The sequence below is a fragment of the Exophiala aquamarina genome (genome assembly GCF_000709125.1).
Source record: "Exophiala aquamarina CBS 119918 chromosome Unknown aczIA-supercont1.6, whole genome shotgun sequence".
Taxonomy (NCBI): Eukaryota; Fungi; Ascomycota; class Eurotiomycetes; order Chaetothyriales; family Herpotrichiellaceae; genus Exophiala; species Exophiala aquamarina.
Genome location: NW_013550582.1, coordinates 484,844 through 616,856, shown reverse-complemented (window position 1 = coordinate 616,856; position 132,013 = coordinate 484,844). Strand labels below are relative to the sequence as shown.

General features: G+C 50.7%; 51 protein-coding genes across 51 annotated transcripts in view; 26 read left to right on the top strand and 25 right to left on the bottom strand.

The window, feature by feature from the left end:
- A1O9_07620 (uncharacterized protein) overlaps positions 1 to 589 on the top strand; it is a gene marked incomplete at both ends in the record, with an annotated part of 858 nt that extends 269 nt beyond the window's left edge. Inside the window, 2 exons of the mRNA XM_013403175.1 lie at positions 1 to 362; positions 418 to 589. The exon at positions 1 to 362 is cut by the window's left edge and continues 50 nt beyond it. Of these exons, the coding sequence (XP_013258629.1) occupies positions 1 to 362; positions 418 to 589 (534 nt within the window). The remainder of the gene's footprint in view (positions 363 to 417) is intronic.
- Positions 590 to 3,536: 2,947 nt separating this feature from the next.
- Positions 3,537 to 6,876, bottom strand: A1O9_07619 (ubiquitin conjugation factor E4 B; the record flags this gene model as incomplete). The annotated part of the gene is made up of 2 exons (XM_013403174.1): positions 3,537 to 3,691; positions 3,762 to 6,876. The coding sequence occupies 2 exons, from the start codon at positions 6,874 to 6,876 to the stop codon at positions 3,537 to 3,539; spliced, it is 3,270 nt and encodes a 1,089-aa protein (XP_013258628.1).
- Positions 6,877 to 7,375: 499 nt separating this feature from the next.
- On the bottom strand, positions 7,376 to 8,532 carry A1O9_07618 (DnaJ like subfamily B member 12; the record flags this gene model as incomplete). Its single annotated transcript, XM_013403173.1, has 3 exons — positions 7,376 to 7,920; positions 7,986 to 8,213; positions 8,262 to 8,532. 3 exons carry the CDS (start codon positions 8,530 to 8,532, stop codon positions 7,376 to 7,378), a joined length of 1,044 nt encoding a protein of 347 aa, XP_013258627.1.
- Positions 8,533 to 9,191: 659 nt separating this feature from the next.
- On the top strand, positions 9,192 to 9,679 carry A1O9_07617 (uncharacterized protein; the record flags this gene model as incomplete). Its single annotated transcript, XM_013403172.1, has 2 exons — positions 9,192 to 9,258; positions 9,336 to 9,679. The coding sequence occupies 2 exons, from the start codon at positions 9,192 to 9,194 to the stop codon at positions 9,677 to 9,679; spliced, it is 411 nt and encodes a 136-aa protein (XP_013258626.1).
- Positions 9,680 to 10,529: 850 nt separating this feature from the next.
- On the top strand, positions 10,530 to 11,231 carry A1O9_07616 (uncharacterized protein; the record flags this gene model as incomplete). Its single annotated transcript, XM_013403171.1, has 1 exon — positions 10,530 to 11,231. The coding sequence occupies one exon, from the start codon at positions 10,530 to 10,532 to the stop codon at positions 11,229 to 11,231; it is 702 nt and encodes a 233-aa protein (XP_013258625.1).
- Positions 11,232 to 11,764: 533 nt separating this feature from the next.
- Positions 11,765 to 15,175, bottom strand: A1O9_07615 (uncharacterized protein; the record flags this gene model as incomplete). The annotated part of the gene is made up of 1 exon (XM_013403170.1): positions 11,765 to 15,175. The coding sequence occupies one exon, from the start codon at positions 15,173 to 15,175 to the stop codon at positions 11,765 to 11,767; it is 3,411 nt and encodes a 1,136-aa protein (XP_013258624.1).
- A 7,018-nt stretch (positions 15,176 to 22,193) lies between these two features.
- Positions 22,194 to 23,333, bottom strand: A1O9_07614 (uncharacterized protein; the record flags this gene model as incomplete). The annotated part of the gene is made up of 1 exon (XM_013403169.1): positions 22,194 to 23,333. The coding sequence occupies one exon, from the start codon at positions 23,331 to 23,333 to the stop codon at positions 22,194 to 22,196; it is 1,140 nt and encodes a 379-aa protein (XP_013258623.1).
- A 3,388-nt stretch (positions 23,334 to 26,721) lies between these two features.
- Positions 26,722 to 28,137, bottom strand: A1O9_07613 (uncharacterized protein; the record flags this gene model as incomplete). Its single annotated transcript, XM_013403168.1, has 1 exon — positions 26,722 to 28,137. The coding sequence occupies one exon, from the start codon at positions 28,135 to 28,137 to the stop codon at positions 26,722 to 26,724; it is 1,416 nt and encodes a 471-aa protein (XP_013258622.1).
- A 699-nt stretch (positions 28,138 to 28,836) lies between these two features.
- On the top strand, positions 28,837 to 32,168 carry A1O9_07612 (uncharacterized protein; the record flags this gene model as incomplete). The annotated part of the gene is made up of 1 exon (XM_013403167.1): positions 28,837 to 32,168. The coding sequence occupies one exon, from the start codon at positions 28,837 to 28,839 to the stop codon at positions 31,513 to 31,515; it is 2,679 nt and encodes an 892-aa protein (XP_013258621.1). The 3' UTR covers positions 31,516 to 32,168.
- Positions 32,169 to 35,918: 3,750 nt separating this feature from the next.
- Positions 35,919 to 36,837, bottom strand: A1O9_07611 (uncharacterized protein; the record flags this gene model as incomplete). Its single annotated transcript, XM_013403166.1, has 4 exons — positions 35,919 to 36,011; positions 36,063 to 36,551; positions 36,605 to 36,662; positions 36,716 to 36,837. The coding sequence occupies 4 exons, from the start codon at positions 36,835 to 36,837 to the stop codon at positions 35,919 to 35,921; spliced, it is 762 nt and encodes a 253-aa protein (XP_013258620.1).
- A 2,684-nt stretch (positions 36,838 to 39,521) lies between these two features.
- A1O9_07610 (beta-lactamase) lies at positions 39,522 to 40,754 on the top strand (the record flags this gene model as incomplete). The annotated part of the gene is made up of 1 exon (XM_013403165.1): positions 39,522 to 40,754. The coding sequence occupies one exon, from the start codon at positions 39,522 to 39,524 to the stop codon at positions 40,752 to 40,754; it is 1,233 nt and encodes a 410-aa protein (XP_013258619.1).
- Positions 40,755 to 41,415: 661 nt separating this feature from the next.
- Positions 41,416 to 42,096, top strand: A1O9_07609 (uncharacterized protein; the record flags this gene model as incomplete). The annotated part of the gene is made up of 1 exon (XM_013403164.1): positions 41,416 to 42,096. One exon carries the CDS (start codon positions 41,416 to 41,418, stop codon positions 42,094 to 42,096), a length of 681 nt encoding a protein of 226 aa, XP_013258618.1.
- Positions 42,097 to 42,208: 112 nt separating this feature from the next.
- On the bottom strand, positions 42,209 to 42,937 carry A1O9_07608 (uncharacterized protein; the record flags this gene model as incomplete). Its single annotated transcript, XM_013403163.1, has 2 exons — positions 42,209 to 42,815; positions 42,894 to 42,937. The coding sequence occupies 2 exons, from the start codon at positions 42,935 to 42,937 to the stop codon at positions 42,209 to 42,211; spliced, it is 651 nt and encodes a 216-aa protein (XP_013258617.1).
- Positions 42,938 to 43,565: 628 nt separating this feature from the next.
- Positions 43,566 to 44,666, top strand: A1O9_07607 (uncharacterized protein; the record flags this gene model as incomplete). Its single annotated transcript, XM_013403162.1, has 2 exons — positions 43,566 to 44,356; positions 44,411 to 44,666. The coding sequence occupies 2 exons, from the start codon at positions 43,566 to 43,568 to the stop codon at positions 44,664 to 44,666; spliced, it is 1,047 nt and encodes a 348-aa protein (XP_013258616.1).
- Positions 44,667 to 47,183: 2,517 nt separating this feature from the next.
- A1O9_07605 (aspartate aminotransferase) lies at positions 47,184 to 48,562 on the bottom strand (the record flags this gene model as incomplete). Its single annotated transcript, XM_013403161.1, has 3 exons — positions 47,184 to 47,254; positions 47,306 to 47,411; positions 47,468 to 48,562. 3 exons carry the CDS (start codon positions 48,560 to 48,562, stop codon positions 47,184 to 47,186), a joined length of 1,272 nt encoding a protein of 423 aa, XP_013258615.1.
- Positions 48,563 to 49,676: 1,114 nt separating this feature from the next.
- A1O9_07604 (uncharacterized protein) lies at positions 49,677 to 51,005 on the top strand (the record flags this gene model as incomplete). Its single annotated transcript, XM_013403160.1, has 1 exon — positions 49,677 to 51,005. One exon carries the CDS (start codon positions 49,677 to 49,679, stop codon positions 51,003 to 51,005), a length of 1,329 nt encoding a protein of 442 aa, XP_013258614.1.
- Positions 51,006 to 51,609: 604 nt separating this feature from the next.
- A1O9_07603 (uncharacterized protein) lies at positions 51,610 to 53,483 on the top strand (the record flags this gene model as incomplete). The annotated part of the gene is made up of 2 exons (XM_013403159.1): positions 51,610 to 51,842; positions 51,971 to 53,483. 2 exons carry the CDS (start codon positions 51,610 to 51,612, stop codon positions 53,481 to 53,483), a joined length of 1,746 nt encoding a protein of 581 aa, XP_013258613.1.
- Positions 53,484 to 53,686: 203 nt separating this feature from the next.
- A1O9_07602 (uncharacterized protein) lies at positions 53,687 to 55,671 on the bottom strand (the record flags this gene model as incomplete). Its single annotated transcript, XM_013403158.1, has 2 exons — positions 53,687 to 54,747; positions 54,828 to 55,671. The coding sequence occupies 2 exons, from the start codon at positions 55,669 to 55,671 to the stop codon at positions 53,687 to 53,689; spliced, it is 1,905 nt and encodes a 634-aa protein (XP_013258612.1).
- A 1,889-nt stretch (positions 55,672 to 57,560) lies between these two features.
- A1O9_07601 (uncharacterized protein) lies at positions 57,561 to 58,308 on the bottom strand (the record flags this gene model as incomplete). The annotated part of the gene is made up of 3 exons (XM_013403157.1): positions 57,561 to 57,772; positions 57,828 to 58,035; positions 58,111 to 58,308. The coding sequence occupies 3 exons, from the start codon at positions 58,306 to 58,308 to the stop codon at positions 57,561 to 57,563; spliced, it is 618 nt and encodes a 205-aa protein (XP_013258611.1).
- An 828-nt stretch (positions 58,309 to 59,136) lies between these two features.
- Positions 59,137 to 60,010, top strand: A1O9_07600 (uncharacterized protein). Its single transcript, XM_013403156.1, has 3 exons — positions 59,137 to 59,247; positions 59,318 to 59,756; positions 59,910 to 60,010. The coding sequence occupies exons 1-2, from the start codon at positions 59,165 to 59,167 to the stop codon at positions 59,454 to 59,456; spliced, it is 222 nt and encodes a 73-aa protein (XP_013258610.1). The 5' UTR covers positions 59,137 to 59,164; the 3' UTR covers positions 59,457 to 59,756; positions 59,910 to 60,010.
- A 606-nt stretch (positions 60,011 to 60,616) lies between these two features.
- On the top strand, positions 60,617 to 61,930 carry A1O9_07599 (uncharacterized protein; the record flags this gene model as incomplete). The annotated part of the gene is made up of 3 exons (XM_013403155.1): positions 60,617 to 61,023; positions 61,142 to 61,849; positions 61,897 to 61,930. The coding sequence occupies 3 exons, from the start codon at positions 60,617 to 60,619 to the stop codon at positions 61,928 to 61,930; spliced, it is 1,149 nt and encodes a 382-aa protein (XP_013258609.1).
- Positions 61,931 to 62,364: 434 nt separating this feature from the next.
- Positions 62,365 to 63,144, bottom strand: A1O9_07598 (uncharacterized protein; the record flags this gene model as incomplete). The annotated part of the gene is made up of 1 exon (XM_013403154.1): positions 62,365 to 63,144. One exon carries the CDS (start codon positions 63,142 to 63,144, stop codon positions 62,365 to 62,367), a length of 780 nt encoding a protein of 259 aa, XP_013258608.1.
- Positions 63,145 to 64,826: 1,682 nt separating this feature from the next.
- Positions 64,827 to 65,823, top strand: A1O9_07597 (uncharacterized protein; the record flags this gene model as incomplete). Its single annotated transcript, XM_013403153.1, has 2 exons — positions 64,827 to 65,094; positions 65,159 to 65,823. 2 exons carry the CDS (start codon positions 64,827 to 64,829, stop codon positions 65,821 to 65,823), a joined length of 933 nt encoding a protein of 310 aa, XP_013258607.1.
- Positions 65,824 to 65,922: 99 nt separating this feature from the next.
- A1O9_07596 (uncharacterized protein) lies at positions 65,923 to 66,763 on the bottom strand (the record flags this gene model as incomplete). The annotated part of the gene is made up of 3 exons (XM_013403152.1): positions 65,923 to 66,221; positions 66,284 to 66,603; positions 66,675 to 66,763. 3 exons carry the CDS (start codon positions 66,761 to 66,763, stop codon positions 65,923 to 65,925), a joined length of 708 nt encoding a protein of 235 aa, XP_013258606.1.
- A 1,695-nt stretch (positions 66,764 to 68,458) lies between these two features.
- On the top strand, positions 68,459 to 70,300 carry A1O9_07595 (uncharacterized protein; the record flags this gene model as incomplete). Its single annotated transcript, XM_013403151.1, has 2 exons — positions 68,459 to 69,371; positions 69,678 to 70,300. The coding sequence occupies 2 exons, from the start codon at positions 68,459 to 68,461 to the stop codon at positions 70,298 to 70,300; spliced, it is 1,536 nt and encodes a 511-aa protein (XP_013258605.1).
- Positions 70,301 to 71,413: 1,113 nt separating this feature from the next.
- Positions 71,414 to 71,659, top strand: A1O9_07594 (uncharacterized protein; the record flags this gene model as incomplete). The annotated part of the gene is made up of 1 exon (XM_013403150.1): positions 71,414 to 71,659. One exon carries the CDS (start codon positions 71,414 to 71,416, stop codon positions 71,657 to 71,659), a length of 246 nt encoding a protein of 81 aa, XP_013258604.1.
- Positions 71,660 to 72,339: 680 nt separating this feature from the next.
- Positions 72,340 to 72,807, bottom strand: A1O9_07593 (large subunit ribosomal protein L24e; the record flags this gene model as incomplete). Its single annotated transcript, XM_013403149.1, has 1 exon — positions 72,340 to 72,807. The coding sequence occupies one exon, from the start codon at positions 72,805 to 72,807 to the stop codon at positions 72,340 to 72,342; it is 468 nt and encodes a 155-aa protein (XP_013258603.1).
- Positions 72,808 to 73,500: 693 nt separating this feature from the next.
- Positions 73,501 to 73,956, top strand: A1O9_07592 (DnaJ like subfamily C member 19; the record flags this gene model as incomplete). The annotated part of the gene is made up of 2 exons (XM_013403148.1): positions 73,501 to 73,551; positions 73,684 to 73,956. 2 exons carry the CDS (start codon positions 73,501 to 73,503, stop codon positions 73,954 to 73,956), a joined length of 324 nt encoding a protein of 107 aa, XP_013258602.1.
- Positions 73,957 to 74,710: 754 nt separating this feature from the next.
- Positions 74,711 to 76,056, bottom strand: A1O9_07591 (uncharacterized protein; the record flags this gene model as incomplete). The annotated part of the gene is made up of 2 exons (XM_013403147.1): positions 74,711 to 75,565; positions 75,892 to 76,056. 2 exons carry the CDS (start codon positions 76,054 to 76,056, stop codon positions 74,711 to 74,713), a joined length of 1,020 nt encoding a protein of 339 aa, XP_013258601.1.
- Positions 76,057 to 77,514: 1,458 nt separating this feature from the next.
- A1O9_07590 (uncharacterized protein) lies at positions 77,515 to 78,549 on the bottom strand (the record flags this gene model as incomplete). Its single annotated transcript, XM_013403146.1, has 2 exons — positions 77,515 to 78,229; positions 78,287 to 78,549. The coding sequence occupies 2 exons, from the start codon at positions 78,547 to 78,549 to the stop codon at positions 77,515 to 77,517; spliced, it is 978 nt and encodes a 325-aa protein (XP_013258600.1).
- Positions 78,550 to 84,221: 5,672 nt separating this feature from the next.
- A1O9_07589 (uncharacterized protein) lies at positions 84,222 to 84,938 on the top strand (the record flags this gene model as incomplete). Its single annotated transcript, XM_013403145.1, has 1 exon — positions 84,222 to 84,938. One exon carries the CDS (start codon positions 84,222 to 84,224, stop codon positions 84,936 to 84,938), a length of 717 nt encoding a protein of 238 aa, XP_013258599.1.
- Positions 84,939 to 86,953: 2,015 nt separating this feature from the next.
- On the bottom strand, positions 86,954 to 88,939 carry A1O9_07588 (uncharacterized protein; the record flags this gene model as incomplete). Its single annotated transcript, XM_013403144.1, has 3 exons — positions 86,954 to 87,334; positions 87,398 to 88,385; positions 88,578 to 88,939. 3 exons carry the CDS (start codon positions 88,937 to 88,939, stop codon positions 86,954 to 86,956), a joined length of 1,731 nt encoding a protein of 576 aa, XP_013258598.1.
- Positions 88,940 to 90,315: 1,376 nt separating this feature from the next.
- On the top strand, positions 90,316 to 91,746 carry A1O9_07587 (agmatinase; the record flags this gene model as incomplete). Its single annotated transcript, XM_013403143.1, has 3 exons — positions 90,316 to 90,644; positions 90,759 to 91,075; positions 91,205 to 91,746. The coding sequence occupies 3 exons, from the start codon at positions 90,316 to 90,318 to the stop codon at positions 91,744 to 91,746; spliced, it is 1,188 nt and encodes a 395-aa protein (XP_013258597.1).
- Positions 91,747 to 92,655: 909 nt separating this feature from the next.
- A1O9_07586 (uncharacterized protein) lies at positions 92,656 to 93,256 on the top strand (the record flags this gene model as incomplete). The annotated part of the gene is made up of 3 exons (XM_013403142.1): positions 92,656 to 92,779; positions 92,866 to 92,961; positions 93,072 to 93,256. The coding sequence occupies 3 exons, from the start codon at positions 92,656 to 92,658 to the stop codon at positions 93,254 to 93,256; spliced, it is 405 nt and encodes a 134-aa protein (XP_013258596.1).
- Positions 93,257 to 93,724: 468 nt separating this feature from the next.
- Positions 93,725 to 96,046, bottom strand: A1O9_07585 (uncharacterized protein; the record flags this gene model as incomplete). The annotated part of the gene is made up of 1 exon (XM_013403141.1): positions 93,725 to 96,046. One exon carries the CDS (start codon positions 96,044 to 96,046, stop codon positions 93,725 to 93,727), a length of 2,322 nt encoding a protein of 773 aa, XP_013258595.1.
- Positions 96,047 to 96,566: 520 nt separating this feature from the next.
- Positions 96,567 to 98,045, bottom strand: A1O9_07584 (uncharacterized protein; the record flags this gene model as incomplete). The annotated part of the gene is made up of 4 exons (XM_013403140.1): positions 96,567 to 96,908; positions 96,960 to 97,173; positions 97,226 to 97,392; positions 97,443 to 98,045. The coding sequence occupies 4 exons, from the start codon at positions 98,043 to 98,045 to the stop codon at positions 96,567 to 96,569; spliced, it is 1,326 nt and encodes a 441-aa protein (XP_013258594.1).
- A 1,170-nt stretch (positions 98,046 to 99,215) lies between these two features.
- Positions 99,216 to 99,885, bottom strand: A1O9_07583 (uncharacterized protein; the record flags this gene model as incomplete). Its single annotated transcript, XM_013403139.1, has 2 exons — positions 99,216 to 99,442; positions 99,501 to 99,885. The coding sequence occupies 2 exons, from the start codon at positions 99,883 to 99,885 to the stop codon at positions 99,216 to 99,218; spliced, it is 612 nt and encodes a 203-aa protein (XP_013258593.1).
- A 2,382-nt stretch (positions 99,886 to 102,267) lies between these two features.
- A1O9_07582 (uncharacterized protein) lies at positions 102,268 to 102,753 on the top strand (the record flags this gene model as incomplete). The annotated part of the gene is made up of 1 exon (XM_013403138.1): positions 102,268 to 102,753. One exon carries the CDS (start codon positions 102,268 to 102,270, stop codon positions 102,751 to 102,753), a length of 486 nt encoding a protein of 161 aa, XP_013258592.1.
- A 273-nt stretch (positions 102,754 to 103,026) lies between these two features.
- On the top strand, positions 103,027 to 103,719 carry A1O9_07581 (uncharacterized protein; the record flags this gene model as incomplete). The annotated part of the gene is made up of 3 exons (XM_013403137.1): positions 103,027 to 103,048; positions 103,105 to 103,340; positions 103,393 to 103,719. The coding sequence occupies 3 exons, from the start codon at positions 103,027 to 103,029 to the stop codon at positions 103,717 to 103,719; spliced, it is 585 nt and encodes a 194-aa protein (XP_013258591.1).
- A 67-nt stretch (positions 103,720 to 103,786) lies between these two features.
- On the top strand, positions 103,787 to 104,885 carry A1O9_07580 (uncharacterized protein; the record flags this gene model as incomplete). The annotated part of the gene is made up of 3 exons (XM_013403136.1): positions 103,787 to 104,258; positions 104,374 to 104,506; positions 104,588 to 104,885. The coding sequence occupies 3 exons, from the start codon at positions 103,787 to 103,789 to the stop codon at positions 104,883 to 104,885; spliced, it is 903 nt and encodes a 300-aa protein (XP_013258590.1).
- Positions 104,886 to 105,175: 290 nt separating this feature from the next.
- On the bottom strand, positions 105,176 to 107,046 carry A1O9_07579 (uncharacterized protein; the record flags this gene model as incomplete). The annotated part of the gene is made up of 5 exons (XM_013403135.1): positions 105,176 to 105,672; positions 105,728 to 106,557; positions 106,610 to 106,639; positions 106,695 to 106,780; positions 106,837 to 107,046. 5 exons carry the CDS (start codon positions 107,044 to 107,046, stop codon positions 105,176 to 105,178), a joined length of 1,653 nt encoding a protein of 550 aa, XP_013258589.1.
- A 6,533-nt stretch (positions 107,047 to 113,579) lies between these two features.
- On the bottom strand, positions 113,580 to 115,287 carry A1O9_07578 (uncharacterized protein; the record flags this gene model as incomplete). The annotated part of the gene is made up of 4 exons (XM_013403134.1): positions 113,580 to 113,606; positions 113,665 to 113,873; positions 113,926 to 114,958; positions 115,012 to 115,287. The coding sequence occupies 4 exons, from the start codon at positions 115,285 to 115,287 to the stop codon at positions 113,580 to 113,582; spliced, it is 1,545 nt and encodes a 514-aa protein (XP_013258588.1).
- A 798-nt stretch (positions 115,288 to 116,085) lies between these two features.
- A1O9_07577 (uncharacterized protein) lies at positions 116,086 to 117,290 on the top strand (the record flags this gene model as incomplete). The annotated part of the gene is made up of 3 exons (XM_013403133.1): positions 116,086 to 116,438; positions 116,511 to 116,651; positions 116,708 to 117,290. The coding sequence occupies 3 exons, from the start codon at positions 116,086 to 116,088 to the stop codon at positions 117,288 to 117,290; spliced, it is 1,077 nt and encodes a 358-aa protein (XP_013258587.1).
- A 589-nt stretch (positions 117,291 to 117,879) lies between these two features.
- Positions 117,880 to 118,798, top strand: A1O9_07576 (uncharacterized protein; the record flags this gene model as incomplete). The annotated part of the gene is made up of 2 exons (XM_013403132.1): positions 117,880 to 118,500; positions 118,559 to 118,798. The coding sequence occupies 2 exons, from the start codon at positions 117,880 to 117,882 to the stop codon at positions 118,796 to 118,798; spliced, it is 861 nt and encodes a 286-aa protein (XP_013258586.1).
- A 70-nt stretch (positions 118,799 to 118,868) lies between these two features.
- Positions 118,869 to 120,344, bottom strand: A1O9_07575 (uncharacterized protein; the record flags this gene model as incomplete). The annotated part of the gene is made up of 6 exons (XM_013403131.1): positions 118,869 to 119,125; positions 119,187 to 119,715; positions 119,799 to 119,864; positions 119,923 to 119,983; positions 120,025 to 120,188; positions 120,282 to 120,344. 6 exons carry the CDS (start codon positions 120,342 to 120,344, stop codon positions 118,869 to 118,871), a joined length of 1,140 nt encoding a protein of 379 aa, XP_013258585.1.
- A 456-nt stretch (positions 120,345 to 120,800) lies between these two features.
- A1O9_07574 (uncharacterized protein) lies at positions 120,801 to 121,954 on the bottom strand (the record flags this gene model as incomplete). Its single annotated transcript, XM_013403130.1, has 4 exons — positions 120,801 to 121,000; positions 121,029 to 121,263; positions 121,324 to 121,496; positions 121,579 to 121,954. 4 exons carry the CDS (start codon positions 121,952 to 121,954, stop codon positions 120,801 to 120,803), a joined length of 984 nt encoding a protein of 327 aa, XP_013258584.1.
- Positions 121,955 to 122,628: 674 nt separating this feature from the next.
- A1O9_07573 (uncharacterized protein) lies at positions 122,629 to 124,315 on the top strand (the record flags this gene model as incomplete). The annotated part of the gene is made up of 2 exons (XM_013403129.1): positions 122,629 to 122,801; positions 122,857 to 124,315. The coding sequence occupies 2 exons, from the start codon at positions 122,629 to 122,631 to the stop codon at positions 124,313 to 124,315; spliced, it is 1,632 nt and encodes a 543-aa protein (XP_013258583.1).
- Positions 124,316 to 124,514: 199 nt separating this feature from the next.
- On the bottom strand, positions 124,515 to 125,630 carry A1O9_07572 (uncharacterized protein; the record flags this gene model as incomplete). Its single annotated transcript, XM_013403128.1, has 2 exons — positions 124,515 to 124,680; positions 124,741 to 125,630. 2 exons carry the CDS (start codon positions 125,628 to 125,630, stop codon positions 124,515 to 124,517), a joined length of 1,056 nt encoding a protein of 351 aa, XP_013258582.1.
- Positions 125,631 to 126,275: 645 nt separating this feature from the next.
- A1O9_07571 (uncharacterized protein) lies at positions 126,276 to 128,200 on the top strand (the record flags this gene model as incomplete). The annotated part of the gene is made up of 4 exons (XM_013403127.1): positions 126,276 to 126,551; positions 126,610 to 126,978; positions 127,038 to 127,802; positions 127,862 to 128,200. The coding sequence occupies 4 exons, from the start codon at positions 126,276 to 126,278 to the stop codon at positions 128,198 to 128,200; spliced, it is 1,749 nt and encodes a 582-aa protein (XP_013258581.1).
- Positions 128,201 to 128,295: 95 nt separating this feature from the next.
- On the bottom strand, positions 128,296 to 130,462 carry A1O9_07570 (uncharacterized protein; the record flags this gene model as incomplete). Its single annotated transcript, XM_013403126.1, has 4 exons — positions 128,296 to 129,252; positions 129,308 to 130,175; positions 130,235 to 130,314; positions 130,373 to 130,462. 4 exons carry the CDS (start codon positions 130,460 to 130,462, stop codon positions 128,296 to 128,298), a joined length of 1,995 nt encoding a protein of 664 aa, XP_013258580.1.
- A 1,343-nt stretch (positions 130,463 to 131,805) lies between these two features.
- Positions 131,806 to 132,013, top strand: part of A1O9_07569 (uncharacterized protein) — a gene marked incomplete at both ends in the record, with an annotated part of 2,233 nt that continues 2,025 nt past the window's right edge. Inside the window, one exon of the mRNA XM_013403125.1 lies at positions 131,806 to 132,013. This exon is cut by the window's right edge and continues 197 nt beyond it. Within this exon, the coding sequence (XP_013258579.1) occupies positions 131,806 to 132,013 (208 nt within the window).

Genomic DNA, 132,013 nt, shown 5'->3' with positions numbered 1-132,013 from the left:
GCTGTTCACAATGACGACTTTGTTGGAATCGCATCATACAACATCTTCGTGGGCGTTGCTGTAGCCACTATCTTTGGTGCCGCGTTCTTCTTCGACCTTTTCTTCCCCGAGAGATTTGAGCCCAAGAACATCCGCTGGTCATGGAGGATAAGTGCGCTTGTCGTCACGGCCATGGCATTTGCCGATGCTATCGCGCTCACGGTGATTGTTGCTACTGGCAATGCATGGGTTTCTGCCGATAGCAAGGATGCCGCCGACATCGCCCGGGAGAAACTCAGTCCTCCTTTGCGATATCGAGACAATGGGCGTGCTATTGCTAGTGTGGTCTTCCTCTGGGTTGGTCTAGTGGGAACTATTGCTAGGTATGTTGGGAAACGCCCTCTTCAAAAATCTGTGAGTATTTATTGACGTCTCCAGCTGTATCATCTTATGGCTCTACTACAACCACCTTGACACCTACGGACCCAAATCCCACAGTGCTCGAATGCGAGATGACGTAGACAAAACCATCCTCACAACCGAGCGAGCAACTACTAATCAAAGTCACCGTCAGCAAGCAGCACAAAACATGAGAAACCCAAGGGTGTGATCAAAAGGGTACAACCCCCTTTCTTGCAAGACTACATCTAGGCCTCGCATTTTGATGAAGGTTGAATCGAAGAAACTCAGTAATGGCACTTTTTGTTGTATGAGCGAAAACATCACTATTTGAAAGCGGTTTTGGTAAAAATAGGCATTGATACAGTCCCGGATTCTCAGATATCAGATCTGGCAAGCGTGGCCCGGCATGTACTACGAGTTTTAGCGAATTGGCGTTTGGAAAGAAAGAACCACAAGTATATAATAATCTCTTGGAAACAGGTCAAATGGTGTCGAGAACCTTTTCCAGATCTAGCAATAATACTACGAAATGAACCAACGCCGACACACTTCCTGTGCAGTATAGTACGAATTCAGATCTGAGAGGGGCCTCTGCCTCTGGCTTGTTTCTGGATTCCGCTGATAAGTACTATGAGTAGGGACTTCCCACCTGAAAACAACATGTTAGTGAAGCTAACCATCACAAAATCACCGAGTAAGAGTGTCCTGGAGATTGATTACGCGTCCCAGCCAATGGCATGCCGGTGGTAATGATCAAACCACCTAATAACAAGTCGAATCATGAATCGTGCATCCATCCATAAGCGCTATTATACCACCTGTCGAGACACAGCGGAGAATCATCATGCACAATTAGATCCAAGGAATTTCCTCATTGATCAGCAGTTTGGGCCATGGTGGTGGACCTTTGATGTTACTTTAATTGTCGTTAATTATCATGAGTTCCTCTCGCCGCCTAACGCCATGCGCGACTGGACATCTACACGCATACGCGATTCTCGTCCGACATGAACTGGATTCTCGAGCTCATGGCTTTCCAGGATGCACTATCAACTTCGGATCAGCCCCATGCCTGTGATTTCCTTGGCCCAGCAATTTCCCCCTGACCGAATCTTCATGTCATCTCTGAACAAGGCTACTGGTCTGCTAGCCCTAATCTCTGCGAGGGATTTCTATGAAGTGCATGTTCGCGCAGTAGTACAGACACAGAGAAGATCAACCACGGCGAGCTTTGTGCACAATTCCCCCCGGTACTCCTTATCGTTGCTGTCTTGCCCATGCCAGATCAGAGCGCTGCTTGGATCACCGGCAGTGACGCGGAATCCCAATCTGAGTCCATGCACACATTCATTCCTCACATGGCGATTAAACCCGCGGTTGGGGTAAGATCTAGTGGTGTAAGTATGAAGTCGAGGATGGATCAAACAGTGTGGCACTTACCCTGGTGAAGCTCGTGGCCTTGGACGTGGTGGAACTGGTATCATGGTTCCGGTGCCTTCATTCTGGCCAGAGACAGAAGTGCTAGGTTGGCTCTCGATCCTGTCGACGTGAGTGTGCAGGGTGGCTGCAATGAGTAGCTCATCGACGCTCACCTTTGTCCTGGCATTCTTGCTGGCGAATTCTTGATAGATGTACAACAGGGTCCAGACTTCATGTCTCTGCCTGGGGTCGGTGAGCCGGATTGGGCCGTTCCGAAGGAGTGTATTGACCTGTTCAATGAAAGCCTGGCTCAGCACTCCACGAGACAGTAGACTTTGAGATACATATATATCTGTGAAAGAAGAAGAGAATTCTGACTGTACGAGCCGAAGAGGAAAGATACTAACTAGTCCCTCAGCTACTTAGTCCACTATCTCTGCAAGGCATGCGCCGGGTGAACATAAAGACATGACGCGGCTGCCGGAAGCAAGCTGCGTGATTTGTCGCTTGACGGTCAGGCAGGCAGTTACTCGAGCAAGCGTGCACAGGACGACTGTATTTGGAACCAAGTAGTGACAAAGGAGGTAAAGGACTCAGCAGGAAAGCCCTTAGGCAGTTCGTGAGCAACCAAAGCGACTGAGACAACGCAGGCAAACCAACAAATAAAAAGGTTTCAGGGTGGTAAAAAGTTCATAAACGCGGGCAATCAATAAAGCTTTATAGGAAAGAGTGAAAGGCAATCGTTCCAAGCATTCATAGCATAGACAAACAATGCAAAGGCGAAAGACGAAGCCACCGCTACAACACATGCACAACCGAGTGTTGGCATAGACAAGGCGGCGGATCTCTTGATGACATCGTCATCAACACAGTAGAGAGCATTCCTGAATCTCACTATGGTAGTACGGATACAAGTATCCTTCTGACAGTACGCGACCAATTGGCATTGGCATCAAGGACAATCCACTCACGAGACTAGGAAATTCACGCGCCCATTGGCCGAATGATGGAGGCAATACCTTCGACCTGCAGCGAGACCCAGATTGAAACATGCAGTGGGCCACTGAACCCACGTACGGTGAAGGGCAAGGACTTCCACAGTAGAAAGAGCAAGGAATGGGACGAAGAAGCTGTGGTTTAATTCTGAGCATGGAGATAGAAGGAGTATAGTCGGGGTTGCTTCATTGTAGCAAGGTGTATGTATGCTGGGCTCTATGTCTTTATCTAGCCGTCTATCCACGAATCGTGTTAGTTTGGAACCGATATCCAGCAGGGTGAGCAGACTGCCAAAGATGTGAGGGAAGTAGATGCAGCAGGAACTCATCTGTTGCTCTGTATGACTTGCACTGCTGGTGCTTTGGGTCGGTAGTATCCCCCACCCCGTGGGGAAAATAATCGTCATATTGCAGAGGAAACCTCGGAGGTATATATAACAGAAATGGTGTGCGTCCTTGCCAACAGCTGGGAGTAGCGGGCTTCTCCCACTCGATAGCTCCTGTCTGCTGGTTGCATCGTAACAGCGTTCTAATCTCTCAGTTTGTTTGCTTGCCTAATCTGGCGACAAGGAAATAAAATCCATGATCCGGTTCTAGCGACTCGAACAGAGTACTGGAAGCTAGTCACAGCCAGCCCCAGCAAACCTCCTGAGGCTCATTCATCAATCATTTAGTGTTGTGTGCAATGCATGCGAGACTCATAGCAAAGACGCTAGATCATACTGTGTGTTATGGGTACCCTCATTGACTGGTATCCATGGATTCCCCAGAAGACTCGACACCAGCAGGTACGCTGGAGGTCGCTCCCTCGGCCTTTACTGTCTCAACAAAGTCCTTGCGCCGGCCACCGATCTTCTCGTCCTTGAATTTGGCGATCTTCTCTTTTATATCCGTTGCTAGAAGGGAAGAACTGTTAGCAGGAGACATAGAAGATGGGCAGGAGACTAAAGAACAGGAAAGCTTTACCTGGGATGACATCTTCAATCTTCAGTGGTACACGATTGAAAGGGTCGTGCGGGTCACTTAGCAGATGACTGCGGATCGTACTCCGATCGATCACAATTCTACTGACCGGCAGCAAGACCGGATCCTCCATGAGTGTGTACATCAGAGGATCAAGATATTCGTCTGGAATATCGCCGAGATCGGCATCCACGGCTTCATCTTCTTCCTTGGCTTTGGCGAACTTCTCGATCAACTTACTCCACCGTGTCAACTCCTCAGGCCCCTTGAGCACGAATTTGCGTAGTATACTTCCAGCAGAGGAGAAATTGTCGGGTTTGTAAGACCTTCCATCTCGGGCAACCGCAAGGATGAAGTTCTCCTTCTCACTGAGATTGAGGTACACATCGACGATCTCGCTTAGGAGGACTTTGGGCTGGAAATTGTATTCCTGAAGATTGTCAACTTTGAGCGACGTACTTTTCGGTCCAACCATTGCATCGAGGTTGTAGTCCAACATATCAGCCAATCGCTGCACGATTTCGGGCATTGTGAACGCATCTGCCAGAGCTTCAGTGAACAATTTCAACATACCCACAGTTTCATTGGTCAACTGCATGTAGGATTTGGCTTTCCCCTTTGCTGCTTCCAGAGCCTCTTCTTTCTCCTGGCGCTGTTGTTGATCCAGTGTTGTACCCGCGAGAGACAATTCTTTTGAAAGATCATAGATCTGGTGAAAGGAAGTGAAGGACTCGTCAAGAACGAATGTGACATCATTGAGAAGGAGGTTGACAAATCGAACAAAAAACTCTATGTTGGCTTTTGCTTCCTTGAGAAGGTGTTCGCGGTACACAGTGTTCGACCAGATACATTTAATAATCTGGAAGATCTCGAATCGCACGTTGAATTTGTCGAAAAACTGGCCGTGGCCACCCATAAACTCGGCTTCAATAAAGAACTGCATGAGAGAGTGTAGCAGATTCTCCGTAGCGAAGGGCATGCTATTGTACTGGTCTGCTAGAATCCCCCTGCCTCCCTGCCGCCACGTCCAAGTACCTCGGAAGAGGATTGTAACCAAAGAGGCTTTTAAATATGGATTTTTGATATATTCGGAATTGCGTAGAAAGGTGATACAGAGCATGATTAGCTCATCAGATTGCGTGGGAGAGATGACTTGTGGCATGTTGTACATGATGAAACCGAAACTTCCGCTGATAATATCCAAAAAATATTCGGGCAGATTCATGAAGTCCGCTGGTTGTTCATTCGGAAGAGGTAGCGTCATTGGTTGACTTGGGAATTGCTTATGAGCGGACACCTGTCGAAGCAACCAGACAGTAACAAAACGCATGAATTGCATAGAACGTGTCTGGGAAACTTCATCCAGAAGCACCCCTTGTACAGAATACTTGTAAGCCAACCCCTTGTCATGTTGGTCTTTGTATTTCTTGAGCGCATTCTCAAACATTTGAAGTTGGACGGGATTGTTGATATACTTATGTCTCTCGGTCTCAAATTGCTCGATCTGTTTGGCCATATACTTCAGCTCTCGATCCATGTCCTTGAGCATGTTTCGAGCGGCTTCACTACCATAGTGGTGAGAAGCAACAGTCAAGAAGAACAACTCGGAGATGAAATTATTGGTGCCTTCCGCCCTGTGTTCATAGAATTCGTCGGATTGTTCTTGAGTGGAGTTGATCTTCGTCTCATCTTTGATGTCGATCCTAGGATCTCTTCGAAGATATCGAACATCAACACGATCAATCTTAGAAAACTGGGCATCCATGAAGGGTTCACACAGCTTATCTAGGACAACATTGATGTTGACCATGAAACCATCACTGGAGACAGTTGTCTTATCAACTCTCATTGCCCTACGTTTGTGATTTGAATTGACGGTGAGAGCAAACCAATCTAAGACACGCTCTCGAGCTTCGGGAGAAGATCGAACGAGTGTATTGACTATATCGAAGAGATCATCTTGATGAGTTCTCAGAGCCAACTGTAACGAGTTTTGGGAATTCCGAATTTTGCCAGGATCCATGGTCTTGGGCTCGAAGAAGTATGATTTTGTAACGTCAGCTTGTAGTGGGGAGATCTGAAAATAGGGCCCGAGTAGGGAGGCGACTTCCAATTGTGCAGCTGGAATAGACTTATCGACAAACATTGATGACTGAGAAATAGCTATCGCGATAGGCTTGTATCTGATTAGATGCCGCAACATTCCAGTATAGCGTCGATAGTCAGAAATCATAGTCTCTTTGGCCAGTCGTCGGCTGAGAGCCTCAACCGCACTGACGAATGCCTCCTTGATAGACTCGTCTTCCTCAAATCTAGAAACGGCTTCATTGATGAAGTCCTGACATACACCACCGTCATCATCAGGATCATTTAGTAGATGGTCGGCGAGGGCATCGATGCCGTCGTAAGCGACTCCAAAGATGTCTGGGGTGGTGATGGACAATATGCACCAATTCATACATAATCTCCTTGCCTCTGAGAGAATGGACCACTTCTTGTTCTCGGGTGAGCGATCCTTTACTGCCTTGGTCATTCGAGTTGTCCGTTTCCAACATCCAAGTAGCCAGTCATGCGGAGTGAGTCTATTGAGTGCAGAGCCCGCCTCCATGATAGCCTGCTCGAGTATTTCGGTGGTCAAAAGAACAGGCTTGTTCTCGGACTCCAGCTCTTCTTTGAGTTGTGACACCGGATGCAAAGCTTGTCCATGTTGGTCCTTCTTCTGATCAGGGTCCAGGGTAATCCGGAAGAGATTTCGCAGAGTCCGGTCTTCCCACTGTTCAATAGACTCATTTTGTCTGGGACTGGGTCTCTCGGAGCCATTCATCTCTCGTTTCTGAGGGGTGATAGCGGCAGAAGTGATATGTATTCGAGAAGGTGGGGGAGGCGATGGAGCCTTTGCTATATTCATGGCTGGTTTGGGAGACTCAGTGGGAGTGGGCGTCTGGGGAGTACTAGCGGGCTTAGTGGTTTCTTGAGAGCCCGGAACGAGCTCTGTGCCATCCTGACTCGAGTCTGTAGGGTCTTGCGAGGCCGGCTGGGCTGAAGGCTGAGACTGCTGAAGTTTTGCAAGTCTCTTGTTTCGAATCTGATGGCTGTTAGCAGATCCAGAGGCATCCATGACTTGCGCACCTTATCCGAGTCTGCAGAGGGATCCGACATGATTGCTAGAGTGGTATACCACGATGACAAATGTAGCGGTTTGTTGAGATCAAGATGGAAGTGTGTAGACAAGTTTGGAGAAGGCGTTCGGAGATGGAGACGCAGCCTAATCATTAATCTACTAGTAGTGATAAATAGCCGGCAACCCGCCTATCACGTCACGGTAAATCCACTTATAGTTACTAGCTCCATGCTATGGCCATTAGACTGGCGCTAGTGGCATCCCGTAGTAAAGCGGCAACACCGACAAATGACTTCTAGAACCGGGATTCATTCATTCACAAGATTGTACAGTCCTAAGCAGATGCCAGAGCCGTTCCTGACTCGAACCCTCGCTGGCTGACACAGCCAATTTCTCCAAAGTCGACGCTCCGCTCCGCTCCGCCAACGCCAAGCGGAAATGCAAAGCAATAAAATAGATGTCATGGTCAAGATAGCGAAAGCCCCAGGAGCCCTGGCTAGTATTGCAGACTGATTTTGAGTTCATCCAATCGTCTACATCCAGGCATGGGCATATTTCTCGCCCTCCGCACTCGGTCTTCGTCAGTGTAAAAAAAGCCAGTTGCGTCGTTGATTTCTTGCCGCTTTCGATGAACTTCGTTCTCGCACTGGTATTTCAGTGTCGTGATGTAATCGACTTCTGCTTGCTTATCCAAAGAACTAAATTGCCTCGCCTTCCACCCGTCCACTTCTGCCGGATTGATAAAATAGTCGATCTTGTATCTCGGCGTGACTCTGTGCATCGTATGCGGTGGAGCGGGTGAATCGAATCGAACTTGAGGCCCAGATGGCGTCGATCCTGAGAAAAACGAGGTGAGGAGAGGAAGGATAAAAAGCAAGAGTAACGGTAACAGTTGAGTCAATGCGGATATTCCGTTCGGAGCGGGCTCGGCGCTTGCATCGCGAGGTCGCCGTCGGGGACCTCCACCTCCCATCCGGTGAACGGTAAACCCGGGGCCACCTCCCATATTGAAGACAAATTGAGGTCCACCAAATCCGCCGCCTGGAATATTTAGGTTAGCGTCTGATCAACGAAGTAGATGGTACATGCCAACTCACCAAAAACACCCGGGCCCATACCTCCGCCTCCGAAAAAGCGATTGAACAACTCTTCAGGGGATATTTCATCTTCGTACATTGGCCCTCTTCCAGGAGATCTTGCGAAACCGCTGAAAGGACTTGCCCCCGCGGCGGCGGCACCGGAACTAGAAAAGCGATTGTCTGGGTCCCCACCGAACTGGTCATATCTTGACTTTTTATCTGGGTCAGAAAGAATCTGGAAGGCGCGGGAGACCACTGTTCATGTCAGCGTGCGAAAACAGAAAGCAGCTGGGCATTCCTCACTCTTGAAGGCCTCGTCGGCACCTTCATAGCCATTTTTATCAGGATGGGTCAAGAGACTAATTTTGCGATATGCCTTTTTGATCTCGCCGTCACTGGCAGTCTTCTCCACGGATAGGATCTCATAGAATGATGTCGGAGTGCATCTCCGTATTCGAATAACTTCTGCCTTCTGTTGAGGAGTGTATTTTCTATCCTGATTGCCCTGGTTGTGCTCTCTGGAAGTTGCTGAGCCATTTGGTCTGGCGTTCGAGCCAGAAGCGGTTGCGGACATGCCGCAATAGAAGAGAGAGCCTGAGATGATCCGGATTCGCGGAAGTATGGGAAAGGAAGATGTGGTTGTAGAGGAGTTCGTTCGAACGAGGGTCAGGTGCGGGCGTTGATTAGAAAAAGTGGCGTTGCGGTCATGGAGTACGAGCAAAGGTGTCCATACCAACAATGTAGTTTGAGACGGAAGATGCAATGCCTCTCCGCGCTAAGCCATTGTTTCTGGTTATTACCGAACAGCGTGAGTGAAGGCGGGCAGGTGGGCAGGTGGGGTGAATAGGCAGGGACTTTTAGGGATTCTGCCTCCTAAATTGATGGTTCGGCACCCTCAAACACCCGCTCCATCCCCAACCAAGTGCCTAACTTAGGCCACTCTCCTGCCTGGAGACAACCAGCTTGTTGGCAGAACGAGTAACTGTGACTAGGCCAGGAGGGTTTCTGGGCCTCGGACAACCCTCCCCCTGCGAGCAGTGCAGGCACGTCGCCTGTGCAGCTGAGGTATGTATCATTATTATGACGCAGTTGGCAACTGAACGATGAGTGAGGTAAGTACCTTCAAGTTTCGTCCAAAGCTTCACCACATCGTCAACACTCCTCCACCCTTGTTCATGACCATCGCAGGATAACTTCGTCTCAACCACGCCCCCTCCGTGGGTTGACTTCACAATGGCAGACCCTCAGCAACAAGAGAAGGCCAAAGAGTCCTTTATAGTCACAGCCAAAAAATGGGGAGGTTCGTTGACCCGAGCTCATGGCCTGCTATTTACACGCATTGACTGCTGCCAGTCTTTTTACTTACGCTCTTGACAGAAAACCCTGTACCGCCTGCTCTGCTCGCTACTGTGATCTTTGCCCAGCATGCACGCCCTTTCCAGGCTGTCCCCATGATCTTCCCACCGCTGCTGTTATTCTCCACCTACCTCAATCTGCAAGGCTATAAGATCGACAGTGCGGGCACAACTGCCGCATTGAGCGGGACGTACCTGGTGCTGGCTGGCAGAAGACGACTTGGATTTGTCAACAAGTTCGGCGCCCGCGGTATAATCAGAGGTGCTACTGTTGGGTTATGCTTGGTTAACCTGGTCGGTGGTGGACTCGCCTATGGCTTCGGGAGTCGCTCCAAGGAGGACCCGGACAAGAGCAAGACTCTGTAATATTCTTCGAGAAGCTCTAGCTGAAAACCAAAAATTGGCTCGATCTCGGTTGCGGACAGCTGCGTCTTCACGGAGCCAGATCGACAGTCTAGCACTTGCGACAGGACAATTCCATCTGCCCACGACTCGCATTGCATTCACCATCCAGGGCGAAGTTTCGTCCTACTGGAGGTGTGAAAGCATATGTATTCAATCGGGGTGCAACATCTCAAACGGAGTTTGACACATTTAGCGAGAGTGCCCGGATATAAGTCAATTGCAGAATACTCTAGCCTACCTTAGGCCTGGAGTCAACACGTCTACGGTGCTCAGGGTACAAACCGCGCGTCGAGAAAACAACGTCAAACATATGAAAATGACGACTATGTACTATTGTATTCCAAAACGTTCCACTGCATCTCTTAACGCCAGTGTATATTGCGTGAACTCTCAACCCAATTGAGGTGGCTAGCACAATGACATGATGCCTGTATGCTTCCAATGAATACGCGATACCAGCAAATCAATGACCGCATAGCAATCGTTAATAAGCTCATCGGTCGTTTCTGTATCCAAGCCGTTGATAGCTATCGAATGCAATGTCCATAACTGCTCCAGCGTGGCTCCGACCCAGCAGCGGGAAAGCAAACATGCCAAGCTCTTGTGCAAACATCATCTTTGCTCCAACTTTCGGATAACTTCATTTCCAGCTCAATGCAGCAGTCTCGAGCTCGCACTACCTGGTAACCAACCACGATCATCCAGCCAGGAGCTCGAACACCTCCAAATCGCCATGATGGCGCGCCCCACGGCTCTCTCGAGCATGTGTCGATCATGCCGCAGAACGTGCCTGATTCAAATGACACGCAACATGTCGTCGAACACACGAAACCCAGCAAGCAGAACGGCCGCCGAGCGATGGAGGGACTTCACGGACGGCGCCTCCAGGACAGCAGAAGCAGACGGGCGAACACCACAAGACAACATCCTCGACGCACTACGGTCGGCAGCTCCGCGGCAACGAGCCGCAGGCCTCGGCCTCAGCGGGTTCGGCAAGGGCCTCACACGCGAGCTGACGGAGCAGGCCCAGCGGAACGCCGTCGAAGCAGAGCAGTCCAAGGTCGACACCTCAGAACCCTACCACCTCAACGTCTACGCACACCGGCACAACATGCACCTGACATTCACCGAGCCCAGCCGCGACCCCATCCTATCGATGTCCGCGGGCGACATCGGGCTGCGGAAAGCCCAGCGCAGCACCTACGACGCCGCGTACCAGCTCGCCTCATATTTCTTCCGCAAGATGGCCGAGAAGCAGTGGCGCACGGGAGGCAAGAAGATGACGACTAATCCCACGAAGACAATCGCCAGCTTGGTTCGGCCGGGCCCCATGACCGGCGGCCCCGGCATCGAGGTTATTCTGAGGGGTTATGGGCCTGGACGAGAGGCGTTTCAAAAAGCGCTACTGGGCACCGAGGGGAGGCAGATCAAGCCGTTGATTTCGAGGGTTACTGATGCCACCAGGTTGAAATTCGGGGGCACCAGGAGTCACAAGGTCAGGAGGCTGGGTTGATTTGCGACGCGGACTGCAACCCCGTGTTTGAGGCTGGCAAGGAGGGAGAAGAAAAGACGGCGCAAGAGCCGTTATGTACGAATTCAGAGTCAACACCTTGTGCATTGCATGTCTATGGATATGGATACGTTTTGCGTCATGTACATTATGGGACTTTGTGCGGAGCAAGAGCCGCTATCCACGGCAGACCTACCACCCATGCTTCTGGTCGGCGGCAGAAACCACGAACCATCTTGCAAGGCTTTCCTGCTCCCGGCCAAAATCGGCACGCGGATGATTCAATGGCAGTGGGACGCGATGGTAAGATTCTCCATAACCAGCGCTAGCCTGATGGAGAAGGAAGTGTATGTATCTATCATCTGGTAGTCGTCAAGACGAAGAAGCATGACCGACCAGCAATTCAATAAAGACGTTCCAAGTATATGTATATTGTTTCTTTCCCCTCTATCTATCAACCACCATCACCATATTGTCTGCCTCCGCTATCCCCTGCCTCCTACCACCCAGCATGATCCAGAGACCAACCAAGCGACCTAATACCCACCCGGCGACGCCGAGAAATAGTCCATCGACGCACTGGCAGGACTCAGTCTGCCCTCACTCGCGCTGGCACTCGGACTGCGACTGCTAACAGCACTCCCACCACGCATCGGTCTAGTTCTCACTGGCGGAATAGTCAAAGTAGTGGCAACACCACCACCACCAGCACCAGCACCAGCACCACCCAGAGTGCCCGAAACTCTCCTCTCAGGGTCGAGATACTTAGGTTTGTTCTCGTCACCGTCTCTAAACCCGACGCCAACAACGACTCTACGCAGCGCCTCGCCGCGTGGATCGATGCCCATCAAGAAGCGCGCCAGTTCGGACAGAGCCTCCATGTCGTTCTTGCGCCGCGCGAGCTTCATCAGCCGGATCACGTAGCCTTCGAACTTGCGCGCATCGTATCTATGAGGGGCACTCTCCGCTCCTGCGGAGTCGGATAGGTCCTCCTTGTTCGCTGGAGCGCCTTCCTCAGCTGCTTCGTCTTCTTCCTCTTCAAGGCCCTGGAGGACGATTAAATAGCCGCTTGCGGTTTTGAGATCTTCGAGCGCGAGGGCTTCTTCGAAGAGCGTCAGCGCGGGGGGCAAGTGCGCAAAGAGTGTGCGCCACGAGCTGAGTTCGGTTTTGCGGATGCACTGCACGATGGTCGAGAGGTAGGTTGCGGGTGGGAGGACGAGTTGAAGAAATGACAGCACTGCGGGCAAGGGCCCTAGGTTCAAGGTCAGTTCAATTGATGATAGCAACGTTGGATTCTGTTCTTCCGTCGCCCCTGCCCCGCCTAGGCCACCTTCCGCTTTTGTCTTGTCCTTCTGCTTCTTCTTGAGGTCGCGGAGTCGGTCAACCTCGTCGTCGAGAACGTGGTGCAGTAGAATTTCCAGGGCGTGAGGGAAGTAGCTCAGGTGGTTGTACTGGTTCGCAAGACCAAACGCTGCGGCAGTGTCGTCAGCTTCGCAGAGCTGATGCCTGAGGACGTAAGGGAGGAATAACTGGGTTCGGATGCCTGAGCGGAATTGAGCGTAGTTGACGTCTCGCCTTTGCACGAGTTCGGATTCTATCCCTAGGACTATTCCCTTGGTCAAGAGAATTGACAGCGGATAGAAGTCGACAGGCATGCAGAGCACGGGGGTGGAGTTTAGATTGCCATCTGCAGCGTGTTGGAACAGGTCGCGTACATCAGGCCAGAGCCTGAGATCATCGCCACTGAATATCCAAAGAGAGTCTCGAAGTGAGTACTGATGCTGGCTCCTCATGGTGAATGAAGTTCCAGGTGAGGGCGTCGGTGGGGCTGATTCTTCTGGGCCGGTAAAGTTGAAGTATATTTGATCGCGCATGAGGATGTAGTACTCGACGTGTTGTGCAATGACGCGCATGTCATATTTAAGCTCATCTTTCTCATTGCGGGAAGATTGTAACAATACCAACTTATCATCCACCAAGAAGAGCACTGATGCAAATTCCACATCTCGAGATGGATCGCCATTGCGAAGTTGGACATCAGGAACCACCCAGCTAACCGACCGAACACGGCTCGGTGCGCGAACTATACCATGAAACGCGATCTGTCCAACTTGTACGAGTTGCGCTCCACGCGGTGTGATGTTGAGGATATAGTGATAAAGAATATTTTCATAGGTATAAACCAGGAGAGAGTCTTCACCTGAAGGGCCGACAAACACAATAGGCATTGAGAAAGCTTCCATATGCAGTGTGTGTCGATTTAAATCCAGCTCGCGAGAATACAAACGCAGATCGTAGCCCGCCGCATTCTCTGTTGCCACTGCAAGGATGTGATTGAACCAGCACATCCCTCCACGTACAGCAAAGGATGATTCCACGGTAATGTCAGAAAATGTTTTCCACCGCCCGCTTTGTAGGCTATAATGAGCAAGGCCTCGTCTCCCAGCTATCGCAATGTACCTTCCGTCCTGCGATACAACACATGTTTTGATGGGCCATTGGTTGTGCAGATACACGGCAGGATATTGAGCATGATGCCATAAGGAGGCCTCATTTGATATCGAGGTCAAGTCTGGCAGCTCATGACCACGATACACAGTCAGCTCCGAGGGAGTTTGAAGAAGTGCTCGAACAAGATTCGCACATGAGAAACAGGCCATTGATGCACTCCGAGACATTTCAACCTTCCATATTCGCTCGTCATCCTCCGACGTTATGAGGATTTCCGCACCACCACTGATCCATGTTGCCCGATGGGGCGAGAGAAGCCAGTTCTCATTATTTGATTGAGCATGGCTCAGATTGCCGTGGAAACTAGTGGCGCCTTCCTTGCCGAAGACCGACCAAGTCGTCCAGCCGCGTTCGTAGCCAGCGAAAAGACAATAGCCATCCGGAGACCACATGAGACATACGATTACACCTCGTGATGCAGGAGAGGTGGACTGTTTGAAGTGGTGAGACAGTGGAATATTTCCCACATAGTCTTTAGCAGAATAACAAATGATGTCTCCTCCCATCGTCGCAATGGCGACTAAGGAGAATCGAGCATTGATGCTGGCGAGCTTGGCTTCTCCGGACTCGGCTTTGTGGAAACAGTAACCATCAAACAGCTTAGGAGAAGAAGTGGGTGCGGATTTAGCCATGTGTATTGAATCATCTGATGACGCTGCTCGGGACACCTGCGGTTTGATCCTCTGCACTGCATACGCATGCCCGCATTGTGAGATCCAAACAGAGAGGCTCATGGCGCGATCGTGAACCATGATGGAGATGCCAGTTTTCTGACCAAACCAATCCATTTTGGTTATCAATTGAGTCACAGCATGTGAACCGTCCTTCTGTGGCTCCCATCTAATGCATTGAACAGCAGCAGGCTTCTTCGTCGCCACCACTAATTCCGAATCTTGTGCAATCACCGCATTGATTCCGGCATCAATCTTGAACGCTCTGCGAAATCTCAATAGGACTTCTGAAACACCTGCAGTCTCATCAACACCAAAATTCCTCATCACATTCTGTCGCTTCGCTTGACTGTATCCGTACTGTTGTTGGAGGACACGAGCACTCTGATCGCTTTCTACAGCGTAGGTGATGAGATAGCTCTCGCCTGTACGAATTACTATTGTACTTGCATCTGGTTTGAGTGCGAGCGCGAGGTTTGCGCCGTAAGTTTCCAACGATTTGAGAGATCTTGATAGCGAGGCAAGCAGAACCACCGGTCTCATGGACCAAATGTCTAGTCTCGATGAAGTGATTGTGGCGAAGATGTGATCATTCTTCGCTGCCTGAATGTCGATTATGGCATTCGACTTCGAGTCTAGATTTCCACTTGTACCAGGGGTCTCCTTTGAAGACTCAATCCCATTATGATCGACAGCTGTCTCATTGAAGTCTGCATTGAATCCACGATTTGCATAAATTTGAGGCACCATGCACGGCCAATACATAATTCGAAGTACCAATGGCCAAAACCATTGTCATCGCATTGTAGAAGAGCAGGTGGAGATATAAAGAGCCCACCAGGTGTTCGAGATAGCAGTACGGGATAATGTTGTCGTATGTTAGAGGTTGCATAGAATGTTGAAAAGAGCGAGAATGTCTGTCAACTTGATGCCAAGCCTGGAACGACGATGACCAAGTCATTCCCAAGTGCCTCTTTGGGACTAGAACCATGCCGCCTTACGCCCCTTGTCGGCCATGAGATAGATGAACCACCAAGAAACATGCTCATAACACCACTAGCTAATAGGTTTGCGCTCATGCATACGGCCTAATATATTCCAAAACGAGCTGCGTTGAGACAGATAATTAAGGAAGATCGGAAGAACCAAGTGATGTGCAGCTTAGAGGTAAGGCTTCTCTACTTGGATACATATCGGTCAAAGTCCTGCCCTCAAACCTTTAGTTTACTCCTACCTTCAGCAGCATGTACATGTATTTAAAAGCTATTAGACACGACAATACACGGCAATAAGAAGAAAACTAAAAACGTACGCATCGTGAAAGAAAGATTCGAATCGAAAGCACACGTACCGCACCCCCCTGGTCATTTTCATATGCATCGGGTTCCACTTATCCAGCACGCCAGTCGGAAGGAAAACCGCATGAAATGCTGAACCAGTCGCATAATTAACTTGTGGATTTGTGGCTTGAAGCGGGCTTTGCTTCCATTGTTCGAGGATTAGAGATGATCACCGCTTCAAAAGGCGTCCCAGGACATCGCTCATTTTGTTCTTTCTCTGCTGATGCTTCTTCCTCCTATCTTCCTCATCGGCACGACGTAGCATCTCTTCGAATCTGTCGATTCCTGTGAGCTGGGGTCTGCCCGTTGCCCGTCCTGCAACGTGATTTATGGTAGGTCCAGCCTTCAGCGCATGAATAAGGGATTGTAGTCCATCCTTCTCTTCGTCCTTGGGACGGCGATATCGCGTGATGTCAGGCGGTGGGGAGGCTGACCCTTCTTCGTCGTCGTCATATGCGTCTTCGTCGTCCTCAGATTCTAATTCAGAATCACCACTGGGTTTGCGGCTGGTTCGAAGTCTAGCTGCTTTTGCTCGTGTAGATTGGATGGATATCGGCGAACCGAGGCTTCTGTTAGTGGTATTGTGCCAAATGGGTTTAGAAGGGGCCCGGTCGCTCTCTAATGTTGCTGAAGCTTGATCACCTGTAAGTGTCGAGATATTGCTCGAGAAATTGTCCTGCATTGGCTGCCAGGCACCATCGAACTCTGTATTATTGACTTTCATAATCACTTCCGATTCCGGTCGAGTATCATTCTCGTTTGAGAGACGCATAAAAACCTCGGCCCCAAAAACACCAGAACCAGTCGTTCCTACCATGGGTAAATCCCATGTCGAGTCGGAAGGCGTCTCGTCCTGTGGCTTGGCCTCTGCAATACGCGACAGGGGTGGGTGTAGTGACCGTGCCGGTTTAAGTCTCTGAAGTGATCGCGACCCAGCCAATTTTGACGGCCTCGCCATCGAGTTTGTCCCTCCCCCGTGGCGATACTGCGGCATGCTCGTTCGTGGGCTTTTCACAGGGCTTCGAATGATCGATGGAACTCCGAAGTTCTGCATCGGCTGAGAAAACTTGGTCGATGATCGCGGTTGCGCATGAGTCAGGATATTGGGTTCTGACAATTCTTCCAACTCGCTGTTATTGCTTGGTGTGGTTGAGTGCTCATCAATATCTCGAACGGGTGATTGCCACGGGATGGGCGTCGGTGTTCTCGCTGCAGCTCGTCGATTGGGCCATGAATTCGCGGTCGTTATCCGAGGTCGAGCTTCATCTTTTGGGATGACATCGTCAACAGCTCGATAGTACCGTCTATGCACGTGAATATTCATCACAGACTCATCGTCGCCATCATGATCACGATCACCCTCTCTACTGTCGGCGAAAGCAGGCTCTAGCGGTAGTGCCTCGGCCGATTTCGTTGCAGGGAGTTCATGAAAGTCAGGCTGCTCATCTTCAATCTCGCGTAGTGATGGATATAGTAGCCCTAATGATCTTCGTTTCTCCTTTGTTCTGGTCCTTCGGAGAGGAGAATGCTTTTGTAGAGGCAGTTGGCCAAACAGGTCATCAACATCCTCGGGAGCCGGCCTACTGCGCGTGTGTTCTGCTTGAGGGTGACATGGCGCGGTTAGCTGGGCCTCACGAACGGATACGTCTCTTTCTGGTGTTGCTGGAAGTCTTTTGGTCAGGTCAAGTCGGACCTTTCCTGCAACAGCAGGCTCTTTCGTCAATTGTTCCGTGGGAACATCCTTTGCTGAGGAGACGACAGGCGCTGTTTTAGCACTCCGCACCGAGGTCCCGGGCGTGTTGTCAATATGATCATCTTCGTCAGATGAATCGATAAAACTTGTAGCGTTCCTTTGGCCCGCAGAGGTCGGCTTGATTGTGGCCGAAGAAAGATCTGGTGACGCAGACAATTGCTTTACAGACCGCTGCGGTTCAGGAGTTCGGACTTGACGTTTGTTCAGATCGATTGGCCTGTCGATCCGGGGCGAAGAATCCAGAAATTGTTGAATAGACAACAGTGTCTCCAGGCGACTGTTGGTCGTGGACTTGGATGGAGCTCGATTTACTGATATTGATGGAGGGCGGATGCCACCAGCAGATGGTGGGCCGGGGCGTGGTTGGACAGTCTGTGCTGCATAAGCGATGCTTCGCTTCAGCGGTTTGCTGGCGCCCTGGTCTTGGTATTTGTTGTTACCGACTTCAGGGGATTCTCCAGGGGAGATGAATTCTGGCTGCCCACCGTGAGAGGTATATGGCGAATTAAAACGAGCGCTAGTTGGTGTATCTTTCTTTGGTGCACGTCGAGGTGTGGTCTGATTGGATTCATTGTCGTTGACCGTTTTCGCACGGATTTGATTAACCTCGGTCGTTTTGTCATGGTGGAGTAGGCGAGAGTGACGACCCTGGTTTGATAGACTTACCTGAGAACTCGGGCTCGAGGTTACTTGACGCGAAGAGCTGGGAGCATTTTGACCTAAAGCGACGGTGGCCGATTGCCCCTTGGAAGAAGTGAGCGAGGCTGATGTATTCCTGTTCGCGTTTTGTGATTTGTCAGCCCCTGTTGAAGGTTGACTAGGTGTCGCGACCTCAGATTGTTGACTATTAGGAAAATTGATGATGCCACGATTGGAATAATTTGCTAGCACAACGGTATGTGAGTATTTGCTCGGCATTGGAAGATGGAAAAGGTCATGATAGAAGGAAACTTGCAACTCAAAGGCAGACAAGACTCGAAGAGAAAGGAGGAACAAGTCCGGAGGGTTAGTTTAGGAAGCACATGAGCTGAAAACAACGTCGGCAACAGCCGTCGACCGGTGGTTCTTGGGCTTGAGTTGAGGCTATCCTTTTATGTCAAACTTTTCTTAGTTGCTTGGATGGAGACTTTGGAGCTGAATCATCGCAGCGGGTGACGGGACGAGGAGCCGGAACAGCACTCCGTACATGGGATTCTTCACCTCGTAGACGAAGTAGAATCGAGAGATAGGAGATTCGTTCAAGATAGCCATGCATCAGTTAGCTCCAGGAAGCGATGTCAGGCAAATAATGTCAGGGGTTGAAGTCGCCGTCAGCGCATCAGTCTTCCCTGACAGGCATGACGCCCGTCGGCTAAGGGAGAAAAGCTTTGGTGCCTTGGTGCATGGAGGCATGATCATTGGCTCACCAGGGAGGGCTGGAAGAGGCGACGATGCATGACACGTTCAGATCGGAAATATGTTCGCTGCCCACTTGAAGCGAAAGTGGATGACGCTTGAAGATTTTACCTTTCTGGGTGATGGCGCCAGGAATTTCTGTGGGAGAAGCCAAAAATGATCTTGTGAGTCTGTGGGGGAGGCGATGAAGTTGCCTGTTGTGCTGTCGGCTGTTGCTAGTAGCTACAGGCTAGGCCTAGTTGTACAGGGGGGTCTCCTGTGCGGGCTGCGCCCCCCCCCCCCCTTGTTACACTAGTTGCACTGCCAAACCGCCTGTATAAACCTCGCTGTCGCTCTTAATGATATATACAATTCACCATTTAGTATGGCCACCTTGCGCGGCGATAACTGCCCTACAGCGCTCCGGCATTATCTCTATATACTTCATAAAGTCTTCCGGCTGTAGTTTATCCCACTCTTCTAGTAAATATTACCGTACTTCGGCATCTATTCTAGGAAATCGTTTCCCAATACGATATTTCAGTAATCGCTAAACATTCTCAATAGGATTGAGATCTAGTAAATGCGCTGGCCAAACCATTCGATTAATCCAATGCCTTCTATGATAGGCCCTTATTTACTTGCTAGTATAAATAGATACGCCATCTTCTATTAAAATACTTCGTATAAAGCCGATATAGCATTAAATATTACGAAGATGTTGATAAAATTAAGGTAATACTCTTTCTATATAGACCTACGAATTAACCTTTCCCTAGGCCTTATCTATAAGGATTAAAGGGCCTTTTTTAACACTAGATATTGCGCTATATACTATTGCTGCTGAAAATCTAGAAAATTTTAGAACTAAGTATTCCGATTAATATTTCTCTTTAGTCGTACGCGTAATATAGATCTTGCCGAATACTCCTATTGTAAAGGATGCGGCATTAGTCTAACTAACTCGCTTCTACATATTAAAATCCTAGGATTGATGGGCTTTCGCCTATTGTAGACGTTGTTATATATAATCAGGAGTTAAAAATAGCTTTTCTTACGCCGTACGACGATGATATTACTCTTTTTCGAATGCTGTTGTTAAAGAGCGTCGATAGGCTTAAATACCTTCTAATTAAGCAATTACCGTATATAATAGGCGACGATGATAGGCATTAAGCGTAGCCCTTTAAACTAAGCGCCTTCTTTTACGAGTAGTAAGTAATGGCGTACGACCAACTGGTTTCTGGGGTGTACAGATACTAGAGCGAATATATAGTCGAACTATAGATTCAGCAAGTCGAAGTTCTTTTACAATTTACCTTTAATTCCATTTAGCAATTGTATATAAGGTGATGATTTGAGTGCGTTCTCTTTCTGCTAAGCGCTGGCCGCGCGGTCGATCAGGATCGGCGTACGACTTGCGGTTTTTATGCTTCCCAGGCATTGTATAGGCGGCGGCAGGATAGGTAGACGGCGGTAGAGTAGGTAGGCGACGGCAGAGTAGGTATGCGGCGTAGTAGTAGGCAGGGCGACAGCGAGGTTGCATAGGAGGGCGAGTAAAGGAGGTGCCTAACAGGGGGGGGGGGCGCAGCCCGCACAGGAGACCCCCCTGTAGCCTGTAGCCTGTATCTGCACACGCAGCATGAGAGGACAACCTACCTGGCAGGACAGGTAATGAGTTACTAACCAGTAGCATTAGTGGGAGACACTACTTAGTAAGCGGGAAGATCTAAACGCGCTACTAGTGGTTATTACTGCTCCAGAGGGGAATTAGCAGCAAACCAGTGGGTGGTAACTTGGTAAGGTCATGACTCATGACTCGAGAGCTGTATCAAGCAGGTACCTACCCGTCGGGGGACAGGTGGCTAGGCATCACCGTTGTTAGATCTGAGCCCATGGAAAGAAGACCGTAACCCTGTATGGTATGTAACTCAGCTTGTGCGCCAGAATCGCCAGGTCGCGCTTACGAGTAGGTAGATGTCAAATAACATGTGCAGGTAGGCCGATCTGTACTGTATGTATTCGTCGGCCGACTTTAATATTTGCCGCCTTCCCTTTGGGGGGTATGGGGTGCGCATGCCGAGCGTTACCTCAAGCAGATGAAGTGATGGGTGATGGTTGAACCCAAACAAACGGCCGATGAGCTACCAAGTACTTCGTCCCTACTTAGGTAGGTAGGCCTTGGAGCCTGGTAATTACATACCCTTCCTTAGGGGTCCAGCTAACGTCAAGTCTCATTAACAACCGGGAATGAGACTTCCAGCTACCCAAGCATCCCTTAGAGATCCAGGGCACCCATGCCCCCCCGCGTTCAAGCTGCCCTTACTGTACTCCATACATGTAATATCTTCATGCTTGCACATATCTTAAATCTAAACATCTGCTAATTATGTACCTAGGTAGGTGCCTAGTAAGTCCCTGGAGCACTCCGTAATTACCTGTACCAAGCCGAGACCATTCGACTACTCTGTACCGAGTAGGCTGTGAGGTCTCTTTTTCTTAAGTGGGTGATCGACGTGTTGGCAGTCCCGAGTACGTAGGAGGTCCGGAGCACAAGGGATCCCCAGCAATTCAGCAAGCGGTGCGCACGGTTGGTCACTGCCAATCCCTTTCCGTTCTCTGTAGTACTCCGTACTACGTACCCAAGGTCCCAAGCACCCAGCCAAGTACCAAATATCCATGATCATCACGCTGATCTACAGTATGCTTACGGTTCGGAGAAGGTTTTAAACCATCCTAGGAGATTGTCGATCATATGGTGTTTATTCAGGACACCTTTTCTCAATTCTGGACCTACGAGTAGGTATTGATAATCTCTCTGCTCTCAGGTACTGGTACTGGTACTGGTACTCGTACTCCTGTGGGCCGTTATTCCCCTATTCCTCAAGTCGTCCATATCGACTCTCGCTACCCGTCGTCAACCTCATTACAAGCCACTGTGGGGCCGGCCATTGATGTGTATCGATGTCCACACACCCATTGCTCACCCGCTTCCTGCTGTTCTCCCTTCCAGAATAGGGTCATCATGCTCAAGCCTAAAAGAATATGCTTGTCACATATACATCCAAATGCCATCAAAACGCCACATGCTAAGTCGTATCTCGTAGCCACATCGCAAATTCCCCAGTTATTCCCAAAAATCCGGACTCATGATGCTGCCAGTTTTATCCCAGAGTAGACGCCATCCAAGCTGCTATGGCTTCAATTGCAACAGCCAAGGTTGCCCGAGCCATCCAGTCTTTTCAACTCATCGTGAAGAATTCCTGTTGGTTGCACAGGTCGAGTGAAATTTTGCCTCCACCAAGTCCGCCCGCCGTCAGTCATTAAAACTACCACCTTTCTTTTTGCTCCCGCCGCCAAAGATCTTTGCCATTTTCTTCCAACCTCCGCTCTCGCTCCTCTGGGATTTGGGAAGAGGAATAGATGTAAGACCGCTTAATTGTCCATTGCCATTTCCAAGCCCGCTCGTACTTGCACTTGCATGCAAATCACTAGTTGGAGGTGTTGTAGGCGGTGTCACCATGGACTCTTGTTCGCCTGCGGGCGGACTCTCAGGACCATTACTGCTGTCGGTAAGGGCATCTTCGGAAACGGCAGAGGAATGTGAGACATGGGTAGACAGCCGTACTCCGCTTTGCCGACTGAACGCTGAGGATAGAGACGACGATTGTGTTGGTCGATGGTGCGGCGGAGATCGGGTGGCTTCGAATGAGACTGCCGAGGTATTCGGCGGGGACCGCCTCCGTCGGGATGGTATCCGTTGGTGCATCGCTCGTTCATCAAATGTTAAGCGTGACGCTTCTAGATCGCCATGTTGCCAAGCCGACATAGTGGAATAGGTTTGTGCGTATGACACGGTCTTGAGACTGTTGCAAAAAGGAATGAAGATGGATTCTGACATGAGGTCGTACATCCTCTTGATTGCTGGCTCAAGTGCCTCTGGTTGAGGCGGTCGAACGTCTGCAGATTGCTCAACCAGATCGTCTCGTTCCTCGGCCGGTAGATTGATCTCACGTGGTGCACCTGGTTTGACATAGATGTCGAGGATCCTTTTCCAATCCTGGATCAAATCATAACCCTTGTCCGTGTCAATTGTCAGTGGAATCCCCGCCAGCTGCGCCGAAACCTCGTCGTACTTTTCTGCATATTTCTTCGCCTCGGTGGTAAATTCAAGGGTCTCCAAGCAGTGTTGTTGAGAGAGAAAGGCTGTGTACGCTGCGAGGGTGTAGGGTTGTGGGGCGGTGTTGTTGAGTACTTCGTCTAATGTCGGTCTTGCTGGTGACATTACGCCGTCTTTCCGAGACACCATACTAATGGGCCTTGCCCTTGGAAGCTCCTCACCAGACATGGCGAAATCTTCTGGCACGTCCTCCAATGGGTAGACTGAAGGTTCAAGATGGGGTGAAGGTTCAGGTGTATATGGCCAGGATAGTTTGTTCGCCTTCTTCCTGATCATTGCGCCAGCCCTGGAACCTTCTTCCAACCTCCTGGTGATTCAATCGAAGACAGCCGAGGATAGAAAGAGAGACGGCGAATTGTGGTCAAATGGGCAGGGATTGAAACCTCCAGGGTGTAAGGTCGACAGAGATGGCGGGCTGCGATCAATTGCCCACGGCCAGAACTCCCAGCAATAATTCTCTTCTGCTGTTGCAGACACAGGCAGAGGATCAAGATCTTTTTCACCGTCTGCACCCGAGACCTTTTCCGTGAGCAAGCTTCTTTTTGTGTTACAGAAGAAAGGTGTGTGACAGCGTGTTGAGGGGTCAAAAGTGAATGAATCAATGGGTCTTCAACGTCAAACAGGTGTCAGAGTCCAAGCCACGAATCCGTCTGGAACTGACAAGAGAAAATAGCGGAGTAGGCAATGAAGAGTTGGCGTCGTGTGATCGAAAGGCTGTCGGCGACTGGTGTCAAAGGTTTTCGGGGAGTACAGCTAAGAGCTGAAGAGGTACTTGATAAAGTGATTGAAGGTGCTGCGTCGGGCGGTCAGATTGGGCTGGTCGCCGGGTTCAAGGCTGAAGGAGTGACTCAGGTGCAGTGTAGTAGTAGTAGTATAAGGTAGCGGCAATTCCAATCCAGCACGGATGTCCAGAAGAGAAGGGGTGATGAAGAGAATATGGAAGAGATTGGCGTCCCTGCTCGTGTCTCTTCTTGTGACGGAGGGGCTTGGGTGAGATCAGGACTCCAGCAAAGTCATGTTGTAATAAAACAATGAGTAGGTGGTAACAGGGAGGAGTTTGAGAGGTGGAGTCTACTGATAGTTGGACTGGAGCGTTTAGATTGAGGAAAGTTAAGTTAGGTAAGAGTCATGGTCCACAGTATGGATTTCAGCGCAGGCGGAGGCGATCAAGGTGGGTGGAGAGGTGGAAAAGGCCAGGGGCGTGTGAGTGCAGAGTGGTGAACTTGGTAGAGAGGGAATTGGGATTGTGGATTGGGCTGGTATGACGGGCTGGCAGCGTCAGTGGTCCCCAGGTGACAAACAACCAACAAGGATGTTAGAATTCGTACTGCGCAGGGCGTTAAGACTGGAAGAGGTGAGGTCTGGGATGAGGACTCTAGAGGGGACGTGCAAAGTGCATGTAAGCAATGATACAAGCAAGCAGTGGCACCTAGCAGCGCACATACCCCAGCGTTGTAAAAGGGGCAGGCACGTAGGCTGAGGGCAAGACCAGCCAAAAAAGAGTTCCGGAAGGAAGCACGACACAGACACACGAATCATCAAAAGAAGGTGAAAAGGGCAAAAGGGCAAAGAGCAAGGGCAACCGGGCTGCAACGTTGCCTCGCTAGCCTTCCGTGGATCAGTAGGTCGTTACCCACTAACTAAGGCCCGACGCACCGTTATTGGGTGAGCAGGCAAAGGCGTGCCCGCTGAGTGGCACAAATTAACCATGACGCTCCAATTCCTGTCGGATGGGCAGGGCGCACGCGCACGCGCAGGCCCAGCGACCAGCATCACCAGTCAACCTTATGGGGCATGCGCAATAGGCCTATACCACATCCCTTCCCAGTCCCAAGGGGAGCAAGCACCAGAGAAGACTTGGACCCTAGGGCCTAGTGCCTCCGGCTCTGCTAGCACAGAGTACGGAGGATAACTTGAAAACAAATATCAATGCATTCATTCCCAGGTTTGATCAACACGTCACAACCTACATACATCACACCGACTGACTGTCCTAACCAGGGTCTCCAGGCATCTCGCATTCGTTGCAGGCAACGATTGCCACCTAGAGCCTTCCAGTCAGGCATCCTTCCGGCTTCTACGAGGGTGCTGCGCAGCCTGTGTTCCATCTTGACTTCCATTCCTTCTAGCCTACCATTGCTCCCCCCTTCGGTCTTCTATGCGTTCTTCTGGAAAGCCGCCCGCATTCCGATCCATTTCGCCATGCCATTCTCCTTCCCTCGGGTTTTCGTTTTCTTTCACCCTCTCACGTGCGACTGTCCCGCATTCTATCCACACCTTTGAGCAAAAGGTCCCCCTCCCATTGCCGCTGCTTCCAAAAGCCACTAAAGGACTCTGCAGTCTGTATGAGCCTTGTTATTCGACCAGGCCCTGCCGCACAAGACATCATGATGTGGTGCATGGGGTCCAACTCGTCTCACCAAGCCCTTTGCCCCAATTCCAGGTCCTCAGCCTATTATGGCATCCAAACGTTGTTTGGTCTCTCGCTTCAGCTTACCTTATTCTCCAACTGAAGCATGTCCAAGCCACACATCTGACGAGCAACACGATCTTCATTCCCACAAAAGGGTAAGAGTCACTTTCACTCGTCTCTTAATCAAGCCTGGCGCCTTGTATCAAGCCAGCTCCACTTTAACCACTTTCTAAGCAAGTGGACTCTAAGTCTGAATTGGCTGCGTTTTACTAATCCCCCATGTCTTGTCCAAGATCTTTGGGAAGCAATCTCATCACGCGGATGCTAACGTTGTCCGTTTACCACTGACACCTAGCTAACATATGGCTATTATGGAGGCTCTGGTGCACACTATGTAGATGCATGCTTCGGGGCCATGTTGCTCACGTGACATTGATCATCGGCCTCCCTGTCAACAGGCCCCCAGTATGCGAGCGGCGACTGTCAATCCAAGGACGGTTGACGAGGTACCTGGTATCTCCTATCTAGGTACAGTCCACGCAAGCAGGAGCGGTATGATGTTACTTGCCTCAGTGTGATGCGCTGTGAGTACCTGGTGGCCTGATTTCTCAAACTGGGAAAAATTCAACACACTACCAGTCGTTATAGTTATGTCTTGCACGGTCCTCCATTCCCAATTTCAGCTGCCATCAGGTAGGCGAATAATACAATGCACGTCGTTGCTCAATTTGCTCGGAGCGATTGTGCGGCATTCTAGAAGCACATCTTGTGGCAGGGGCACTTGACGCCAAGAAACCATCCATTTAACCGGCAGCGCTCCTTAGCTTCTGGAACATTGCTAGAGTAGGAAATCCTGCCTCTTTGCCGCTTGCGTTATTTTCGGAAAAACTCCCGGTCCACTCCGCACAGGCATGGCACGTGGGTCAAAGGAACATTTCCCATTTCTCAACCTTCAGTACCAACAGCCGGAGCAATGACATCCCAGGGCAGATGAAAAATTCTTCCGGCGACCAGTATCCATTTCTTGATGGAGCTTGCCACCGATTCGAGGCGAACACTCGAATCGTGATGTCAAAAAGTGGCTAACGTGCTCGGTCAGGCTTGGTTTCTGTTACCCTGCTCCGCAGCACATCACACGTTACAACCATCGCTGGCTCCACCTGGTAGAGGGATCCTATTTGCATGAGCGAGCAAGTTGGCCTTGAGCTCGTCACTCGAAGAGGCCTCTTCTTAGGGACTAGCACAGCCACTTCACTTGTCCTTTTTGCTGTCGGGTCCGTTGCACATGCGGACCCGGTATGACGGTCCTTGTTCTAAGGTCCCCTTTTCTAGTTCCCAACCCGCAGCCTGGACGCGATCTTTGATTGCCGGCCAGAGGGTACTGTTCTCATGAAGTGTTTGTTCGAGATATTTCAAGATCTCATCGTCCTGCTGGGGCATCATGATGGATTTTTGAGGATCCTCCATCCTTTTTGTCTTGTCTTTTTGTAGAGGTGAGTGAGAATTTGCGAGGCGCATCAAATGCAGAAATCCTTTCGCTTGAGTCACAACAGACGCGTCTTCTTTCAAAATGATGACTGCTTGCCCGGTTGTTATATCAGCCCATAATAAGTATTCCTCTTCGTGGAATACTTCCAATAGGCGTGCTAGCCTCTCGCCGGCAGTCTCGGGTCTGCCAGGAACACCAAGCTCTTTGAGACGCATGATGCGAAGCAACTCGTCCACAGACGCACCGACTTTGCAAGATGACAATAGTCGGCCCTCGGCTGTTCGCAGCATGTCACCTTTCCCTAGGATTCCTTCCTGTTTTCCTACCTCGTCTAAACTCTTTGTCTGTCCCTGAAGTACTCCGTCGAATAATATGACCGCTCTCTCAGTATTCAGAGTGGAAAGCCTCACACTTTTGACCGCCTTCCAGTTGCACCACAGATGCAACGCCAGAAGCGGTATCATGCAGCACCAGGTTTCTGCAATCCCTTCCACTTTACTAACAACCAGGCCACCCACCCACATCCCAATCAAGCTCACCACTGTTTCTTGACTGCCGTCCTTAGCATTAAGCTCACCAATGTTGCCTGCCTTTGCAAAGTGTGTGCTCAAGATAGCCTTGCTACTTCCGCCAGCGACCCCACATAGAGCACGACATGCGTTGCTCACGCATAACGTAATTGCTCGCCCAAGGATTGGCAAGTGTGGGCTGATGCAATCTAGAACAAATGCTGCATCATTAACAATGTCTGCAAAGAAACGATAGAACTTGACGTTCGCCTCGATTTGCTGTGAAAAACGGTCGGCAAAGGCTATGGTTGCGATCCGCCCGATGGTTGCCTGCGCAATGTACAATAACATCGTGGTAATAACAGAAGCATCCTCAGAGCCAACCCCCATACCAACGAAGACAGCGCGAGAGGCCAGAAGGCCAGCAATTGTAGAAGCAAATGCTTGTAATGAATCGTATATTTGATAAGGTGTGTAATCATCGGTCACACTGGAAGGATAGCCAGCGGGAAGAAAGGGGCTCAAGTATCGGTAGACTTGACATTTGCCATTATTCACAGTGTGTGCTGGGGTGGATAGCTCAAATCCACCGGTATAGGCGTCATATCTATAATTTGCTGTATTGTAGCCGGTGGTATCGAGTTCTTGAATTTGGATATCAATCGGCATCTTCGTGAGAAGAGCCAAGGGAGATGTTGGTTGGCTATGAGCTGCACTCCAGTTCTCACCATCGGCAAAAACACTCAAAATGGTCCCGCGAGAGCCGGAGGAAATGACAGCAAGAGAAGAACACTTCGGTCCACCTTGAATACAGGATTGGCAGTGAAATTATGCACAACATGCCGTGGAGAAGATGGTGGCCTTGTATGCTCATATAATCCACCCTAATTCTATACGGCGCGTCACTCCACACCCGATGACCATCGACTGAACCTCTTCTTTTCTAGGTCTTACGGCGGAGAGCATACCAGATATTTCTACCAGGTAGAGTGGATCAGGTAGTCAAAATGCTTCATCTCGTGAGGATGTTCTCAATGTATTGCGCGAGGTTAGACACAACATGCTCCTGACGAACCCCCCTGGCCTCAAAAGAACATTTTACATCGTCCGCAACCTGACTGCCCGAATACTGACGAACGCTCCTGCAGTTGGCGAAGGCAGGATCGAGTCATTCTTTCCATTCCTCAAAAGTATAGTTCTCCCTTCTTCTTATGAATTGCTTTTCCCATGTTCTGATTTTTTTGCCTCGTCTGTGTTGTTGTTTGACTCTGGCCACCCAATTCCATCAGCCTGCGAGCTTACTTGTCCTTGCATTCCTTTGACTTTCATCCCTCGCTGTATCCAGCCCCTACATCTGTTTTTTTCAATATGCCTTTTATCACAAAGCAGCTCTCCCATTTGATCTGCTGCGTCAGTTCCCAGCAGCCCGATGAAAGTGACCTCAACGCGAATCTGAACACCATGCAAGGGCATTCAGCCATATCTGTGCATCTCCCTCCAGACACTGTGCCTCATGCGTCTGGCAAGCGCAAGCAATCCACCACAGACAATGATATGTTAGAAGAGCTCTTTAGGTCGAGCTCCTCGGTACGCGGCTATCAAACAGCTTCCGAGTCAATGCATTTGCCGGTACCAAAACGATCCTCGTTCGACATAGATTTTAAGTTCTGTTCAAAGGATTCGGAGCCCAAGCCACCAAGTCGATTGGAGCAACTTGGAAGCCATATCAAACAGAGGATATCTGAGGGGAGACTGGGCATAACCAGTCCAAGGGGACCACCGGGTCTGAAAGAAGCCTCTCAAAATCCTTCCGATATCCATCCTTCTTCACTTGGTGTGGACATTGCGGAGGCCTCTATGAGTCAACACTCCAATGGCTTACTTGAGTTGCTCATGTCCCGTACAGGAACTGAGGGAGGATATGACAGTGACGCGAAGAGCATTCGAACCACAATGCTGAAAGGTGGCGACGCTACATTAAGATTGAGCCCTTTGCTAGCAAAAGAGCTTCCGAATTCTCTCGACATCCCAGTGACAGCTCGCCTCTCCCCCAGCCGTTCACTAGGAGGTGATATGCAAACTAAAGATGATGTTGAAAAGGCATCGATCGATCTTGATTTCCTTACTATTCCTGGACAGAAAATCTTCACAGAAGCCCTTTTGGCTGAGAAGGATTCTGCACCGATGATTGCACTACAGAGACTAAGCACAGGGATATCAAACGGCACAATCAAGCTACCAAGCTCATTCAACTCCAATAGCACGCTCAACCATATTGCGATGAGAGAAAAGGATCCAGCCAGCGTCGCAAGCCTGGCCTCTCCAGAGCTAAGTTACAGCACCGATGAACAAGTTGAAATCCTTTCAACCCTCAAGAGACTTAGCACTACTGTTACTGCAACACAAATGGACGGTGTGAATTCCAACCCTGACGATGGTGTTCGTGCCAGTATTGTATCAAATCTCGACCCAACCTTCATTGAGTTCATTGCAAAATTTGCAGAACTAGATCCCAAAAGCAATGATCTTGGCTCATCAGATCCGCACTGTGACCCTGGAACAATTTTCCTGCGTGAGAAATCCTCCGGCGACCTCCCTAGTCTTACCGACTCTGAACCCCAGAAAAAGGATGTCTCTTCTTCAAGAAATCTAACATCAGGACACGATTCAGATCAACTATCTGTGCACCTATTCAATATGCGCATTTCCCAAAATCTCGCCAGCCCTTCACTTATCGCTGTCTCTAGACCTACGACTAGTCATACCACGATATCACACCTCCAGCGACCCTCTATGGATGTGGCGATCCCAGCAAAGCGTCAGTCCGCTTCAGGTCACCTGTCATCTCGAGTCACTGCGGAACACAATAGACGCCCTTCCGATCCTCAAACTAGACGACTGTTCGAACTAGGGCACCAGGCCGAGAATATGCGATCTCAATGGAAGACAGTGACCTCATTTGGCAGTGGAGCTAGTGGACTGAGCTTCAAACCTAATCGTGTAGGAGATGATGGATCGTCATTCTACTGGAGCGATGGTGAAGTAGGTCCTGCCAATAATTCTCTCCGAAACTGTCCAGGGAGGAATATCAACAGCCTTGCGATTGGTGGAAGATCAGAGTCGGTCAGCCTCCCGGTAAGTTCCTCACTGAACAATATTGGCAACCCATCGGGAACAGAGGAGGCTACTTGGTTTGGCAGGAGATATTCGAATAAAGCCTCTGATTGTGGCCACGCTGGACTTGGAGTTTCCCCAAGAAGCAGAAGCACTAGTATGCCAGAGAGGGCAAAATTACAACCTCACGAATCATCGACCAGACACCGAGGTCGTAGGTCCACCAACGACGATGAAGACTTGAGCGAAATCAGCACGGGAGCTCTCGAAGACGCAAGAATAGAAAGATTGACAGAAATCAGCGCCCATGCAATATTGGATTCTCACAGTGAACCGATGAGCGAGCTCAATCACTCTCCGACCTTTGAAACAAGAAATTGGGATTTCTCCTTGGGAGACGCAGTCTCGTCGAATCGACGGCGTTCAAGCAATATCTTAGCACACTCGCTCAATGCTCGGACGCACTGGCAAAGAAAGGGATCAGGCAGTGGGGCGACTCACGACCCAAGTTCACCAGACTTTCTCTTTCTCGACAGCGCAAGTGACATGTGGCAACGGAGTTTCAGGCAAGCTGTAGCTAAACCACTGTATGAGAATGTGGGAGGGTTTCTGACCGCCCCTAAATATGACCGTGATGGGAGGCGACGAAGCTCTAAGACAAGCAGTTTGTCGAACGTTGACCGAGATGAAGTTCTTCCAGAAGAAAGCCATTCAGAAGCGAATTCGAAGAATGCAAAACCCACTTCCAGGCCAAATGGAGACGTGGAAGCTCAACAAACACTTCTGCAACCCTCACCGGTACAGACGGAGAACAACAAGAGAAAGAAAAGTTTCCTAGATATAGGTCGACGTTTCACAAGTACTATCCCTAACAATGATTTGGAGATTCGTCCTGGAACTACCACTCCCTTGAAGGACATCTTTGGGCTTTAGGGGCGTTTCCCGAGTCACGAGAGGGAAGTGCGGTGTGGCTCGGCCAGTGGGAAGGACGGGGTAGCAGTGCGAGATTTCATTGATATGCTGCGTGATGGCGAAAACCATCTCTCACCCTCGGTGGAGTTTTCAACATTGAACGCGTCAGGTGCAAACATCAATACTCCCACTCCAGGCTCATGGAGAACGTTGCCATTCGGGAGAAAGAGGCATGTTGAGAAAATGAAAAGCAAGAGCATGACTTTACCGCGCATCGCGAACCTGACTCCCACCAAGAATTCAAGCAGCAACAGGGGCGGGAATAGCCTTGCGGGCCGCTGGAAAAAACTCTACAGGAGCAGTAGCTGGGAATTACGAGCATATACTCACAACCATGGACATCGGAGCAGTATAGGTGCTGGTGCTATTGCCGAATACCCCGAACTTGAATGCATTCCTGGTATTGGTGATGGCGAAGAGTTCAAGCGTCCTGGACCTGGTAAGATCGATGGTACTGAGGATGGGAAGCAGTATACTTCTCAGCGGACCACAGAACGGGTGGAGTAAGTCTCCTGAGTGCTCCAACATTCGACAGCCAGGCTTGGACATGGACCCACCGTGATTGTGTGGGAAGTTTTGCTGCATTGAAGACTGATGTGGACCTACGGAATATGAGCTCTTAAACCCGTATTCATTTAGGATCTAGGAGCACACCGGCCGTAAATCAGATAGGAAAAGCATCCATAGAAAATGAATTTCATTGTAGAAACTATGAACAGGAATTTCCTGAAAGCTGAACGCAGCGTCCTCCCAGCAAAAAAGCACAGAAATTGTTCATTGATCATCACGTTGGCCGCCGGCAAAAACACCAGCATTGGGGATCCAGGTACCCGCCATAGAAAACCCAAAACCCGCCTCCCTTAAACCCCTTCACAAAACAAACCAGGCACCAAGCGTGAAGAGCACGAGCACCACAAATGCCGAGGCGGCGAGGTGGGAGGCGGCAGCGTGGGTGGTGCTGGCGACAGGGTCGATACTATGCACGCCGAAAGTGTAGGTATGCGACGAAGTGGCGTTTTCGATGACGCTAGAAGTCGCAGCCATGGAGGTGGTGTGATTGCCAATTGTGGTGGTGGACGTGACAGTGGAGCGCACAGTGGTCGTGGTGTGGATGGTGTAGGTCGTTGACTTGGTGGCTGTGAACGAGATGGTATGGCATGGTGAGGCGAGCGGCCCGTTGTCGCATGCCATTGGCAGACCAGGAACAGCTGGAGCGGCAGCGGTAAGAGTGGTGCCGGCATCAGCAGTGCAGAGCTTCACCACGTCGAGGAGAGCCATGAGGTGAGCGAGATGCACGAAGACGCGGGCCGGGCGGACTGCTGCGCGTGCGGCGCCAGTCGTGGCGGTCGTGGTGCTGGCTGGGACGGTGGATGGGCTGAGGGTCGTTCTCGGGGTGTGCGTGCGGTGGGGCGTGGAGAGGACGATGGAGGAAGTCTCGGACGAAGACGAGGACGGGAGAATGCCTGCGGTGCTGGTCGATGCGTTGATGGTGAGGCCCGAAGCGATGAAGGTTGAGATGTTGACGTAGCTGGAGCTGGAGCTGGGTGCAGGGCTAGGGTTTGGGGGGGTAAGGGGCGAGGATGAGATGTTGGTGTACACGGTGCAGCATAGGGATGCGTATGGATCGCCGTCAGTGGTAGATGCGGAGGAGTCAAATGGCACGACCGACGAAGCTGAAGCTGAAGCTGGTGAGGAAGGTGAAGCCGAATCGAAGACGGCAAAAGAGGATGGAGATGTGTTACCGACAAGCACAGAAGCTGTGATGGTAGTGGTTGAAACTTCAGACGACGTGCTGGTACTCACTGCGGTTTCGTTCAAGACAGAGGTGGTTTCAGAGAGAGTGCCGGACAATGGGGTGCTGGTTGGAAACGACTCGGTCTCAGTCTCGGTCTCAGTCTCAACGGTGGCAGCGGCAGACAAAGTGCTGCTGCGCGCAGCCTCAGTCCCATTGTTTGCTGTGCCACCAGTGCCAACGAAGGTGGTGGTGGTCGCTGTTGTGCGAGTGAGAATGGTTGTAGTGGTAACGTCTGTGGGGGCAGTGTCTGGTGTCTCTGAGTTGGACAAGGGAGCAACGATTGTGGAGGATGTAGTCTCGCCGATTGCAGCGCCAGCCGGGGATAGTGTGCGAGCGAAGTAGGTTGTAGAGGCGTTGGAAAAGATGGCAGGCGAAGGACGCAAGGGCAAGATACGACGGCTGCTGCGAACGAAGATAGAGACATTCCCATTGGGGAGATGGGCGGTGTTGAGGACGTGGTGGGCAGTTTCAGTGCTAACACTGGGGAATAGGCCGTCGCCTGGGATTGTAAGTTAGTTGACAATACACACAAGGACTTGATCGTCTTGGATAGACGTACCGGTAGAGGTAGAGACAGTGGTAGTACTGGCTGGAGTGGTCGTGACACAATCTGGAGATATAACATCGTCAATTTATTCCGGCCTTGGCATTTTTGTTTAAGGGTTCAGTTTGTGGGTAGTGCTCACTGTGGGTAGTGCTCAAGGGCCCTGAGGAAGACAAAGAAAGATCGTCAGCTGTAGAGATGTTAGCGCCGCTCGAGTTTCATTGTGGGATTGAGGCCTTCGCCTACAAGATGTGGTCTGTGATCCAAAGACAGCGACGGTCTTGAGAATGAAGACTGCAGAGGGCACGCCGTGCTTGATCCATGAGATCACAGTGGTGGTGGAATGGCTGCAGTGACGAGTGGCCTTTCGGTCTGGACCATCACTGAAGATTGAAGTGGGAACGGCAGGCAATGACAAGCTATTGGAAGCAGTGGAAGCAGAAGTATAGAGAGCAGAAGAAGTAGTTCCAGTCAGAGTAGTGTTGGTGTGGCCTGCAGAACTGTCACCAGCACCTGCGGCGCCAATAGCATTGCCGACACTGCTCAGAAGCAGGCAGGATAGCCAGAAGAAGATAGACTTCATCTCGTGATGAGCCTTTAGGACGGATAGAGACGAGGAAAGAATGGCTGTTTGCTGGTCAACGGTTGCTGCGTCAAGGGATTGAATGGAGTGAACGAATGAAGCGTGTTGTCAAGCGAGTGAAAACAAATCACCGTTGCGGTGCCAAAAGGAGGGTTATGTACTCTGTGGTGTGGCCTCCAGATCAACGAGGCTTCCGCTTGGCGACGGTTGTGGACGAGGCTGTAATATTCACGCTTGCATGATTGAATCACCGCTAGCGCCGGTAATGGAGTTGAACATGCTCATGGAAGTCCATCAAGTTGTTGTAGCAGCGGACGTTGTGCCAACAAGGTCCATCCAGTGGAAGTTATTGGCTGTCCTCCTTGTCTTTCTGCTGGAGACCGGAGGCCAAGGAAGCTCACGTAGAAGCCATCTAACATGACAGCAGACCGTCGTATCTGGTGTTTGCTCAGTGCGCCGCCACGAGTGTCCTCTTCCGGTTTGGCAGAATAGCCGGAGATATCAGGGGCCTAGGAGATGTGCCTTGTCTAAGCGGCCTTTCAGGAATATTTTTTATCGATATATCGCATGGATCCACCAGAGCTCTCTTCGAACGACTGCGAAATGATATCATGTCATCCGAAGTGGTGCAGCAAGTGTCCTGGGTTTGGGCATGCTGCTCACCATGCCCGTTTTATCAGTGTCTCAACACGGTTGTCTTCAGATTCAGGGCGCGCGGTCTGGCACAGAACGCCCACAGCAACAGAATGGCCCATAAGCACCAGATGCTCATACAGAAATGCGCAACGCCATTAGGAAACACATTCTCTCATCGACACAAAGGAATGCAAGGCCACTAGAGTCATCTTAGGACGCCCAAAGTGAGAGAAGGAGACAAGACACAAAGCGAGGAAGGTTGATGTGTCTACGCTCAAGGCTATTGGTGGGTCTGCCACGGGCGCGACCCTTGTATCTACAGTACGTATCTCCTCGCGAGGGGAAAAGGGGTTGATGATGGTGCCTGTGTAATTATCTCTGATCACACTTAGGCATTATCTAGGGGCAAAGTGATTTGGGGTCCAGTCGGGAGCCTCACCTACGCTTAAACGCAGTGTTGTCAATTAGAAATATACAGACTAGTAGCAAGCTCACCAATTGTGTCTTTCCACCAACGACACGGCTGCAAGAACAGATACAGTGCAGCACGACTAATGAAAGGCACGCCCAAAGTTCAAGCAAGATGGACGTAAAACGGATTGGTCATTAGGGGAATAGGGAGACGCCTGTAAGGGTAAGTATAGATACCCTCAGTGAACTAACCAAGCAGTGAGGCCGGGAGTGCATGCTTGTCTACCCTAGACGTACAACAACTAATGGATGCGATCGATATTGGACGCGACACTATTACCTAGGCATGTTCTAGCTTTGGTGTTGAATCTGGCCGCTCACCATCAGGCTTTATTTTAAGCTTTCAAATCTATCACCTGTGTTTCCGGAGTGACGACGCTATCATCCTCTGATCTATTCGCATGGTCTTCTTTTGTTCGTTGATCGAGCTGTAAAGCTGTGAATAACACTTTCATACGGCAAGGACGAGGTGAGCTTACCCAATGCATGCAGTAAAGACCGCACAGATAACAGCATACTGCAGCCATCAAGGCGATGGCGCCTTTCTTCCAGTACGGCGCATCAGCAGCGGGATAAAGGACGATACCCCACCACGTGTAGAGAAGCTGACCTCCAGTATTCATGGTATATAGGATGATGGCACGTGCTGCGTCGTCGCCACCTCTTCGAGCGATAACCCCTCCCCACCCGTAGAGAAGTGGATTCACCATAAACGACGTACCGCTGAGATAGAAGGCAAAGAATGTTCCACCGGTGGGGAGTGAGGGAACGACCAGCATCGCTCCACATATCAGCTGGAGAAGACCGGTTAGAATACCGACCTCCACGTTTCGTCTTGTCTTGTCCATATACACTCCAGCAAGGATCATTGACAAGATGGCAACCGCCTGTATACCAAGAGGGTACGTAGTGACGGCTGATTGGGGGAATTTGTCTTCAAAATGCTTCATCCAGAGCAGGAAGCAACCCTTGAAAAAGGTTAGCAGTGCTCATCGAAAAGGAATATTCCTTTGTGACACACCTGGAATGCAAACGCCTCTATCATCGCTGACAAGACGGAGAACATGGTCAAGATATAGCTGGACGAAGTTAGTGGCTTCATAATCTGATCAGACAAGCGCTCTGGACGAACATTGTAGGCTTCGTCAGGACTCGTTTGGCCAAAGATTTGGGTTTGATCTTAGTGCTTTCTTTAATGATAGGTGGTAGACGGTTGATTGCGAATTGGACCTCCTCCTTCGAGAGGTAAGGCATATTTGTTTTCAAGGGCGTGTTTGGAAAGAAGATCTGTTCAATCAGTATATCAAAAGCGCACCAGCTTTCAGGCTGAATATCATGGAACTTACCAGGCCAAAAATACCAACCGGCATTCCCATAAGACCATCTTTTCGTGAGTCAGGATCAAGTGCACAAGAGACAGTACCGCGATTCTGCAGCGTGGACTAACCAATTATGAACACCCATTGCCAGCCGGCCATATCAGCGTGGCCGTCCAATGTCTTGCGGACAGCTGTCATCATAATGCCAGCAAACAGTGATCCAAATTGTCCAATGGAAGTGAATATGGACGCTCGCTTGGAGATTTCGTCTGCTTTGCTACAAAGACACCTATTAGCACCGAAGGAATCTTCATTTGCACACAAATTGTACATACTACCACGACCCAATGATAAACATGGTCCCACTGTAAAGGCTTGCTTCGAAGAATCCTTGCAGAAAGCGGACTGCGGCGAGCTGGGCAAAATTGTTGCATCCAGCACAGGCCATGGTAAGGCCAGACCAGATAATAACAGTTGTTGGGATCCAGATCCGAGGTTGCACTTTTTGAAGGATGAGAGCATGAGGAATTTGACCAACGAGCATACTAATTTCGAAGTGAGCCTCTGACATATGGACCATTTGAAGGGCCTTACCCTGCTCCGAAGATGGAGAGTAGCAGGCTGTAATCATTTTGCTTCAAAGAAAGACTTTCTTTCATACCAGCCACCTGTTGAGGGCTTCAGCAAGAATGCAACTCCTCTGATACTAGCGGACTCACATAGGCATTTGCAAGCGCATTTCGATCTGAACTCATCAACAGGCTGTAGTGACACTATCAATCGATGAAGTCTTACCAAGGTAGTTCAGGAAGTAGCACAGGCAACAATACGCCTAGGGATTCAGTATACATTATTCTGGTCCAGTGTCGCTACTCACAACAATAAAGAAATCTACTCAAGTTAACATAGTTGCATATAATCTCGAGTAGTTATGCTTACCCAACTTCCATATCAACCTCTTCTCGAGCACGGAAGCACGACCTTCGCCCATGATGAATCTTGAAGGTGGCCTAGAGGTCTCGATTCGTGGATCTAAGATCAAATAGAGTAAATCCAACCAATATCACACGTCTGAGGGCACCGACGGGGGAGGTGTGATAGGTGCTTGTGGCCCTCCATCATCCATATGGAGGGGGGTAGCATCGGTTATATCAGATCCAGGATTATCATTATCAGATGCAAAAGTTTTCGGCAATACATAACTGTATGAAAATCTCCAAACTCAATCTTATCAATCTATTTGGGTGCAGTGCAGCGGTGCAATTGCCGATAAAAGTGTGTGAGTGGATATTCCAAGGTACAGTAGCAGACCTTGTGGATGATGGCCAAGATGTGGTAAATTTGAGAACCGCTGATTTTACCACTTGGCGACGTTTGTTTGCTTCCACGGAAGTAATTGGTACATGGGATTCGGTGTTTGAACTTTCAGCAGAACGCGCCAATAACCGGACAAATGTCGATATCGCTCATTTTACCTCAACCCATTTCGTTGCCGTGCTCGAGACGAGGTGCACTCCGACTAATATCTCTCAAGGTCGAGTTGATATAGATTTACTAATTGGGCGTTTGAATCTTGTTCTTCAAGTGTCGGGGATTGATCGCAATCGTCCATCCAAATTGGAGAGCTGCCAACTGATACTCTGGGTGAATGCTTCCACCATCTGAATTGAAATTCTCGGCGATAAATATCGGCCAAAATTCGCCGACGCGGCGTGGCTATTTCAATGGTCTCCATACCCTAAAGGGAAAGACTTGTTGATAGCATTTGATGATATATAACGCCAATCCTTCAGAGCGTATCGACCATGACTAACTGGAACAGGAAACCGTCTACCTCGCCAGAACTGAATAAGGCCGCCCGATCTTGTGGATGAATATGTTAATGCCGCTTCGGTTATCATCTCTTGGTTTGATGGAATCCGCCTCTTTCAAAGCTGCAAGTAGAACGTACCCCATACTTGATTCTGGGCACACCGGCTACTCGATCGGATGCTTGTAGTGCCTGAAAATCTTTTACTCGTAGTTCGAATAATCAGTACAAGTATGCTGGAAAGTCCTGATGGTGACGCTGATAGATCCAATACTCTCATGCTCAATCCTATTGGATGGTTTGCCTAAATAGCTGACCTCGCGGGGTTTTTGTTTAGGTGACGGAGCCTTGCGATCCCAGTCTCGTCTTCAAGGGGTTAGTCCTACGGGACCACCTCAAAGGTCCAAACACATATCCCAGACAAAGAACTCTTCACCAAGCTACCACTCGTATGCATGTAGTCCTATAGAGAGACTTGGGTGTATTCGATGTGTGCCCAGTAGAAATTCCTCGAACGATGGTGGCGCCTGGTGGTTGAGAAAAAGATCAGGCTCTGGACAGGCCAGATGACAGATGAAATAAGGCGCCCAATAAGTTACTCATAGCTTTCAGAACCCCTTCTCACCTAATTGATGATAACCCTACGCAGGCAACAGTCGAACTTTTCGTCGACATACCACCTCATTGCTTTCCGTTACTCGTGTGCGGTTCCGATATTCAGAGCAAAGCACCATTCCGGAAGTCTTAGAATTCCGTACCTGCCCGTTCCCCGCGTTCAATTGAAGGCCGATTGACTTTTCGTCTGCAGAATGGGCGACGACATCGAAACTGTCTTTCAAAAGGCCATTGATGCCGGAAATATCAACGGTGTTGTTATATGTGCCACCGATGCCGAGTGTCGCTTCGTCTATAACAAAGCTCTCGGAGAGCGGACCCTGTTGTCGGGAGAAAAGCGGTCCCAGCGGCTCGATGACGTCCTATTCCTCGCGTCGGCGACAAAACTAATCACAACCATTGCAGCTCTGCAATGCGTAGAGGATGGCTTGTTGACCCTCACTGGCGACATCTCCTCCATCGCTCCTGAGCTTGCCTCCAAGCAAGTGATGACTGGATGGTCCGCGGATGGTGAAACTCCATTGCTCGAGCCTGCCGCACGCCCAATTACGCTCGAGATGCTGCTCACGCACAGCTCCGGCCTAACCTACGACTTCATGAACCCGCTTCTGGGACAATGGAGCCAAAAGTTTAACCAGCCACAAGAGGGCAAAACTCGAGGAGTGGAGGAGGCATTCAGCTACCCGCTTGGTTTCCACCCGGGTGACAGCTGGATGTATGGTACTGGGCTTGACTGGACTGGCAAGATCATAGAGAGAGTAACTGGGGGGACCCTGAGCGAGCACATGCAAGAACGCATCTGTGGTCCATTGGGCATTACCGATGCCCAGTTCTGGCCGGTCACGCGTGAGGACCTGCGCGCACGCATGATTGATCTGAATCCAGGAGACCCTGAGGGCCTCGGCGTGGCAGTAGCCGGCAGCAACGGTGACATGAACAAGCGCAACCGTGGAGATTTTGGTGGGCATGGCCTGTACATGCCGGGCTCCGAGTACATCAAGGTTTTGCATTCGCTGCTGGCCAACGATGGCAAGCTGCTTAAACCAGCCACTGTCGATGATATGTTCAAACATCATCTCAGCGTCAACGCTACATCAGGACACCAGGCTGCACTATCTAGCCCTGCGGGCCCATTCTTCCGTCTTGGAATCGACCCCGATGTCAAGGTGGGCCACGGCCTAGGCGGCTTGCTCACACTCCAGGATATTGAGAATTGGTACGGTGAGGGTACATTGAGTTGGGGCGGAGGCCTGACGCTCGCCTGGTTTATTGATCGCAAGAATAACTTGTGTGGCATCGGTGCTGTACAATCTCCGCTGCCAGTGGATCGAGAGGCGGTGACCGCACTGAAGCAGACATTCCGCCGTGGCGTATATCATAAGCGCGCTGCGTGGCAGCAGCAGCAGCAGCAGCAGCAGCAGACATAGGGGCAAGGGGCGGTATAACCACCTACAAAGCAGAAGAGACTGGCGTAGCGTTCCTGGCTCCATCGGTTCGACATACGCCGAATAAGGGTCAAACTAGGAACATTTCTAGCCGCGAAACAAAACCCAGCTGTATTCCCAAAAAAACATAATGATGATCATTCTATCTGATGATTCTGATCTAACAAACATCCACTCATCTCGAGGCTAGGAACATCCGCTGTTCCAACGCCGTCTTTACTGACGTAGATGCAATATTATCAGGCTGAATCGAACATCACAGAGAGAATACGGCGCAGTATCACGCTCAGCCAGACTTGAGAAACTGCTAAATCCATGGCCTGGTATTGACATGAGTAACACATTGGCCAAAGTGAGGATGAGAAAGGGAGGCAGTCAAGCGACAGTTTAGTTAAAGCGGCAGGCCGAGGGGCGCTAAGGGGAGGGGTTTTCAAGGGAGGGCGCTCTCGCCTCACTCAGTCACAGGTACCTTCGCTTCATCGAGGATCGTAGTAGTCTTTGAGCACAGTCCATGCTTCTCAACGTCTAGCGAAAAGGCAGAATGCCATGAATTTGGGAGCAACTAGATGACGCAGGATTGTGCCCAAATTGGTTGATTAATGAATGCCACCAACACAACCAGCATAACCACACTCCTCAGAAGATGGCCTCTCATTCCCATGAGCACTCTCACGCTCATGAGGAACATGGGCACGGTCACGGCGGTCACGGAGACCACCACGACCACTCTCACGACTTGGAGCCCGCGCTTCAGTCAAACCTTTACAAACAAATTGAGTTCGAAGGCATCGTCACACTCAACGAGGCTGAGTCGCGATCAGGCGCGGCAATAGTTCAGAAGACATGGGATGAACGACTGAACGACCAACCAATACTTGAAAGCGATGCAGATGAGCAGATTTTGATGCACATTCCTTTCGCAGGATCATGCAAACTGTATTCAATACTCATCCGTACTTCCGATTCCGACTCGGCTCCGCAGACTCTGAAACTATTTCGCAACCGGGATGACATGGACTTTAGTACAGCGACCGACCTCAAGGCTACTCAAGTTATCACTCTACCACGAAGCAATGATGTGGCGGATATTCCTCTGAACCGCGCCCTTTGGAACGGCACGACATCCATTAATCTTTTTTTCGAGGACAACCATTCTGGAGGAAGTGAAGATGTCACTAGAATCAGTTATTTAGGCTTCAAGGGGGATTTCATGGCATTGAATCGCGAACCGGTCAGCGTGCTCTATGAAGCGGCTGCAAACCCGAAGGACCACAAGGTCATCCAAGGCCTGACAAACGTGGGTCATTCTACGCCAGGACAGTGAGCGAAGAAGACTAGCTAGTTGTCACTTGTATTCATCGGCGGATATATTGCTTGGTGGGAAGAAAGAGCAGAGCCTGGCATCGGAACATCAAATCTAGAGAAAATAGGCTTCATCAAGCCTCCAGTGCCACCCTCCTCTGCCTAGCCCTCTCTTTCTGTTTCTGTAGCCTGTCCTGCTCCAGTTCAAGTTCGGTCTTGGGGACTTCGGGCAAGATGCCTTCTCCCACGATTGTCTTGTTTGGAGCGTCTGGCAGAACATTGACACCAGTCACCTCCCTCTCCATGGCCTCAAGCTCATCCTCTACTTCGTCCTCATCCTCATTCGACATCTGCCCTGCGAGAGCCTCGCTGATTTCCTCCTGATACCTTCTCGCTTCCTCCGTATCGGCCATCATTTTCTCTACGCCTTCCAGCCCGCCCATTTCCTTGTGTATCATGTTCAGTACCTGTGTGCCTTGTTGAAGACCAAACACCACGTCCTTTTGCACCTGCGCGAATTCAACGCTGCTCGTCAGCTTCTCGAGTTGCTCCAACTGAGAGTCCGTTTTCGAGAGGAGCGATTCCTGGTACTTTTTCCGGCGGAGAGCGAGGAGTGCCTTGGCTTTGTCGCCTTTCGCGAGGCATTCGCGGGCAATCTCGGTTTCGCGGGTGGTTATCACTGTAATTCGTTTCTGATATTGGCGCAGTTTGTCTCGCTGGATTTTCATGTCAAGGATCGCCCTGAGTGTCGGGGATCAGATGTTAGAACTTGCGGCGAAGAGAGCAGGGAGGGGTGCTGCGGGTGAGATGTCTCGCTACCTGTCCTGGGCAGAGATCTTATTCGAGCTCTGAGAATTCCCCATAACTGCGGCACCATTTTCAGAGCGACTCAAGGGCTGGACGAAGCTAGACCTCGAGTCCTCCTGCTCGGGATCAGAAATTGGTGGTTTGCATGCGCATTTCTTTGAAACGACGTAATATTAAATCAGGGCCGATAAAGAATGCCGCCTATCTAGGCTAGCGCGTCATCGGCTCCTCGGTCTATTTGAACGTCCACGTGAACGCGTTTCGGTTCGTGTCGAGTTCTTTCACCTTGAATGATCTCTTCGTCCCAATAATCATGTCGATGACCCTGGACGTCATCGCTGACCAAAGAGATCAATGGACCGTGGTCACAAGCACTGATTGATCCCGAATTATTAGCCAGCCACGCTTATCAGCTTGCCCTGTGGCCATCTCATATTGCCAGATTACGTGCTACTTTCCTGTCCGTGAGCACCCTGATTTTGAGGATGCTGTAGGACGCTGTGTAAGGATGTATATGGTAAGATATTGATGTAAGTATTATTAGAAAGCCCATTCCCTCGGAAGATAGGTCCGCCATCAGCGGGATTGAGATCGACGATTGATTCAAGTGAGCATATCAGAGCATGATATACACCTTGAACATTCTCCGTTCACCTTCCGACCAATCAGCCAAACCATAGCGACATGACAACGAACGGCAGACATCTTGTTCGAGATGACCCTTCAATCAACCCAAATGCTCTTCACGACTTTCACAAGGTCCGTCGTGGTCCTAAGAACGTCCCTAAAATGGTAGTGCACACCACCGACCAGTACAATCCTCCCAAGGACCCAAGACATCCATATTCGAAGGTTGAGAATGTTCGTTTCGAATTATATGAGCAAAGGTCTTCAAACGCTCCTTTTGGGTATGAACATTTTGTGTCACTGCCGCCTGCTTACGACAGCAAAGCCAAGGGAAAGAAATGGCCTGTAATCCTCTTTCTTCATGGAGCAGGCGAATCTCAAATGGGCAAGAATGAATCTTTTGCATCCATTAGACATGGAATACCCAAAGTCATCCTCTGCTACGACAAATTTAGATCAGACCCTTCGAACACGGCACCCACCATATCAATACCTCTGGCTCCGAGATTGAGACAGAGCAGACAAACAAAACAAGGCGATAAATCTGTTCAACCTGTTCCAGCAGAGGTCTGCACATTGGTGGCTGAGGGTTTCATCACTGTCACGCCATCGTTGAACATGGAGTGGGGATATGGTTGGAATGCGCCAATATTGTCAGCGCTCCTGGACGATATCGTAGACCGATATCACGTCGATCTCGATCGCATTCACGTCACTGGTTTCAGCATGGGTGGATACGGAACATGGGAACTGGCACTGCATTCACCTAATAGATTCGCTAGTCTTGCGCCCATCTGTGGTGGAGGAGACCGGCTTCGGGCGAGTCACATCAAGCATATCCCGCAATGGTAGGTAGGTTTAAACTGATGTATCGGGGCGAAAAAGCTGACATCGATAACAAGGGTCCACCATGGCGATTTGGATGATATTATACCTGTGCGTGCTTCTCAACAGATGGTTGAGGCTTTGACAAAAGCCGGCGCCGCCGACATCAATTTCACAAGATATGCCGACTTGATGCATGACAGCTGGACAGCAGCATACAACAACCCTGAACTTTATGCTTGGATGCTGTCTCAAAAACGAGGATATAGTGGTGATGAAAAGATAGTCTCTGCGGAGAACAAGGTGGTGTTGGCAACAGCACCACCAATCTGACGACCCAAGGGCCTGAATAGGGATATCCATTATATCATTCTTAATGCCGCCGCCTGTAGCCACCACGTTGTCTCCCGCCATCACAACAGAAGATATTCTGGTTCGCAAAAATCTGGATGGTATGGTTCTGGGGTCGTCGATCGCGGCCGCCGCCCCTACGTGCCAAGTTAGCTGCGAGGGCAATCAATCTTGGGACCGTTGGGCGCCCGCTTTACCTTCGATCATTGGGATAGTCGGACTCATCACCGGAGCTGTCATCCTCCAGGAACATGATATTTCGTGTGTGTCCATGACGATCGGTCACCTGGAATCTTCCGCCTACTCTCAGCAAGACGCAACGGTCGTAGTAGCCCCTACCATCCTGGTCCATGTACCATATCTGTCGAGGCATGGCTTACTGTTTGTGCGGGTGGGAAGCGCTTGTAGGCAGTCTGTTGGTTCCCCGGATACTAGCAAAGATGTGCGTGTGCCGCTGAGTGGATTTCGAGCAGGCAGTTGAAAGCGTGTGCGGAAGGAGATTGAGTCGAGAGGCGCCTTGTTCAGCTCTGGACCTGTGGGTGTGCTTGTGAAGTGACGAAGATCTAGGAGACACAGCTTGAATCTAGTTAGGAGATGTGTTCCCCTCTTTTACCGGGCTGAAGTTGCACTGAGGTCTTGTTTACGGAAGAAGTACTGCGCATGTCTCATTCGTGGGCGGAACTTATAGGCTGGGTTCTGCTGTGCCGGCGTGTTTATGTCCAAACGAGCTGATTGTCCGTGCAGTTTGCTTCATCGAGGGGCAGCACATTGTGTAGCTCGAGTGGTCGAGGATGGAGTCTGCCGTTCAAGTGCTACTGTATTTGACGGATGCGAGTCATGCAATCACCTCCGACCGACAAACTCGTCCTGATCCATTTTCCAGAATGCATTGTTCACAGTGCGTGGTGTAGAGCGCGGGTTGTCTTTCTTTCGCCGCACTGTTTCATGCTTGATTTTTCCAGTGGTACGCAAATCGTGCATTGGAAACTCTAGTAACTGGTAGTTAGTGGTTTGATTGTGTTGTCGTCTGTATGGAAGACATTTAGAAATCAGAGGACATTCAATGTTGAAGCGTGGTATTTAGTAGTCATATTGTCGTACTCATAAGTGGTCTGGTCTGCTCTCGACTCTCGACGCCATATACTGTGCGGCTAAGTCTTTTAGGGGCGAGTATTGTGAGTCTCATGCAGCCCCCCTCACCCCGCACTCTGCGCACAAGAAATTGAATGGCTGTACGCCAATTGTGCAAAAACATTCATCCGGCCCAAAAAAAAACAATTCGACACCAACAGGACTTGAACCTGTGCCTCCGAAGAGATGTGATACCTGGTTTCCACTGCCGACAGGAGCGAAATTCTAGTCACACGCTGCAATTACGTTAGAAACAAGTCATGGCCGGACATTTGAGGATCTTTCTTACCCTTAACCACTCGGCCATAGTGTCATTTCAGAAGAAATTGTGACTGATTTGTGATAGAAAACCTACATAAATAATCCATAAATACATTTCTTTTCTGAGCGGTGAAGATATAATCTCCGCGTAGTGAGTGCATCCTAGTCGTTGTCTGATAACTATATCCCTGTTGACTTTTTACTAGATTACGGCGACACTCATATTTCAAGTAGTATATATATATAAAAGCTCAGTTCACGTTGCAATCAATGACCAAAAGCATAATCAGTTCTTGCATTTTGGATACATGGTGCAACGAGACACCGAGACTTCGTACCACATCCCTAACACACTGACTTCAAGTAGTACTGGCTTAACATCTCCTCATTTTCCGGTATTTACGGAATTCGGATTTTCATTTATGACCAGCTATAAAGATCTAAAGCAGAAGAGAAAAGAGGGTACATGGCGGCAGGACGGATGATCTAATGAATGGGATTGCTTCTGCCGCTACCAGAGCACCAGTACTCTCCCGTCGTACGGTGAATTAGGGATCTGGGTCAACTATCAATGCAGAATGAGCTTTTAGGAAAAGCATCTAGTCCAAGCATCACTGGTAGCAAGGACGACAGCTCGAGATCTGTCTCGGCTCGTACCTGACGGCGCCCTTGTTATCGCATTCAAGCTTGAAGCAGACTGAATTCGATGATGTGGACTTTCTTGGCGAGGACGCTGCCTGTTAGGAATCATATCTTCTTGAGGGAGGCCATGATAGATAACCCTGGTGGCATTTGTGGATGAGGGTCGTCTTGGGCCCTTTCGGAGCATTCTGCGCTATCCATTTTCCCAGGATGCCTGCTTTTTTAGGTCCCGCGAACATCATATACGAAATATTCTTATTGGCTTCAATGCGCGGACCGGATTTAAAGACGTGAGGTCGTGTCTCATTGAGCGTTCCTCTGTGGGAACGATATATAAATCAAACGACCAGAAGGCTGCTGTCAGGCTCATCTGTGTTCGATTTTGCTCGGAAAGTCGCGGGAGAGTCTTGTAGTCGTAGAGGAACCCAATAACTATTTTTTGGATCCTTGGCATCACTACTCAAGCTAGCTATAGCTCTCATTTGCTCTCACAGCATGGATAGCAGCTGCAACATATTGGACGTTTGTCGAGTTCACTAAGGGCTGTTAGTGGCAAGGCTTGGTCGTCAGGGAGAATGCTGACTTACACCCGGCGACTGAAATCCGTCCTGAAGACAGCATATAAATGTGGAATTTTTCTCGAAGTATTTCGACTTCGCTGGGAGTAAGGCCCGTGTATGAGAACATGCCAATCTGACCGGCTTGTTAGTATGATTAATCTCAAACAGTAGCTTTGTGTTGTGATATACCTGTTCTAGTACATGAACCCATGAACCGGGAGTACGCAGACGGCAAAGCTCGTCATAGAGTGCAGCTCTCATCGCTTTTATTCGACCGCTGATAGTCTGCAAGTCGGCTAACCATTCTTCCGACAGCGTTTTGTTGTCGAGAATCGTTCTGATGATGGTAGAGCCATATCTTGGTGAAACCGAGTATTCGGACCGTATTATCTGTGACAAGTTGGAAAGAACTCTATCTCTGGCGTAGGGGCAAGGGTCGTTCATCACTAAATGAAAGGCTCCTGCTCTTTGCCCATAGAGGCCAAAATTCTTCGAGAACGATTGAGCAACACACATTTCCAGACGTGGTTGTAGTCCATAAAAGTGACACACAGCCCATGCATCCTGAGCTGGACTTCCAGATGCGAAACCTTGATAAGCACTATCGAAGAAAGGAAATAGTTGCTTTCGTTGACATAGTTCTGCAATTGCAGCCCATTGTTCTCGTGATGGATCGATACCTGTAGGATTGTGGGCGCAAGCATGCAGAAGGATAACATCTTCGGAGGCGGCCTCCTGTTCCAAAGTGGCCATCATAGCAGTAAAGTCAAGTGCTCGGCTCTCCTGGTTGTAGTATGGATACGTATGTACCGCAACGCCCACAGATTCCCATATCGCATGGTGATTGGCCCAAGTTGGATCTGACAACCATACTCGACGCGGTCGTAGGTTCTCAGCTAGAAAGCGAGCACCGACATGGTTGGCTCCTGTACCCGAAATTGACTGTACGGAAACAACCCGGGATTCTGTTGATTGCTGGAGTCCGTCTGCGGACTCGAAGGCCGAGGAGAAAAGCAGATTCCGAGCGACGCGCAAGAATCGTGGGTCTCCCTCGATAGCCAGATAGTCATGGCGACTAATATCTTGCAGCTCGTGTAAGCTCTTTTCCACCTGGCCAACTACCTTCAGTGGCCAGGATTTGCCCTCATCACAGCGATATACCCCTGCGCCAAGATTTACCTTATTTGGGTCGGTATCCGAGCTGTAAGCCGCCATCAAACTGAAGACTTCATCTTTCGCGACCTCGGGCAAGGAGGAAAATAATGAAGGCGCCATGGAGCCCATCTTGTCGATATTGAATCGCAAGGTAAGAATAGGAAAAGGGAAATCGGGGAACGATTTGTGTAACAAACTTGGAAGTGAAGTAGCGAAAGGATTCCAAACTTGACTCACCATCAATTCAACAGCGGAATTTGAAGTACCTAAGGGGCCTTTAAATTTGGTATTTCTGATCAAAATGGTTGGGTCCCCAATTTTATCCGGAAGCACTAGCGCTCCGCGGTTTTCGATTGAGACCCGGCATCGCGGACACGGCAACACGGTTAACGGCGGAGCGGTCAAGGCATGGTTGACCTTGTGACCTTCACTGGCGACACGGGCAACAAGAAAATACCTTTATGTTTTAATGAAATGAGTATTGCGCCAGAAGTTAAGATCGAGTTTGAGGTATCTTTCAGCGAGAATGGCATGCGATTGGAATGGATTTTGACGAAGAACATCGACTCGCAAATGACAGAGTGAGTGAGAGAATGACAGAGTGACCATGTGCCCACGACGTACCAAGACTCATGCAGTTTACTTAAGCCCTAGCGCCGAGTTCCGAGCACCGAGCGCCGCTTTAAAACAAGAGTCGGCGATAACCGCACCAGACACGACGGCGGGAGAGACTATTCGACTTCGGTGCTAAGTCTATGGCGCCTTTCCTAATCGCGTATAGCATATTTCATGGCGCTGTGACATGCGTCATTAGTATCGTTGTAAATACTTCCTTTCCCCTTGAAAATAGAATTTACTACGGTGTATTCTATGGAAGAGGATTTGACGTATTAATATCAAGGTAGGTAGCATTATATTAACGTAATAATAGCTACTCCTACAGCCTTAGCTTTTAAGACCAGTGAGAGGCTCGCACATTTCTTATCTACCCAGTACAGGCACCGGAGATCGTTTGTGACGTGATGCAGAAGCGCATATGCATGGGACGATTTGTAAGCCTACGTGCGGATTCAATGCTCACATTCAGTAACTTTATGCTGGAGCACTCTGGCGAGTTCGCAATCACCTGCCCCAGTATCCTTCACCCCTATAGAAACCTCTCCACCTTCCATCCACATTACCCAAAGGAAACTGCCAGATTGTTTGATATCGACAGCAGAACGGTGCCCTTTGAGACGCTACCATGGATACACAGGAAGCGCTAGAACTTAGGGACCAGACCAACACACTGGACCGCCAGCAGGCTGCACACGAAGACGTAGTTGCTGGACACTCCTTACTTCCAACAGATCGTGGAGCCAGTGCGTGGTTGGTTCTATTCGGAGCATTTTTGCTGGAAGGGCTGGTGTGGGGCTTCGTTTACTCCTATGGAATTTTCCAGGAGTTTTACAGCAGGTCGCAAGAATTCCACAGCCCAGATACGCGGTTGCCTTTGGTCGGCACGATATCGTCTGGATTGATGTTTCTCTGCTCACCGGTGCTCCTTCCACTCCTTCGTCAGTGGCCCAACCGCAGAAAGCAGTGTATTGGTCTGGGTGGGCTACTGACTTGCGCAGCTCTAATCGGTGCAAGTTTCGCAGGGAATGTCACCGATCTCATAATTGCGCAAGGCGTACTGTCTGCGTTGGGAGGCAGTATGGTCTATTATCCCACATTTCTGTTCCTCGATGAATGGTTCGTTCGGCGCAAAGCTCTGGCATACGGGATTTGCTGGGGAGCATCTGGCTTTACCGGGCTGGTTTTCCCATACATTATCTCTTGGCTCCTCGAAACCCACGGGTTCCGGACAACTTTACGAGTATGGTCAGTCGTCGATCTAGTGTTCATCGCTGTGGCTCTCATCATTCTGAAGCCGCGATTACCTGCCGCGCTGAACGTTCATCGCTATAGACCTCGTCTGAGCTTCGCTTTGAAACCTTTGTTCCTGGCCTTCTGTATTGCAAATGTTGTTCAAGGCCTGGGCGTTTATTTGCCTGGAATTTATCTACCTTCTTACGCGCGATCCTTGGGTTTTAGCGAAGTTGTCGCTACCTCGTCCCTGTCATTGATTAATGTCGGCATACTTCTCGGTAGTATTGTAGGTGGCGTCCTTACCGATCGATGGTCTCCGAAGGGCGTTATCATTGTGTCGGCACTTGCATCCATGAATGGTGCTGCACTACTCTGGGGCTTCTCAGCATCTGCGGCATTGATACTTCTCTTCGGTTTCACCCATGGCTTCTTTATGGGGTGTATGACGGCGAGCTGGCCCGGCGTGATCAGGGAGATAGTCGAGAGAGACACCACTCTCACTGCAGAGCCATCTCTGATATTTGCGCTGTTCGTCGCGGGACGTGGGATTGGAAATGTTGCTTCAGGACCATTGTCTCAATCTTTGTTGCACTTACCAATACTGAGCAAGGCGCTGAACTATGGCTACGGAAGCATGTACGGTTCAATGATCCTGTTCTCTGCTGGTACGATGGCAGCTGGGGTTCTAGGAGCGGTCTTCGATAAAATGGGCGTGATTTAGCAAGCGTAGGCAGTATAAGTTGCAGAGTGATATGCAAACATACGGGCAGTTATGCATATGGCTTCAGAGGGTGTTGGACCGGGTGATACAGGCGCCCCTTTTGCCAGCCTGGGCTTTCTGCCCAATTTCGAAGATGGACCAACATTTCTGGTAAGTTGTTTTGTCGAGAAACTTGAGGACCTATAAGTTTCCACAAACAGGAAAACCAAATCGCCAGAGTTTGAGTTTGTGCCGCTATCATAGCTAGGATAAGCCATCACCTTCAAGGGAATATTTTAGATTTCCACTCATTCGACTGACAGACCCGGAACGAGGCCAGCTTTGGCGGAAACTCCCTCCCGCAATCCGCTCCAGTAGATAGCGATTTGCCACCATAGTGTGAACGGTGAGCCCGAACCACGGATTTGGCATTCCGCCTCACGGTCCGTGTTTCTCAGTGCAAGATTTTGTCGTTTCGCCTTCAGCCAGTGAGTGGATTTGGCCAGTGCAAAGGCACGAGACGGTACCTGCCACTCATCCACATCCTATATTCCCTCATCGAAGCTTGTTTAGCCCAGGGCCTTGTCTTCTCTGCAAGGCTCCTTCTGAGTCGACATTCCCTGATATGCAGCTAGTCACTAGCAAGCGATCAGACCAATCAGCGGGAGGCTCCTTTACGGAGTTAGGCTTCACCTCCGAGAGCAGACCTGTCCTCCATGGACAGCGAGGTGCTCCAGATCACCAGGTTGAGTTCACGTCAGCGTCGAGACATGATGAAACAGACACGTCCTCCGTGTGGAGGTTGAACGCAATTCCATCGCCGCGGAAACGATGGAAGGATCTCTGTGTCCGCAAGGAGTGAAGAACAGCTCCCAACCCAAGCGCAGAGGTCGCACTGGCTGCATTACATGCAGGTAGGTCTGGTTGGAAGAGGTGCCCGGTCCTATCCTACTCGTAAGAACCCCTGACAATGGACATGTCTGCAGAATCAGACGAGTCAAATGCGATGAAGCCAAACCATCATGCGAACGATGTACTCGCACAGGCCGCAACTGCGATGGATATCCAATTCCCAGGCGACCGCCGCCTGCGGCACTCCTAATAGTCCTGCATGAAGGCGTACAGGTCGAAGATCAACAGGCCGCGGTCGCATGCCACTATTTCTACGAGGTTTGTGCTCCGACTCTGGTCAACTATGGGAGTGCCTCCTTCTGGAACCGGCTGGTCCTCCAAGCCTGCCAATCCGAGGAGAGCATCAGGCACCTAGTGATCGCCGCCGCACAGCTGGACATGCATCTTCGCCAGCCCTCCCTGCTTCGTAGCAATGATGACAGTGCTCCATTCCGCTGGCACTATGGAAAAGCTCTTCGACTCATAAGTCGGGCCACAAGTCCAGATGCAGCGACAGTGTTGGTCGCATGCCTCCTTCTGATGCTCTACAACGAGCTCCAGCAAAACCATTTTCCCGCACTACAGCATTTGATCGCTGGGAGGAAGATCATCACCGCGCATTATTCACTCGCAACGAGTCCAACGCAGAACACCGCCATTGAGGAAATCAGCCACATATTTTCAAAGCTGGAGCTCCAGACGAGTGAATTTCACAAACATCTCGTTCCACCACACCGCAGGCTACCTACCTACTTGACCCCCATTGAATCTTCAGACACAGACGACATTCAACGACACCTTTGTACTCGGTGCTGCATCTCCGCCTTCACCGGCCTCGAAGAATCCGCGCTCTCCTTGCACACCCTCGCCTTAGAATGCACAGGAATCCGCCTTTCCGGTCCACCGCCACGCACCCGATTCCACACCGTACCCTCTCTAACATCGCGCCTCAACAACTGGTACGCGTGCTACAGCGCCTTCGAGAAGGCCCTCCCCACGGAGACCACCCTCAAGGATTTCGGTGACCTGAACGTCCTCCGGATCTACCACCTGTGCCTCGAGATAATCTCGCGGTGCGCGCCGTTTGACAACCAAGAGATGGCATATGACGGCTATGCGACCAGCATCGAGCTCGTCATGGTCAGCTGCGGGATCCTCATGACGGCGGAAGTCCGCTTACGGACCGCGAAGCTCCTCCCGCCACTGTTCTTCGTGGCGACCAAGTACCGCGGTGTGGACTACCGACGACGCGCCGTTACGGCGCTGAGGCGCTGTGGAGCCGACGGACAGCTGCTCGCGGAGATTGCGGTGCGGATCATGCGCGTTGAGGAACGCGGTGTGCGGCTGCCGGTCGTCTGCTCTGATATCCCTGAGCAGGATCGGGTGCAGCTGTGGAGGGTTGAGCTGGATGAGGCCGGGCAGTTCTATACCGTGTACTTCAGGCGTTGTTCGGCCATGTCCGCACCTGCTTCACCGTTAGCGGATCATGATGTCGAGCAACTTGAAGGCCATTTGACCTTCCCGTCACAGGGCTGGGTTTGGAGTTGTCCCAGGGTTATATCTCGTCGTATCGTAAGGGTTCCCCTAAATTCCCTATTGAGTATATAGCTCAGCCGTGCTAACTTTCTGCCTTCCCTGCATCCAGTCTCGCCTGCTTGAAACCGTCCAACGGTTTGACTTCATGAGTTTCTGGTACGAGGAAGATCTGAACTAGAGAATAGGCCTGCGGTGTATGATATTGTGAAAGTTTCCAAGGCTAAATTGCACGGACGCACAGGTGTGCTTCCCTCTCCTCTATGAAAGCCAGCCTGCTACGCCGCGCCACCTCCCATGTCAAGTTTCTTCCCCTTGACGCTCTTCCACTCGAATCCCAGAGACAGCGCAAACGCGATGCCAGAGCAAGCGATCGCCAGTATAAACGCAGTTGTGACCGCAAGATTATATGACTGGAGCACACCAGCGATCTGATCCGGCGGCGTGACCTCTTTAATATGGGTGGCTCCCGCAGCGACAATGGTCCACGGATCGACACCGGTGGTGTGCAAAGGTATCTGCTTGACGAGGGTATTAGAGAAGATGTTCTGCGCGATCGAAATGGAAATAGCCCCTCCGAGGGAGTTGAAGAAGATTGCCACCGCGTTGCCGACAGGCATGTCCTTCTTGTTCAGCACGACCTGGACCGCTATGAATGGGATCTGGACACATGCGCCGGCGCCGAGGCCCGCGAGAATCTGGTATCCGATCCACGTCGCGGTGGACGAGTCGACCTTGAGGGTGTACAGTAAACCAGAACCGACGGCAAAAATTGCAGAGCCGACCCAGGTGAAGGGTACATAGGGACCAAAGAAAGTTACGCTGCCGCCGACCAGGATCGACGCCAGAGTGATGCTGACCAGATACGGGATAGTTCGGATCCCGGATTGTTCCGCGGTTGTCCCCTTGACGGCCTGGAAGTAGAATGGGAGATAGAAGATATGCGTGTAGAGAGCCATGGCCAGAAAGGCGGAGAAAAAGGCACAGACGAAGACGGTGCGCTGTCTCAACATGATGCGTGGAGGGAGGGTCGCCGTATCACCTTTCCAGAGCTGGATTCCCGTGAAGGTGGATATCAGCAGCCCAAAGCCGAGAATACATCCCCACACCTTGGAGTTTGACCAGGCGTAGGTCGTCCCGCCCCATTGAAGTGCTAAAAGCAGGCAGACAATGGAACAGATCAAGAAGAAGGCACCCAGCAGATCAATCTGGCCGATTTTCTGTTGCAAGGTCAAATTGCTGTGTTTTCGCACGGGGTTCTGGAAGAAGAAGAAAACTGCTGCGATGGCGATGGCTCCAATGGGAAGATTGATGTAGAAGCACCAGCGCCACGATACACCTGAAATGAAGAAAATATCAGTCAAGAGTCCGGGACAACCCATTTACGAAGATTTGGGGTGGGGGGAAAGGTCCACTCACGATCAGTAAAGGCTCCTCCCAGAATGGGTCCAACCACGGATGCAATGCCAAACATACTGGACAACAGGCCGATATAGATTGGTCTCTTTCGCAGCGGTACGGAATAAGCGACAATGGTCATTCCCCCAGAGAACAAGGCGGCAGCTCCAGCTCCAGCAACAGCTCTCCCCACGATGAGCATCTCCGAGTTCACTGCTGCTCCACACAGCACGGAACCAACCTCGAAGATGATCAGTGCCGAGATATACGTCCATTTCACATTAAAATAAGTATAAACCTTGCCAAACGATGGCTGCAGCGAAGTCGTCGTTAACAGATACGACGAACCATACCAGCCGACATCGTCAAGGGAGTTGAATACCGTCGTGATTCTTGGGATCGCCGTGGCGATAATGGTGTTGTCGAGCGCGACGACAAAGGTCGATAGTGTCAGACCAAAAGTCAGCAGGTAGAGTGGTGCACCGGTGATATATTTCGACTCGTCGTCCTCGCCCGGTTCACCTGGGTCGGTCGACTGCGTCGCCGTGGACATTGTGCGCGTAACCTCGTCACCATTTTTCTCGTCGGTTGTTGTGCCGGCCGCTTCGGATTGGATCTGACTCTCTGGGCTTGTAGGTGTGGCTGTCTCTGTGGTCGTCTGTTCGTGTGGAGGTGTTAACTGGGAAATACCGGGGTTGGTCTGCTGTTGATGGACATGGCCTTGCTTTTCTGGATCCACAATTTCCGTCGAGGTATTATGTGTATCTGCTGGGGTTGGTGTTGGCGTCGTAGTCCCGAGAACACCAGAATCGGAGGAAGATGTCGACTTTTCGGCCTCTGCCGGTTTGGACCAAGGGAATCTCATCTCTGGTTGGGAGGGATTAACGCCGAAAAGGCACAACCATCAATAGACGACGCCACCACGGTGAAGGAATTCGACTGGTGGCGCACCGCAACACGTTTCAGAAGAACGAGGCTGATATTAAATGAATAAATAAATAATAAGATGGATGTATATACGGGGTTGTTTTCACTCGTAGTTGAAGGAAATACAAGAACACGAAGTAAATACCAGGGAAGGAAGCGTTCCAGTAGCCGGCATAAGTGTGGCCAGTGGTTACGCTCCTCTACATCTCGGATCAGCAGAGACAGATTGTGCCGAAAGCAAAAAAGCCGGTCATCAGTACTAATAGCGAGGAGGCAAGGTAGCTTTGGCCGGGACCTATGAGCTATCTAGGCTCTCATGCTTGTCGGTTACAGGCTCGTTCATGGAGGAGCGAACTGACCTCGTGAAGATCGGAAAAGAAAAGGTTGAGTGGGAGTTCCCCACCAGCAAGACGGCGTGGCATTTGGGTAGGATTCGAAAATTGAAGGCGAAAGCGAATGAGAACATCGGCGAGCCTAGCCAGCCAAAGAACATATTAGGCTTCGCTTCCAAAGCGAGCGGAGGAGGAGATTCTGGCGACGGGGGCCGCCTTTGAGTTTGTGGACTGGTCGACCCTCGATGGTCGCTCGTAAACTATTCCATTTCCAGGCTTGGACTCCCGCTGCAAGCTATCTTCTGCCGGCCTAAGGACGCCCAAACACATAAGCGACGGCCCTTCAGAAGAAGCTGTCACTCGATTCGGATCTCTTTACGAGTGAACTTGAAGAATTTTATGCTCCGGGTCATCTCGCTTCGAAGCTTTCCCGATGGCTTGCCCTGCTTATTGCATTGCGCCATGGAATCATGAACATGGGTGATGCAGCCACTGCCAGATGTGGCTAGAAGGAGGAATCGTGGTACGATCTCGCTTTAGGCGGTCTTCTGGAAAATAAGCCGAATACGAATATACGGAGTTCTCCCGTATATTCGGATCGCACTCTACCGCGTATATAGGGCCCAGGCGTCCATCCGAGAATCTATCTCAAAGTTGGACAACGTGAGAATCAGGCCATGGCACATGTCCCTCTCCAAATAAGCGGGGGTTGGACCATCGGAGGGTCGCTCTCCCAACTGACGTTAGCGATGCTTGTAGGACCGGATACGAGTTGGAGCAGCTCATCCATTCTGCAGCAAATGCTCGTGAACCTCTTCCTATGCGGGGTGGCTCTTGGCTAACATAAGAGCTGGGGCAGACCGCCTCGATTGATGTGGCCTGCAGCGATGAGCACGGCAAGCTCACGTTCCGAGATGCTTAGAGAGGTCCTTCCTCCTACTTAACGAGTAGGCATTTACACGAGGAGAACCATTCGGGTGCCATTGACCAAGACAGCACGGGTGATGGCACACGTGATCAATCCGGACTGATTGGGATATTTTGCTTTACGAGCACTACTTGGCCGGGCTCCTCCTCATTCACCGCATCGACACCTGGTCTTTTCCGTTACTGGTTCGTGCAACTACAGTTGCATGCGCTTCATCCTTGATGAGGACGCCTTACGAACCGGCAAGCTAGAGACGGCCTTGCTCTCCACAAATTGATGATGGACGTGCGTGCCATGTCTGACTGCTTGAGGGACTGACCATTTAGTGGTGCGTCACACAATTTCTGTACATGAGGCGCAACTCGCTGTCTCAGCCTGTCCTTGTTGGAAGGGCTAATGGTCATAATGCGCCCGAATGGCTTTTGATTGGTGGTTGACTTATCAGACCTCATCACTATCATACAACTCGCTTGACCTGTAACCAGACAGATGGTCAGCCACAAACACTCAAGTCTTCCTCTTAAATGGATATGTACAATGCGGATATACTGAAGAGAAACAGGCCGTTCAAGGAAGGGGGCGACTATTCACCTCGAAGAATCGCTTAAGCCACCAGACTTGGAACACGCCTTCTCCGATCAAGACTCCAAGCTGGAATATCGACCACCACTTGACTCTTGCGTTTGTGCTCTCTGCTGTATTTCTGTGTGTCCGTTCCCGGACGACAATGTACGCTTGTTCGTCCTTGACCTGTGCTAGGAGTTCGGAAAGTTGGCGGACTGCAAAAGGTGACTCGTTAGCTATGAGGCTTCATGGAGATTGGGGACGACGTACTTTCTGTCTCCAGAGGATCCTGTGGGGCCTCGGATTCGGGTACATAGACAACACCATGGACATTGAATGAAACTTCCTTGCTGTTCGCAGACCAGTGTTCATTGCTGAAGCAGTAAATATATCGTCCATCCTGTCGAGCCTCAAAGGAGTAATCGCCGGAGGATACCGAGTTGATTTGTGTCTCATATGAACCGGAAGGATCGGTAATCTAGATGTTTGAAAATATTATTGTTAGAAAAGCCGCATTGGGTGGCAGTGACTCGAGGCCCTGTCCTTCACTCACGTAGAAGTCGATGTCCAGATTGGCAGCACCACCAAACTCACGGTCACCAACTTGGAAAGTGACAGTCATCTTATCATCCTTGTGCAACTCTTCATGGAAACATTCTCTTGTATGTGCCTTCAGTTGAATATTATGGGCCAGGCCAACCCCTAGCCAGCCCGAAAAGGCTGCAACGGTCGCAGCCGCGCCCAAACGCATTTTGACTCGTTAAGGAGGATATGAATGATCCGGAAAGTAGTGGACGGAGTCGCTAAGCCGCCCGCGGGTGCTGATGGCTGGACGTTGTTGTTGGTGTTGTCAGGAGATCTTTACAATTCAACACGAACATAAAAAGTGTCCAATTCTCTCCGCAGTTTACGATCTGGCGTGGCTGCGGCGGCTGTCACTCATGGATTCCTTGCACGTGCCCCTGAACTCCAATGTCTTGGCATTTCGAGCCCCTTTTTCCTCGGCCATCCTGCCCCTTTTGACCTCGAGCCCATGAGGAAGGTATGTACAAGTTGTCCAGCTTACAATCCTCGGCATCACCACGATTCGGTGAGTTGATTTTCGACATACCAATCACCCGGCTGCACGGGAACCAGTACAGGTACAGTAAATTCAAACCGTCAGGCCAAAGACATGCTCAGGACTACATTCATGCTCTTGCACTTCAAACCATGGTAGGCAATATCCTTATCAGGTGTCAAGAGGAAGACCGTCTCTTGCTTCAATTCCGTCACAGTTGTTTTGTGATGTGCCAACCGTTGGTTCACTTCTTCCATTGGAGTCATGTGACCCGTTCTAGTGATACCTCAGATCAGTGAGTGAGCGGAACCATACAATGCCAATTTCCAATTCCACTTCACTTCATCTTCACAAGAGCAGTAAGTCCACGCATCTTGTTGTTGCCTTACATTCTTATTCTTCTTGTTATCCGACTATCCCGCAAGTTCCACGGATGGCTGATAGGCACGAGCACCTCCCAATTTCTTCCAGAAGCCAGGACTACTGACTACACTGACTACCCTGGCTTTCGCCGTCGGAATGTCTTTCACAATGTTTTATACGAAGAATGGCGAGCAAAGACCAATCAAAATGTCAATCTTCGACGCCTTTCGAGGTGTCCCGGACATCAAGCCACGAAAGGCCAAGACTGTGAGTCACTGCCGCCCTTATTACTGCCGCTTCCAATGACCACCAGATCGGAACGCACTGACGACCACAGTGCTCATGCTGCAACAAAGTCCACACAGCAAAGAATGGACCCAAGCACGGCAAACAAGCAAACTCTTGCAAGAAGCCAGCTGACTCGAACACCAAAGAAGACGACTTGCGCGAAGATGATCGAATCATGCTTCGTATGAAGGCCGAGAACCCAACCAGACCATGGTCGGATATCATTGAAGCCACGTCTTTCAAGGACAAAGGCGAAGCAGTTGCGCGCTGGAAAGAAATCGAACGCAAAAACCAGGAGGATTCGAATGAAGGTGTGGCAAATAGACAGGAGCAGAAGAAGAAGAAAAAGACGAAGGACAGAGACCCAGACAGAGAGGCCCGGGACGCGAAGAATCGTGAAGAAGGCCTGAGGAAGAAGGTAGAAGCGAAGAAGAATGCCGAGGTTGGGGGAGAAGATGGTAACTCGAAGACGGAGGACAAAATGGTAAGTCGTAAGATACGAAATGCCCATGGAGGTGAAGTACTCCAGCCATGTGAATACTGACTGGGATACGGTGACAAGGTCGGGCCGTCCATATACGGACAATTCAACGGCAAGGCTAAGAATGATCAATCCGATACCAACGACATGAAAGCTCTAGCTGATGGGTACGACAAGAAGAAGTGGCACATGATAGCTTCGAAACACTATGACAAGACTGGACAACGCATCACGGCTACTCAGGCCAAAGCTATGGCCGAAGGAAAGTGAACTCACAGGATAAATAATGTGTCCATCCGAGCATCCAGAATTTGCCTTCTTTTTGATCGACACGATTTCGTGAAACCTCACACGGTCCAAGGGATGGAGGACGGTTGATCTGCGGGCATTGAGATAGTGGAGCACTCGTTGTGTAGCCTCTCCGCATCCAACATCCCTGGAATCCTGGAACCCTGGAACCCTGCATTCCTTTCAGGCTAAACATGTTTATCAACTCTTGACGGCGTCGGTGACTCTGAGACTCAACAATCAAGCTTCTGCTAGGCACGTAACAATATTGGTGCACGTCATTTCTCCAATCACCAAAGCGTACACTCATCCTGTACCAGTAACTGCGATTTGTTACTACCCACTACCGCATGTATGCTTCATTTGGTTCCTGGCTAAGCATCTTGGAGGAAATGCCCCGTATCCATGTTTGGAGAGGCACTGGTAAGTACTAGTAGCCGAGCTTCATACAGACGTAACATGGTAGGTCTGCAGGCGGTGGGGGCATCAAGCTGGATAAAAACCCTCACACATCCTCACCCGCGTGAATTCACCATTCCTCTCAATAGACTGTTCTCTTTCCAAAGGCACTCGATCAAGATGATATCCTGTCAAAACTATACCCGCGCATTTCTCACCCTCACCCTCACCCTCACCCTCCCGCTCCTCATCCACCCTACGGCCAGCACCACTCTCCCACGTCACCACAACCCTCCAGTAAAGAACTCCGTCTGGTCGCTCTCGAACTTCAAATCTCTCATCACATTCGGCGACAGCTACACGGACGAGAGCCGTCTAGGGTGGTTCATCAACCACAACGGCACCGCGCCCGCAGCCGGTACTCTGCTGCCCGAGTCATTCTCCACGCCCGGCGGCGGCCGGACCTGGGATCGCTATGTCATCCAGTACACGGGTGAGACCAGCAGCAGCGGCCAGTGGATGCCAGCGCTCACGCTGTACGACTATGCTGTCTCCGGGGCGGTGTGCTCAAATGAGATCACACCCAGGTAAAGCCGACCTCGCAAGGGCACTATCCCAGCGCGCAAGCCTTCCACTTCCCCTTCCCCCACCAAGCCATGCCACAGCGCACGCGTGTATATGCTAAGGTCTCTCAAACAAATCCAGATGGTTTGAAGCCATCAACGCTCCGTTCCCATCCGTCCTCGAGTACGAAGTCCCCGCATTCCTGGCCGACCTGCCGGCGACTCAGGTCAACAGCACCCCACCCACCCCCCTCTTCCCACTGGGCAGCCTCTCCGCCACCTCGGCCGTCTACGCCCTCTGGATCGGGACCAACGACCTAGGGATCTGGGCCTTCTTGACCAATTCCCAGATCCCAGGAAAAGTGCTCGCCGACTACACGGCATGCATCTACGCCGTCTTCGACGCGCTCTACTCCGCCGGCGGCCGCGTCTTCGTGCTGATGAACACCGTGCCCCTGCACCTGGCGCCCCTGTACGCGAACGACACCCTGCACGGCGTCGGCGACAACCAGTACTGGCCGGAGAAGTGGCCCAACCATACGGCCATCGCGGAGACGATGCACGAGGCGATTACGTCCGTGAATGAGGTCTTCCGCGTGCAGACCCCCTTTGAATTACTGGTGGCCGGCCGCTACCCTGGCGCGAGCTTCGCGCTGTTCGACACGTACAAGCTCATCGGGGATATCTATAACGACCCGGAGATGTATCTCAATGGGACGGGCGTTGAGAAAGGTGGCGAGAGCGTTTGGGGGTACGAGAACCACTGCTCGGTGAACGGGTCCTCCTGCGTCAAGCTGCAGAATGGGACGAATCCCGACGGGTACCTCTGGTACGACGAGTTGCATCCGAGGTATGTCGAGCTCATTCTTCTTTCTTTCCTTTCGCTTTCTCTTGCAGACACGCACCATTGCGTCGAATCTTTGGTTGTTGAAGCGTCCTTCTTGTCCCCAGTCACTCCTCCGCCAACTCGGATCGTTGACTGATCGCTTTGGCAAACCTACGCAGTGAGCAAACCGACCGCATTGTAGCAGAGAATTTTGTTCAGGTGCTAGACGGTGCGTCGAAGTATGCTACGTACTACTAACAACACACGAAGAAACGAGATGTATGAAGCGAATACAACAGAAACTCTCATGTAATAATTGTAATAAATGCAATCTGTGTGGATTTGAAAACATCTGTGATTCTTACACGCTATCTGCCGGGTGAGCAAGTTCAACCAGTCTGTTGCTTCATCATACAATAAACCCAGCCTCGCTGAAGATGCCACCATTTCTATTCAGCATTGAGCAAGCCAGCTAACCACATTGTACCATTCTACGCCAGATCTTTTGGCATCCCACGAACGACAAACCTCCTTCTGACTCAACACGAGCTTTCCTGCTCAACTCTCGAATCAACACCCCCGACCCACCACACTGCAGCCTTGATAATCTGCTCGATCTGCTCAAGGTCCTCTTGACTCCTTGGTGCATAAAGTACCACCCGGCTTTCAGGTGTTGGGATGACTTGATGCTGACCTGCAAGACAGAGGAACCAAGCTGCACGTCGACTGGACAGGGGATGTCTCTGACCCCATCCTTTCTCAATCACGGTCCTGACATCGCTGGGGTGCAACTTCGTCGACATGAAGCCGTCGAACTTGTCTGCGTTGAGGATCTCACCATAGTACTTGGTGTGATCGAAGACACGGTGGCGAGCGAAGAGGGTGACATTGCCCTCTTCGAAAGTTGACCGTCCAAGGTAAGTGGTGTGGGGATAGGTGGTGTTGATCGTTGTGATGACTGTGCGCAGTCTGTTACTGAGGTCCTTCTCGGTCCCGGCAACGGTCTGAGTGGTCTGCTTGAGGTTTCTTGTGCCACCCACGGAAGGACGAGGGCCAGTACGCTGAGGCAGGGTCTCCAGGTAGCCCCGTGAGGAGGATGAAGACCTGGCAGGAGGCGAGAGAGGGTCTGACACCGATAGTGCGTAGAGCCAACGCTCATAGATGTTCTGTGCAAGGCTCGAGATGGCAATGCCTCGTTTCGTTGAGAGAATTGATTGAATGTCGAATTTGATAAATCTGAGCAGGCAAGTGATGATGGAGGAACCAATAAAGATGGAGGCCAAGACGTAGACAAATGTCAGGTCGTAGGAAGAAGACATGGCGGTGGTTGGATCCGTTCAGGATGGAGATTCAGACTGTGGAAGTTGAAGTTGAATGTCTCGGGGAGTTCAGTCCCTTTCTGCGCTCAAATCCTAGGGAGGAAGGTGAAGAGGGAATATCCGTTCACTTGGGTGTCACGATCTAGAGTTGAAATCGGAACAACCTGATAGAAGGAAACGCACGATAGTTATATCACATCCTTCTGACTTTCGATCGGTCTTTGGGCATTTTCATCTCCGACTTCACTGTTGGGCGGGCAAAGAAAAGAACTCCGGCAGGTGGTGCGATATGATGGCCGTGTGAAAACGACAGATGGGCTCTGCACAGGTCCGCGCACACCAAGCATTTGGTATACGTCTACGCAGGCATCAGGACCTGCCTGTAGGGAGGACCTACGTAGGAGGATGGTCTGTGATTTGCGAAGAGTCAGCTACCAAAGAGAGGAAAGTGAATATCGGCCTGGTCCAATCACACAATGGCCGCAGTTTCGGCGAGATGCAGCGGCTACCAAAGCATGACGGGTACATGGCTTCCATCATTTCGGTGGTCAGCGGGAGACGCTGCATTCATGCGTTTCGACTTGATCTACCAATAGAAAGGGGTTCCACGCAAGGTGTCGAAAGATTGGGCAGATATGGCGCACGGTTGAAACGTCAGGTCCTCTATCAACTGAGGTGGGTTAGACATGTACTGGTATTATACAGAGTACCCCGTACGTAGCCGACAACCGACATATAACCCCGAGATTCATCTTCTGAAACACATCGAGTCCGCGACGATATACCTGAAAGGGTAAAACGCGCAAAGCAGATGGTCTGAGGCCACAGCAATCCCTCAATGTGTAAGACGAGGATGAAGACGTTGGTGGTTGGTGGGGGAAGTTTTGCATGTACCGCGTCGGCATCTCGGCGCCTGAACCTCCGATGCCGACATCCTCCAAACCGTCTCCATCCTCCATACAAGATCTCGAGGGTCGACTGTCGACTGTCGAATTTCCAGTGTCGACAGCAAAAGAGCTGCGTCATGAGGATTCGTCATGGGCAGGGAAGAGACCGCGGGGAGCTAAACAGTTCTATCCGTGTGATCTGCGATACGTGGTCGAGGGTTATTGCGCAAGATGCCCCAAGATAAGCAGGCGAGATGTGACTTGACGGCGGCTTTGCAGGCCCGCGGACGAAACCGTCCTTCCCATCGATACTTGTGCTTACTGTGTTCTTCTCATCTAAATATGGGCACGGCAATCGGTGAGGAGCGATGGGCGTCACTCTGACAGTGTTACTGATCGTCAGCCTCGAGTTGTGTGCCAGTCTCGGCAAGGCTGACACCTACCCTAATTGGTTATCATGCCTTCACCAATCATGTTACACTCATCCTGGCCATCACCATGGCGGAAGAGATAAAAATACATGCCGTCAAACGCTCTGAAGAATATCTGCAGCATACGTGTCTGATGCATATCGACACCTTTTGTCCTGGGTGAGAACCTGTTGACCTCGTGCCCAGGTTTCTCCACATTCTCCATTCACTCCACTTACTCAGTTGAGAAGTGCAGCGCAGAACGACACACAGGGGAGAAGTGCCCCACCCATTGCTTCTGAAGCCATAGCATGGTTGTCGTCTCAGTAACTCTCCAACCACACATAGTGTGGTCTCTATCGCATTGCATGTCTGATATTGAATCATGGTGGGAAGTATGCTGACAGTGGGAGTCCTCGGGCCATCCGGGATGGGAGGATCCCACGTCGCCGCGGAACTGTTGAGTCGAGGGCACAGAGTCGTTGGAATATCCCGCAGCCCTGGAAAGATTGGCGGGCATGCTCTATACGAACCTCGATCTGTCGACCTGGAGAATGCTTCTATCGATGATATTGCGACAACGTTCAAGGATGTGCAAGTCATGGTATGCGCATATGGGCCGCATTCTAGTGGTGTGGATAGCATGAAATACAGTAGGTACACGAGCGAGCTCCTTTTCCCGGAGGATTTCGAATAACCTTTCTTGTGAACACACAGTGCCATTTCTCGAGACTCTACGGAAGATCATCCTTGCTTCCAAGGCGGCACAAGTCGTATATTTCATCATGATCGGAGGCTGTGGGAGTCTGTTGCTGCCAGGAACCAATGTTTGCGCTGTCGACAGTCCGAAGTTCTGGTTGGCGTATTGGCGATCCATGGCTGATAGCTACGCCCATGTGACTTACCTAGAGCAGCGATTCGGCAATGGTGCTGCCCGCCTCGATATCCGCGCTTATCGGAGTGCTCGAGCCGCCCAGCGAGAGGGAAGAGATACGCCGGAAGCGCAGTTTGTCCGCGAGAGTCACGAGAAGCGTGCGACGGAGAATGATCACGCGAAGCCGCTGATAACGGCTTGCAGAACCTCGCTCCTGTTCTTCGAGGGCAATACCTCGTTTGACTGGACCTTCGTGTCTCCATCTGCAATGTACCGCTCTGGTCGGAAAACAGGAACTTATGACACTTTCCTTGACTATATTCCTCTGAAGGGGGATCAAGATGATTCCGAGATTCTAGATAGTCGGCTAAAGGGCATCTCCACCTTTGATTTCGCGATTGCAATTGCAGACGAGACTGAGAGAAGGCAATTCAAGGGGAAACATTGGACTGTTTGGGGAGAATTAAGTGATGATGAGCCTGCACCATCGCCATATATTAGTCTGTAGAACCCACAACTGTGGCGCTAGGACGTCCGTTCTTGCTGGAAGGATGGAATTGGAGACATGGGAGAGTCATCGATGCAGTCCTGTAGTTGACCACTTGCTTCAGAAAGGCTTTCCAGTTGAGATGTGCGCATCAATATTCACGCGGAAGCCCTCGTCAAGCATACTGAACAAGGTTGTATCCTTCTTCTCCGCCATCATCCAAGTAGCATCATGCGCCAGAGCAATATGAAAGGCATGCGACCGCTCCATTTCCCGCATCTTGGCTATTGTTTCTGCGGCTGCAGGAATGTCTTGGTGAATACATCGTTTTGTGCCATCTGCTAGAATAGTGACTGCAATGTCGAATGTGCCATCGATCAAAGCCCTGCAAGAGAAATCAGCCCGACCAATAAGATTTTCTGGACACGATTCAAGTCTAACTTGCTGTGAGCACAGTCCGAACCCAAGAGCACCCACTCACCCCCTTCAGTTCGGGCCGCTGCACATAGATTCCCTGGCATGTGTCCTGGTGCTTGGATGATCCAGAAGGCCCCGTTACCGAAAATGTCCATGGCTTTGTCAAACGCACCGAATTTCACCCAAGGGCCTTCAAGTTCAGACCATCGTTCTTTCGAAACGTCACGGTCGAATATTCGGGGGTCATACTTGTGTGATATTGATGGATCCGTGTTATGTGGTTCCATCTTGCCTTCGCACTCTTGTTCGGTACCTGGGCCGAAATACGCATGAGCACGGGGAAATTCATCTGCAATCGGTCGACAGTGATCGAAGTGAGCATGACTGCCTCAGTTGTTAGTTGGCACAGACGCACAAGGTAGACGCTAATAGTTGATTTTCGATTGCGAGCTTACCTGAAGAAGACTGTGTCCACGTCTTCCGCTTTCACACCCGTGGAGAGCAACTGCTCAACGAGACTTCGACCGGGCCCAATGCAAGACATCATGTCCATGACTCGTCTTATCGATGGGATGTAGTCCTCCCTATTCTAGTGATAGACCTGGATGAGCACGGCCGTCAAGCATAAACGGCACGATCGTAGACCAACCTTCGATATGCCCACATCCCAGAGTACATGGCGCCCACTCTGCGGATCGTGAATGTAAAAGGCCCAGTCATACAATCGAAAAACTTCATCGGTTTCCACATCGTGGTGTATCCCTTTAGTCGATGCCATCATACTTCCTCCATTTAGGAGTCGAATTCGGACAAAAGAGCTATTGTCTTCCGGCAGCATGATTGGTACGAACTATTTTGGAGTGGGATTGGTGTCAACTAAATTCTCTGGCTACGACTGATACATGCCTGGCGAGATGTTGGGCAGATATCAACTGGGAGATCTCAAGCATGTATCGAAGAGATGGGGCCTGAGCCCGATCCGATCGAGTTGGGGTTGACCCCAATTCCTGGTACATATGAGTATTCCGCACCAGCGAGGATTTTATGAGAGAGAAAGCCATTCAACTAATGACTTGCCGGCGGGTTGAGCTGTTGCATCCAGGTAGCCTTACGCGTGGTCGCTGCAAGCAAGATGTGGCGAATTCCTTGTGGCCCATTTCGCCCCGGTAGATCCACGAATTGCTCAGATGAATTGTGACGAGAGGCACTGAGGAAGGAAAATGGCTGTGTGGAAAAGCCCGAAAAATTCTTGTGCACAGCACACTCGCACCTTGCTAGTCCTCCATAGTAAAGTTTACTTTTCATTTCACTCAATGTAGTTCTCCGTCTTCGCCCATTCATGCATCAGTGTTCTGCGACATCGATCTCCGGGCTCTTGCCCAATAGTCTGAGCATTGACCAAACCCATCACGTGTTGTGAGGGCAATAATAATACTTGATAGAAGGATCCAAAATGTTGATTGAAGATAACAAACATCACATTGCAAGGTCAGCCCCGAAGCTGCAAAGAGTTTCACCTCGAGTATCGCATTGTATAAAAAGAGTACGGAGGACCTGCGAGAGATGAGCACTGTTGAGGGGACTACAAGCGATGGAAGTGGCCTTTTAGGAACTAGTATGAGGCTAAATTAGCTGAGCACGTGGGTACGTACCTAAACCAAGTACTCCGTATTATTTTGTAAGTCTGCCAAGCTACCTATTGGATGCCTATACACAAGACACAGGGTACCTAACCTTAGGTAAGGACCTACTTAGGTACGGGGCGCCCCGGGGTAGTTTGTGTCGTTAACCGCCATCTCCACGCTCCAGCCTGACGAGCCTTACCGCTGGCCAGAGGTGAAGCCGCGTCGGATTTCGGGTCACAGAAATAATGAACCTCCTCTCACTGCTTGCGACTCGGATCAGGATGAACAGTTAGGCCAAATGTACAGCTACTTGAGCCTGTGAAGTCTCGCCGATACGCATACATCCAACTCCAGGTCGAAGAACGTGCTACCACCCACCCTCGCCTCTCTGTGACGCACACATGCTGCGGCCCTGTCTCCGGCAGTATGATCATCTCTCCTCCTATTGACCGCGATGATTTTCAGGTTGCAATCACTTGGCCTTACCTCTCAAGGCCGAATGCGTACAGGCTCTGTTCGACCGAGTATGGGACAAAAAGTATGGCAAGGCTAATGGGGACGGCAATGCATACAGCCTGGGAGTGATGTCGGGACATAATGTTGTGCTTGCGCATATGCCTGAGATGGGCAAGGTCAGTGCTGCAACTGTTGCTGCCGGTCTTCGTTCAAGTTTCAAACGTATAACAGCGGCATTCATCGTTGGTATCTGTGGAGCAGCACCGTTTCGACCCGATGACCAGACCGAGATCATCTTCGGCGACATCGTGCTAAGTGAAACACTTGTTCAATATGACCTAGGCAGGCAGTATCATAACATATTTCAAAGCAAGGCAACCCTGGAATCCTCCCTTGCACGACCTGGCTCCGAGATTCGTTCACTGTTGGCAAAGTTGAAAGTGACATCGAATCGCCTCAAAATTCAACATGACATTCTGCCACATATCGCAGCGTTGCGGAAGAGTCTACCACGGACCAGGTACCCAGGTGCAGAGACAGACAGGTTCTATCAGTCATCATATATTCACAAGCATCGAACAAACCCTACGCCATGTGCCATCTGTGAGTCCGCGCTACCGATATTCTGTCCAAGAGCCGCGGAAGCAGACTGCAATGGAATCGGTTGCGAGTCAAACATGTTGGCACCCCGTCAGCGACTTTCTGGGGACCAAGGGGTAAAATTTGCACCAAGCGTTCCAACGCCACAAGTGCACCTTGGTCGGATAGGTTCGGCAGATACAGTAATGAAATCAGCAGAGCATCGTGACCGCGTGGCAAAAGAATTCGGCCTTGTTGCCTTTGAGATGGAAGGCGCTGGGGCTTGGGACCTATTCCAGAACACACTCGTCATCAAAGGAGTCTGTGATTATGCTGATAGCCACAAGAACAAGCGATGGCAATGGTTTGCTGCTGCGACTGCGGCGTCTTGTCTTAAAGCGCTACTGAATGATTGGGATCTTGCCGATCAAGTCGCATCACGAGATTCCAGTCGTTCCACAGAAGGCGAGTATTATCACCTGATGGATTATGGTTGATGTCTTCTGACTTTCATTTTATTTGCCTAGATCTTACGATGGTAGAACCACTCTGGCACGTCCCATTTGTTCCGAGTAACCTGCCTCCATTGGTCGGGCGCACAAAAGAGATACGCAGTATCGAGTCAACTCTATTTCATCCAAATCCACGAGGTAGAGTTGCAATCCTTGGTCTGGGTGGGATTGGTAAGAGCAGGCTCGCCCTAGAGATTGCACAGCATCAAAGAAAAGAATACTCGGTGTTTTGGGTTCAGGCCAGAGATGCACTGAAACTGGAGAGTGACTACAACGCCATCGCCAGACTATTGGACATACCGAACTGACAGCGATGTTCGACGACTCGTTCCAAAATATCTAGACCATCACTTTAATGGAGAGTGGCTCATGATATTGGATAATGCCGATGATACCAATTTATGGAGCACATTGGGACAGAGTTGGAGCAGTCCAGACAATCTGGTAGACTGTCTTCCGAAAGGCTTGAAAGGTTCCATTCTTGTCACAACTCGAAATCGCCAAATCGCCACGACGTTGGCAGGGAGATACGCTGTAGAAATACTGGAAATGGAATTTGACCAAGCTGAGGATATACTGCGAAATCAGTTGATCAGCACACAAATTCTGAGTGATACTTCAAGCTCTCGAAAGCTGCTTGAGATGTTGACCTGCCTCCCGCTGGCTATTGTACAGTGTGCTTCCTATATCAACCGGAATAACATCTCCGTCAAAACATACTTGCAGCTACTCAACGAACCAGAGGATGAGGTTATCGAACTCCTCAGCAAGGACTTCAATGACGAGGGACATCAAAATCCCATTGCTACTACATGGCTGCTCTCTTTCAACCAGATTCGAGAGCAGGACCCAGACGCAGCCCAATATCCCGCATTCATCGCGTGCATTGGCGAAAAGAATATCCCCTAAATCGATTTTACCCAGACTTTCTTCAAAGCGAAGAACCGAAGAGGCACTCGGAACCCTGAAAGCATATTCCTTTCTGATCTTCCAAGCTGACGACGGCCTGTTTGCTCCTCTTTTTGATATGCACCGACTGGTTCGTCTTGCCATGCGCAATTGGCTTAAAAGTCAGAACACCCTTCAAAGTGCGGTGTTAAAGGCCATTTCTCATCTCGATTTCCTCTTTCCAGAAAACGCCTTCGATATTTATGGCATATGTCCTTTATTCATACCCCATGCGCAGACTTTGTGTGGCTCGCCACTCGGCTTCAAAGCAAAAGAACGCTATTCGTTGGTCCTAAGAATCGCTGAATTTCTCCATGGTTCAGGGAAACCATATGCAGCATTTGTCATGCGCTCTGAAGCGGTCAAGGGGTGCGAAGAGACCTTGGGAAGGACGTTAAAATAACTATGCAGGCATATTTGGCTTGCTCAGCTTCCTTGTTCGAAATGCACGACTGGGAGGGCGCAGAAGCCTATTCCAGAAAAGCATTCAATTGGTGTAAAACCTATGCTGCCGATCATCCGACGATGATACGCTGTATATCGTTTCATTCAATGGCCCTTACGATCCTGGGAAAAGCAAAGGAGGCCCAAGTGCTTTGTGAGGCAAGTTGGATGGCGTTGGACCGTCGACAGCAGGAGATATCCGAGGTAGAGAATTCCGCTGCTTTCTCCTACAGTGATCCTCAAGTTCAGCTTATGCATCCTCTAGCAATCACCCTTCGCGTACGAAGCCAGTTCGAAGAAGCAGAACACTTGCTTTAAAAATGGTGAAACTCTGCGAAAGAGAGCGTGACCTTGAGTACTATTGGCAACTGCTCAGAGGCCTGGATGCTCTCTTTGGAATATATGTCTTTGACAAGAAATACAAAGCCGCAGAAGACGTCCTATCAAAAATGATAAAGTTGCTAAGGGACAGACATCACGAAGATCATCCGCTCACAATAGAAAGAGCACAAACTCGCTAGCGTTTATCTCGAACAAAAGCGATATGATGAAGCTGCAAAGCTGCTAGCGCATGTTCTTGATATGCACTCAAGTACCAGAGGTCCCAGCCATCCTGAGAACACTATAATCATGCACCAGCTCGCCTGGGCGTGGTGGGCGCAATGCCGACGAGATGAGGCAATCGAAATGACAACCAAGTGCATTGAATTGCGCAAAGAGACACTGAAGCCGGACGACCCGGACCTACTCGCCTCAATGTCCCTCCTTAAAACCATAGAGGCTGGTGATATGGAGGCGGACCTCGACGACACCCCATCAATATCAGATAAAACAGAGAGCAATGACAATCCAATTCGTGCTCCCGAACGGCGCTAGTCGTTCGGGTGTATGTATTTTGGCTTAGGATTTTTGGGGGCTGGGGGCGTCTCTGGACTAGCCTCGAGTCAGCACGAAGTGGCGTGAACAGCCTAAACGAACGACCCGTGGGAATCAATGGCGATCTTTTATGAAGCGGTTTGAAAGGCACAATGCAGCCTGCGGGTGGACTGGAAGGCTTTCCTATAATGCTATCGTGACACAGGAGAGATGATGTTTATCATGAAAGATGAGTTAATGCGTAATGCGGGAGAGATGCTACGTTGACATCTAAGGCAAGAATGCTAATCATCCTTTCTTTGGGATCGCTTTTCTATCAGTGGGTTTTTCATCACCTGCTTCCATCGATCGTCTAATACCTCCGCCAGCAATGTTCTGGTGGGATTGTTCTATGCAATAGCTTTGGTGGAGAACTCGCCGCAACAGTATATATATCCCTGTTTTCTTTTAGTACCGTGCTTTTGGAGATTCAGCAAAGGGCCACTATCACTTGTGAAGGATAATATTTAGATATGGTGATATTCATTCATCATGCTGGCCCCTATTTTAATGCTCTCTATCGCTCTTGTCGACATCGCGCTGAGCATAATTCTCAAGGGTTTGCGCCGCCACTCTCCATCCACAGAATAACATAACTCCCTGAGCGCCGGCGGGTATTCGTGACAGACGTGGTCTTCTCATCAATCGAGATCCATCTCCTCCTCGGTGCCACCACCAACCAACAACTTCCTCTTGCTCTTTAGACGCAGCCTCTCCTCGCCCATGACCCGACTGGCCTCCATCTCCATCTTGACCTTCTCGGCCATCGGCTCCATCTCCGCCCTTGCAGCCTCCAGATCCGCCAACTCCTTGCGAATAAGATGCTCACCCTCCGCCACGACCTTGAGGTTCTGCCTCCTCTTCGCCTCCCGCTGGGCCTTCCCACTCAACCGCCGGCGGGTATACACCCGCTCCCTCCGCGCGCGGATCTCCTCAATCCGCTCCATCGCCTTCATCGTCGCGGCCACCAGGTTCCGGTCGTACTTCACGGGTGCGTTGCGCCGCTTCGCGAACTGCGAGAGGAGCAGGTTCTGGTCCACGATCATTTCCTTGCCGCGCATCGCTCGGGAGGTCTTGGTCCATTTGAGTTTACGGGGTTGTCGCTTCATCTTGAAGTTCTTGTGGCATTTGGATCGGCAGAATCGGAAGAGTTTGGCGTCGTTGCGGACGAAGGTGATTCCTTTCGAGGGATAGACGGGCCGGGAACATAGGTGGCATGTTTCGATCCTGTGGGGACGAAGTGGAGGGCTTAGTTAGTCCCGGTTCTATGTACTGAAGGGGATATTGGTAGGATTGTAAGAAAGAGAATCTCACCTCATAGCTGCTGCTGCTGCTCCGCTGCGCCGGCGGTCACAGATATTCTTCGGGGCTGCAACGTCTGGAAGTCGCTGTGTAGTGGAACAGACACAAGTTCAGGCTGTCTGTCCTCGACTCGCAATGATTGCTATCGAGTGCGAAGTGGTACTGGCGGAGTGACCTTTGTGATTATGGGTCGTTGTCGATACAACGTTGGCGCCGCCTGATTTGCACAAGAATCTTTTGAGGTTCTTGAAAATTCCCGCCAAGAATTTGCGACCCTTCGGCTTCGCCTGATCAGGAAAGCCAGCCGACGACCCGATTATTCTTCTTGCGCGGAACCAAAAGAGCGAGAAACAAGAGCCGACTTCTCAGAAAAGACCAATCATTCATATAAGCTACACAAACGAACGTTACTCGGTCTTCGCAGACTCGCCATCTCATACACTCGTCGCGATTCAGATAAAAAGGATCTCTCGTCGACACACTTCACATTGTCAAGCAGAATGGCATCAACCGTCGCAATTGGCGTAGGCATCGCAGCCGCGGCTTTCTTCGTACGTCTTTTCCTTTGCCCTTAACCTTCCAAAGCAAGCAAGCAAGCATCCATAAAACCAAACCTTCCCCCCCATCTCTCACCTCCAAGAAAATTTCCAACTAACCACAGACGCATTCCTTCTCGAAAACAGGGACGAGCAGGCCTAGTCGCATTCCGACGATACCGCAACCCGAACGGGCTCAACGCGCTCGGCCGACCCTTCTACAAGGGCGGTTTCGAACCGAAGATGAACCGCCGAGAAGCCAGCTTGATCCTCGACCTGAGCGAACGCACACTCTCGAAAGAGAAGATCCGGAAAAACCACAGAGGGCTGATGCTCGTCAACCACCCCGATCGAGGCGGGAGCCCGTACCTCGCCAGTAAAATCAACGAGGCGAAGGAGTTTCTGGAGAAGAATGGTTGATTGCGTTCATGAATGAGCTGATTTGGAAACGGGGCGAGTCTTTTGCATTGGAGATGCAACATTTTCTTGTCATTTTTTCTACCGGGAGCATAGCGCGGCGTTAGGGACACCCTTTTTTTCCTTCCCGGGGAAACCACTCTGGATCGAGGCATAGATTAGACGAGCAAGTCCACTCCTCCAGCGTGTCGAGAGATGACCATGGAGAAGCGATATGAAGAGAAGAGAGAGAGAGACATTTATATTTGTACAAACATATCTCCACTCGGATGTGCAACAGATTTGCATGGGAAATAAGATGTACAAAAAGACGATCCCACACCTTTAACGAATGATTCAAACCATCTGACTATCCTTCTCACGGTCGCTCGCCTCGTTGAATAGATCGGTCTATGTGCCCATGTTGATCTGACCCTGTAAAAGGGGTCGCAAGTTGAACAAGGACGGTCGATGGTCGAACTGACACACTTTACCCAGACATCGAGTGTTGATTCTTGAAGGCACTTCAATCGCAACACTGGCAGCTGTCGTACTGACAAAGCTGAAGAGTTGAATGCCCTTGATATGTCTCCCGTTTGCTCATGTCATCTATGCAACTGGTCTAATGTCGCAAAACAAAAACAACCACCACCGTTTATCTCGGTCCAGTGATACGATTCGCCTGTTACATAAACCCAAGTGCGAAGGTCCTGAAAGCCAAAATGCACCGATCTAGATCATGGATAGCACGACAACCGTCCTGTCCATTCCCCCCTAATCAACTGTGACGATCGACAAACTCCTTTACAAAAGTATTAAACTCCTCGTGCTCCTCCCACATCAAGACGTGGCCCTTACCATCCCAGACCTTGTACGTCGGCCCCTCACCCATCTCCTCCTTGATAATCTCGAAATGCTTGAAAGTAATCATCCGATCGATCGTCCCATGCAAGACCGCGATCCGCTCCGCACCGACTTTCTCCTTAATCTCCAACAACTGCTCTTTCGTCTTAAGGTGCCAGCCCGCCGCAATGGCCTGCAGCATGAAGCCCTTGCGGGTAAAGCCCTCTTTGTCAGTGCGCTTGCTGAGCTCGTTGGCGGCGAAACGGTCCCAGTTCGTCGGGTAGTTGAGCGTCGGATCTGAGCCGGAGTTCTCTGTGTCTGGGAGGGCGAGGAATTCGGAGGAAAACAGGCGATGCGCGATCTCATGCAGTTGCATGTCGATGTCGCGCGGCACGAACATGTTGATCCGCTGCCGCAGATTCTCCACGAATGGGATTGTTCGAACCATGCGAGAGAAGGTCGATACGAGGATCAGGCTTGCGATTGAGTGTGGGATCAGAAGGGCCAGTTCCTGCGCGATCATCCCGCCCATGCTCACGCCGACGACGTGCAGGTCGCGTGGTTTCGGTGATGTCGACGCCGAAGAGGTCTCAATCCAGCCAATTTTACTCAGAAGGTCCACGACGTCCTTAGCCATCTCGGACGTTGAGTACCTACATGTAGGCTTGTCACTGAGGCCCATGCCGCGGTTGTCGAAGACGAGTGACGAGTACGTCTTGGAGTGATCGTGCCCAAAGTATTTCGTCTGTCGTTTCCACGCGGTTCGGTACGCTCCCAGCCCCATTATCCACTGTCACATGTGCACAGGGGTGGTTAGATAGATGGAGGAATATATCTCGGTATGGAGTGTAGAGATGGATGAAGACGAAAGGAAGACTGGCATGAGAAGCGACCTGCAACGTGCGTGCTTGCGTCTGCTACGCTTTTCAACTCAACGTGGGCGTGCAGGAAGCCTCAGCAGCATACTGCCTCTCAGTAACAAAACAATTCGTCTCCAATTTTTCAGACACTATGGTTTCCACACTGGCGTTGCTTCCCACCCCATCCCAGATGGATACAAAATGTAGAGCAGAGATCATAAAAAGGCAACGATTCAAGTTTGGAAATTGGACTCACCACCAACTTAGTGTTCCCCCCGCCATGGACCTCCCAATTCAATTTGAAGGGGCCACCGGTCCTCCCCTTAGCGACTTCTGACCTCCCTTTCCTCGCCGGTGGCAGATCCCATTCCAGTTTCTGGTATGCTGGGTGAGCGGTCAGCTCTTTGGCTTTGAGCGGCATCGTCTTATTCGCCTTATCTTATTCGTTCTGGGACTGTATGTAGAATAGGGTATGTAGATACTGAGGGGAGATCAGTAGGTTAGGGGATAATGTTCTGGTTGTTGGGGGAACGAAGTGGACAGAGAGCGAGATAGAGACAAGAGATACTGCTCCGTCCTGCTGTCGAGACACGCACGCCTATGTACCAGTCGTAGGAGTGGACTAGGGCTCGGATGGTCTGCCTGGAAATTGTGTTTATATCCAATCACGCGCACCACTGAGCCTTAACACAACTCAAAAGCGCCACATCGTATCGAGACGAGGCTGAAATACCTCGGTCTGCGAGCTCCAAAAAGTCAAAACCCTTGTCATATCCTTCTGCCTGGCCTACTGTAAAATGATCATCGTCACTGCTAAATATTTGAAGCGTTTCGGTCTGTGTACTCTGCCAGAGAACTACGGAGGAGTATTAGCACGACAAGATTCACGGGGTCGGCAGGCAGGCTGGAACTTACAGATCACGGGACAGGCGTGAGTGAACCTCGCCTTACCTTGAGATTGAGAGACTAAAACATATCTGTGGAATGAATTACTTCTGAGAAGGGTTGTTATGCGCAAATCAAGCTTGAACCTCACACGGTGATGGAAAATGAAATGAAGGGGGTTGTTCGAGCTGTGATCTCAGTGACAAGCGCGATAGACTTTTGGGGATTAGACCGAGTAAACACGTTTGCGGATCGATCTTCATACGGGGGGTAAAGATTCTAGTTTCGTCTTGATTTTAGCCAAGGTGATTGGCAGCCGGGGCTCTGGCGCGTGGGTGCACCAGTCCCGCACGCTCAGAATATTCCTGCACAAGGCCGAGTGATCGACTGTTGATATGTCAATCCCACCACATGTGTAGATCGTGTAGATCACGGGTGGTGGGGAAGAGTAGAAAGTAGGAAAAATTTCAAGGCGCCACGCTCACACCCTTTTAGACGATGACTCAAAAAGAATTCATTTCGACTAGATCTCTGTTCGTTTAAGGTCGTCCATAGCGCGAAACGTCTTGTGCCTGGTCATGTTCCAAGATTCGTAACCAGTCCCAGCTGTCAAAAAGCCAGAACTTGATGAGCTATTAATGAAATGCCAGCTACCAGTCCAAGAATACCATGCAACCAGCTATACTCGGGAGTTCGACGATGGCTTGGCTCAATCCCCAAATGCTTCGTTATCAGATATGGATCCGCTCTACGCTCAGAAAACTGACAGTCCCACTCGCTTTAACCTCGTCAACTGCATCATTCAGTCAACTCATCGGTGCTTTGAGGATCTGTCTGCGGAGCATGGACCTGGTTTTCCTTTTCTTGCAATAATCAAATACATACAGTCCTGAAAACGCCCAAAGTCTGCCCAAAGAAAGAAGGTAGGTAAATGGTGGTGTAAAGGAGTGATAAAAATTGATATGGTCGAAAGATGTGTTGCTGATGTTTTTGCTTATTCCTCCATACGAAACATTTCTTCATCGTCCATGTGAATATCTTTCGCTTCCCCAGAGTCCCTGTAGTTTCTTTCATCCGACAGGTTCTGAGTCAGGGTGGTGGGATGCAGCTGCAATAAGGGATTATATACGTTGGTCAATGTACTGTCGGAAGACTTGCTATTGAATGACTGATATTGTTGTGGCAATGGTGGTACAGGTGGTACATCTGAACTGAGATAGACTGGCTTGGTGCGAGGCGTGCCGCTATTGAAACTGAGACCAGCTGTGGCGGCAGCGAGAGTGCCATCGTCGGTACCCGAGGTGGTAGGTCGGAAATCAACCCCGGAAAGTCTGTGAGGGGGTAGCCCTGGAGAAAGAACACTCTCGGCATATGAGCTCGACTGGACCGATCGGTAGGAACGCGAGAAGCCATTGCTGCTGGTGCTGAAGCGTTTGGAGGAAGGAACGGGGTATGCACCTTCGCTCATGGGAGGGGGGGTTGTCTCGACCGAGCTAACTCCATCATGCATCTCTGAGGATGACAATCCTGGCGAGCCAGAAGAAGCGTCGCTCGGGTCGACGGGAGAGGATTCGTTTTCGGATTGGCCGGGCGTCAAATTATCAGAGGTCATGGTGCACAAGACTGAGGCAGCCTCCAGAAGCTGGACTTGCTGATGCTTCGAAATGAGGAGTTTGGAGGTGATGGCCCACGCAGGATCGTGTTCCCATCTACTAGCATTAGCTCACGGACAGCAGAAAAGGCCAACTTAGTCAGTGTGTTCATACAGATGTTTGGTCAAGCAGCTGCTGTGTTTGTAGCCCTTTCCGCAGGTATCACAACGCAGGTCCGAGGAGGGCTTTTTCCCTTCGCCCTTGATCAGGTATGACCCCTCACTCGCTCTGCGGTTTCGAGCCTTGGTGCTGATGGACTTGGAAGAAGGGGGAGCGTCCTCGTCGTATGAATTGTCTTCCAGGGCCTCATTGTCCTGAGCCGAGGGAGAGGTGGCTGAACCGTTGAAGTAGGAGTGCATGCTGGGTCTACTACTCATGGAGAGAGATTCGGTGTTTCTTTTGGAGCCCATGCTCCTGCGATGGCTGTGCGGAGGGATCGTCGACGCGTCTCCCTGTTCTCTCAACGCGGCCACGATAGCGGCTTGTGCAGTGGAGGAGGCGGCGGAGTTGACGCTCTTTCTGCGGTTGACACGGTGGGAAGTATTGGTAGCAGCGAGGGAAATGGAATGAGAGTGTTGTCTCGAAGCCCCAGGAGTATGCTTTGAGAAACTGCCCGAGACAGGGCGGGAAGTCGGTTGTTCCTTTGTTTAGAAATCAAGTCAGCACGGACATTCAGTTGAGCAAGGGACAAGTGAATTGACTCACTTTGGACGAGGCCATGTTGAAGGCAGAGACTGGTATAAGACGACCCTCGAGTTCAAAACCAGACAGAGTCTTGAGACTTGAGAGTCGTCAGGAGACAGCAGGGAACAATGTGTGGTGGTGATTGTGTGGTGGGTGCGGGTGTGTGTGAGTGTGTGGTTCTGGTGGGGGAATTCCTAAGTTCGATCGAGTGACAAGGGCAGCGAGGGGGCACACGCGGGTGGCTGCAGATCGAGACAGGGAAGGAAAGACGTCGATGAGGTTTGCGCCGCAAGTGAAAAGAATAGGAGGTTGTCGACGACGAGACGACAGGAGGGTGGGTGCGAGGAACTGGATTAGAAATGCAAAGTAAGGCAGCAATGATGGGGAGCAAGAATAAAAAGTGTCAGTGGTACGTAGAAAGTAGTGAGCAGTAGGAGTGTGTCGCAGGTGGATTGAAAAGAAGGAGACATGGGCCAAAAGTGTGACCGTGGCTGTGGCCGTGATCCTGACCTGACCTGACCCGAGCGTTGGGCGTGGCACTGGCAAACTCAGGACGTGGGCGGATGTTGGTCAATCACTTTAGTTGAGGCCTGTTCCGTGGGATCGGTGGAATTAAGTTGCTGGAAGTCATGTGGATTGGGGGCAACTGCGGATAGTTTAGGTCTTGTTGGAGACCTGCACACCTGGATAAGTCATAGTGTGGCTGTAGAGTTAACGGTATCGTAGGCGCAGTGCTGACTGGGAAGGCTTAGCTTAGGCATAAAGGTAAGAGGACTCGGTAGCTTGGGGTACAAACTCCGTACGAGTAGCTCGTAGTGTACTCCGTTGGAGAGGCCGAGACCAAACACCACCTAACCCTCGGCGGTGCTCGAGCCTGCTGATCGCCCGATTCCGTCTTGCGTGCTAGACTCTAAGTCTACCGAACATTCTAACTATCATTTTTGGCTTTGCATCTCTGACCTTTTGGCTGATACACAGGCTAACTGGCCTAGGTACCGCGGACTAACGCCCCTTCCCACCACTGCTAGGCCGTCCTGAGTTGGTTTGCTGCGGGGTTAACCGTGCCTGGATTCATGTGTCGGTTCCAGGAAATTAATGCCAAAGTTCCCCAGCCCAAGTTCGAGGCCTCGGTGCGCGTCCACTGGTAGCTGTTTCAGCAGCACGGGCGGCAAAAGAAATTTGTCCGCTCCCTCCTTGAGTCCTTGCCCCATCCTCAGCGCAGGCCTCGTACCGCGACAAGACCGAAATGGCAAAGGAAATAAAAAGAGCAGTTGCCGTTGTCTGAGGATCACCATAACCTGGATTCACTATTGCACCAGCTAAGGCCATGGAGTCATTGATCAGCCCAAACCCAACCTAGACAGGCAGGCCGCGGGAAGACCAGGTTCTTCCTACGAGGGGGCCATGTCACGATGGGGATGTGAGATGATGGCTTGCTTTGTTCGATGCATGGCCCGGGACGGCAAAAAAATAAAAGAAGCTGTCATGCATGGGCATGGGCAAGCTCTTGGTCTGGTTCTGGAGTGTTCGCGTTTCTCGTGGTTTATGGCGTGGGTCCTGCAGGCCTCATGCTCTATCGTCCTTGGTCCCAGGTTCCGTGGATGAGCATGGGCCATTGACCATGGGTCAGGCAACCCAGGGCAGCCGCACCACACGCTCACACTCGTTCCGTTCCTGGCTAGGGGTGAAGAAGAACCTGACTAAAAATTTTCTGGTTCGAGGCCCCATCAAGTCATGCTTCAGTCCAACCCTCTCCTCCACCCCATCCTTGCCTCCACATCTAGCTCCTGTCGGCAGTAAGCCTGAGCATGAGCCTGAGCCAAACACGAATCGGGCTTCGACTTTTGGCCACTCCGATTTCAGCATCTCGGCGCAGTCTCCTTCCATTTTCCCCATGATCCGGAAGAATTACCCAGGCCTACGACTAAGGTTCAAGCATCGCGTTTCAAAGACGCACGGGCACAAGAACGGGCCTCCCGGGTCTCTGGGTCATGTTCAGCCGACTGTACGAGCAAGGCCAAACAAATGGGGAACTGGGCACTGCCGATTAAGCTGGTACCGGTGCCAGCCCTTGGGAAACAAAAATAATAATAATACATTGTGGCAGTTCGCACCCACAAAGCTCCTTGCACCCGACGAGGGGTAGCGTTGCACTACTACCACAAGTACTTGCTCCGTACGAGCAGCTCGGACTGGGTCGTCCAAGTAGGGAATGATGGGCGTCAACAGCACGGAAGTAACTTACGAATCATGATAAGAGGTGGCCGTCTCACTGTGGGCGATGAATGCGTGCAATTGGCCACCCTGTAGCGCCTGATTGGCGGTTTCCAAGCTATTGGACGACGAGTGCCTTCTCCAGAAGAGGGGACACATCCAGCCTGACCGCGCGAGCGCCTGCCTAGGTGCAGCCAGACCAGAAGGGAGTGAGTGTGGAGCATCTAGCACGCACGCAAGCCGTCGAACCAGTCAGTCAACACGAATTCAAAGGGGGCCAGTTGTACATAGCGCCATCAGCTGCACCAAACCGCATCTGAATAGCTGCAGCAGGGGCGAGAAGCGACCCTGAACAAGTCATGGAGCACCTTCCAAGCACTTGCGAGGTCGCATGATTGCGTCTCGAGGCCACAAAATCACGCATCAACTTCTGCAATGCCGTCATGGCCTCAATCCTTGTGGGGGTAATGTAGGCTTGTCCAAGCTGTGGCATAGGTCCCGTGCCCTCGGTTCGTTCTGTGGTACTAGTCAGCATTGTCACTGGACAGCGGATGCACATTTTGTCGTCATCGCATCCTGTACGGGTACTCGTTCAAGAGGCGGGACGAGAGCACGGGGCGCCGTTGCCAAATTAAATGCCACCTATGGGTATGTACAATACCAGGTTAAGCGATTGTCAACAAACCGAAGATTCCGCACCTCCCAGACGCTGGATTTATCCGGGAGTCAAAACTCATTAGTCAAGTTGTTTGGCACCTGTGGCATGCCATCTAAACGAGTCATGCCCAAGCCGGGCATCTTGCCGTCGATCAATCGTGGTCGATTCCGATCATCCGTGGGGCACTTCGCGCCATAGTGATCGTCGACAACCAAAACCCATTATTTTATATATATAATTCGGGGTCAAAGCAAAATTTAAACACGAAGACACAAGTACCTCGGGGCTCCCGCGAGGCATGGTAGCTTTGGCTCATCCATGTTGTTCATCGTCTACGTCGAGCTTAGCTACGGAGTACTCAATTGTACTCAATCGTCCGTCCTGCCGACTAGTATCAGGTGGGTTCCTCTTGAAGTGGTTTTGGACCCTTGTCGGTTTCTGGAGATAACCCCGGAGCGCGCCAACTCTGCATATCAGTCCCGTTGTGCGGATGGAACTAAACGGCGGGGTAAGGCAGCAGAGTCAGCTACCTCGGTCTCCCGCATTGATACTGCTGTGAGAAGTAGACACAGGGCGAGAGAGGTAACTCTATTGCCCACAGAGGCAACAAGCCCCGAAGAGGCTGATGCTCGTGTAGTCGACATCCATATATGAAGATGGTTCAGGCAATGCATATACCGAAAATCGGAGGGCGAAACGCTGGGGGGAAACGTGGAATGCGAACACCTTGATCTCCGCAGTTATCTCTGCTATCTGGGGCTAAAGCTCAATTATCATGGTCGGGACATCCCACCTGCCGCATCCAGCTTCCAGGATAGCACCCATGTTTGTCGCGAAAAGCCGGGCTGAAAGGTGCATGGTTTGGTGCATGGCAAAGAACAAGCTATTCATTCCTTGACGCCCGATTTTTGATGGCTGGCTGGCTAGCTGTAAGATGGAATGTCCTCCACCCGTGAGGAGCTCTCTACTCCGTACCAGTTCTTGATATGGGCCCAAGGTGGAATAGTCTTATCAGAGCCATGGACTACGCGACTCTCTAGCAATAGAGCTAGCGCATCGGCGCAGAAGTTGAACCCTCCTCGGTCCTTCAGACCGAAGAGGGAGGGATCTTATGGGAGAATCGGCTTGGTACGGAGTACATCTGTGCGACTCCGAATTCCTGTGCTACTGTGTACACAGTCAGCAGACACGGTGCATATCTTAGCTTCAACTATGTATTAGACGACATCAAGAGTCTGTATCTGCCAACTATGACAGATGTGCTCTTCTATAGGTCGCGAAGAGTCTGTCTATAAAACTCCAGGCGAACGATCGGATTATCCTGTCCGAGTGCGTAGGTCGATTCTAGCACATCAGACATGCCGGCGCCAGACGATCAGGCCCATGTCTGCAGCCTGATCGACGCCCATTCGGCCCTGGCTCTGGGAAGGTCAACAGGTCAGACTGGTCAGACCAGTCAGTCTAACATTCCTGCGTCGATATTTATATCTCACCGTGATCACTAAAGTCCGCCTATACCGTCCAGATTGAGCTTAGGTCACGAATGGAGATCTAAGCTTAGGGGGTGCCTGGCGACCTGACAAGCTCGATCAAGCTCTAATTGATCATTTGGGGGAACCATTGGAAGAATATGTCCGATAGCTAGCAATTGAGAGCTCCATCATCCATGGTAACGAGGTCCATATGGGGACCCGGTCAATTGGATTGGATCTGGCGGCCGGACTTTTTGCACAGGCCACAAAGCAATACAATATCGCCATGACTACCTAGTAGTATTATTTGCACTAGGTAGGTACTTGCCATGCAATGTTTCCATTTTTGTTATTTCGCTTCAATGCTCTTACCAAGTCATGTTTGCGAAGAAGATCCACGTTCCAGGTCCATGTCCTCCCCCCCCTCTTTGCCCTCATGCCCCCCAATGATGAACCACCGCAATCTGCCGTCAAACGCCTCCCTGCTTGTCCGGCGCCACGGACCGGCAATCACCCAACGTCCAAAGCCCAACGTGATTGATCAGTCCTAACTTAAGCCTATCCGTAGTGCCTTGTAAGGGATTAGCACTACTACTGGCGAGTACGTCCTCCTCCCGTGGTTAATTAGCTGTGAACATCAGTTAACGGCTTCAGCCTCCCTTTTTTTTCTCTCTGCTTCTCGACTCTTACAACTTGTAACGTTGCAGATAGTCGTTCTGACTTCCACAAGACCAAGGGTTCTTGGCTTCTGTTGAAGGTTCGATTGCGTTATCCCCCCCCGCAGCGTACTCCAGATCTCGCATTACTACAGGCAGACAGCAGACTTGCATGCCGGAAAAGGATTCGCAAGGGTGCCACCTTGACCAGCTTGGACTGCGTCACCACCAGTCGTAAACGAAAAGAGTCTTATCCGCTCGACCAGTCAGCGCCCATCCAGCAAAAACAACCTTACACAAGCACAAAAGCAGAGGATTTTGAACGAGATTCAATCAACTGATCGATTGGTGGCCACTCACCAAGAATGGCCTCGACGCAGTCTTGGGCCGCATGGCTTCTGGACTCCTACGCATCCTCCGTCTCGCCCGTGAACAGCCATCCCGATGAGGATACCTTCTCCGAACCTACCACCTACACCAACTCCCCATCCCACAGCCCCATGTCTTCGGTCTCAAACTCATCCGCCTATGGGCCGTATGTACGAACCGGCCGAGGTGGAGCTGGAAATTTCACCTGGCAGGCATCCGACCTCGCAAAGTCGCAGTCGGTGAGCGATCTAGAAGCTCAGAAGACTCCTGTGCCCCAGGTGTCCTCTCTAAGCGAGAGACGAAAAGCTGCCGCCAAACTCGAGCATATCGATACACAGGAAGCTCTCAAGATGCGGCAGAGCTCTGCACAGTATCTGTACGCGGGACGTGGCGGAGCCGGCAACTACCTCTCGAGTAACGACATCGCCCAGGCGAAACGCAGCCCCAGTTTACCAGTCACGCTGGGCACAGTACGGCCACCCAGTCCGTCGAATGCATACTCTGCTCACCCAGGAAGAGGAGGGGCTGGTAATTATGCCGCCGCCGCAGAGGCGAATGGGCGAAAAGAGTCCGAAAAAGAGCAGGAAGAACGAATCAAGGCCGAGCAAAGACGAGAGCAGATCATTGTCGAGGTTGACGGCATGCTCCAACCACCTCCGGGAGCTTGGCTCGGTGGCAGACGGAAGAGTGAAGCAATGCACGATGATGATTGAGAGGACACCGATTCGAATCCGATCTCAGAGACCGTATATTTTACACGTCTGGCCGAACGCCAGCCGACCAGCTTCTGCATATGTTTCTAAACAACCAGAGGCTTACCATTCAGCGCTGAGAGTAGTTTTACCGACTCCCTCGACCGTCAGACTCTCGATCTTCTTGAGCGGATCCAACATCATTGAACCAACGGCTGCCATTTCTCATTGCAATTGAATGTCTCCATCAATACGCTGAGATCCATTAGCGATCGTAGCTCAAACACACTGGACCCGGAAAAGCCCAACTGAGGCTTCAATTTCTCTCGTCGCAACTTTGCCACTCATCCAGGCCGGAGTTATCTCGCACCTAGGAGTGCACCTGAAATGAGAAACAGGACAGTCTGAGACAACGTTTCATACTATCGCGCGGAACACTGCTCGTGATCGTTCCTTTCCATACGCAACGACACAGGAGAACTAGCCTGCCTTCATCGAGCGGGAACCCAGACCTCCATCGAGAGCACGTCTCTTCCGCAAGCCAGGTGATCGTGGATCGACACAGGTCCCACTCTGACGCAACAGTCATACTCTCCACGCAGGAGCATGATTATTCGATGACGTCCGGGAAACGGCGTCAAAAGCAACCACGACCATTACCACTCGCTGGCTGCTTCGTCGAGCATTATGGAAAGGATGTAAAATTCCCAAAACCTGATCTATGGACACGACCAGCGACGGGCGGGGTTTGATTAATTTCACTCAGCGACCCAAACTGGACACATGTATGGATAATGGAGCAGAGCCCCTCCGCGAGCGAGCGACATAACGTGAGAAGGACTGGAATCACAGGGCGTTCATGAAAGATGATCGGAGGACACGAATCCTACAGAGTATCTGGTGGATCTCCCAGACCATGCATATATATGTATATATATAATCCCATTAGTGGATAAATTAATTTCTAATTGACTTTTCACCGCTCCGTTTGAAAACTGCCCCTAGGAATGGATGAATCATGTGAACGATTATTCGATCTACCCACCTCTTTACCATTACTTCTAGGGCAAACACGAGATCCCATCCCATCGACAAGAAAGAAGCTCGACAAGGAAAAAACTAGTCTAGGAGGTAGATAAAGGCGGCATACAATATATCCTTCGTTCTTCTGCAGCGGCCAAATGCACTTGCCAGCGAGGGAGTAGTACTTAAGCACTGATCAAAGCAATATATCTACCTACCTGTACACGGTTCAAAAAACCTAAGCTACCGTGACTGCGAGGAGTTCAGTTATCCAGGCACCGGAGGAGCGTATACTATGCTGGACAGATGGGAGGGCGTTCGTGTGCATATTTGTTAAGGCTACCGGGTTGTTAATTTTGGCCGCGGCTTTATTCTCGATTACGGGTAATAGTATAGGGTATGCCAGTGCCTCGTAGATCGAGGACAGAACTCACTGGGAGGAATGAGGAGCTGAGGTTCACGGTCTAGTCGAGTCGCGTCGAGTCGCGTCAGAGGAGGTGCGCGAGATGAGGTGCGAGCACAGTCACGCACGATTGTGAGAAGGAGGGAAGGAGTGAAGAAACAGGCAGACTATAACTAGTGTGCTGCTTTGGGGGATTCACGTTGGGGGACTGTTCCCTTTCGGTTTCCATGCCGTTTGAGGTTACATATCACCCTCTCCCCGGAGTTTTTGATGCATCATGTATGCGCGTTCGGGCCAAGGTCACTGCGCCTCATGTTCATGTTATGTCTTGCTGCATTCGGCCCAGTCTCACAACTTGAACCATTTGACGTGGCACGAAAATCATACTGTCTACCTCATCTCACCTTCGTTGGTCCAGCTGTCTGATACCTCCGGCTTTCCTAAACATGTGCTCTCGCGTGCCGGGAGATCTGTGTCGGGGGTCGAGCAAGAGGGTGGAGCTGCGAAGGGATGGTCTAGCTGAAGACTTTGTCGAAGTACTTCATGAAGGCATTCCTGGAAACAAAGGGTCAGTATGTTGGCTCCTCGCTCTCAAATGAGGTCTCCCAACTCACCTAGGCTGTCTCGGCACGTAGTTTCGCTCGTACTCCTCCAACTCATCCATGTCCTTGTTGAGGTCGACCTCTTCAGGCTTTAGCCACTTTGTCTTCTTGTAGAATTTCCAACCGAAGAATAAAATCGGGAATACACCTATCATGGTGTAGCTGAAGAGGAACGTCGGGACATCCCAGAAGCCGGGAAGGAAGACTGAATACCCTCCCACAAAGGTCATGATAAAAGTCCCAACCAGGGCGTACCAAGCCGAATATGGCTGCCACCAGGCTCTGTAAGGCAGTGTGTTACGGTCAATTCCTTGCGCCTCAAGAGCCCTTTTGAACTTGATGTATGTATATGACATCACAGAGAAGTTGATAAGCTGGGACGCAGTCACCTGGAAATTGTTAGCAACACGATGTGTATATCTCTGATGGGAGCCCCCCGTGGCCAATCTTACCAAGTTAACAAACCAGCCAAGTACGACGGCCGAGTCGTTGCTGACTTGCAAAAAGCTCAATAAACTAAGAAGCAGGACAAGCGCCACACAGTAGACGGGTACACCATTCTTTGTGCAGCGTTTGAAAATCTGAGGGGCCTTGCCTTCAAGCGCAAGTCCAAACAGACTGCGGCTGGCGCAGTACATATAGCTGTTACCAGCAGAAAAAGCGCTTCCAAGCACCATTGCATTGACAATATGAGGTAGCACTTTGATGCGAAGACGATTCATCGACACGACGTAAGGAGATGCTGCAGCGCCAGGTTGGCCAGTCTCGAAGGCTGCAGTCAATTCAGGATCGTCGTAAGGTACGAGAATTCCTACGCATAGAGATCCGAGGACGAAGAAGGCGGTGAGGCGGTAAAAGACGGCTTTATAGGCCCTAGGGAGGACTTTGCGCGGATTTTCAGCCTCACCTGCTGCCATTGAGACGTAATCGGGGCCAGCAATCGTGAATGAGGCCTGAATGAGACATTGCAAGAAGCCCACAAACCGGCCTGTCGAACCTTCATACCATAGTTCGGTGAATGATCCAGGGTTTTGCCAATACCGAAAGCCGAATCGATCGTGCAAAGGGTTTCCTCCAAGCATAGCGATAAAAGTGTAGATGATCAAGCCGATGATGAGTAGCATTTTACCCAAAGCCAACCAGAACTCAGATTCTCCGTACCATTTCACAGCGAACATATTGATCACGGCATATGAAACAATGCAGATCGCAATTATGCCACCCGCCGGAACGACATCGCTCCAGAAATGGATGATAACGTTGCAAGCCACAATCTCGAATGGTACCAGCATAGCTTCGAAGACGAAGAAATTATAGCCCGCGGCGACACCAAAGGCTTCATCGACGTAGCGACCAGCGAAACGAATGAATGGCGAGGATATAGGGAGATATGTAACCATTTCAGCCATGCAGTTCGTGACACAGAGGATGAAGGTACACCTAGTGAGCGGTCAGCCTGATAAACCACGGCATAGGATGCTGCATTTGGGGAAAGGATAAGATTTGCATCTTGGACCGGTTGCACAAGTCCAGGACTATGGCGATGACCGAGCCTCGTTCAACGCTTCGATTTCGGGCATTCGCAAAATCGCAGGAAATGGGACTCGTGGAAAACAGAAGCAGAAAACCTACCAAATCGTAAATGCCAAAAACAAGCTCCCAGGACCGCCATTCAGGAGACCACGTCCAATTTGGACATATAGAGCAGTACCAATGGTTCCCCCAATACCAATGAGCTGGATGTGCCTGGGCTTGAGCTTTCGGTGAGTATGATCGTATCCTCCTCTTATACTCTCCACATATGGTTCATCCTTGGCAATCCCGTAACTGGCTTTGAGAGAAGCGACGACGGAAGCTTTGCGAGAGCCTCGTCGAACAGCTTCTTCATCGTCGTGAGAATGTGTACGGACACCTCGAGACAAGGGGGTCTCATCCATCATGTGCGCGGGCATCCCCTTCTCTCCATAGAAGTGGTCATTGCCGGTGCTCGCCATGGTGAAGGATATTAGCAGCAATTCACGCCAGACAGGTTCAAAGGAAACGTCAGAGAGAGAAATAGCGAACAAGGGCGGGCCATTCGATTTAATGGCCGATCACCATGACGAAAAGATAGCTCTCCGAGCAGGGAGTCAAGGATGGTCGACTCTGCCCTGGTTAGCTCTTACCATCATGGCCGGGGCGATGGATTCCTGGTCTGAGGTGACACGGCTTGCGATGTGCGATTACTCGGTTATGCAGTCCCAAGATATCATACCAAGCCCTTGGTATGGCAAGCACTGGTCTTATCTAAAGGAAGATTTCCTTGCAGCAGAGGATGGCGAGCCAGACAAGATACTAGATGGCCAATACAAGGTCGGGTGGAATGAACTGAAGTGACCGTCCTGCATTTCGGCTGACATCGCGATGCCCACCTCGACCTCACACTTGCCCGCTTTCGAGCGTCCGCCAGCCTTGGCCAACTCCTCTCCAATTTACGAGGCTCGTGATAGGCGCAAGACGCCTGGAGAGAGCAGGAAGTCGGGTCGGATCTGCTAGTTGCTAGTTGAAGAGAAGCAACTTGCGCGTTCGCCGACAGGCTAACCCAAGGACAAGACTTGATCGGCCTGAATCTAGAAAAGCCATCGCCAAGGACCTTTGTCAATCATACTGCTACCTTACCAGCGCCACCCAGCTAGCTTCCAACACATATGCGTGCAAGGTATCAGTCGCCTATGCCGCGGGTGCGTGGTGTTTGACCAGAGTATGGGGCACCCAAGCAATACAATTCCCACCATGCTCTTAGAGAGAGCGCGGTTCCACCAATCGCCCAGAGGCCGATGGTTATGAGCTTTCCGCACTCGGTTTACGAATCCCCTGCTGGTTACTGCCCGCAATGAATACCATGTATACGGCTAGAGTGGCGCTCTCCTGCCGTGTGTTATCTGATACCCGTCTACGAATACGGACATCATATACGGACACCCAGATAGATGGACCTTGCAGACAGACGACCGCCACGTTGCTCGCTTGATTGCCTCGATGCTTCCCCCAGCTGCTAATAGAAGCGGTCCTAATTCTAAGCCAGAACAGACAAAGTTTAAGAAGGTGCCCATCTTCACAGTCCCCCACCAGGGTCAAATGCGCGATTTCTCGCCCGTCGTGGAGCTGGACACTGCAGATGCCAAGTGTCTGTTAGCTTAGGACAGGTCCCAAAGTCCCTTGCTCAACGACTGTTCTACTGATACTAGTTTTAATGTGTTACCTACAAGCCAAACCACAGATCTAGTTCTACACACGGTTTGCTGCATGCGACTGTGCTGGACTCATTGTGCGAGGACTGGAGGACTGGAGGCCTGGCTAGACCGTCGCCCTCAGCCCATCGTCCATCGCCATGGTGGCAACCTGGTGGACCTTTGAATTGCTCGTTTTGCTCTTCCTCTTCCCAATTGAGTTATTCGGGCGTGACATTATTTTCCCACCGATCAACCCACTACAAATCACCTCACTTGGTCTCGCCAATGCACCCGGTCCCGGGCAGGATCAGCTCTTAGAAGCCCAGAAGTTCGCCGGACTGACAACATTCGCAAATCTGCCGTGGGTCCATTGTCTGTCGGCAGAAGACCATGTTGACAAGTACGATATAGCTTTTTTGGGAGCTCCATTCGACACCGCTACGACCGGACGACCTGGCACACGCTTTGGCCCGACTGGTATCAGAACGTAAGTGTGAAGATGTCAATGATTCCCAAAGAAAACAGCATCATGTTTCTTTGTGACTTGGCACTGGTTCTCGTCAATATTCGAACTCGCCGCATTGAACTGACACTCTGCCAGTGGTTCGCGACGAATCAGTCCTGTTGCTGGTTGGAGTCCTTACACCAAAGACAATACCTTCCTTGACTGGGCTCGGATCGTAGATTGTGGCGACGCGCCCCTGACCTTCTTGGACAACACCGTAGCCTTGCAGCAGCTCTTGAAGGCCCACCAAACGATTTCGAGCCGAGTAGCAAATGCATCGCATGTGGCCAGGGTGCCTCGCCTGATAACCCTTGGAGGTGATCACACCACTACTCTAGCGGCTTTGAGGTCAACCATCGATCACTGGGGACCTGTAAGCGTTATCCATTTTGATTCTCACATCGATACTTGGGGTAAGTCAGCCATGGGATCATTTGTGCTCAGGATTACTTGATGCTTGATGGGCGTCACAAGCACCTAACGCACCGTTGAGACTACGAAGGCGGCGTGTAACAGAGGAGACTGATTGTGTCAATGTGTAGATCCAAAGGTTCTCGGCGGAGGAATATCTCATTACGCCGGAGTGAACCATGGAACCTTCCTCCATATTGCTCATGAAGAAGGATTAATCCTAAATACCTCAGCCCATGCCGGGATACGTGCTCCAGCGGTGAACAAGAAATATGACTGGAGAAATGACAAACGGTGTGGATTTGAGATAACTACCGCGCGAGACATTGACAAAGTCGGGGTGGCGGGAGTCATTGACAGGCTGAAGTCACGAGTAGGCGAAAGCAATGTCTACATTTCGGTAGACATTGACGTGCTCGACCCTGCATATGCGCCTGGTACAGGCACAGCGGAAGTTGGAGGCTGGACGACCCGAGAACTACTCAGCATCCTTGATGGGCTTGAGGGTCTAAAGGTCATTGGCGCCGATGTGGTCGAGGTCGCTCCTGTATACGACAATGCTGGAGAAACCACAGTCCTCGCCGCAGCAGAGGTAGCCCTCTCCCTCATGAGCCTGATGGTTGAAACACCAGTGCAGCCCCTCGAGAAATCGACACCCTCACAAGATGAATAACGTCAAGGGCAGATACGAACCATATCGACCTCACTGGCTGACCTGTCACGCGAACATCGGCCACCCGTTGCTTTGCTAATTGCACCGTAGGAAAAATGTTATAAACCTCTGGTGGTCTCGTGCTTCTTCCGCCCCTGCGGAGTATTACAAGCAGTCATTGACAATTGAATCAAATCAGACATCAGTGATCTACATTGGTGATCCCCAAAATGGGTATGGTGATGATACAGCTCGGATTAGTACTCGGTGCTAATCTGCTGACCGATCGCGTGCCGGTTGAAACCATGATACTGGTTGCCAAGAAGGAGTTCCGGTCAACGCTGTACGTATGTACGGAGTCCCGTTTCTGCCAATGCGATCAATAATGGAGGGGCAGGCACCCCGCTTCGTTCCCCTCTGCGACTTGGCCTACTCCGTAGTCAGTGGCGGCCTCTCTTCTTATCGATTAGGCGGTAGCATGAGCACGTGATTGCCCCGCGCTGGGTAACCTCCGGTTGGCGTTCAATGACCATCTCAACCACCCCGACCTCGTACCCTGACAAGCTTAGGAACTTGCAAGCCACATATCCGTCCCATACCACTGGCAGAGTCCCGGTCAAGCTACCTCCGTGCTCGTGCTCGTGCTACCAAGAGCTAAATTCGACCAGCACTTTTCCCTTTTCCTAACGCAGTCCAAAGAGTATGTCATCAGCCCATGCAGCACAAGGGTGCAAAGCACACCCAAGGTCCCTGGGGGCTGTGCCAGCACCCATCTGCCTTCTTGGCCCTCCCTCGCAGCACCATCTTTTGTGTCGATCGGTGTCTCCGGGTCTATCACCGTGATTTCTTCCTATACTGACATTTCTCCTTTCTTCTCCTCCCACAGTGACGGACTCCAGTCGAGGTTTGTCACGATAATCTACCTTGGATATGGCGGACCCAACCTCACCCAGCCCCTACTCAGAGAACAAGCGCTTCGAACCGAAGACCAAAGTCGAGCTCGAGCCTCCAAAGGATGATTTGATGTCGCTGGAACAGTTGGCTGGTCATGACGGTACGCACATTTGGCCCGCCGAGGATGGGGTCATTTTCAAGATGTACAGTGATTGAGGTTCTGCGGCCGTTGGCTGCGGCTTTTAGGCACGAATCCAGACAAGCCGGCGTATGTCGCGATCAAGGGCACCATCTTTGATGTTTCGAAGAACAGCGCGTATGCGCCAGGCGGTTCATACCAGGGTAAGACCGCTCCCCTTATTTGCCCAACCATTCCAGCAGGAAATATCCACCCGTGATCGAAGACTGAGGATACGTGGACAACTTGAACTGACCCCTTCCCAAAACCCCAGTCTTCGCCGGAAAAGACCCCTCCCGCGCCCTCGCAACGTCGAGTCTGAAACCCGAAGACTGTGTCCCCGACTGGGACGACCTCGACGACAAACACAAGACCGTATTGGACGAATGGTACACATTCTTCAGCAAGCGATATAATGTCGTGGGCAAGGTCAGTACATCTACTTTGCAGAAGCTGTGACCAGGTGAGGCAGGATTGCAGTGTGCCACATTGTCCGGCGGCCTGTTGTGGATTGGGGATATGCGAAGAGAAGGGAACCGTGTTCGATGTGGCAGCCACACGCAACTGGTGTTTGTTCGTGTGAAGATCAAACCACACCTCACTCCAGATTCCAACGAGCGCTAACATCTCGCCCTGTCTCTCTCTGTAGGTCAAAGGGGCGCAGAATACGGGACAAGATTGACCGACAACATCGAAGAATTGCTCACCTCCCTGGGATGAGACCAAGGAAAGATATTGGGAACGCACCTCATATTGAAACAACGACCATTACTCCGAACGCCTCCGGGAGAACACCAAGCAAAATGGATACTCGTTTTGAGGATGTTTGATTGCATTTTAAACGAAAGTTTTCCGGTGTCTCTACGCCCGCTGCCAATCAGCTAGTTGCACGATATCAACAAGCACAACGCTATATCTTTTCATCCATTACCCTTTGCGCACTTTCCTCGCTTGCCTTTTCTTCGCGATGATTCGATTGCGTTTCGCGAGACGGTTCTTGTCCTCTCCGCTGGTGGCGGCGGTGGTTGTCTCTTCAGTGGCAGTCTCATCATTCGAACCACGTTTCCGCTTCAGGCCTCTCCCCTTTCCTCTCTCGTCTCTGTCCGCATTCCGAGCGTACTTGCCCCTCTTGCTGTCCTTCCCTTTGTCTTCCTTGTCGTCGGGAGGGTGTTTTCCCTTGAACCTCCCCTCCCTGGGCCGTTGCTGGTCTCGGTCTCCTCCCGGGGCATGCGCCCTCTTCTCACGCTCGTTGCGTCTCTGCACGACCTGGGCGTTCTCAATCGCGAACTCGACAATCAGCCTTTTACCCCTGTCACCTGCACCCTTGACGGAACGGCCATTGAGCCAGCGTAGGCCCGCCAGCGCGTTGCGATGGCTGACGTATTCAATGAACCCGTAGCCTCGACTCCGGCCCGCGCCGTCCTTCACCTTGCTGCCCTCTTTGTCCTCGAACACGACCTTAGCCTGCCTGACAATCCCCTTGCCCTGCTGCTTCCGCTTCTTGTCCGCCTCGCGCATCTCAGCACCACCACGCTGAAGCTCCTCCCTATTCAACGGCTCGCGGATCCCAGCCTTGCAATCCTTTGCGAACCCGACGACCGCCTCACGCGCCAGCGCCTTCAGCTCCTTACTGCCAATGCTGCGCGGGACGTTGCGGATGCTCAGGCGCGTCAGGCTCAAGCACAAGTTTGGATTCGTCTTGAGCAGGCGCTGACGCTGGCGCACGCTGCTCTCGCGGATGTCCATCTCCGCCTTGCCTAGCTGGTCGGCTAGCTTGGTGCCGCGCCCGACCGAGCCCTCGGACAGCAGGTACAGCCGCCGCTTGTCCCGGTCGCGGATGTCGCGCTTGTCGCTGGCTTCGGTCGCGCGCCGCTCCGCGTTCTCTCTGCTCAGCGCCCGCGTCACATGCAGCACCCGCCCTTCAAGCGTGTACTTTCCGGACGGGTCGCTCGCTTCGTTCTGCAGGACCGAGTGCTTCAGGGTCTCGCCTTTGCGCTTTTTGTCCTTGTTGTTGGCTTCGGCGTCGGTGGGAGTGTCATGTTTCGGTGCTTCCCTGACGCACGCTTTGGCGTCCTCGACATTAAAGAAGCACACGAAACCGGTGCCTTTGGATCGCTCGGTTTCCGGGTCATAGACAACTCGTGCATATCGGATGGGTCCAAAGGTGGAGAAGTGCTCCTTGAGGATTTCATCGTCGGTTGTGAAGGGCACGTTGCGGATGAAGACGGTGGTGTCGTTCCCACTGTCTTTTTTCTCTTCCCCATCGCCTTCCGACTCGTCGGAAAGGCCATCTAGTGGCCCGGACTCATCGTCAAGGTTGACTCCCTCCCCCTCACTGGAAGTTCCTTCTGATACATCGCCGCCATCGACTAGCTGTAGAGTCTCTTCGTTGCCTGTCACAAGTGCTCCTGATGGAGGCTCGCTAGTTTCCTGGGTCGTTGCCTCAGGTTCAGGCTGTTGCTGCTGTTCCCAAGTCTCCTTATCCACGGCCCAGTCGACAGCGAGTGTTCTCCCATCGACCTCTTTCCCATTTACCCCAGCCAGAGCCTTCTCGGCATTCTTCTTGCCCCGTAGCATAACAATTCCAAACCCATACTGCACTCGGGGTCCCTTCTTGGGTACCACCGCATGCTTGACCTTGCCATAACTGCGAAACAGCAACGAAAGATCCTCGGCAGTCTTGATACTCCATGGCAGGTTCCTCACGATCAGTCTCGGCGCCTGTGTTTCTTTCCTATCTTGCTCCCTCTGCGCACGCAGCTGTACGCCTGTGGTATTGATACCGCCTTTCTTACCGCCTCCGCCTGGAACATCTGCGACTGCACCAGCCCCTCCGGGGACATCGTCCGCATCCCGATGCCTCGACTGTGCGAGCTCAACTTTTATCTTCCGCCCATCGAGCACCGAGTTGTCCAACTGCTGGATCGCAGCGTGTGCATCCTCGGCGTCCGCGAACGTCACGAATCCGAATCCCTTGGAGATCTTGGTCTGCGGGTCGATCACGACGGTGGCATGCTTCAAGGGGAACGACTCGGAGAAGTACTCGGTCAGCCGTTCTGTCGTGACTGACGCTGGCAGTGAACGAACAAACAGCGAGCGCCGCTGATCTGGTTTCGTGCCAGCCGCTTCGGCTGCGGGTGGTTTCGTCGTGGTTGGCGTAGGCGTCGCTGTCCTGAGATCAGGATCTACTGCAGTCAAACCCTCATAGCTGCCACCCGACAACTTTCGCCTTTTAGTATTTGGGCTCATGTTTTGGGTATTCGCTGGCCTACCTCGAGGCTGGCGGTTGCTGCAAGGGAAATTTTCGAAGAAATCATCCACGCCAGGCTAGGGTCAGAATTTATCCAACTCCGCTTTTTTCTCCACTGTCTTGGCGGCACGACCGTCGCATCACAGGTGGTGGACGTGGACTTGAATTTGAACGGGTTACTAGTAATATAACAATCCATCATGTTCAAAGCTAAATAGACACTGTTCATAGACCTTCGCATACCGAAGCAGAAGAATGTCATAGCGCAGAATAAATGGTCTGTCAGGACTCAGGACGTGATCCGTGGAATACTAGCATCGAAGCTAAACTACAATTGCGAAGCAGAACAAGCCACGCATACCACATACCGTACAGCATACAGCCACCAGCCCGATAATATCGTTATTTCTGTTGGTTGGTTGGTTGTTCTTTGTTTGAGACTTGAATCACTTGCTTCCCCTGAAGACAATCGGCGCTCGGAATCGTATGCACCCAAACTGATCAGACCGACATCGTACCTCAGTCATCATCGTTCTCCGTCTCAGCCTCGGTCCTTAACTCGTATGCTAAATCGTAACACTCGGCGAGAAGATCATTGACACTGCCCTGCCCCTCTGGAATATCCTTGCCGATCTGGAACTTTCCATCGACCCTCATATTATCGATCGAGTTCAATTTCATGCTGTATGGATAGAGCTCCCGTGGGTTTGACACCCCCCCGGCCTTCTTGACCTCAACCAGGCATTTCCGCAAGGTAAGAAGTTGGTTGTATATGGGAAGCAGAGCTTCTGAAACGGGTTCTGACGCGATCAGGAGCTGATAGATAAAAGCATACCCTCGTCGAATGAGATATAGTAATGTCTGTTGATTTCGTTAGATCTACATTTGATAGGCCGAAGAAGGCTAACTTACTCTCTGAGCATGCAGGTCGGCAGGACGGCCTTCAGCATCAAAGAAGTTGCCATCCCTTCTGGAGTCATCGATTCGGTCGAGTTTTCTTTGCCACATATACAGATCTGTTTCGCGGAGAGACCAAGCTTGAGTCATAGTCAAGCGATCTAACTGGTTCCGGATCTCGATTAAATGGTCGTAAGTTTCTTGGAAACGTTCATCGATTTTCCCCTTCCTGTTCAACTTATCAGCACCTCATCGTCTTGGCACATAGATGATTCTCCTACTTCTGCTCCACAATCTCGGTAAAAGCGAGGCACCGGTTCAGGAGAGGCACCACAAGGTCCTGCCCAGCCGATGCATTTCCAGACTCATCCAGAAACTTCCCATCTTTCATGGTCGATTGTATCTGTAGCAACTGATCGCGAAGTTCATGAAGGTCCTTCACGTTGAACTGGATCAGGGTTAGTCTCAGGTAGAGGACCTTACAGGCAGCATTCGTACCTTGCTTCGTGTATTCAAGGCTGCTATTGCGCGGAGAATGGATACGAGTTTCTCCCACGTGGGCACCATTTCGGGAGAAAGTGTGGATACGAAGGCTCTCAATTCTTGTAAAAGGTTCTGGCAGATCTTCATGCGGTATTGTATCCTGGTGAGCAAATGATGGGAGTAAACGTCTTTTCCGCGTTCCAGAGTAGCCTCCATCTTTGCTAGAGAGTTCTCCAAGCTGATCAAGTCTTTCTTGCTGTAAAAGGCGCACTCTTTGAGGTGGTGACACAGGCGCATGATTGTCCCGGTCATTGCATAGAGCGCAGGCGCTTCATTGTTTCTTCCAATGGCCATGAAGAAGAGGGAGATGAGTTGCAGGGAGTCATCGAGGACAGTGTCGACTCGGTTCTGTACTAGATGCTCAGGGCCTCGTGCCTGGTTAAGAAGAGAAACCTGCTCCACCACCTTCTCGTAGAGGGGGAGGACATCGGAGGACTTGACGTAGGTGCTTTTATCTTGTTTCAAGAGGAGTAACTGGTCTCTGACCAACAACAATTTATCCAAGATCGGCTTTTCTTGAGCGCCGACTGGGGCGTTGGTGATGGGAGAATCAGCCATGATGAGGGTCGACCATGAACAGGAGGCGCAAGAAGCGGCAGTTGGGTCCGTCTCTCAGGGTATTAGCGAGGCGTGAGCAGGGTCAGTCTCGAATAACCTATTATGCAAGTATTTGAACGGTGGCAGCGCTTAAAATATGGAGGAACAAGCAAGAGAAATGTATTGTCGGTAGCGGAGATAGCGATCAAGTCGGATGTTCGGTTGTGCCCCAGACAAAAGTAGGGGCAGTTGACGCAAGAGCAAAGTGGGATAAGAATGGACTCTGGTTGAGGGCCTCCTTGCCCCGCGCCTCCCATTCCAGCCATTCCAACCAGGTGGCTTACGCAGGCCATTTAACTAAGAGCAGTGAGGAACTCAGCAGAAGCTGACAGCCAGTCAGTGCCTAAATCTTCCAGCCTAACAGGCAGCACGTCCCTATAATAGGTTGCCCACGGAACCCTGTCACCTTCACCCCCGGGGCGATGAGGAGTACTGTGGTGCCCCTCCATCTGCAATGCTGTTCTACTGAACTTGCCCCCAACCCCCTGGCCCAGGCCCATTGCCCCTCGCCTTCAATGCTTGGCAGAACCGCCACGCCCAGTGCCCATAACCTTACGAGTACGGAGTCCTTGAGAGCCCGAGGCGCCGAGGGGCCCATCACCCCTGTGCCTGGTAAGTTGGAGCCTCTTCTCACATCGACCTTACTGTATCGCCGTAAGTCGAGACCAGCCTTATGGCAAGTCAATTGGTTCATTCGCCATTTTCAGGATTTGTAATCTAAAGAGTATTGCCTCTTGATGCCCGAGTCTACTGGAAACAACGACAGTATGTTCTTTGTACCTTGTGCATCGCTCGCACTTGGACACACTGTGAAAAGTCAATTTTAGTCATTCTGACCTGATCACCTCGCACTCACCCACTGAATTACCCATCATATTAGTCATCGCAGATTCCAATATGTTGACAGACCCTCCATGCAATAGACATAAGCACAGCCATGCTTTGGCCCTCACTTGCAAGCGTCTTAGCACCTCTGAGGGGCATGCGAGACATCAGCCACGTGACCAATCCTACCGTGGCTCTCAATGTGAGATGAGCCCGCGCTGCGACTTGTGTCTGCCCAATCCAGATACCCAGGCATGGCAAAAGTAACAGGCAGCAGTAAAGCCAGGCGATACACGGCTGACGCCATTATAGCCAGGAATATTCCGTATGTACACTCCAGTGTCCATCTAAGTAATTCTTGAGCAGATCTGAATCATGGCCCCGCGCCTGGCCAATTATACAGTTCAACATCTCGAAGAGGATGGTTGCAAGTGTCTTTTCCTTCTCCAGCAATAATTTGTTGTCATCGAGGTTCTCCTGAACGGTCCGAGGAGGAATCCACTTCAACGGCGTTGTCAGAGGCCTAGTGATACCTGCAACAGCCAGTGCGTTTGCCCGTCAACCAAACGGTCGGATCAGGGCAGCAGACACCTTGAGGCAGCTTGGCCGGATGCGAGACAATCTGCATCCACAGCCCTTTATATGTAGTTCCATTCTCAAGAATGGTGCTGGTGCCCAACACATCGCCATACAGCTGGCATTGAAGCACAGCTTCATCTAGAAATCTGATGTTGTGGGTGGCAACTCCATATAAGGCCAGGAATCGGGGCACCGCGTCCAAGAAATCGGCCCAAAGCTGTGGAGGATCGTCCCTGTGCGATAATGCTGAGTGTGTATCCTTAAGCGCGAACCTCGGAGCTCTCCTGAGCAGATATTCGGCTTGTCGGTGTACGGCTCCAAGGTACCTCTCGTCACTTGTACCGAGTAACAGCAGGGCGGCACAAGGATGCTGCGTCTGCGGGAGAGCCGTGTCCATTAGGTGTGTCGCATGCTCGTAAGGAGAGTATTTGAAGTCCCACCTCAGTCCAACAAGCACCCTGAAATTAAGGAAACTGCATCTTATCTTCTCCTTTCGCTAAAGTGTCACTTCCAATCCGGGTCCCCATGTTCGCATTCAACAGACGGATCACCGTTAACAGGGTCATACACGATGGACAGTGCAGAATGAGGGAAAGGCTCGGGTACAAACTCAGAGAATGAAGGATCCTGAAGTTCTAAAGTTGCCTACACGGTTAACCCATATTCCTAAGATCTTGAAGCGAGTCAAACAAGCCATGCTATGGCCGTCCCTGGGTCCAATTCATGCTCAGCGCTCTTGTGCTGCGGACAATGCCATCGCAACGGCAATGGAATTGCACCGCAATTAGCACCATGATCAAGGAGACAATCCACAACGTCATTGTTGCCCTTGCCAGGGTTGTATTAAAGCGTTGTCACAATTCGAATCTTGGTTATCGCAATGGATATTGACATCGAGACAATTTCCATCGCACGTATAGTTGGTCGTTGTTGGAGGAGATGGAGCCTGTTCCCAACTCTGTTCCCTAGGGTCTTAACAAAGGGCCCTTGAGCCCCTCACTGATAGAGCTATGGTAGCGTTTCCTGCCTATTCTCTACAATGTTGGCCAGAGCTTTCACCACCAGGATGGTTGTATCCTAGTTTTAACAGTACTCGTAGTCGATGAAAGGCTTCCGGAGAAACTCCGAGCGGTGGACTTCGACTTCTGAGAAACGAAAAGAAACAAGGATCATGAATGCGAGGTACGGAGTGACAAGTCAATGTTTTCGTAAGGCGAGTCCGACGATGATCTGGATCGACGCTCGATCCCCTGTCAACACAGTAAGCGGGATCTCAGAGTGTGCAAGGCGCGTCATGCCCTGAGCCTAGGCACAGTAGCTAGTTGAAATCGACATGAAAGGTTCAACAGAAGGTAAATCGTGTCAGGGTCCCTCTACATTCAGCACCCTTCAACAAGCGCTCATCATAAGCTAAGACGCTTTAGTGGTACTCCGTGTATGGGTGACCAGGGACGCTGAGTGCGCTCAAACGCGGGTTGGGTCTCATTGCGTTTTCAGTTAAAGTTGGAATTCAATATTGACTTCCATGGTGACCGATATCCTGGGGGCGGTGGGGGCAGCCTCCGCGATTTGGGGGCGTTAACTAATGTTAGTGATAGTCTTGAGTGAGGGACCTGTCCGGTTATCTTGACAGATCCCAGCCTACGCAGGTCACCACTAACTGAGATAAGTAGCGGATGCTCCACAACGGGAAGGCTGAGGCGGTGGGCGATGGTATCCTGGGAGGTCCCGGCGCAAAACTGAGATGGCGCCCCTGTCAGATGCTTTTCTTGTTTTCTACAAGCCCTTTATTGCGGCACGCCCCTTGAGTTAAGGCCGGATCCCTGTTTTAATCTGGCCCAGAACCGTCGACGTCAGCCGCGGAAGACCTATCCAGAGCCGCAATTCTTCATCCTCTTTTCCTGCTTCACGCCGCCTGCTTTCTACTAATCGTCAACCTAGCCATTAGTCGGGTTCTGACATCGACACAAATGCTTTGCGGCGTGATTTACAGTGCTTGTAACAATATTGCTTTGGAAGGCTTTCATCATTAAAACATTACAGTTATCCAGCTCTACGATGATTTGCCCATCACTCAATTGCGGAGCGGGCCTCATCGAGTGACGAGGCATTGATAGATAGCCAGACAAGCGTGGTCATGTCGAGAAAATCATTGTGCAGGAACCGCTGCTAATGATGAACAACCAATGTCTCGGTCTCAGAGGACCAGCTTCGGCTCCAGGATCTAGGCATATCTTCCTCCACCGATAGCTCTGGTAGGGAAAAGTTGAGCATCCGTATCGACATAGGTTCGGGTATAGAGCAAGATGCATTTTTCGACAGATCAAGTGGCTGCTGGAGACTCAAGCATGCGTCAGATGTCGTTGTTCAATCCAAGCTGTCCTACAAAGACTTAAATCCTACACCAACATAAAGCCACAGTCAGGTCAAAGTCAAGTCTTGGACAGATTTCCTTCCACAGAACGAGAATAAAGATTGGTTTGTCAATGGCATCGACTGGTCTGTAACCGAACTGGGTTCTGTGGAAGCATGGTCTGTCGCTCTGCAGGCAATTGTAGGCCTTGTCATGGCGGACACGAACCCTGCCGTTGTCTATTGAGGCCCCAATTTGTGCTCTTGCTTCAATTTGAAAGCCTATCAAGATGTCAGCAAGAAGCTCAACAAGAGTCTCGGCCTCCAAGGAGCTCCGTTCGAAGAAATCTGGAAAGAGGTCTGGTCCGACGTAGATGCTCTTTACAACGCTATGCATACCAACATTCAAGGTTATGAACTCATCACAATGGCAGTGTTCCCCCAGCAAGCCGGCGGCCGTCTGCAGGAGACCTTCTGGGCGGGCACTATCCTACCAGTCGTGGGCGAAAATGGGGCGGTGTCGGGCTTTTACAACAGGGGCATTGACATCACGAGTGAGACCGTGAAAGGTCGCAGGTCCAATACCCTCTATTCGATTGCTTCGCCTTCAAGTGAACAGGACGATTCTATATGGGAGCATGTCTTTCGATCTCTACGAGGCAACATGCAAGATTTGCCCATGGCTTTTGCCTACTCTGCTGATGATGAGCTGGTTTCATGTAAATTGATACTTCAGCAGTCGATCGGGTTACCGCCTGATGGACACTGTCTTGTACCACCTGAACTTGATGTTTTTGATGGTTCCACAGGCCTTCCACCACTTTATCGGAAAGTTAGAGCCTTGCACCAACCTTTAGTCCTTCGCAAGACCGATGGAACCCTACCAAATGATCTGATGAAGGATTTTATCTAGCGAGGATACGGCGAAGAACCAGACGGAATCGTGATAACGCCAGTATCAGTCAGCAGCAGGCTTTTAGGAATTATGGTCTTTGGGATCAATCCTCGCCGAGCTTTTCTGCCAGAGGATAATGCATTTGTCATCGCCTTGTGCCGCCAGGTCTCTGCCACGGTAGCCGTCGCCATTGATCATATGGAAGTCTAAGAACGGGCGCAGCGTCCGACTCTACAGTTAGCTGAAAATGAGCGACATATCCGAGAGGTCGCTGAACATGGGCCTGTGGGAATGATACGCGTCACCCCTGAAGGTAGGTCTTGCTCTATGGAAACTAATCAATATGAGCATTGACGCTGACTGGTCAAGGCAATATCATATGGGCGAATGGCCAATACTATAAGATCACAGGCCATCCAGCCGACGATCAATACTCACGACCCTTTATCGAGGTTGTCCATCCTGAAGTTAGGGCGCCTGCCGAACGATTCTGGATGAAACTGATCGAGGAGCATAAGCCTTCAGACAGTGAATTCCGACTGACTCGAAAGTGGAAACCACCGACTGCTGCAGGAAACTCTAATCCTGAAGATGAACCATGCTGGGTAATCGCGAATGCATTTCCGGTGCTCGAAAATGGCGTCTTAAAGAGTATAGCGGCCTGCGTCACGGATGTCATTGAGATCAAATGGACCCAAAGGGGTGCACAGCAAACTTGCTGCCGAAGAAACCAAGGCCCGCAAGCTGCAGGAAGCCTTCATCGATCTCGTTTCGCATGAGATGAGGAATCCTCTGTCAGCGATAATTCAGCTCGCTGACGACATTACCGGCTCTTTGGAACACTGGCTAGCGGCCGACCGCACGATCGAGCGCGCTGCTCGTCTGATGCATGAGAACGTTGAAAGCGGGGGCAGGACAATCCTACTTTGTGCTGCCCCATCAGAAACGAATCATCGACGACGTATTGACACTGTCCAAGCTTGACTCCCAGCTCCTCTCAATCACCCCAGTTGTGATACAGCCCCGTGTGGTCGTCCAGTCCGCGCTCAGAATGTTTCAAGCCGAGTTTGATTCGAACGCAATGACGGTCGAAAACATGATTGAACGAAGCTGCGACGAACGCGATATCGACTGGGATTTGCTTGACCCTTCGCGCCTCACGCAAGTCTTCATCAACCTCATCACAAATGCGATCAAATTCACCAAACGCGAATCCCGACGTCAGATCACGATCAGACAGTCAGCGTTTACTGGAGATCGCCCGGATATGAACGGAATTGTCTGGTTCCCGTCTAAGAAAGTGAACCTAGACATTACTAACGGGCCGGGATGGGGTGACGGTGCCCAGGTCTACCTTCTCTTTTCCGTATCGGACACAGGGAAAGGCCTCCAGCAGGAGGAAATGATGCGTCTATTCAACCGATTCCAGCAAGCCACCAAAAAGACGCACATCAAATATGGGGGCTCAGGTCTTGGCCTGTTTATGTCGCGACAACTGACGGAGACTATGGGCGGTGAAATTGGTGTTCTTTCCGAACCTGGACAAGGAAGCACCTTCGCTTTCTACATCAAAGTAAGGCGAGCAGATCCCCCGGAGGATCATGCTCAGGTTCTTCGCCCAGCTGCATCTCTGACTAGCTCACGCCCCACCATCTGAACCGCTTGACAAAATCAGCTGGATATCTAGGCAGTTGAGCAATACGCCCGTCGCCCCGCCCCGACTCTCAGTGCTGCTGGTAGAGGACAACATCATCAATGCTCAGGTTCTGACGTAGCAGCTCGAGCGGGCAGGCTGCATTGTCTATATCGCCAATCATGGAATCGAAGCCTTGAATTTTCTGACAAGTTGCAGAGTGTGGCATCAGCCCGCTGTGGACTCGCCGCTTATCGAGCTTGATTGGATCCTTATGGATGTCGAGATGCCTTTACTGGACGGACTGGCATGTACACGGAGAATCCGCGCCCTTGAGCGTGACGGATCATTGCTGAAGCGTGTCAACATCATCGCAATTACTGCCAATGCGCGTGAGGAGCAGATATATGATGCTTTTGCTGCCGGAGTGGATGGGATCTTGCCCAAACCTTTCAGGGTGATAGAAATGCTCTCCAAGATGGAAGAACTCATGCCACAGAAACTTGCCGCTTCTTGATCATGCTCGGTGGATCGTGGGTCCGGCGGCTCCAGCGCATTCCAATCGTGGCAGTCAGGCTATAAGCTGGTGCAAGCTACGATGAGAAAAGCAGGTCCTAGTGTCCAAAACTCCTGTCTGCATATTAGCATCCTGAGTTACCAGCTTGGTGCAAGTCTATCTGCCGGAGACCCTTATATTATTAGAACAAGGCAAGCATAAAATGAAACTTCTAAATGGTTTCACTAGACTCACATCGCCTCCCTCTCAGTCTCCTTACTGACGCCTACCGATCGCAGCTGAAGCATCGTCTACGATCGTTTCTTCTTGACCGATTTCCGCTCAGTTGCGATCGAGCCAATTATGGTAAGTATACCCAACGCTAGAGGTATGTACAATGTCTGTGACACAGCTTCGTTGTAGCCAGAGAGCACGTTCTTCAAATTCGCACCCCCAATATGGTCGCGGAGCTCGGAAAGACCTGAGTGCACGAAATCCGTTCCATTCGTGCCGGGGGCATAGCGCTGTACTTCCTCAACCAGACGATTTTGAAAAAGCGTGGCTGAGGCGCAGGTCCACAGGGCGGAGCCCATTCCTCCTCCAAATCCAACGACAGCAGTTCCAAGTGACACATCTTTAGGTGATAGGGTTGTTTGCACGACTAGTAGTGGAATCTGTAAGCCAAATCCAATTGCTGCCCCGAGGAAACCAAGCAGTGCCGCCACTTTCACCGTACTCTCGTCGAGATTGATGGTCGTGAGGAGGCCAGATGCAATGGGCGCGAGAGTGCTGGTAGCAAACATGAAAGCTGATATATCGGGTGAGCGATAGGCTTTTTGACCCATGCGAACGATTGAACTTACGAAAGTAGTACCCGATTGCGGTCGTTCCCATGCCTGCAGCTATACCGGCAATACCAAGTCCGGCTATCATTGGCAAACCCAGCAATCCTGAAGAGGTGGCCGATAGGCCTTTGACTCCTTGGAAGTAAATGGAGATATAAGCTTCCGTCACAGCCAGAGCGCCATTGCAGCAGCTAGAGAACCAAAGGGCTGCAATAATACTTCGCTGCTTGGCTATCCTTGGTGGCAGTGTCGCAGCTTCGCCACGGCGATACTGAACGTAAGCAAAAGAGGAAAATAACATCCCGAAGAGAACAAAGAGTAAGATAATGCGCCAATCTTTCCATCCATACTTGATGCCTCCCCACTGGAGGGCCATCAAGAAACATGTAATAGCGGGAACAACGAGGAGTGTGCCCAAAGGATCCAGACGCCAGAGTTTCTCTTTCAGAGGAATGTTGATATCTGGGTTGTTGACAGGATCGTGGAATCCGTACCAAGTCATGGCGATACAGATCACGCCTAATGGGAGATTGATTCCGAAGCAAGCCCGCCAATTAAAGGCATCGATCAAAGCACCCCCGACCATAGGGGCTGATACAAGGCCCAAGGACGAGAAAGTGAAGACCGCGCTTGTTACAATCGGCTGCTTTGACAAGGGAAAGCAGTGCCTCAGGATCTTGACGGTTCCTCCGGACAGCGAACTCGTTCCTAGTCCTGCAATAGCACGGCCGAGAATGAACATCTTCGAAGTTGTAGAAAAAGTGCATAGCAGTGAGCCGAACTCAAAAGTAATTATGCCGAACATGAAAAGAGGCTTGCTCGAGAATAAGGTGTAAGCCTTGCCGAAACTGCGCCAACATCAGCCTGGAAATGGGAGTCAATATCCTGTAAGAAACCAACAAGAATATGAAAGCACTGCTCGTCATCATGCTAATTGCAGAAGTCAGTCAAATCAAATGTGATCAAAGAGGCCTTGTTGACTCACTAAGCTGCAGAGTACCAGCCGATGTCATTGACCGTCTTGAATTGATCCGTGAGGCTCGGTACAGCCACAGCAACGATGGTGAGATCCTGGAATCGTAGTTCTTAGTGATCCATTTTTCCTCTTTCAGTAATGCATTACCGACCAGGCCATGTAGAAAGAGAGTGAGGCAGAGGCAAACAAGGGTCGTCCAGAGTTTGGCGCCTGTTGGGTAATCGATATCATCTTCCGCCTCGCTGGGGGCCCCTGATGCCTCTATTTCAAATTGCTCTTGTGGTCGTCTAGGGACTACTGCAGCATTTTCTTGGTGTGGCTGTATTGTTTCAGCATCTGTGGTTTCGTTCACTGTCGCCATTTTGGATGAAGCAGGAAAGATGAATTGCAATGACTGGCAGTAGCAGTTGGTCGACTTGGTAGTCTCTGTTTATCAAGAAGCGACTTTTGGTGCTGCCTGCCGATCGCTTGGGGGAGTGGGGGGAGAGGGACGCGGAAGCGAGGGAGCGGGCTTTTCCTCCTGAGTGCACCGAGTTTTCGTAAAACAAAACATAATCCCTGTTACAATCACCACCGCCATCACCATTCTCAAGATGGATGACACAAGCAGCGTTGATCAAGAGGTTGATTTCGGTCACCTTGCCCAATGCTTTCGTTCTACTGCTGATGAGGTCGAAAAATTACAAAATCTTCCTGCAATCACAGCCGGCAACACAATTCTCAGTGCGATGCAGCAGATGCGAGAGGAAAACAGACGCTATGCTGCTCGCCTTGAAGAGAGAATCACAGCTGTCCAACGGGATCTCACAGCTACCCGCCATGACCTTGTCACTATGATGAGCGCTTGAATTAGATTGATCGTCGAATTCATGTTCTGTCCGTACAGGCCCAGATTTCCACCATAGTTGCGTAGCTGACACCAAATCCAGGAGTGGCCATAGTATGAGTTGGTTCGTTGCCATTGAGGACTTGATTCCGAGTAAAAGTCCTGAATGAGCATTTCTTCATTTGGGGCGCCACCTAAGTAGGCTTCGATTCGTTCATTGGTCCAAAAGTCTTCATTGCTGTGAAAGAGCCAGGCTTGCATTACTCAGATGGAATCAGGGTCCGCTGCTTTCAATGACGCCCAGGTGTTCTTCGTCAGATTCCCGAGAAAGTCCAGGCTACCTGAAGATGGATCATTTTCGTTATTCTGGTCCAAAAGTGTAGAAGTGCGTAATATCACCATACGCTTCCTGTTGCTTGGAGATAACACTTTGTTGAAGTTGGGTAAACAATTCTGGGTTCTCCAAGGATCTAAGAATGTACGGTTCGTATACCGGGGTGATGAGAAGTCATTCCAAGCTCAACCATACGGCTGACAATCTGCTTCTGCAAGCCGAATTGTCCATCAATCCAGGAAGTCGGCAACTGACCGCTCCAGTCCCTTTGAATATTGTCGAATCGGTTCCAAACCTGGAAAGCCGGCCCGCTGAGATAATCGAAGATCTCTGTGTCATTGAAACCTGCGTCGAGAAACGTTTCGAAAAGGAGCTTTTATTGTCCGACCCACGCAAGTGGGAGGTTGATTCCACGCAAAGCCATCCAGTCGAGCTGGAGTTGCCAGTCATCCCAGCTCCAAAATGCGGTCGTGTAGGAGAATGTAACTTTACCATTGTGTTAGCATCTCAAATGAGAACTTCAAAGCCATTCGCACCTGTGTTGAAATGATATCTGTATGGGACAACACTTGAACCCACGACGGGTTCTGTTATGTTCGGAAGCGTCCCTGGTGCAAGATGTAGTTGGCTTCCGATGTACCAATATATATCCACATTTGCTTGTTTGGTCAAGTACCTTCGAAGGCTAGACAGATCATACTAGCACGGCGTTCCTTTGTTGCAAATCTCAGAATCACCTTACCCAACGCTTAGAGCCGAGACCGAATTCTCCTGCTACCAGGATCTTACCATTCGAAGCCGACGAGACGTTGTAACTGTCATTCTTGGTTGAATTTTTCTGACCGATGATTTGGAATTCGAAGCTATCAATATGATTCGGTAGCAGACGCGCTACGAGGCCAGTGATCCCATGGCTTGTGGCTTGAAATGTAGGAACGCAGAAGGATACGCAGCAGTCAATCAGCAAGGAACGGTATAACATTTCGAAACCTCCAGCCTCAGTGCCTCTCAGGATACTGTTGGTTTAGCGAGGAGATGGTGGTCAACAAATTAGACAATTATACAGAGAAGTACCAGAGGAGGATTCGAGGAACAACGGAGATCTCATTGCACAAGGTTGTACCCTGCGACCTACATACAAAGATTGCAATCGTTCCAATGAGGTAAATGGAAAAGCGATACACGTTTGTCAGGCGGTGTGCGGGGAACCGTTGGGACAATTTATGTAGATCATCATGAATCATGGGAACGTCCATTCACCTCGATGGGTGGTATTTTGGGATGGATGTAAGTAACCCACTAGGCTGTTGATCAGAATCAGACCATATGCCCTCGGCAAGGTAGTTCAACGGTTGATGCCATTTAAAAGCTTCACACTTGAATAGTGTTCATCTTTCCGATCCTGACTTGGAAGCGCACAGGAGGGAAATAAATTTGCCGTGAAGTTGATGTCGGCGACCTTCAGTGAAAGCTGGAGCTATTTAAGCAAGACGGAGAAGTCCGGACGACGTCGGTGGCGTTCTGCGACTGCGTGTCTTGATACGTCGCTCAGCCTTCACATGGACTCAGCCTTACACGGGAAGTCCAGAGGGGCTCTCTCTTCCATTCAGGTAAGTATTATAGATGTTCATTCATGGTATTCGTGATCTATCATTGATTCCCTCGAGACAGCTGCATCGGCTCAGATCATGGACTCTGAATGTCAGAAGTTTCGACACCTACAGCGAGGATAGTTAGAGCCGGCCGTGGACAACACGTGCTCGAGGCTATGAGAAAGCCCATGATGAAGGTCATTCCATGCCATCTACGAGGTGAAAGTCTTGGATGAGAGTATTCCGCAGCCCAATTCCAACAACGCAACTTGGAGATAGTATCCAACAAAACAAGGCTCATAGTCGTTGTCGTTTGTAGTTGAAGTGTAATGCTCGGTCAGAGACGGTAAGGACGCTGTGCTCGCCCTCTCCCGCGCCACAGTAGCATTTAATCGTTTAGAGCGTACAGTCAGAGCTGTTATAGGTGGACGTCACAATCCATCAATCGTAATTAGCAATGTACTACCTTCCAAGTTTGAGCTTACAGCGAGGATGAGCTAGTTAGGCAACAGAAGCAGGCCTTCCTAGAACCCGAAGCTGAGACAAAGCACTCCCTCTTTCTGTCTATTTTCTCGGAATATCATCATCCTGAGGTGACTGGATGGAGGTTATTTGATTGTCAGTATCTAGGTGGGATTGGGAGTGAAACCCTGCTCAAGAGCCCATGGCGTCCATTGGAGTAATTATAATTCAATCATTCCTAGGAGAAAAACTGGGACCCTCTGATCAAGAGGGCATTGTTAAGGTAGCTCAACATCAGATAGGGACGAGGACCGCCATTTGGATGGCGACAGAACACTTGACTTCCATTTCACCATGGAAGACGTCTGACGGGGGTCCTTCAGTACAGATGGTTGTAACTTGTAAGAATCTCGCCAATGGAAGCCTCCTATTAGGATCCGGTATATATCAAGATGATTGAGGTGGGCATGATAAGGCTTTCATCCCTATGAAGGTTTTTGACGGCCCTGTGCTATCACTGCCACAGCCAGTGTCTAGGGTGGAACCCTACCTACTATGACGCTGTGCTCCAATTGGCCAGCCTCAATTCAGCCCTCTGTGCGGCAAAAGGCATACAAGTAATCGCATCGTGGACAAATGGTAATCGTTCTCAAGGCTGATCCTAGAGTCAAGGTTCTCAAATCTGTTGCCAAACCATCTTTGGAAGGTCTTGCAGCAGCACTGCAGTGGAAGTCCGCCACTAACGTGTATTTACCACCAGGTCTTAGGGATCTTAAGGTCCTCATTTTTTCGCCCAGGCATTTCTTGTGAGCAGGGCTTTCTTCGCAGGCATAAGTAGACAGTAGTAACCTATTGCACTGAGCATCTCTTCTTGCACCTCTGAAATTACCACATTTGCTTTCCAACCCAAAAGGTCTTTTTGTTTGAGCAGAATACCGATAAATCTCACAAAGTAGAGCATTCTGGACGAAACTCCAGGCATCTCCGAGATGGCATTTCTGGGTTGAAGCCTTCCATCCTGAGCCCTTCTTTCGATCGATCAATGTTCCGTGCTTCGTGACCTGGCTGGTACCTATGTCCTTTTTCTTGAGCAACATATCAGCAGAACATTGACATGCAGACCACCCAGCCCCTTGCTACTTCCTTCTCTTACGCGGAAGACAAAGGAGCTCACTCGCGATGCCCCAGTGTCTTACAGCCGACATGAAAAGAGCTGGACACGGTACAACAGAAGAGCATACAGACCATGTGTTGTGAAGCGCACATTTTGGACGGGATCTTGAAGCAATACCAGCATTCGGGTAAATTGCAGCATCCTCTTGCAGTAGAGATCCTCGGCTTAAAGACTTGGAAATGGAGACGGCACTACATATTGCCATATCCCATGAGCATATCGCAAAAAAGTTTGAAATTTTTTGATTCAACTGCGATGAAACAGTTTGGGATGTCACACCACAATGTGGAAAAGCAACAGGAGCCAACATCCTCTCCACCTTCTGGGTGCTAAGAACCAGCGGACTGGAGGGCATGCACGGCTTTACCGACACCATCCTGGTTGGATTCATTACCACCGGGTTTGACCGTAAGTAATCATGGCCAAGCGACAGCAGATAATCACGAGCTGAGAGGGCGGACCAAAGTGGAAGCAGTCTCGTCAGTGACTAGCATGAAGCTGGAAACAGGCAACGGATCCAAGTTACGACTCATAAGGACCGGAAACCTTCGTCGTTTACTATTCTCCTACGAAGGTAAGAAGCACATTAATATATCTCAGCAGTGTTATTGAATATATCTATCTAGCCATCCGACGATGCGCGAAGCACTTTCTGATCCAAAGGGACAGCGAGTCGAAATTACATGTTTCCCAGCATGGGTTTCCATGATCAATTTGGCCTTGCAATAACACCGATCATCATTCCTTCTGAGTTGCACTGAAAGAAGAAATGAGACAGAGATGAAGAGACTTAGTGCTGTTGGATGCATTAGCAGTGTTTTACATGGTGTGGTAGGGAGGGAAGTCCTACAGTGCAGCATGAACAGCCGTTGCATTCGCCCGAACCATGGTTGCAAGTGCCACAGTGAGGTTCCATTGTAAGTGATGGGCGGTTGATGTGTTTGACTTTGTGGTCGTTTGGCTGATGAAGTGTGTATGGATTTATAGAGGACTGTAATTTGTGATGGAGGATGGAAAGATCAGGACTTACTCCTTGGGACTAATGTGAGCTTTTATAAGTGTATGTTTGCAGACTGTGTTGCGCGAGAGAAGTCCAGGTAGGAAGAACGTGCCACCGTGGACTAACGCATCCCACGCAATAAGGAAAATGATGCATTTGCTCTGGGTGCCGGTGCTGGAGACTTCGGTGCTTCATTGGATTCCCACGCATTGCGTTGCGTAATGCTACATGAGGGGGGAGTGTGACGGCTCTCGCTCTGGGCCCATCCCGCTGATCAGTCGGAGTCCCGTGGGTATGTATCTGTATCTCACTTCGGACCATATCACCTGCCATGAGGCAAAGAGCCTATGACAGGTGGATGAAGTCCAAAGGCTGGTCAACTACCTCCATAGTTTGGGCTCTCTAAGTGGATTCCGCCTGCTAAAACCTGGAATATGGGCGAGCCACTGCGTCAGGGATGTCACAGGGAACGAGAGGATGCAGTAGGGTCATTGGTTCATTGCTGTAGTGATAAGAACTGAGCCCTCACAGAAGCGTGGGGACTCTCTTGGGTTGCAGAATAAGCCTGGGGTGGCGTGGTGGGCACCGACCCGGAAGCTCCTGTGGTTGGTGTTGCAGTGACCTGGCTTTTTGAAATGAGTTTCCCTTGTACCTTGGTAAGGCATGTCCCATGCTCTCCACGGAGCAGCCGGTTTAAGTAGACAGGCTGGGACATGTAAGTTTGTGATTGAGACTCCGGAGTAGAGAGAGACCAGAAGCTTCACTGCTGGAGCAGGGAAGAAGTGAGACACCGGACCTTGTAGAAGCAGCCTGCCTTTCTGCTTCGAGCAACCAGAACATGATGACTTCAATTCAAAACATTCTTCCTTGCCGAGGCGTAATGAAAGCCTGTGTGATGTTTTCCCGCATGCTTAGAGTAGCAGTCAGACCCTAAACGAAGCAACACTAAACTGCCCACGCCTACTTAGCCAGTATTGATTTGTCCCATGACCACGGTCCGCCATCATAACTTCGGATATGTCACTGACACCTGTTTGAAGGGGTTGCGGTTGGTACGTACCCAAGATGTGCAAACGCCCTGGCGCTGGACGCCCGAGGTAAACCGGAAAGTGCTGTTCGAGCGAGGCGAACTAGTTCTTAGCGACGCAATTGCCGTAGAGCGCATTACATGATGATGATCACTTAGTCCTTCATGGTCCAGACGCCCCTGCGTGACCTTAAAACATGGCGAAGTGGACGCGATCTGAGGGTTGAACCACGTGACTGTCAAGGCTGCAAGTCTATTTGAAGCGGCTGGTTTGGGGACGCTACGCTGAAACTCGGCAAGGTATTTCAAATACAGTATGATCTGCATTCTGGTGTCAGGTGGAGCATTCTATGAGAACTTGTACATGACTGTCGTGCCTACTAGACTGCGTGGGACCCAGTTGTTCCTCGCCCATTGTTGCCCAGATCAGCTGCAAAATTCTCTCGAACAGGAGATCTGTCATCAAGGCTGCAAACAAGCTATATGATGTAACGGAATTGAGGATTCTAGCGGTTCATGTCAGCTTTAGCAACGGCGGTAAGAATAATTTGGTGAGCCACTTACGGTCTTATCGGTCAGGTCATCTTCATAAGCGTGCTCAAAGCCCTCGAGGGTTCCTGTCTTGTCTCGGCGACTGTTCTCCCAGATGCAAACGAAGCGGTAAATCACAGCCAGGACCGCGGCAGCAATCGCGGTGGCAACAACCACGATAAAGCCTTTTTCGTATCTTGGCGCATCTTGTGGCTTGAACACCAACGGGCCCACGAAATTGCCTGTGGCTAAGTCAGTTTGTGTCTCAAATGAAGCTTGAGAGCAAGTGCTCACCAAGGCAGTATCCGATGTACAAGCCAGATGACGCTAGGGAACGCTTGGTGTATCCAGCAGTGTTGGCAAGGGAAAGACCCATTAACACTGCATAGCCACCGCCGACGGACGGGAGGATGTAGCAGGCGAATAACAGGGCACCTGTCTGTCCCCTCGGGAGAAGCCAGAGTAAAAGTGAAGCCAAAACAGTACCCATCTGGCAACCGAAGACAAGATAAGTACGGATATTCTTGTACCGGTAGGCCAAGTATGGTGCGATTAGTTGTAAAGTCCCAGCATAAAAGCCGGCCGGCATCAAGAGCAGGAGCGAGTTGAGAAGACTGAATCCGAATCCATTGATAATGATGGGAATGAAAGTCGAGATAGGACCATTCGCGACCATGCACAGGAACGCGATAGAGAACATGAACCAGAATTTGTAATCGAGAAGTAACTCTGTGGCTTGGTTTCCCTTGAAATGAGTGTTTCTCACTCCTGAGTTATTTTCCCGCATCCTCGATACAGCAATAAAGCGTTCGCGCTCAGTGAAGCCTTTCGCTCGGATCGGGTCGGGCGGAAGAATAAAGAGAATCGCAATGCCCCACAGGATGGTGATTGAGCCAGCAAACAGGTACATGTATTTCCAAGGAGAAAGTGCACCCCGGATATGGCCGAGTCCATAATTCACAAGCGGCGAAAAGATGGAGACGTATCCTGTACAGCTGTACCAGACACCCATTCGAAGTGCCTGTTCATTTTTCCGGTAGAAGCCTCCAACAATGAGCATAAACATAGGTGATATCCCAGCTTCGGTGAAACCAAGGAAGAATCGTTGAGCATAAAGGGCCTGATAGGTTGTGCAAGCCGGCGTGCAGATGAGGGTTACCCCCCAGACGGCCGTAATTGCCGAAGCTACACGTTCAATAGGGTACCGCTGTGCAAGATAGACTGCTGGATATGCACCAGCTATGAATCCTAGGTAGAATATAGCTGAAGAGAACGAATATCGATCCCCGGTGGTGAGTTTGAGGTCTGTTCTCAGCCCGAAGAGTGCCTAAATCAAGGGGTTAGTGCTAACCCTGGACCGAAAGAGAGGGCTGCGATTACCGCCTGACCCAGCATTGCTTTATCATAGTACAAAAGGCTATAGGTTCCGCAAAGGACGGGAAGGAGCTTCCAGTCAATCTTCCGACGAAGCTTCTGTTCTTCCTGTGGTGTCCAGCTTTGGTCGCCATGATAAGTGGTGAGGACCTTGACCGCCTCATCGTCATGAACAGTGTCGATATGCTTCAGGCCCGTTTCCTCATCGCCCGAGGCGGTTGTATTTGCTGGGGCCTTCGCATTCTCGGAGACAGATGTATCTGCCTTTTCATGCTGCGACATTGTTCAATGCTTGCGAGAAATGACAGGCAAAGCTTTTCAACGACTCAGCCACGCGTATGCAAAGAGTTACTGCAGAATCTCTCCAAAGATGAGTGAGGATAGAGGGTATCTTTTATCGACGTCCCACTGCCGAGTTGGTCCCCAGGACATTTTAAGCGTAAGCGAACGAGTTCCCTTAAATTGGATTTGCATGGTGGATGTGGTTCGGAAATCTGGAATCTGGAGTACAGCCTGGGAGCGAGCTACATCCGGGGTGCACGCCAAGTGTGTGCCGGGGACAGGGGGACAGGGGGACGGTAGAGAAACTTGAACCAGGGCGGCGTACCGATCTTCGGCAACCTATATCGAGTTTAGCGGACTGGCCTCCACGTGGGAAAACCAAGCCTCTAGGCCCGGCTTTGACTCTCTACGAGGTATCTCCGTCGATCGTTGTACATACTGTTCGCCGTCCACCCCCATGCATTACAGAACAATACCTTTAGAGCACACATACTGCTCTGTGGGGAGAAACTCAGACTGAGATCCTTGCGCTCCAGCTTACCGGCAAACGGCCTGTACCCACATGGTCTACCGCATTTGGGTGCATTCTGGCCTGTTCAAAACCTGGCGGCCTGGTGACAGCACCCGCTTTAGATACGCTACTCATATGTAGCTGGAACTGTTCAACAGATATTGGACCACTGGAGAATCGAAGCTCGGGGCTCGTCTCACCAAGCAGTACTTCATATCCTGTGCAACCAGAGAACAAATTTTGGAAAGGCTATGAGTTTTGGGCGGACACGTCGAACAACGATAGCAATGGGAATAAATGAGATTCCGGTGGACTTGCCATCTGGTGAGGTCGCTGTTAAAGTCTCACTTATCAATCCTGTCAATTTTGGGCCTGCAATACTGGAAAGGTTTATGGCGCCCCCGGTCCCCAGCCTTGAAACATTCAAGACCTCGCCATCACTTACATTCCTGCTGGAGCATCCATCTGGTAGAAAATTGGTATGGGATCTGGGAATTCGCAAGGACTTCTGTAATTATGCCAAGTCAATCGCCGACTATATTCCAACTACCAAATACGACATTCATGTCACGAAGAACGTGGTCGACATCCTAGAGGAGAACGGGATCAGGGGTTCCCAGATCGAAGCAGTCATATGGAGGTAAGGCTGCGGCCCCCTCCCATCAATGTTCGCCGTAAGGGAATGGCCCTGTGTAGGCTGACCGTTGCGTAGTCACTGGCACTGGGATCATATCGGTGATCCGTCTAGCTTTCCTCCGTCCACCGATCTCATTGTCGGTCCAGGATTTTCCAAAGCCATGTTGCCTGGCTATCCAGCCAATCCAAAGTCACCCATTCGCGAAAGCGACTACAGGTCAGCCTTATGAGCCTGTGCAAACCCTTGATCTCCTACTGACGGGGTTTTGATAGCGGACGAAAGCTTCGTGAGATCAATTTTGATGGTCCCAATACTCTGCACATTGGGCAGTTTCCAGCATTTGATTATTTTGGGGATGGTTCATTTTATCTGCTCGATAGCCCAGGGCACGCCATAGGACACTTATGCGGCTTGGCTCGAACAACCAGAGATACCTTCGTTCTAATGGGTGGTGATGTGTGCCATTATGCTGGCATATTTCGCCCCTCCAAGCGCCTTCCACTACCGGCTGAAATTACCCCCCACCCATATAAACCTCTTTGCGATACTCCATTCTGTCCTGGTACTGCTTTTGCGGAGCTCCAGTCATCGAGAGGGCGAGATACTTCCGATACGTTGTACGATATGACATTTGGACACGATATCCCACTAGCAACGAAGACCATGCGGCAATTACAGGAACTCGATTGCGCAGAGAACGTCTTCGTCATCATTGCTCACGATTCCACGGTCAGAGATGGCGTTGTGCACTTTCCAGAGACTCTAAATGATTGGAAGGAGAAGGGTTGGGGTAGGAGATTGAAGTGGGCGTTCCTCCGCGACCTTGAACCATATTTTCGGTCGAAGGAAGCATAAAACTAGTAGTGCACCAGTCTCTGGTCTCTGGGGAAAGCCGGAAAATGACACAACGAGATACATATTCAAGGCCTCGTGATCAGGCTGTAGATCCATGCCGCACTCGGCGGAAGCCAAGTTTGGAAGCACGAGGCGTCCGTGGCTCACTTGGTTGCCAGAGCCACCAACATGCGGCCGAGTTCTGGCCGAGGCTTGAACACCAAACTATCGGCTATTTTCCGGCTTCCTCGTTATGGAAGGTTGTGCAAGACGATATATCAATAGTGATGCTGTTTGATCTAGCCGAAACCATTTCCTACTGAGTATAGACTTCCAGCTTGATGTCTCCACATTCGTTCACGAGGGGAACCAGGATCTCAATTGCTCAGACTCGGCTCGAGCACTTGACTATCCACGCATCCTCGATCCGGGCATCTGAGACAAACACGACACATCTTTTCCCTCCTGCTAGCATGACGCGCAGATGGACGACCATGCCACCTTGCTGCTTCGGGCCTCACAGAGCTTGTCTCCGAGACTGTGATACTCCTTCTGCTCCAAAGGGTTAAACGTCGCCTTCCACCGGTCTTCAGCTACCAACAGAAACACCATGTCGCTGGAGATCAGCAGCCAACCGCCAACACGCTCACTTAGGGGTAAAGTTGCTATAGTAACAGGTGCAGGCTGCGCTGGGGATGGCCTTGGCAATGGCCGAGCCATATCAATATTGCTCGCGAGCGACGGATGTCACGTGGTATGTGTCGACCGAAACCTAGAGTGGGCGTCAAGGACCGTGGACATCGTGAACTCAGAGCCCGGGCGCGGGGAGGCCGTTGCTGCCGAGGCGGATGTGACGCATGAGAAAGCCTGTCGGCGGGTAGTCGAGCTTGCCATTGAAAGATTTGGCAGACTCGACATCCTGGTCAACAACGTGGGTGTTGGTGGTGCTCCTGGAACAGCCGTCGAAGTAGACATGCAACTCTGGGCAAAGGGTTTGGAGATAAACGTCTCAAGCATGGTTATAATGGCCAAATTCGCCGTCCCTGTCATGAAACGCAACCAAGGCGAGCTCAAAGGGTCAATTGTGAATATGGGCAGCGTTGCGGGATTAAAGGGCGGCACACCTCATTTGCTTTACCCTACTAGCAAGGGCGCCATTGTCAATATGACACGGGCAATGGCTGCACATCATGCAGATGATGGTATCAGAGTCAACTGTGTTTGCCCAGGGGTAAGCCAAGTATCTTTGATCCCCTTCCTTGCTGCGAGCTGACCTAGCCCTCCCACAGATGTTGTACACGCCCATGATGTATGCTGGAGGTATGAGTGAGGAGGCACGAGAAGCCCGCAAAAAGCGAAGCTTGCTTGGGACAGAGGGAACAGGATGGGATTGTGCTTGCGCAGTTGTATTCTTAGCAAGCGAACATGCGAGGTGGATCACAGGTGCCATCCTTCCTGTCGATGCTGGTGCTACTGCAGCAGTTGGGATTGGCTTGCCAAAAGCTGCGAGCGTCAACGGCGGTCAATAAACTGTTTAATGAAGCAGCGTGAGAATGGCCACGTTTCGCAGTCGGGATGAAATCCCTGCTGAGCCTGCTCCTATGCCGATTTATGTACAAGTGCAATCCGGCCTTTGATTTTCCCATCACACAGATCTTTCAATACTGCCGGAAAGTCTTCCAGCTGGCCTTCTTCGACTTGGGGCTGAATGGCCCCTTTTGCGATCAGATCAAGTACGTCTTCCAAGTCGCGTAGCTGGCCTCCATAGGAGAAGACAATACTCAACCTTTTCCGAATCCCTATTTTCATATGCACCGTGTTCTCCAGATCCAAGGTGCCAATGCAAACCAACTTGCCTGCAAGACGTACTGTTGAAAACCTGTCAGCCAGTTCACGGCATCAAAGCTGTAAGCCTACCTATCTGCTGCGCATCTTCGAAGGTCTGGTGAGTCCCGACGAAGTCTAGGACTGTGTCGATTGTATTTTGCAAGCCGTTTTCTTTCACGAATTCCTGGACTGATTTGCCAGCAGGCACAAGATCCTGCCGTGGAACTCCCAGGCTTGCGGCTGCATCCAGTCTTTCCTGTCTAATGTCTGATACGATAACCCTCGCTCCTACATGTTTGATGATTTGCAAGGCATTAAATCCAAGGCCTCCGAGGCCGAAAAGAAAGACTGTCTCGTTGGGTTTGACTTCCCCACGTCGTGTAATGGCGTGATATGCAGTTGTGACTGCGTCCGTGGCAACTGCAGCCGCAGACGGTGTGACTTCTTTGGGCAAGGCTACAGCTCCCCGTACGTCAATCGCTGCATACGGCGCATAGAAACCGTCTTGTCCAATGCCCGAGTGGTGACCATGCTGACAAAGTTGCGCGAGGTCCCTTGAACACTCAACACAAGTGCCCTGCCCACAGCCTGGGACCGCAAGCAGAGCAATCTTGTCTCCCTGTGTAGGTAGGCAAGTTCTTAGCACATGTTATGATCTGTGTCGGTCGAGGATTGACCGTCGCCCAACGGCACAGAACTTACCACTCTAAACCTCTTATCCTGCACCTGCTGGCCTATATCGATGATCTCGCCGCAGCCCTCGTGGCCCTAGGACAATAGACTTAGGGCCTAGGCACAATTCATTTGCAAGGTTGCTGTCACTTACTAAGATGTACTTTTCCTGGAACCACGGCCGTTGCTTGTCGTTTGTGAGAAGTGAATGATCACTATGACAGACTAGAAGAAAGCTCAACAAGTTAGAACATACACAACTTTGAGCCTCACTGAAATCGTGACCAGAGCTAGCAAAGCTTCACCACGTCTCCCGTTGTTTGCATAAGGAATCTGTGTTCGTTCGTCTCGGCAGACAACAATCCAGGTCTGGAGCCATGGTAGACCTACCGCCAGAAGCCAACATCTTGCACAAGAAACCTGTTTGTGGTGTGGAAGGGACTGGGACCTCCTCCCAGACCTGGGCTATCCGGTTATTGGCAACACAGGGATGGGGTTCCTTGGGTGGCTTACAGGATCATTATTGCCTCTGTGCTTGCGCCACGCATACATCGTTTCGGGAGTAGCAAGAGCCATCGTTGTCTCTGTCAGAAATGGCGCTGAGGTCTTCAAAAAGTGTCAAATTACAAATAGCGTTCAAGTGGGCTAGTCACAGAGTAATCTATGTACATCGCTATGTTCAGAGAAGAGTGGAACTGATGAAGATTAAGAAGTGGTGTTGGCCGTTATTGAAAGGTCAGTTTCCCGTTAAGGTTTTCTAGTTGCTTGAAAGTCTGTCTACCGATTGGACATTGGTTGAGTCCCTCTCACAGTCATGAGCTATGTAATGCAGTGGAGTCGAGATGCAGATACCAGTTTGGCAATTGTCATCAATGACGAATATATGTCCCCATCTGGGGACGTTGTCAGCCTCTCCCAATTCGAGCATTTGAGCCCACGAAAATGCTATTTACAACAGGCATATTCTCTACAGACTACTTGAATATAGTCCATCCATCTCATGTCGTTCAAGTCTACAGCAGTAGTCTCGAATCAGGCCTTATAGACTCTCACTTTATAATCATCCCGCCATTTGTCTTCAATGATGACCAGTTGGGTCTCCTGAGTCTTCTTGAAGTACCCTTCCTCCTTATAGTCGTCTTTATCAACATCCATAAACCCTTCCTTCGCCTTGGATCTTGGCACTATCATGAGCGAGTGGCCTAGACGTCCGTCCCCATCAGCATTGCACACTGTAGTCAATGTGTTCTGTACACGTACCGTTGATAGTCTTGTCACATGCGATCCTCATCATGCAACCAGCACAATCCTCCTGCTCACCAAACTCGATACCGTGGTCAATAAGCCACTTTTCATATTCTGCTGTCCGTATCGCACTCTTGATCCAGCAAGGTGCGACATAATTGATTCTGATGCCTTGCTCCCAGCTTGAGCGACGCACAGTCCGCATAAATCCACGAAGACCATATTTAGTGGCGGTATATTCCCAATTTCCCTGTACGGGCACCATCAGTGTTAGCCGTAGCCTGGGGAAACAAATGTATGAAGGGCATACCGGTGAATCAATCCATGCCACCATACTCCCAGTGATGATAAAGCAACGATCGCGATCGTCTGTGTCAGGTTGCTTGCGGAAATAATGAACCGCAAGCTTCCAGGTGTACAATGTGCCGTCCATATTGACCTTCACAATATTCAAATCTGGCTTTGTGGGCTCACCGTTGGGGTCTAGGCATGTTGTCAGATTCAAGTTGCGTTACTTTCCAAAGTGGGAAGTCCTGCTGTTCCACGGATCAAATATCCTACATACCATCAAGATTCCACAGACTGTCACCAGAGCTCCTGCTGATTCCAGCGTTGGCAATCACGATATCAACGCTGTTGCTCGGGCTGTTCGATCTTGCAGTCTCGAAAAGCTGTATCTGGTCCTCCCAATTCCGAATATCACATTTCACAAAGGCAGCCTTCTGACCATCAACATTCAGCTCCTTCTCGATTTCAGATCCTCGTGGATGTAAATCGCCAAAGGTCACGAACGCTCCGGCAGCAGTGAACGCCCGGACAAAAGCCTCTCCCATGCCATTGGCACCTCCTGTGACGATGACTGACTTGCCTTGAACTTTAGACTTGTCGGGTACCACAGTGTGGTCGACTGGTCCAGTATAAGTGTAACGTGAAAGAGGCATTGTGAACGCTAGGTACGAAAGATATTGGTTTCAACGTATGTGCAAAGCGTGGGACGTCTCTGCACTGATGTGGTGGCCACGAGATTTTGGCTTCACCAGGTCTAGAGTATATCATGAACGTTGCACAAAATCCTGTCCAACAGCCTAAACTGTGTTTATCGTAATAGCGCATATCCGAATGGCACGTGCCATCTAGGATGGATTCTTGCAACTCTGCGGTCGAGCCGGGCTGTCAAATCTCTACCCCGTAGTCTCGGCTCATCTGTCAAGGGCAAGCAGGCAGTCCTGTTCGGGAAAACCGAATACGGGTCCACTCCAGACCAAGCCTTGCCTTGCCTTGCCTTGCCTTGCCTGGCCTAGCCTGACGCTGGGGCCATGGGAGAGAGAGTTTTCCCCTCACGCACCTCGGCTCAACACGCACAGCGGGAATGTCAATTCAGGTTCAAATGCGGGTTACCGACAAAGTCCTTCCTTCTCCGAAATGTTTTCCGGGGATGTGACCCCTGGCTGGGCGAAGGAGAAAGGCGGCAGTAAACTTGTCGTGGATTGGTTTGCGGACGACATATACAAAAGTGACAACTCCAGGAGAGCAAGGTGAAATTGTAACCCATCGAGACTTACAGCAAATACCCCTACCGCTTAACGTGATCTGGCGATCAATCAATCAATCGATCATGGGGAGCCTTGGTACACTCTCGTTCACGGAATCAAATTCCAAGTTTGACTATGATGTCCTCGTCATTGGAGCCGGCCTTAGTGGCCTCTACTCCCTGATCAAGATGCGACAATTGGGGTTGAGAGTGAGAGTGTTAGAGGCCGGAGCAGGCGAAGGTGGCACCTGGTTCTGGTAAGTCTGTTTAACCACATCCCAGACAGGAGCTCATCCATTCACAATCGCACAGGAACCGGTACCCTGGCGCTCGGTTTGATTCCGAGAGTTGGTCCTACAATTTTTCATTTTCTCAAGAACTTCTAGAGGAATGGAGTTGGACAGAGCATTTTGCACCTCAAACGGAAACTCTGAAATATTGTCAATTTATCTGTGAGAAATTCGGTTTAAGGGGCGATATCCAATTCAACACTCGGGTCAAATCAGCGCATTGTCAGGACAGTAACTCTTGGCTACTCACCGATGAGACTGGCAAACAGTACTCCTCGCGCTTTCTCATCACCGCTATGGGCCTTTTAAATCAAGCCACGTACCCAGATATTCCAGGCGTCGCCGATTTTGAGGGGGTATCGATGCATACGTCTCGCTGGCCAGAAGGTATATCGCTAAAGGATAAACGCGTTGGGATAATTGGCACCGGCGCGACTGGCATTCAGACCATCCAAGAGATTGTGAAGACTGTCGGCCATCTTACAGTGTTTCAGCGGAATCCGAACTGGTCCGCACCACTACATAACGCCAAGATCACCCCTGAAGACATGAACGAGATTCGATCGAGATATCCCGAGATATTCAGATTATGCAATGAGTCATGGTCATGCTTCGTCCACGGAGCCGATAAGCGAAGAACGTTCGATGTCCCCAAGGAAGAGCGAGAGGCGTTCTGGGAAGAGCTCTACTCGAAGCCCGGGTTTGCAAAGTGGCTCAGCAATTTCGGTGATATCAATACCGACAAGGCTGCGAATGCCGAGTTTTCGAATTTTATCGCTAAGAAAATTCGACAACGTGTGCATGATCCTGCCACAGCGGAGAAACTAATACCCAGGGATCACGGCTTCGGCACGAAAAGAGTTCCTCTAGAGACATTTTATTTTGAGGCTTATAATCAGCCGAACGTTCGCTTACTCGACATCAAGGAAGACCCTATTGAGAGGATTACCGAAAACGGCATCAAGACACGAGATGACTTTGTCGAGCTAGACATTTTAATCTATGCTACTGGGTTCGATGCCATTACCGGTGCATTCTCCGCGATCGACTTCCGCGGCATCGACGGCCAAAAGATCATGGACACATGGGCAGAAGGTCCACGCACGCAAATGGGACTATTCGTCCACAAATTCCCAAATATGATGATGATTCTCGGGCCTCATCAAATGTTTGGGAATATCCCCAGGAGCATCGAGTACGCGGTGAATTGGGTGTCGAGCTGCATAGAATATTGCCGCGATCACAATATTACGCGGATTGAGGCAACGCCTGAAGGAGTTGAGAGGTGGACTGAGCACGTTCATAAATGTTCGGAAGGTCTCCTGGCTAATGAAGTCGACTCTTGGATGACTGGCGTGAACAAGAATTTGAAGCACAAGCAAACTCGGATCATCGCCAGATACAATGGTCCCGCCCCCGGTTATAGGGCTTTGACGAAGGGGGTGGCAGACAGAGGATACGTCGATTTAACCCTAGGATGAAGAAGAATCCTATTAGGGGGCCAGGGGGGATGCGGTGCTGCCTGCATTGTGATAGATTCGGCGAGTACGACATTGCAATACGACCATTGATTTGGATTGTAAACTTTGAATATCTCAAGACTTAAGCAAGGCGACACAAGAACATAGGCAGTTATTAGATACTAAGTAGCATCGTCGTTCAACTTGATCAAACCTGCGTTTAGTAGGCCTGGATATCGAATGTGTTGAATGATACCGGATTGCTCAGTGCCCACAAGATACCCTCTTCGATGACTCGATCCCAGTCCTTGGTCACCGAAAGTTGGTCTGAGAAACGACGAAAGCCATGAGGCACACCTTTGAACATATTCACCCTGGTAGGGACACTTGTGAGAAGTCAGCGTCAGTAAGTTTAATTCATCTTCATTTCCAGGGCTTGCACTCACCCGTTGTCAGCTAGTAGTTTCGCATAAAACAAGGCTTCGTCCCGCAGAGGATCTGAACCAGCGATGCCAAATGTTGTCGGTGGTAGATGTCTCACTTCTTCTGGCGTGGCATTCCCAGGGTTGAGTCTGCGGTCCTCAGGGTCTGCGTGCTTGACCTTGAGGAGTTCATTGAACTGTTTAATTCTCTCTAATGGTAAGATCGCGGCAAACTCGTTTTGTTTGTACGACGATAAGCTTGGATCCTTGAGACGTTTCAACTGTGATTCATAACATTCATGGTAGACCAGCGCGGGAATCATGAGGACCTGTCCAACGATACGAGCCCGGGATTTAGCCTCCCTTCTCAGGTTTGATAGTGAAAGGGACGCTGAAAGCCAGCCTCCTGCTGAGATACCACCGATCACTATTCTCTCTCGCTCACCATTGAGCATGTCTGCGTTGCCATGGGCCCAGTCCAGAGCATCCTCCGAATCGTTCCACGCCGTAGGGTAGGAGTACTCCGGCGTATGGCGGTAGTTGACATTCAGCACAACAACATTGGTGTTGATCGCAAGACGCGAGCAGATGGCATCCTCCGAGCTCAACGTTCCGAAGCAGAAGCCACCGCCATGGAAATGGATATAAATCGGAAGTGGCTTGTCAGGAGGCGCTGACACTGCACGGTAGGAACGAGCCTCCAGGGCATACCCATCTCGTGCTGAGATCGAGTAGTCGCGGATTGTCACTTGCGAGGCGAGAGATACTAACTCTCGTTGTGCTACATCTTCTCTGCCGCGGTTCGTGCCTGCTTTCAAGTCTTCAAGTGAGAGGTCTTTTGAGAAGGGTGGCAGCGTCGACTCGAGCACTGTCCACTCGTGGCTGGGAACGCCGTACTCAGAGAAGTCTGCCATGCTCCCTTAAACAGCCCCTGGGGAATGGTTAGCAGGTAAATGTGCCAATCGTCAGCTGTAGCATCTCAGTTCATGAACCGTGATATGAACGGCGTCCACGAAGCCCAAGACCGCCGGCTTAGTCAGAGACTGATAGGGCATAGGTCGCTTCATGAGATGTAGTTGACGGCAGAAATCGACCGCCGCGAGTGTATAGCAGTACTGTAGGTATTCACGAGTGCCGATAACACAGCGCAACAGCGAAGGCATCGGGGGGAGGAATCAAAACTATCAATTCTGTGTCTCTGCCGATTCGTTCGGCAAGACTGAAGTAAGACCCGGGATCCCTGCCGGTCGGCGCTCGATCGGTGTCCACCGACTTGCGCTAGTAGAAGAACCGATATGCCTGCTTCCGTCTCAATTACCTTAACTAACAGTGTTACAATTGACTGGCAGTGGCAGTACTACGAATTGATATGAAACTAACCGAAGTGGAGTCTGGACTGGGGAGAATGTTACGATTTAGGTCACCTCTTCTCCCGACAGGTAGGTGGTGGGGGACTGGGTTTGGGATTTCCGTTTCGTTTCTCCTCTTGGTTTCATGTTTTCTCGTCATTGAGGCTCTCTGCCAGTCGTATTTGCCTATATTGGATGATCTGAAGAAGAATGACATTCAAATCACCTTCCTTCGTGCCCTCACTCCCCAATGTGCCAGACACGGTATCATTACCCGAATTCATGTTCGATGAACAGCACGGGCGGTCTCCCATCACCACGTCTCTAGATGCTTACACTTGTGGTCTCACCGGCCGGAGTACATCTGCCCAGGAACAGAAGTCTAGGGTAGGTTATCTTGCTCGAGCGCTTTCGAGGGAGCTAGGATGGGGTGTGAACGAGGGCTCTGAGTACGACAAGGTCGCTTGCATCTTTGCTTTAAATACGGTGAGTAATCCCTGTGCTAGAAAACGTCGGCTGGTCGCTGATGACGGGAAACCGAAAGATCGATATAATGACGCTCAACTGGGCAATCCTCACTGTCAATGGTGTTTCCTCTCCTGCCAACGCGGCCTACTCAGTCGAGGAACTGCGGCATCAATTAGTGTTCTCTGGATGCAAAGCTCTATTCACGGTAATGCCATTACTACCGATTGCGTTGCGAGCGGCTACTTTGGCAAACCTACCTCACGGGCGCATCTACGTTTGTGAGATGCCTGGCGACGGTGCAATTCCGCGCCAGTACAAAACGATATCCCAACTTGTCGAGATGGGCATGCAGCTGTCCGAGTTGGAGCCCAATAAATGGACCCAGGGCCAAGGAGCACGTCAGACGGCGTTCCTATGCTACAGTAGCGGCACCTCAGGGCTTCCGGTATGCTATTGCACACGCCTCTGCTCTGCCATGAATTAGCTAATGAAAGGACTGCTTAGAAAGCTGTTATGATATCCCATCGAAATGTGATAGCCAACACCATCCAGAGCTGTACGTTTGAGAAGGCAAGTCGCGATACCAGGGGCTCTGAATATCGAGATGTCGCACTCGGGTTACTACCACAGTCTCATATTTATGGCCTGGTGATTATTGCACATGCTTCAACCTGGCGAGGCGACCAAGTCATTATCCTTCCAAAATTCGAGCTTAAAAGCTATCTGAATGCAATTGCCAGATACAAGATCAACACACTCTACCTAGTGCCACCCATCGCCATTAGCATGGCAAACAACGAGATAATCATGCAGTCGTATGACCTCAGCTCGGTGCGACAAATATTTTCAGGTGCCGCCCCACTGGCGAAAGAGATTGCTGAACAATTGCTGTGCCGGCATCCTAGCTGGGTTATTCGGCAGGCATATGGTCTCACAGAGAGTGCCACAGTAGTAACATCGACCAGCCCACATGACATCTGGCAAGGCTCGTCGGGGTGCCTGCTGCCTGGCTGCGAGGTGAAGCTGATCGATACCGAGAGCGGGAGAGAGATTACGGGCCATGGAGAAGCTGGTGAGATATTAGTCAGGTCGCCTGCTGTGGTACTCGGATATTTGAAGAACGACAAAGCTACGCAAGCCACCTTTGTCGATCTTCCAAGTGGCCGCTTTCTCAAAACTGGTGACAAAGGCGAGTTCCGGTTGTCACCCAACGGTGGAAACGAACACCTGTGGATCGTTGATAGGATCAAAGAGCTTATCAAAGTCATGGTATGTCACTTCCTCCCAGTTGATGCTCAAAGTCAAAGACTGCTAACAACTCGGTGCAGGGACATCAAGTAGCGCCAGCAGAACTTGAAGCCTGTCTTCTCAATCATGTTGCGGTTGCTGATTGTGCCGTCACCTCCGTGCCTGACAACAAAGCCGGGGAGATTCCAAAGGCATATGTGGTAAAATCACAGAGCGCTCTGTCCTCGAATGAGAGCGATGAGAAACTCAAGTTGGATATCCTGGAGTACGTCCAAGGGGAGAAGGCTCGATATAAGTGGATCACGGGCGGCATTGAATTCCTCGATGCTATACCAAAATCTCCGTCGGGAAAGATCCTCAGAAGATTACTGCGTGACAGAGAACAGGAGAGGAGACGAGCGTCCAGTGCCAGACTCTAACGCGTGGTTGGGATCTTACCATTTACCATTGCTCAGTGAATCTAGAAATGTACACCCAATTTATCCTAACCCGCGCGCTGTCGTTATGGATGCAATCATACGAAGAGCTTAGGGTCCGTCCAACTGTCAAGGCCTTCGAACAGATCTTGGAAGTGCGACAATGAAGTGTCACCGAAGTTGTCGAAGGAGAACAGGTTCGCGTTTTGCTGCGCAAGAATCTGGTTGGCCACAACGCTGGTCTGGGCAGTCACGAACGGGAAATAGTCCATCCAGTCAATGCCATCATGCATGTCGACCTCTTTTGTACTTAATTGTGGATCGTTCACCCGGTCTCCAGTTAAATCTGCGAGGCCGGGGCCTTCAGACGATGTTGAAGGAGATTTTCTTTTCCCGCGCAGTCGCTCGAAGCCCTGCTCGAAGACATTTGCGGTCGCCCACATGGACTTCAGCTGCTTGACTGCAAGGGTAAGGATGTCCAAATCAGCGTCTGCACCGAGTCTGAGATGCTCAGTTTGTGAGGCTTGCAAAAGTGCGATAAATGCCATGCCACAATACCAACAAGTAATTCCCATTAGGTACCTCGTTCCACTTCTTACCAGCACATCCTTAAGGATTCTGGCCAAGCAAGTTGCAGCCAAGGTTGCCGGCGGCAATGCTTGTGGGAGCGATTGGGAAGATGTTCGTTTGAGGTGGAGGACAATGATGATTGTTAGATAGGGCAAATGTAACAAGTGAACATCCCGATTAAAGTTGGTCGTGTGGTTTGAATTAATGGGCAGTTGCAGATGCGGTGGTAACGACCGGACCCAGTTGATCAATTCCCTGCCGTGGTGAACAGGGAAGGAAGACGAAGCATCATTTGACGATCTTGACAGATATTTGGCTATCCGCCCAATGATGGCGCACAGTCGTACCCAGTATATGAAGACCTCAGCCTTGCCTCCGTCCTCCGATTCGGAGAAATCTGCTAGCGTAGGCTCAGGGATATTGCAGTCGTCAGGATCGATGACGCAGGGCTTGCCCTGACATATCGCCGTCAACCTTTCGCGTGCCTACCATCAAGGTCAGCCACAAGTTAGGTAAGCGCGCGGCTTTCGAAGGACTTACAAAGGCGGTCCACCAGATCCTCCTTCTTAGCCCAAGGTCTACTTCGGGCACGGCGAGATCTGTTTCAGACTCCCGATGATAACCGGCTTGTTGGCAGTGCTTGATCACGACCGACACCCACCACCAAGAAGAATGCCTGTGCACAACCGAAGGGGGCCGGGGAGACCACCAGTAGAATAGTGAAACGGCTTTGAGGCAAGTAATGAGATCAGGCTCTTCGTCATCGTAGAACCTCATGCGTGCACGGTCGTAATAGTACGCAGGGCCAGCATGGGGTAGCATAGGAGGTTGGATATGGGTGCCAACGAGTGCAAGCGCATTCGCAAGCAAGGGCGATCTTGCGAGATCGGCACTCAGACTGGATCTGTCCAGCACAGGGCACCAAGTATAGCAGTATTCAAAATAGGTTTCCACAAAGCTCTGCTGCAGGTCCGGTTGAGATTCGTCCAAGAAATTTGGAGCCTTCCTAGCAAGGATGGATTGATTTCGAGCATCGTCAGCGTTCTCGGGGCCATAAACCTGCAAAAATCCTGGATCGACCACATAACGGTTGGTTCCGCTTTCAGAAGCTCTCCAGTTCTGCGACGTATCGTTGGAGACGACTGAGGCTCTTTCAAAGGCCTGTTGCGGGCTTTCAGTAGCAGGCGGGTTGACGCATGCTACCGGCAGGCTTGGCTGGTAGATGTTGACACTACTTAGATGAGTCAATGCCGGAGGGATTTCGATATCAAGGTCTGTCCCGACGGGTTCGCTCTGAAAGGCGTTGGTGTCAAAATTGTGGCTGTCAATGTCGCCAGGAGGAGTCAAAGGATTGAGCAGGCGATCGTCTGCAACCTGGCGTGCCTTGTCACGCTTCGATGTGCGCGGCCTAATCAAAGAAGGGTTCTCAACATCAGGCCACATTCGAGGCTCCCCGGATGCACCTACCTGCAATCTTTCCCGGAAGAGAGACAGTGGGTGCAGTTGTTGTGGCCTTGTGTACTTCGCGCTTGAAGATCACATCTGATCTGCATGATTACAGTCAGAGTCAGATAACATTTGCTCCATCAGCAGGGGTTGACCGACCTTTTTGGAGTGACATAACTCACAGGCCAATTCTGCCCTCTTCCTCTTTGGGCGCTGCGCGGAGAACTGGACCCATTGTGGCTCGCCCATGTCGAGCGATCGTTGATCCTATATCATGCCACAGCGAGAGTGCAGTCAATGAGAAAATCGGTTGAACTCAAGGACAAATTGACAGGTGCTGTCGCAAGGATGGATGAAGCAGCAATACGTGGGGGCCCGTGGGGAAGCAACGGCTCGGGACTTCAAGTTGGATATTGGCAGGTGCCAAGCTGGGTACGCGGGCGCAGTGCCTCGCCCTCGTTAATCTACTCAGTTCAAGGGCCACTTCGACAATACGTCAATGCGTGAGCCAATGTCGAATCAGAATTCCTTCTGGCTCTAAGTACGAGGTATGATCATCCTCATTCAGCGTGCTTAGAGGGAAAAGATCGCGGACCTTTCTGTTCTCTATCTACTGATCCAATGTACTTCCCGCGAAAGGGGGTCTCTCCGCCCATGAGCACAGAGAGCCCCGGGTGCCTACGCTAATCTCAATGCCAATCCTTGAATCGCGGTCCTTAACAACTAGGCCAGAGCCTTGGTTTGGCAAGATATGTAATGGTGATCTTTCACGGTGCTTTCTGGACACGTGATGAGGCTCTGGGGACCTTGTGACTCTCCAGCAATGCCTGATGGAGGGGGGAGGAGTGGAGGAGTGGAGGAGGGGAGCAATCGAGGAATAGATGCATGCAAGAGGTCGATCTTCTTGAGGGAGTTCTAGACTTGACAAAGTCGCCTGTGAAGTCGGCCTCTCTCTCTCTCTCTCTCTCTCTCTCTCTCTCTCTCTCTCTCTCGGGATCTGATACGAGAGTACCCTACCTACGCGTCCGCAAGGAGCTGATTTCAGCCAAGCCGGCACATTCGGCTGTAAATCTCCCGTAACGGAGCTCGCTCGATCTGGCATACCGAGACACTTTGGAAAACACGGCCAGTGTTTTGCCGAAAGTCAGCCTCCTGCCGAATCTCCTCCCCCTCGAGACATCCCCTCCAACGTCCACCAAGGGCATGTTCGCCATCTCGGCAATTATCCTGTGGGTGGGCAATCGAGCCATGGCTCAGGTGCGTATGTTGCCGGGACATCGAGTATACTGGAAGCCTAGTCCGCAGACAGCATAGGATGATCGAGGTAAGTCCCAACAAGCCAAGGGCTTTAGGTATGAAATTCTCCATGCATGAAAATTGCCGGACGCTTTGATGAGAAGCATAAGACAATTGAAATTACTCTGTTACATCTCATTCTGTTGTTCCCTTGTCATCTTTCGACTCCTCATACGCGATATCATATTGTTCGATTCTTGAGTAGTCCATACACCAAGGAGGCCTGTCCAGCATAGCCGCAATTGCATCGCCATCTTATTTGCGACGATTTGGAGTCGAGTTATCGGCGTGCTACCATGACTCCCTTTTTGGGCAACTCAGGCCAGGTCACGCCTCCGGTATCTGATGGCGAAGTGCCGGCATTTGACATTCAACATTCGAAAGACCTGCCGCAGATGCTATCACAACAAAAATCCATAAAAGCTAACCTGGGTGTTGACGGAAATCAAGCAAAGCACGATTTCAGCCATCATGCAATCCCGCTAAACCCGGACTTTGCGTACA

Excerpts from the sequence above, each read along its gene's own strand:
- A1O9_07600 (XM_013403156.1), top strand. The coding sequence starts at position 59,165 with ATGGCGAGCAAAGACCAATCAAAATGTCAATCTTCGACGCCTTTCGAG. Across the intron at positions 59,248-59,317 it reads AGCCACGAAAGGCCAAGACT|TGCTCATGCTGCAACAAAGT; the intron begins GTGAGTCACTGC and ends TGACGACCACAG.